Genomic DNA, 121,520 nt, shown 5'->3' with positions numbered 1-121,520 from the left:
CCGCTGTGGTGCCCCATGCACCCCAACTGGGCAGGGATCTTCACCACAGCAGATCAGACCAAATGCTCTGGCCAGCCTACAGGATCCACAACAAGCCAGGCTGAGAACTTGCAGCCATTGCCTGAAGACTGCCAAGAGTGACTCCGAGCCTGGGCATTCAGCTGGCAGCAGCCTTTTGTGCCAGAAGAATGGCTTTCCTGCCTTCCTGGATACCTGCTAACATCAGCTTAGAGGTGGTATTAAAAGGACAGATTTCATCTCTCATATCCTGCCACACAACCCTCTGCACTGATTCATTCATTCATTCTTCCAACAGCAGTTCATTGTTCCTCCAGCTCTAGACAGCAGACACACAGTTACATTGGTTTGATAATGCCTTTTATTAGAGATTTCTAAGGCCCTGATTAATCACCTCTACTCCTTTCTTTGCTTGCACAAGCTATTACACATTGTACAATCCACAATGGAATCTGTCCAGGGTACCTGGGGAAGGGATGAAACTGCAGGCATCTAACTCCTGAAGCCTCCAAAACACTACAGAGCATCTCCTTCCCTATCAGAGGGGCTGACAGAAACCTGCATCTGCTGTGCATCAAGATGTCAGCAGAATACCACAGCTTTTTCTAGCTCCCAAGGACTGTTCTGGCTCTGTGGAATCTAAAGGCTCAGGCTTTGAACAACTGCTGGATCCAAAGAATCCCCTGGCTTATGTATTTCCCTTTATTCCATAAAGGCTCCTTTGCCTTCTGCATTTTTATTGATCAGTGCTCACCTTACACATGCACACCCCCGCCCCTAAAACAGGCTCACAGAGAAAAGTAATGGGAAGCAGAACTACACTAATGTAATCTGAACTGGAGCTAACCTTGTTTGTGTGCAGGGCTGATGATGAAAGGGGTTGTCAGTAAGGGAAGAGATAGGAAAGCAGAATGTACACACAGTGATAACAACAGGCTGCAGTTCTGTGGGGCTCCCAGCTCCAGAGCTACCAAGGCAAGCCTATCAGTGATACACCATCGCTCCAGCTCAGCAGGAGCTTAGGACCAACCACACACAATAACCAGAGGGAGGGAGAGAGGAACTCAGGTAAAGCAACTTAGGAGGAACGGAACTATAAAGCCATACCTCGTTCTGCAAGTAAAACAGTATCACTGCAGAGAGGCAGAGGAACATCAAGCAGTAAGAAAAGCATGAGAGCCTTTCTCTGGGGGAAACTTTCAAGCAGCCTTTTAGGCAAATTCACAGTCAGTCAACCATGCTCTCAGTACTGTCTGAGGAAGCCTGTAGCGGGAAACAGTGTATTTAAGGGTGAATGCAAGAGCTTGAAAACTGACAACTTGCAAAGTTCCCTTCCCAACCCTGACAATTGTTTGGTGCCTGTCTTCAGACTGACTCCTCTGTGTTTCAGTTTTCTTACAGGCACAGGAGTGTCTCATGAAGGATGCTGGCACAGTGGTTTGGATCTTGCTGTTATTACTGCTAACACGGACACAGCCTGGGAGCCGGAGGAAGTGAGGATAAATAAAAGCTTGTAGCTGAAGAAATTGCTGAAATTAGTCTTTTTCAACTGCTCTCATGAGTGGGCTTGCAAAAACCCAAAAGCATCTTGCTGATGAAAACAAGCCATTGCATTTCTAGCGATCCTCCACCACTGCATTCAACTTTTTACTTTCAGGATCTCATCTGGAGCATGCACAGCCCACCAGGCTCTTGAGGGGCTTCCCGATGCCCTCCCAAAACCTACAATGCAAAAGCTAAGCCGCCAGAGAAACACGCAGCACTGTTAGCAACTACCCCGCGCAGCACAACTCAAAGGTACAGACGGGCAGATGTTGCCAAGCACCCACACATCTCTGGGCGACTTTAATCGCAGTGACAAGGTTCTAAAATCCAAACCTTCCGCATAAAAGCAAGGACAAGACTCCACCAGCGCCCCGGGGGGGTTCCTTAGCAGGTGACACGAGTGGCTACCTTCCAATTCCTGGCCAAAAAAAGGCCGACCGCTGCCATCGCCCGCTGGAAGCCGTGCGGAGCGCTGCTGCCAGCACCTCTATCGCTGCGGGGGAAGGCACGGCAAGGGCTGGCCCCAAAGCGGATCAATCTCCATCCGCCTTGCCGGCTGCCGAGCCTTACAACACCCGGGCCCATCGAGCAAAGAACAGAAGTGCCTTGCCTGGAGAAGCTGAGGGAGCCCCGGCAGTCAGTGGGATTTGCTGCAGTCAGCACGGAGACAAACGCAGGACCGAGCGAGCCTCCGCCGGAGCTGAACGCGGACCCAGCATCCGCGGGAACCGGGCCGCGACTGCCGGGGCCGCGGCGGGGGATGCGCAGCGCCCGCGGCCCCAGCGCGGCAGCAGCGTCTGCCCCGGGCCCCGCTCCCATCCCCGTTTCCGGCCGTGTTCCCCCGGCCCCAGCTCGGCGCTCACCTGCGCTGCGCGGCCCCGGCCCCGACTCCAGCTCCAGCCCGGTCCCGCTCCCGACGCGGCGCAGCCTCGGCTCCAGCCCTTCGCCGGCTCCAGCCCGGCCCCACTGCCGGCGCCGCCCCGGCCCGGCCCGTCGCGCCCAGGCACCGACTGCAAAGGGCCGGGCGCCGGCGAGCGCGCACCGCCCACCCGTGACCCGGCCAGTGCGTGGGGCCAGCGGGGACCACACGCTCCCGGTAGTCCTGCACCGCAGTACCCCGGCACTGGGCGAGCAGCCGTGCACCTGAACCCCCGCACCAGTGGTCCGGCGCCAGCCATCCCGCACCGGGCCCCCGTAAGGGTGCAGCTGCTGCAGTGGTGCGTCACAGCGCTGCAAGTCCTGCAGGGAGGTGGCATCGTGCCCCGGTAACCCAATGCAGCAGCCACCTGCTGTAACGCATGGGTCGCTCCAGCTGTGCCTCGCACACCAGTAACCTGGGCAGCACTGGTCTGTGCACAGCGAGACTACCGCGGGCAGCACCAGGAGAAAGCGGTGCTGGCAGCCAAACACTGACATGGCCAAAGCATTACATGGCTGCCATCCTCCTGAGGCAGCTGACATCATGCACACAGCAAGGACACACTGCTGGTGACACTAGAAAATAGCTCTGGTAGCATTAGAGCTGAAGACTACCACTTGCTGGTGACACTAGACAGTAACTTTGGTACTACCAGAGCTGAAGGGCAAAATGTTGAAGGTGGGCTCTAAATCTACACATACCTGTAAAAACTGCTCACACAGGAGATTGAAGATGGTTTGGGATTCACTCCTCTGGAAAGGGCTCTGCAGTCATGCTGTTCTTTCTTCATCTGGAAAACTTGTGAGCAATAAGGATGCAGATGACCCCCACAAATCCCAAAGGAGAGCATCAAGTGATCTAGGAAATAAGAACAAATGCCTCCGAGGCAGGTATGGTACCCCTGGGGCTCAGAGGAGGATCGGGAAACACGCCTGGTGCTTCACTAGTTCCTGCTAGTCAGGGCAGAGAAGAGAACCAAGCACACCTTTCTCTGCTGCACACCAAGGACACACAGCTGTACAGGCCTCTTGGCTGCAGGGGGAACCCATCCAGGCAGCGAACCATTCAAAATGAGGCTCGACAGGGCTCAGGGTAACCAGGGCTACTTGAGGATGCCCCTGCTTATTGCAGAGGGGACTGGACTAGATGACCTTCCAAGGTCCCTCCCAACCCAGACCATTCTATGATTCTATGCAGGAGCCTCAAACACTGGGCACTTCTCAGACAGCCTGTGGGGATGCCATCCCCTTTCAGCACACAGCACCCTTCTGACCCACTGCGGCAAACTGGCGGTTCCAAAGCAGCAGATGGGGATAAGAAACGTTTCCAACGTTCAAAGACAATCTCCTCTGTCTCATTAAAATTTCACCAGCAATTAGACACCCAAAGACCATTTGCTGCCTGAAAAACATCTCTCTCTCCACACAACTCTTGCTCTTGAGAAGTGCCCACTGCATTTTTGGTAACCAATAACGAGTTCACGGACCTGGATTTACGTTTTTCATTCTTCCACCCCCACACATGGAAACAACCACTCTTGGTCTAGGAGGCAGTCAGCATGAGCACGTTGTCCCAGTGGGTCCTGCAATGTTGTGATTCCCACAACCACCATTTTCACAGTATCACAGTATCACCAAGGTTGGAAGAGACCTCATAGATCAAGTCCAACCCTTTACCACAGAGCTCAAGGCTAGACCATGGCACCAAGTGCCACGTTCAGTCCTGCCTTGAACAGCTCCAGGGACGGCAACTCCACCACCTCCCCGGGGCAGCCCATTCCAGTGTCCAATGACTCTCTCAGGGAAGAACTTTCTCCTCACCTCCAGCCTAAATTTCCCCTGGTGTAGCTTGAGGCTGTGTCCTCTCATTCTGGTGCTGGCCACCTGAGAGAAGAGAGCAACCTCCCCCTGGCCACAACCACCCCTCAGGTAGTTGTAGACAGCAATAAGGTCTCCCCTGAGCCTCCTCTTCTCCAGGCTAACCAATCCCAGCTCCCTCAGCCTCTCCTCGTAGGGCTGTGCTCAAGGCCTCTCCCCAGCCTCGTCGCCCTTCTCTGGACACACTCAAGCATCTCAATGTCCCTCCTAAACTTCCCTAAAGCTTCTGCTGATGGAGGCATGTGATTAAGTTATAAACTCCCTTTTTTTTCTTTTTCTTTTCCCATGTTATAATCCAAGCAAAGCTCATTATTCTGGCAATCTGACTCATGGCTTTTGGTTTTTTTTTCCCTGAGCATTGCTAGTTGGCAACAGAGCCTATCTTACCTCAGTACAAAGTGTGACTGCTGAAACATTCATTCTTCAACTCTGTGTGAATCTACTATCATGTCTTAACGTGACCTTTTCAAGCTCAGAAAGTGTCTATTTTAAATCACCATCCCTGACATGTGTTGAAGATATTTTTAACAGTGTTTACAGGAATTCTGCTTTCTGTTCTGCTATTTTTTTCTAATTCTTTTTCCCCTTTTCAACAGCTTTTCTATCACCACCTCGAAGTTTCACATACAGGACTGCACTGAACACTTAGAGGAGATTTGCTCACATGGCCTGTGAGAAACTGGGCAACAGAAAACATAGAGAAGGGGGGAAAAAGAACCGAAAGTCAGAAAAAGAGTTACAACCTGCTGAATTAAAGATCCAAGACCCCCAGGAAGAACAGGAGGGAAAGGTTGTTTCTGCTCTGTGTTACCGAGAGTGAAACAAAGGGAAAGGGTTTGAAACAAACACTGGTAAGAGGGCTAGTGGCAGCCTCGTGGCATCACTGCAAATGCACCCAACATGAGGCATGTGCTAGGCTTGCCGGGTCAAACCACCAACTCCATGCCATGCCAATCTGCTAGAAGTGTACCCACACTTGTTCAGACAACTCTGAAAGGTTCATTTTGTGTTCCCAGCTCTAAAATTCTCATGCCACGCTGTGGACATGTCCTTCGTGCCACCTGCTCTGGTGAATTTGCCAGGAAGACGATTCCACCCTCCTGCCGGTGCTGACCTCCCTGTGGTCCCCTGCAGTGATAACAGAAAGGCTACAGCGCAGCAACTACAGCTTGGCTCCAGGCAACGAGTAACAATCGGTGTCTAAACCTGCTTTTAATTCCTTATTGGGTAACACAAACTGACTTCCACTCAGACAATGAGGATTTGCTGTGTGCAGACGAATGCACTTGAAAACGAAATGGGCTCTTCTCTCAGACTGTGTGACAAAGGACATGCACTGAGGCTACCCAGGGGTTAGACGAAACTGCAGATAGTAGAAAGACAAATGGACAGGAGGAAAGGGCTGTTTTCAGACCTTCTGCATCACAGAACTGTTGGCTCAGGGTGCAAGTGTCTGCCGGATAAGGAACGCCCAAAGCTCACAGGAGAGAGTCACTACAGGTGTGGGATGAAAATCCCGTAGTGCCTGGCCAGGGCTAAGGTCAAATCTGAAGTGTGGTTGTCTTTTCATCTTTTGGCTGTGCCCCAGTTAGAATGACTTCTGGTATCACATGAGTACCTTCTGTTTATGTCCCTCTTAAAAGAAATCCTTTCCCTGATCCCTCAGTCTTTCATACTTGCATCCCTTGGCGTTCAACCTCACATCTTGTTTTGGGCTGTTTCCTCCCTTCACTGCTCAGGTATGCCATTCTGGCACGTCTGCTTACCATCTCCACATCCCTTTCCACACTGGCCATGCTTGGAAGCACTGACTATGCAGCTCCTCATCACCTCCCTCCCAGACCCCTTCCCTACACCTCTTTGCTTCACGAGAAATTCAGCCAATGCTCACAGCCTGGATGAGACAGCTGGGCAGCTCTGGGAGGAAAGACACCAGAGAGAGAAAGAGGAGGGGGATGCCAACAAGCCAGCAACGTAACCACAGTGCCTTGGTATTCACAGGACTGCCTGGCAAGAATGATTCCAACTGCCAGGGTGAACCTGGAGACAACACCATCAGGTCTCCTCCTGGGTCCTGTGTCCTGAGCCACACAAACAATGGCAGTTACAGCCAATGGTGCCATTTGGGAAGCTGCATTCACTCAGCACTGCTGCAGACAAGGCTGGAAGTAGCCTCTCCTACTCACCACATACTGGGCAATGGGATACACAAACAAACAAACCAACTCACCAACCTGACCACATTTATTTGCACCACAAAGCAAACAGGAAGCCAGAGCAGTTTTAGGAGAGTTGAAACTATTTGCTCCATAATGTGGTTAACACTCCCCGAGCAGCGTGAACCGCTTCTGCTTCAGCTGTGTGCCTGGGCTGCCAGCACAGCTGGCAACGTGGCTTACTCAAGAGTCAAAAGAGGGGCTTTGGGCAGAAATAGGCTCATAGCTGCATGAAGTGCACAACACTGACCCACAGCAGCTATTGCAGAGGTGAGCAGCAGAGCTCACCTGGGTAAGCACAGCCAGAGGACATCCTCTGCTGAGAAACACCTCCAGCCAAAGCAGTGCTTCCAGATTTGAAGATCACCTTTTCTTTGGCACCTTGCACAAAGGGACTCGGTGCTACAGCACAGTGCTACACTGCTACAGCATTTTCATTCTTTATTGGGATTCCTTTCAATGCGTACTTGGGGCCCCGAGGCTCTCTTGCAAGCAGCGTGCACGCTGAAGGGAAGTTAGGGTATAAGAATGAACTGTACTAAGTACTTTAACAGTTCCTGACAGCCTCCAACTGCTGTACACGTTCATTTTCCTCTTTAGAGCCTTACAGTTCTCCATCTTCAAATAACCAGAGCTGCCAGACAGGCTTACCAGTTATGATGAACTTCATAAAGAGCTGACTAGTGCCGCGTTTTACAGCTGTTTACTCAAGTAGGACACAGCATCAAAGATGAGGCAAAGGCTGGACCTTCATCACTTTGAAAATCAGTGCTAGAGCTCTGAGGAAAGCCTTGACTAATCTGAACCAACTGCAGATGGAAAAGCTCCTAATCTTTGTTGGGGAAAGTCAGATATGAATTCACAATTTGAACGTCAAGTCCCATAAGGCTGCTCACTGAGCAGCCAGCAGCATAGTAGAACATCAGAGATAACAATGCACAAACTGCTCAACTAGCCAGAAATGTTATCAGAGCAAACACTCATCCCAGGGAAACCAAGCACTGGGAGCGTGAGGGCACCAGGCTCGTTTGACATGAACTCCTCTTTGATAGGAACACAGCACTGCTAATAATAAAGAGTAAACGTTGTTCAGCTCTTCCGGATGCACGCTGCCATTTGCACTGCTTAAAACACTTGAAGAGCACACACTGTGCACTCTGCATGCCTGTCCTTTTCCTCCTTTGTTCCTGATACTCAAGAAAAGCAAGGCACAGAAATTAATTTGCTCTAAGTTATGTAGGGGGATGGTGGAAAAAAACCCACATTAGATTTCTAGTGCCCTAACTAAAGCAGTTGTTTTATTAGGGTTATGTACATTTACTTGTAGAGTTTTTATATATTCAGTGAGGAGAAGAATAAAAAATAAGGAAAGTGGAGGCAATGGTGACTTCAGAAAAATCCATTTAGGTCCAGAATAATTCCAGCAGGTTGGTAGGTGAGTGGGCAAAGAGCAGCATTGGGAATCATAGGTGGAGGAAATGTGAAGAGACGGACAATGGATGCCCAGAAGAGAGCTGCAAGGATGGCGATCCCACAGCTCCCATGATAAAGCCTGGGCTCAGAAAGGGAAGGAAGGAGGATGGAGGTCGTGAGGATACAAAGGGAACTTTCCTGGGTGCAGCAGCACAGTCAGGAAACATGGATCTGTGGTGCCAGCTGTGCAAGGGCTGCGGCGCAGTTGCTAGCCCCTGACTGGGTCTCTGGAGAGAACAGAAGGAAAAGGCTGAATAAAACTGAGCAGATAAATTCACCAAAATACCTTCTTAAAACCAAGACTAAAACTACCATCTCTCTGAGGGGGTCACCATCACATATCTCAGGTTCCCCTTTCCCCCCACCTTGAGTGCCACAAAGAAGGAATGTTCCCTGTGAAGAGGAGGCAAGGGACAAACACCAGGCAAGGATATTTAGGTGAACAAAACCCAGGAGATTTACCAGCACATTTACCAGCCTGAATGTTTATGATCTCACATTCAGGGACAAGGATTTACCAGCACATTTACCAGCTTTAATGTGTGTGACCCCACAGACAGGGACGAGGGTCTCACTGAGCACCCAGCTCTTTGCTCCCTGGGCTGACCACCTCCATACACTGGGCTAACTTGTCACATCCTGAAGCACACACCCCTAAGCAGCCCTGAGACAGATGCTGTTTTTCTCCTGTTCTTCATCTACACTCCTGTGACCTTCCCAGGAGGAGGATATTTCTCTGAAGAAAAATGCAGCAGTTATTCACAGTTTGGACTTTGGGACAGCTGAGTGCACAGTGCTTCTACCACCAATTGTTTTTCTTTCGAGAAGAAGGCCACAGTTTGCTTGTTGATATTGTCACAAGAGCTATTTTGGAGAAGAAAACCATGACAAAGTCCCAGCACATTTTTCTCTTTGTCTGATGGACACGTGTTCAAACAAACAAATCATCACCAAGTGAAATCTTTCCAGGAGCTGATGATGAATTATTAGGGGATGGGATTCAAGGACCCAAGCAGTTTGTTTATTCAAGAAGCCTCTGACATGCTGTCGAGCCTGGGACCCCAAACGACAGAGAGAAGGGAGAATGATGACAAAGACACTTGAGTCACTTGCTGAAGGCCAGAATGTGTCCTTTGGTGTCCTTGCCCAGTCAAAACCTCTGTTTTATTTGTGTGACTGTGCATTTAAATGAAGGCTCTTGCAGACCAGAGAGCAGTTATCCTCCATGACTTCCCCACAAATGTTTGCAGAAGGAAAATAAGCAACAAGAACTGACCTGAGTTAGCCACAGCAAGCTGCTGAGATTCCTATCTTGATCATCAGCAACACCACAGGACTTCTGAGGAAGAAAAGCCTCTGAAGGCAGTTCACCTTAGGAGGTTATCAAAATGGACCAGGAGGCTTAATCTGATACCTCTTTAGTTGTTTCTTCACCAGAATTTCAAAGTCACAAACTCTGCCTGCACCAAAGCCTTGTGTTAAGGAAAAAGCAGGTTGTGTTCCTTGGAGGCACTGCAAGCAGCACAACATCCCAGAGAATGGTGTGTGAGGTATTAGTCAAAGCCTAGGCAGGAGGAGATGCTACTGACCCAGTTCTGGAAGCTATGTGAGGCCACAGCTGTGTCAGGGATCCAATCTGAGTTACTGACTGCAAAAACTTCAGACAAAATGGTTTTGGGGAAAAAGAAACCCCACACAAACCCAAGCAACAGCAACAAAAATCCCCTCCAAAATCACACAGGCTGCTCTGAAAACCCAAGGCTTAATGCTCCCAAGGACTTAAAGTGCCCTGGAGTGAGGTACTCACATTCTACTCCTCAAGCCATGGCACTCATGCCGTGGCTTTTAAGGACTCGTTTCACCTTCTGCCTGCAGAATAGAGACATTCTTATTTCCACGCTTCCCAGGGCTTTGCTGTTTGTCCAGGTCATCTGAGGTCTTTTAACTGGTGGTGCTACACAAGCTCAAAGCCTCGGTATCTCAGCACAAAACACTGTCTACTTCTTTATCACTCCAAAGTACAACTGCATGGGTACACACAGCATTTTTGCACACCCACAAGGAGTGCCTCTCAACAACCCCACTTCTGTTGAAAATGTGATGATGTTTTTGATACAGAACCAAGGAAAGGCAAACACAAGACGCCAGAAGCTGCAGCCCTTGTCAACTATCAGCTCCTTCAGGAGGCACAAACAACTTTCCTCTCATTCTGTATTGGGTTTTTGCAATGCTACTTCTTGGGATGACTTCTTTTTTTTTTCTTTTTTCAGAAAGTGAGTGATCTGTAAACTCACAAATTCCCACTCTGAGCTGTAAACTGCCTGTTTAACTGAACCACACCATTCAATCTTGAAATTACTGTAAGGGCATTCTGGCTGCTTTGCTACCCCCGAAGAAAAGCAGCGCCCAGCGTTCTCACACTCAAAAGTACACCTGAAGTTCACACAAGCATTGTGTTCTCCAGAAACAACCAAAACTTAGACTTCAGCGATAAAGTCAGAGCACTACAGGGGAAAAAAAGGGGAAAAAAAGCCCTTCATCCAGTTTGGGAATTTTGGGGGTCCTCATGAATCATTTCCAGTAAGGCCGGATGATCTTTGCAAACCTGGGTGTGTGGGTGGGTGGCTGCACACTGCAGGCAGGCAGAGATGCAGGTGCCTGCCCCTGCTAAATGTTTTGCACAAGCTCACGAGTTTGTTCTGTTTGGGGTGGATTTGCTTTGTTTGGGTTTATTTGATGTTTAAAGCCTGTGTGTTCCAAACTAAGCAAGGTTTCAGAAGCCAAATAAAGAATACTCTCCAAACCCCACCAAACAGAATAGATCTGTCACCTTACCAAAGCAGGCAGATGCCAGTGACAAATGCTCTAAGAATTTTTTTAGCAGCCACCTGAAAAATCACTTAGGGGTCAGAAATAAGCAGCAGAGGCCTGTGCATGAGTCATCAGTGACAGCAAGGAGAAAAGGAATGTTCAGGGATTTTTTTTTCCCTTTTATTTTCTCTCTCTCTTTCATTTTTTTTATGAGAGATGACTTTGGCTGAATGAAAATTATTTTTACTGTTACCAGAGAAGAATTTCCATTTGTGAAGAGGGGATTTTCCACCTGAGACATACTGATGAAAAATCATTTACATATCAGGAGGTAAAAATGACAATCTTTACCCTGGGAACAGTGTTGAAGGAAAAACAAACTCTTTTCGGTAGCAGGAAAGCACAGCATTTTTTTGCCCTCGAATTTTGGTCCAGAAATAGATAATGTTTGTTTTCATTAAGTCTTGAAAAATATTTACAGAGAAGGGAAGATGTATTTCACAGAAGCAAACATTCCAGCCAGTCTAAACAGAGCTAGGACTGGGAAACTCTGCTGGACAAGCACTGACTGCCTTAGAAGCACTCCACTATATGCTACAAGGGTGACTCTGCCTCTCTACATCAAAATCAGAAGCGTCACTGTTCGTTGTTTCTGTATCAGTTCAAATGGCAGCAGCCAGGATTTGAGTGGGGCTGGCTCTCTCCTCTCATCAGCAGCCTGCATTTAAGCAGCTACATTTGTGGCCTGAAAGGACTTTGGCAGGTCTCACCCTGCCCACGGTACAAAGCCACTTCCTTGGTTTCCCTTTCAGGATGTTGGGAACAGCAACGTTTGGAATGGGATCACTTCAGAGGTTTGCAGTGGGATCACTTCAGTGTTTGCAGTGGGATCACTTCAGAGGTTTGCAGTGGGATCACTTCAGTGTTTGCAGTGGGATCACTTCAGTGTTTGCAGTGGGATCACTTCAGTGTTTGCACTGGGATTTGCAAATTACAGCAACTGATACCACACCAAACTGTCTTGTGAGGTAGTCACAGATCTTCCTCTCAGTGAGGCACAAACTAATGCTATTAACCTGGCTTGGGACAGTCACAGTAACATGTTCTTTCTCTAAGTGACCCGGGCAGGTTGTTACAATGCAGCTTGGTACTCTTGTGCATTTTTTCCTCACAGCTCAGCACTGCTTCTTGACTTCCCTTGCAGAATCAGGGCCCAGAGAGGCTGACTGAGTCTCCAACACAGGGATCTGGATGAGAGCAACTAATCTGCTCCCAGACCTGTGCAAAGCTAACACACAACTCACTCTGCTGACCTTCCTTGCAACGGATATTCCAGAGCCTTAGAGCTCTTGGGCCCTAAAAGGAGTTTCAAAGTCTCCCTGCTATCCTAATTCTCAGGAGCAGCTCTTTGGGATGACCCAGAGGAAGCACTGAAGGTGGGGTGCAGCCTGCGGGCACACAGACAATGCACCAGGCACATGCAAAAGAAGAGGTGAACTGCATGCAAAACAGCCAAGCAAGGCACACAGAGGCTGCATTCACTGACAGCCTCCCCCGTAACTCCCACACCTGTATCTCGTACCACATCCTACTGGGGCAGCTGGAGTTTTCTCATCAATAGCTGCAGAGTTTGCTTCTTTTCTCTGGCCTGGAGCATAAAAGGCACATTCTTCAGTGACAGCTCTATGCCATGGTGATGGCACTTTGCAAGTACACCAGGTAATGACAGAATTGCCTGGTTGGGAAAGACCTTAAGGTCATTGAGCCCAAACGTAATCTAACATCTCCCTGGACACAACTGTTAGAACCATGGCCCTAAGCTCCTTCTCCCAAAGTCTTTCAAACACCTCCAGGGATGGCAACTCCACCACTTCCCAAACCAGCACAACTGAGTTGTGGCATTCTGAGTACTATGTCCACATCCTCATCCCAGTGGCTGCCTTCCAAAGCCAAAGCTCTGCACTGTTGGTAACTCACCTTCTCCCAGCACCCATGGCAAAGTGAAACAGAACCACAGAGTCATTTAGGCTGGGAAAGACCTTTAAGATCATCAAGTCCAACCAACAACCAAACATTACCATCATCTTCTCCTCTGGAGAAAGACCAAACACTACCAACTTCTCCTATGAAAAAAGGCTGAGAGCCCTGGGGCTGTTTAGTCTGGAGAAGAGAAGGCTGAGAGGGGATCTGATCGATGTCTGAGGTGTATTAAGAAGGTGCCAGGTGCACTGACAAGACAAGGAACAATGGGTACAAGCTGGACTTCAGGAAGTTCCACCTCAACATGAGGAGAAACTTCTTTACTGTGGGGGTGATGGAGCACTGGAGCAGGCTGCCCAGAGAGGTTGTGGAGACTTTCAAAGCTCACCTGCATGTGTTTGTGTGTGACCTGCCCTGGGTGATTCTGCTTTGGCAGGGGAGTTGGATTGAATGATCTCTGGAGGTCCCTTCCAACCCCTAACATCCTGTGATTTTATATCCACTAGCCAAACCATGCCTCTCAGCACACATCTTTAAGTCTTTTAAACACCTCCAGGGAGGATGATTCCATCACTTTTTCCTTCCATTCTTTAGAACAATCTTGCTTATTATTTCAAGAAAAAAATATTTGAATATTTGAAAATTAAGGGGGGAGGAAAAAGTCCTACTCATTTACCCATTAACTGGTGAGCCCAGCACATAAAAAAAGCCATCAGACAAAACCCCTGTCCATATTGGTAAACAACACTAAATATTAATTCAATTATTAACTCAATTGAATGATGGCAGTTTCCATGCAGACAGTCTTAATTGCTTACTAGAAGGGTATGCAGCCTGTCTCCATGTTTGTACATTTTACATTAGCCCTGAGTAATGAGGCTCCACACAAGAGATCTTTCCATTTGAACAGGGATTGTTCCATTTTAGCAGAAGGACAGGGACCCGACACAGAGGGACCTGGCCAGGCTGGATGGGTGGGCAGAGGCCAATGGGAGGAGGCTGAACCAGGTCAAGTGCAGGGTTCTGCACTTTGGCCACAACAACCCCAAGCAGCACTACAGGCTGGGGCCAGAGTGGCTGAGAGCAGCCAGAGAGGGATCTGGGGGTGCTGGTAGAAGGACAAGGGAGGTTCTTCTGCCCCTGTGCTCAGCACTGCTCAGGCCACACCTTGAGTGCTGTGTCCAGTTCTGGGCTCCTCAATTCAAGAGAGATGCTGAGGTGCTGGAAGGTGTGCAGAGAAGGGCAGCAAGGCTGGTGAGGGGCCTGGAGCACAGCCCTGTGAGGAGAGGCTGAGGGAGCTGGGGGAGTGCAGCCTGCAGAAGAGGAGGCTCAGGGCAGAGCTCATTGCTGTCTGCAGCTGCCTGCAGGGAGGCTGTAGCCAGGTGGGGTTGGGCTCTGCTGCCAGGCAGCCAGCACCAGAACAAGGGGACATAGCCTCAAGCTGTGCCAGGGCAGGTTCAGGATGGATGTTAGGAGGAAGTTGTTGTCAGAGAGAGTGATTGGCATTGGAATGGGCTGCCCAGGGAGGTGGTGGAGTCACTGTCCCTGGAGGTGTTGAAGCCAAGCCTGGCTGGGGCACTCAGTGCCATGGTCTGGTTGCTTGGCCAGGGATGGGTGCTAGGTTGGGCTGGATGAGCTTGGAGCTCTCTTCTAACCTGGCTGTTTCAATGAATCTATGTTTCAAATCACCCCAGCTCACACACACCTTTGCAAGGGATCTCACAGTCACTTGACTGGAAAATTGTAATGATTTTGGTCTGAATTTGGTGCCATTTTATTTCCACTGGGTCCTCAACAGGCAGTTTCTATATTAGTACAAGCACCAAGCAACTCAAGTCCCATCTCTTTTAAACAGGAAAACAATTTGGTCTTATGCAGACTGTCCCTTTCTAAGCTGCCTGTGCTGTAAGCCTGTTCTGCACCATCATAAAGCCCTTCAGTCCAGCTTTACCCTGACACCAAGGATAAATCCTCAAACAAAAGCATCTGTATATCACCTGCACCCTGTGATGCTGGTGGGAGGATCTCAGCAAGATGACAACTTTGCACTGAACTTCCTATTTTATTTCCATGTTACCTGCAACAGGAAAAACCTCAGCCTCTCACTTCCTCCTCCTACCCACTTTCTGTTGGGTGTTTTGAGCAATTGCTGTAAATTTGCTACTGTCAGGAGCTACATTTTCAATTTGCTCTTCCTCTAAAAGTCACTGGTAAGAGCCAAGTCCCCTGAATAAAATGAGAGGGGTAAAGAGAGGACAGTAGCAGACACACAGAGTTAGCAGAGCTCCCAGGCAGCAAGAGGCATGGCGCCTGGATGCCTGCAGCAAACAGCCAGGTGCACACCACTGTCAAAAAGGAGATGGGTTGTGCCAGAGAGTTCATGCCCAGCTCTGGCAAGGCTTTCAGAATTAGGCTTGGAAATGTAATGGGAAAATGCAGTGAAATCTTTGCAAAGCAAAACGTGACTGATGTGCCTCTTGTTGTGGTTATCTGCTTGCCAGGTGCCTGACCAGTCAGGTTAACAAGCCTCCTGCAGACATATGGCACAGCACCCCAGTGAACCTGTGATGGAAGTGTTCCCTGCCTGTTTCTCTGGTGATCACCCACCTGCTCCCTCTGTCAGGTTCCTTCAGGACACTCTGGGGAGCCAAGATGCTCACTCAACTCTCTAAAGAAATGTCTGCAGAGAAAACAGACCTTTGAAGATATTTCTTCCATACTCTCAAAAGCCCCCAACAAAAATATATGTAGCTACTACATGATTCCTTCTGTGGCCAAAGCAAAATAAACTCACAGGCCCTTTGACACTAAAAATACCTCCTTCCTCCTCCTCAGACTTTGCTTTTACAGTAGCATTTCTCTTTCTGTGCCATTGCCCAGCCTGTCACACTCATCTCTTTCACTTGCTCCCACCAGGGAGCCTTATGAATGCCCTCTCAAACCACAGAGCTCCTGATGATGCCATGTGGGTTTCAGTGTCATGCCACTACATCCTGAGCCACAGCACCCACTTACAGACCATTCAGAGCCATGCCCTGACTTCCTCCATGCACAGTGTCCACCTCGCATTCCTCTCTGCCTTCAGTGCCTTATAGACTGCTGCTGCTCTCTGCATGTGTGTCCCTGCATTGGGAGCTCAGGTGCTGCAGTGGGGGATGGAGTCCAGCACTGTTTTCTGTCCCTGCACACCAGACAGTCTTTCCCTGTGGTCAGATAAATATCTGCAGAGGGAACTTTAAGACTGGAGGAGCTCCCTCAGGCTAGCAAAGGCCAAAAAGTGAACCAGGACCCCCTCAAAACGCAGCACACCTCATCTGTTTCTGCCTCACTGCTCAATCAGAACCAGTAAAAGCCCCCAAAGATTGCAGTGTATGCTGCACCTCCTCTCCAAGAGGAGAGGTGCACAAGTGCCACATCTGACCTTGTTTACCAGAACAGCTCTCTTCTCCCCCACAGCTCCCATCTTTACTAAACATTTGTCTTCCCTTATGTCTGATTACAGACACCTCAGCATGCTGGGCCATAAAAAGTAACTTGGCATCAGAATCACACCCACAGAATTAACCAGGCTGGAAAAGACCTCCAAGATCGTCCAGGCCAACCTATCACCTTCTAATTAACTAACCCATGGCACTAAGTGCCTCATCCAGCCTCCTTTTAAACACCTCCAGGGATGGTGTCTCCATCACCCTCCTGGGCAGCCCATTCCAATGCCAATGACTCTTGCTGTGAAGAACTTCTTCCTAACATCCAGCCTGAACCTGCCCTGGTACAGCTTGAGGCTGTGTCCTCTTGTTCTGTCACTGGCTGCCTGGCAGAAGAGACCAACCCTAGTTGTTTACAACCTCCCTTCAGGCAGCTGCAGACAGCAATGAGCTCTGCCCTGAGCCTCTCTTCTGCAGGCTGCACCCCCCCAGCTCCCTCAGCCTCCCTCCAGGCCCTTCCCCAGCCTTGCTGCCCTTCTCTGGACATGTTCACCAGGAATGACTCAATTCAGAGCATGACAGCATTTCTCCCTACTCCTGCTCTTCCTGAACCTCTCTGGTGGTGTCCAGCTGACCAGAGGAGGGAAGGCAGCTGAATGCCCACTCAGTTTAAAAATGACAAAGAATAGCTTGTGAAGTCCATCTGCTGTGTTACAAACAAGTAAAGGTGATGCCACCTGGCAAGCCTGCACAGGGAAGAGAGCTCACAGAGCAAAGTCTTCCCCTCCAGGCACTTCAGACAGTAAGCTGACCAGTCATGGGACAATCAAAGCTTGATTAATTTTTTATCACCTTCTTGATGCTCAGTGCTTCCAGCTCACTGACAGATGGTTGTGCCTGTGACCTTGGCTGTGCTTTGGAGACCTTGTAGCTACAAGCTGGCATGGGTGGTTCTGCCCACATGTGAATTAGCACAGACTGAATGAGCACAGTACAGAGTGGTCCTGTCATCAGAGTCCAGGGGAAAGCAGCCTTCCTCCATGCTGGCAGCATCAGGAGAAGATGCTGAGCACAAATTATCGAGCAGTACTACACCACACTTACTCCCTTGGGATTAGTCTTGTAACAGACAATAGAAGCAGTCACTTTGCCTGCCTTACATCACAAAAAAGAGAGGAGGCCACTGGGGGCAAGAGAAGGGAAGGGGGGACACGAGAGAGGGAAGGGGGCAACACCAGAGAGGGAAGGGGGCAACACCAGAGAGGGACTCTGCAGACAGCCTCTCTCTGCTCCGTGGGGACTCAGCAGCTCTGCAGGTGTGCAAATTCCCAGCAGCTGCCCTGGCGCTGCGGGGAGCTCTGGCAAAGCCTCTCCATTTACGCCGCTGCTTGTTTGTTTACCTCAGCGAAGCCTTGGGTGAGATCTTACCACGCGTGACTGAGTCACCTTCTGCCACATCAGTGTGGGTGACTCTCCTGAAGCAAAGCAGCACATCGGCAGGCTGCGAGCTCTCGGAAGCCCTGGCTGTGCCGGGGCTTCACCGCCAGAGCCTTCCTCCCCTCCCGAGCCGGCTGCCGGGAGGCTCTGCTGGGAGGAGCGGGGGCTGCGTCCTCTGCGGTGCGGGACACTCGGAGCTCTCCTGCTCTGCCTCCCAGCGCCTGAAGGGGTCCCGCAGGAATCTGCAGAGGGACTTGTCCTGCGGGTGTCTAGAGACAGGACAAGGGGGAATGCTTTGAAGCTGAGGGAGAGTAGGGTTAGATTGGATCTTAGGAAGAAGTTCTTCAGTATGAGGATGATGAGACTTTGGAATAGGCTGCCCAGGGAGGCTGTGGATGCCTCCTCCTTAGGGGTGTTCAAGGCCAGGCTGAATGAGGCCTTGAGCAGCTGTCTAATTGAGAGATGTCCCTGCTCATGGCAGGGAGGTTGGAGCAGATGATCTCTGAGGTCCTTTCCAGCCTGAGCCATTCTATGATTTGCAACATCACACCAGGTTAAAAAAACCAAAACCCAACCAAACTCTGCCTAGGGAATAGAGACAAAAATCTCTGCAAGGGACTGCATGAAACCAGGTGAGCCACCAGCCAGCTGCAGCTCACCAGGAGCAGAGAGCATCTCCTAAATTCTAGAGAGAGGTGCCTGGAAAACTTGTCACAAGGAGACAAATCCAGAAGGATAACAACCTTAGGAATTAATCTGGAAGACATGAGTGTGCATTGCCATGAAATCTCCAATGACAAAGTTGCATTCAGCACACAGTGGAGCCTCACTGTTAAATCCTCACTGTGAAATCTTATTAACTACATCCCTGTATCACTATCAACAGTTCTGCCCACAAATCAGAGACCACAGCCTCACAGTGCAAGAATCAGCCATGTGCTTGCTGGTGGCTGTGGATGGAACTGTGAAACGAAGGAGAAAGCTGAATCCTAATGGAAGCCTGTTCCTGTTACTTGGGAACTTGGAACTAAGCAGCATTCTGGCCAGTACCATTACAGACTTGGTACCAAATCAGGCAGTCCTCTTCAGCAAACACTTGCCCAAGCTGTTCTTGCCTCTCCTTGTATCACTGGGCATGTCTGTGCCACTGGTAACATGCTGGAAAGGCACCAAAATGGCATTTAATCTGCAGGAGCCTTTGGTGGAAGCCAAGAGTGAGCAAGTTAAATGAGGAGTTCCCCTCCCTCCTTGCCCTGCTCTAATGTGCAGGCAAGACTCATCCATTAATATTTCATCTCTCTCTCCAGCCACTGATTAAAGGGGCACCATACCCAATTCACCTTCCCTACGTCTGGGTGCTTTGGCAGCTGTTTTTCTCCTCCTCCCTGCCCATTTGCCTGCTGTTGTCTTGCTAATTATTTTTACAAGGTTCAATAATTGATGCAATCTTCCCCATTTTTCATCTCCTTCCTACAGTACTGTCTGGCAAGCAAGGAACTCCATGAGCAGCTGTGCTCAGTTGGCTGCCCATTCGCCTCCTGCGGAGAGGAACCACTGCCAGAACAAGACTCTGCAACCTAATCCTCTATTTACCTTTCCCTGGACTCTACAACTATTATCCAGAGGAGCAGCTTTTGAAGTCACTTAGCAACATGTCAGCAAATCAAGGCTCTGATGTCACCAATAAAAATAGCATCTCACAAACACCCATTTGCCTCATGTCTTGGACCAAAGTTATCAGAGGAATGGAGCTTGGAGCTCAACAGCTAAGGAATTTTTTTGTGCTTCTAGAGAATTTATCTTTGATTACAGCAACACTGATTTCAGATTAAAAACAATCTCCACTCTGCAGCAATCCCACTGACCAGAGCACAGAACTCCTTGTGTCTCTCTTTAAAGCTTGTGGCTTTGAATAGAGTCATAGAATCAGTCAGGGTTGGAAGGGACCACAAGGATCATCCAGTTCCAACCCCCCTGCCATGCCCAGGGACACTTCACACTACATCGGGCTGGCCAGAGCCTCATCTAGCCTGGCCTTAAACACCTCCAGGGATGGGGCCTCAACCACCTCCCCGGGCAACCCCTTCCAGGCTCTCACCACTCTCATGATGAACTTCTTCCTTAACATCCAGTCAGAATCTACCCTTTTCCAGCTTTGCTCCATTCCCCCTAGATCTGTCGCTACCTGACAGCCTAAAAAGCCCTTCCCCAGCTTTCCTGCAGGCCTCCTTAAGACACTGAAAGGTCACAATAAGATCACCTCAGACATTCAATAAGAGCACAGATCAGACACTAAGGTGAACATGAAACTGGTCCACAAGTTATTAATCTACCAAGGATGAATTCTGGATTTAACTAGACTCAACTCATGTTAAGTCTATAGGAGACTGGAAAAATGCTCTCAAACAACACTTAACAAATGCTCTTTGGGAGAGGACTCTGCTGTAGGCTCAACTCAAGCAAGGATACCTCAAGGTGCATGTCCCTCATCCCAGTGATATACTAGAAACAGCCTTTGAATTTTGCCCTTTGCTGGTGGTCAGAGCATTTCCCTCTATCAAAGCGGGGATAAACCAGCAGCAAAGAGAGGGATTGCACTGACTGCAACTCGTTTTCTGTGAGTGCTGTCAGGCATCTGAAAAACAGAAGTCTGGGTTCTCAAGAATTCTCAGCTCTTTGCAAAGTGTTAACAATTGCTGTCTGGCTCAGCCAGGAATCCCTTCTCGGAGCAGCTGACCATTGTCCAGCCTCTGTAGAAGCTGCCAGTTGCCCAAGGTCACGGAAAGGTAGGGCAGCTCCTAACTGCTGCACTTCAAAGTAGCTGCTTGCCCCTTTCACACACCAAGCATAAATCCCAAGCTCTGCAGCAGTCAGCCCCGGTGGCTCATCTTTCAGCACTGTTCTGACACTGACTGCATCTGACTGATTAGCACAAGATGCCTGAGTACAGGCCAAATTCCAGGTTTGTCCATTCAACGGCAGCTGAGGAAGTCAAGTGCCAAAGAGGAAAACGAGCACAGTTCTGCTGCAATTGTGCAACACTGAGCAAGGCAGTTCTGAGGAGCACACCGCATCGCTGCCTCCTCAGAGAGCCACTTCTGTGGAGAGGATCACACCCGAGCAGCACACGTGTGGTGCCTTTCCAGAGCCTGCACCCAGCCCTTCTGCAAGCATCGCCAGAGGCTTCTTCCAGCCTGCTAACCTCCACCCCCTGTCTTCCTCGCTGCTTGGGCTGCTTGTTGTTTCAAAGAGCAGTGGTGTGAAAAAACAGGAAGCCATGCAGAGAAGAGAGAGAATACAGATTGAGGCATGAAACTGCAGCAGCAATAGCTCCCCCAGTACGCACCCCACCCCCTCTTCCCTTCCCCCCCTTACCACAGGCCACCTTCTCGGTGAGAAACGCCAAACTTGCTCTTGACGGGAAACTGGGTACGGAGTTGCATGGCCAGAGAACCACCGAGGGAGGGGAAATCCAGCAGTGTGAAGGGAAACACATCTCACTAGGCTCTGCTGGGCTGGGGGGCGGGGGGGGGGAAGAGGTGGGAGTGCAGCTGATATCAGGACAGCACCGACTAAACCCACAGGTACCAGAGGTTCCTGGAGTGCTTGCTATGCTGCACTGCCAGCCTGAGTCCTGCCACACACTGGCTGCTGCTGTGGCGGAGAAGGCAGGACTGAAGACAAGCAGCTCCCACTATGGCACTCTCTCCAGACCACGCAGCAGCCCTGCATCTTGCAGCCTGGTTCTGGAAATGCTGCAGGAGCAGAAGGCCTGCCCTGTTTCAGATCCACGCAGCCTCCCTGCCAAACAGTTTGCAGTCACTAACTGTGCTCTGATACAGAGAGTAGTGCCCAAGGAAGGGACTCTGGGAAAGAAAGAACAGAGCAGAGAGGGTGCAGCACACCCAGCGCATTGAGGGGACTGGGGGCTGCACGTTACACCTCTCTCTAGTTAATGCATGAAGCATAATTTCCCACACAGCCCCTCCTCAGACCTCCCTTGTTGCTCTTGCTGGGGACTGGGATTGCTCCTTGCCTCCCTGAACTGCATCCATCTATTGAAGAGGAACAGATCAGCTTGTGTACAGCTCTCAGCGTTCACAGCTCTCCCACCTCACCCTCTTCTGCTGGCAACTTCTGACTGCAAGGTCTCTGTTTTGCAGGAGTTTTCACTGCTCACACCCTTTTCAGTCTTCTACATAAGGCCAAGAGGTTGAAAGCGTGGAGATGAGGAAACAACAGGGGCAAAAACACAAGCAGGGGACGGAAAAGCCAAGCAAACCACTGACAAACAAGCAAACATGTCATGTAAAGTGTTTCCAGCTTTGTCTCTGCATGTAGCCATGTTTATGCTTATATCAACCAACCAACTGGATAAAAAGGAGAAGAAGTCATCTCACAGGAATTCTGGTGATGTAAAGAGCAAGGGAAAAAGCCAAACACAGAAGGTAGCCTGACTTGTGCTTCCAGAGACCTGTGCTCAGACTTTCAGGTGCGTGCAGGTGGGGCAAGCATGCTCAACCTGAGCCATAGTGGGTGACAGTTCACAACATGAAGTCACAAAATGACCTAGCACATCCCATGGTGAGTGACAGCCCAGGATCAGTTCCAGGCCCTAATGCGTTAAGCATCTCCTTACACTGTACTCAGCTGGATTTTGTCAATCACAAATCTTTTTCAGCACTGTGCACAGGCAAACTGTCCTTCTTTTCTACTGTTAATAACAGATAAAAAACATGATTTGAATTGCTAAAACCAGAAGGGGAAAGAGTGACTGACAGAATGCTGGGGGTTGGAAGGAGATTATCTAGTCCAACCCTCTGCCAGAGCAGGGTCACCTAGAGCAGGCTGCACAGGATGGTGTCCATGTGGCTTTGGAACGACTCCAGAGATGGAGAGCCTGCTCCAATGCTCTGATGAAGTAAAGAAGTTCCTCCTCATGTTTAGATGGGGCTTCCTATGCTCAAGTTTGTGCCCATTATCTCTTGTCCAGTCACTGGGCACCACTGAAAAAAAGCCTGGCCCCATCTTCCTGACACCCACCCTGTAAATATTTATGGACATTGATAAGGTCCTTCCCCAGCCTTCTCTAGGCTAAAAAGCCCTAAGCTCCTTAGCTTTTCTTCCTAAGAGAGATGTTGCAGCCCCCTAATCAAGAAGACAGAAGTGAGGCAAGACAATGAAAAAGAACTAAACAGTCTGATGGTGGGAAAGGCAAATGCAATTACTTCCTTAGCCATTCTCAAAGCCTCTCTGTTGCCTGCAAGGGGATCCGCTGTGTTGTGGTTTATTTATAGAACCTATAAGAATGTTGACTGAGAGCTGCAACTCGAAGGAAAATAAGCAGAGGTCAAGTTTGCTACATGCTGTCATAAAACCAAGAGGCAGAGGCCTATCAGTAAGACCCTGTGCTGCTAGAGGGATATAGGAGAGGCTCCAGTACTTCTGAGCTGCTAACAAAGCCCTGCAAACCGGGAGCAATCCCCCTGATTTCAGTGCAGCCAGCACTGCAGCTTTCTGTTGAGGCCACAGAAGCAAGGCAGAGAGCAGAGGTGTGTGGAGGTGCCTGAATGAGACTGAAGGGGACTCCCGAGCCCTCCCTTTGCTGGCAGAGCATATCCAGCCTCCTAGGCTCTTTATTTCCTTGTCTTTTTAAATAATTGATGAAGAGAGATGCTCCTACAAGCAGTGATTCAGAGAGCAGTAGCTTCATCTAAATCCTCTGAATCATTCTTTGGAGGAGATCACCTCTGCTGACAATTGAAGGGGTCTCTAGAGAAGGCAGGCAGGCAGCTGGAAGAGAAGACTAACTCCTCTCTAGCATTCACAGCGAGACATCCGTGTAACAGACCTAACTACCTGCTAGTGGAGCTGTGGCTTTAGTAGCCAAACCGGCTAAAAAAGGGCAAAAAGGGGGGGAAAGGGCAGGAAAAAAAGGGAAAAAAGGGGAGAGGGGAGGAGAAAGGCCAAAGCAGGGGCAATGAGGCGCATGAGAGGAGGAACAAGGCCCTCGCAGTGTGCCTTGCAGAGCAACCAGGTGGAGCCGAGGTAGCGCAGCCATGTGCCGCGCTGCTGCTCTCGGCCGGGACGCGCTCCGCTTTCGGCCGCACCGAGCCGGACCCCGGCTGGCAGCTGGCGCACGCACGCCCCCTAGTGGCAGGCACGCACGGCAAAGCTGCGGCACCGCCAAAGCGCCGGCAAATAAATCCCCGCACCAACGTACAACAGCAACCGAGGACTAACCCAGGGGAGAAAAGGCACAGCTCTCGGCTCCGCGCCCTCAAAGCCTGACACAGGTGTGCGCTGTCAAAGAGAGCCGAACCGGTGTACAACTCCCGCATCTATAACTACCCTGCAGAATGTGGCACCATTGCCAGTCTTTCTTTCCCGATGCACACCGCCAGCCTTTCCCGATGCACACCGCCAGCCTTTCCCGATGCACACCGCCAGCCTTTCCCGGTGCACACCGCCAGCCTTTCCCGATGCACACCGCCAGTCTTTCCCGATGCACACCGCCAGCCTTTCCCGATGCACACCGCCAGCCTTTCCCGATGCACACCGCCAGTCTTTCCCGATGCACACCGCCAGCCTTTCCCGGTGCACACCGCCAGCCTTTCCCGATGCACACCGCCAGCCTTTCCCGATGCACACCGCCAGCCTTTCCCGATGCACACCGCCAGTCTTTCCCGATGCACACCGCCAGCCTTTCCCGATGCACACCGCCAGCCTTTCCCGATGCACACCGCCAGCCTTTCCCGATGCACACCGCCAGCCTTTCTTTCCCGATGCACACCGCCAGCCTTTCCCGATGCACACCGCCAGCCTTTCCCGATGCACACCGCCAGCCTTTCCCGATGCACACCGCCAGCCTTTCCCGATGCACACCGCCAGCCTTTCTTTCCCGATGCACACCGCCAGTCTTTCCCGATGCACACCGCCAGCCTTTCCCGATGCACACCGCCAGCCTTTCCCGATGCACACCGCCAGCCTTTCCCGATGCACACCGCCAGTCTTTCCCGATGCACACCGCCAGCCTTTCCCGATGCACAGAACTCCTGTGCCCATCTGCTCACAACGTCCATCTTACAACAGACTTTCGCTGGAACTTTCTCAGGCTTTGCCTCACCTACTGTGTCCTGTCTCATTCCCTGCTGCTGCTAAGACATTCACCCCTAGTTCAGCTCTGGTTTCCTCGCAAAGGAGCCAAGAGCTAACAAAGACACATGGACACAGGCAAGCACGGGTGCCAGTGCAGGGAGAGCCTCAGCCCCACCACGGCTCAGAGCCCAGCAGGGCCTGAGAGGAAGATTCTGGGCCCCATGAGCAGAGACAAGCTGCAGCTGTGTGCTCCAGGAGCCCGGGCAGGCCCCGGAGCACTGCACCCCCAAGCCCACCCCGAGCCCTCAGGTTACCTGAGAAAAATGAGTAGCTGTCCCTTCAGACGCTGGAGCAGCTGCTGCGCCTCTTCAGAAGAGCCTTTTCCACACAAAGAATCCAGAGGAGCCTTCCCAAAACGTCCCCTTTCGGACCGCAGCTTTGCAGCCTGCGCCGTGCCTGCCGTGGAGCCCTCACTGAATCACACAGCTGGGCACAATTGGCGCAATCAGCCCGGCCCAGGCGTGCTCCAGACACCCTGCTGGGAGCCTGCAGCCCGCAGGTGGCAAAACCAGTAAAAAGCAGCATGAAGAAATGCTCGTGCAAGCAGAATCACAGAATCAGTCCGGGCTGGAAGGGACCGCAAGGATCACCCCATTCCAAGCCCCCTGCCATGTCCAGGGACACCCTACCCTGGATCAGGCTGGCCTTAAACACCTCCAGGGATGGAGCCTCAACCACCTCCCCTGGGCAACCCCTTCCAGGCTCTCACCACTCTCATGCTGAAGAATTTCCTCCTCACATCCAGTCAGAATCTAGCCATTTCCAGCTTTGCTCCATTCCCCCCAGTCCTGTCGCTCCCTGATAGCCTAAAAGTCCCTCCTCAGCTTTTCTGTAGCCCCCTTCAGATGCTGGAAGGCCACAAGAAGGTCACCTGGGAGCCTCCTCTGCTCCAGCCTGCACAGCCCCAACTCTTTCAGTCTGTGCTCACAGCAGAGCTGCTGCAGCCTCTGAGCATCCTCCCGGCCCTTCTCTTGACACACTCCAGCATCTCCACAGCCCTCCTGTCATAAGGGCTCCAGAACTGGATGCAGCACTCCAGGTGGGGTCTCAACAGAGCACAGTAGAGGGGGAGAATCACCTCCCTCGACCTTCTGAGTCACCTGGCATCTCCTCAAAGGAATTGGGGTGGACTGAGCACAACTCTGGCCCAAACCAAGGACAGTTGAGCATAGGAAGGAAAAGTGTAGGTGTTTGCCTGGGGAAGGGGGAGGAAAGGCATTTCCCAAAGTGTATATGGTTGCTTGTGTTTGGTTTTATTTCCTAGTCCCTACGTCAGTGACTTGTACTAACCAGCGTTGATTCAACTAGGAAAGCACTCTCTGAGCCAAGGCTGTCCTGCCTGCAACAAGGCCACCTGATGCTCAGGGACACAGCCCAGCACTGGGCTTCTAAGGAGACCTCCTGCACTGGCACTTTACCTCGGAACATCAGAAAATCCCATTCTGTGTGGAAACAGAGGGTGAGTGTGCCAGGGGGCGAGGGTGCCAGTCACAGTGGCACTACTGCTAAGGCCACTAGAGAAAACTCTGAACAAGTCTACACCAAGGCTTAAATTCCTTTTACTGCTAGCTCTGGAGAACCACACATGCAAGCACAGAAACACAAAAAGCAGACACTTTGATTCTTCACAAGTTACCTACAAGAGAGAGCAGAAAGAAGACACTGTGAGGGTCCAGGTCCACCTTCCCAAGGCTACACCAGGACTGCACCATTAGTTTACACACAGGTAATTCATTTATGCCTGAAGGAGTAAGGAGTCCATGCAGGAGCAGGAAGTTCACCCACAAGCACACATCCTGCTCATGCATGAGGGCAAAGTTAGTTTGTGCATGAGCAAACAGTTAGTACCTGGGCAAACAATTAGCTAATGCACGAGGGCACAAAAAATTGATTGTGTGAGTGGATGCTTTGACTCTTACACATTGCCTACAACAGAATGGGAAGAAGAGATATCGGGAGAAGAAATATGGAGTTTGTATTAAAGAAACAAAATCCTGGGTCTGTACTAAACACCACCTCTACCACAGCCTGGAGGCAATTCTATTAGACCCAAGACATCTGATTCATTTTGTTCTTCATATGCACTCCTCCACTCAATATTTTAGACTAAAAGAGTAATAGCCTGTGTGTGGTGTTTAGCTGGCAAAGCACCCTGTGAGAAGCACACACAAAGACTTTCATAATTCAGTGCACAGTGGGAGTGCAGAGGTCAAATGTAATACCCCAAATCCAGCAGCTGTAGTTTCACATACACCTACTGCTCACATATAACCACAACAGCACAGAGCCATAGGTGATTGAGAACAAGAAGCCCAGAAGAATCTGCTTCAACTACAAACTGAGCACTCAAAATGCAGCAGTCCCTAAATGCTTGCATTCCACCTGGGGCACTGAACCGGTTTCTTAAGTGAAGTTCCACAGAGCTTTTCAGAGTCTAGCAGGTGCTTTAGTGTTCAAGATTAACAGGAGCTACGTGAAGAATGGCACCAAAAAAGAACGAAAAGCAACCTACAAAAAAAATCATAACCCTGCAGTGTCTTAATATGTTTGCACCCTGTAGGAACAGTTACAAAGTTGTGCCCCATGTAAAAGGATTTCCAGCACTGTCAGAAAGGTGACATTCAGAATCCCCTCATAGGTACAAAGCCTGGATTTCAGCTGCACCTTCTTTCAAAGGCCATCAAAGTAATTCCAGTGCTTTCTTAAGGCACACCTCTTAGGAAATACCATTTATTAAATGAGATATAAAACACACAACAAATGCTGCTCTTCACAGAACGGTATTAGAACTCTTTCTTAAACCCAAACCACAGTTCTCAGCAGGAGCATATTGAGTCTCTGAGCCCTTATTCGGAGGGGAAAGCATAGAAACACCTCCCTCTGAAATCAGAAGGGGGAAAGCCCCCCGCCCAGTAATGATGGCATCCTTTGTGAGAGCCACAAGAACACATGCAAACGTGTATAACAATCAACAGCACACAACAACCCTTTCCTGGGTGAGAAATCCCGTTTGGATTCACTTTAAATTGATCCCCAGTATAACTCCAACGATCTTTGGCATTTATGTTTTGTTACTGGCTTGGTTTTTCGTCTTTGTTTTGTTTTGGTTTTTTTTCCCACCCCAAATCGAACAATACATACATTGCTCTTTGGCAAACCTTGGAAGAAAAGATGCACAATGAGTTTAAGGACACTTGGAGAAATAATTTCCCTGCACAAACCGTTTCATTTCTGCATGACAAGCATCCACGGGACTCTTCGTGGACTTTCAGATTCGAGAAGGCACAAGATGGATTTACTCAAGTTCTGCAGCCCCACCTTCAGACAACAAAACGATTACCCTCCCAGCCCCAAATCCCAAGGATAGAGCAGTGCAGAAGCACAACGAAGGCTCTCACAGCGCAGAGAAACGCAGTGGCACATCTCTGCCACCGCAAGGCAACTTTCCGGACCCATCTTCCTTCAGGGGTTTGCAGCAGCTGAGTCCCGAAGCCGCGCTCTCAGCAGCTTAGCCGAGCACAAGCACCCCGCGATCGCAACTCGACTCCACGGCACCTCCCAAGGGGTTTTTATTTGAATGAGGGGGGCAGCTTTGTCCCCAGGTCGCCGATTCCCCCGAGCTCCACGTCAACCGGGAGCAGAGCCCCGGCGGGCAGCGGCCAGGCGGGCGGCGCCAGGAAGCCGGGCGGACCCCAACCGGGCAGCTCCGGACAGCGGCATCCACGGGACAGCGGCAGCGGCAGAGCGGCGCAGGGACCGTGCGGGCAGCCGGCGGGGAGCGGCGGCAGCGGCGGCGGAGGCAGCGGCAGCGGCCAGGGCACGGCGGCGGCGGTTGAAAGCGGCTGCGGGGCGGGCGGCGGAGGCGAAGGTGGTGGCCGAGGCTTCTGGTGGCGGGGCCGGCGGCGGCGGCGGTAGTCTCCCCCCGGGAACATGTCGTGGAAGGCAGGATCCAGAGCCCATTCGCCGCCGCGGCGGGGGACGGCGGCGGGTCCGGAGCGACGGGGCAGGCGGAGGAAGCAGGGGTTGAGGCTGAGGTTATGGCGGACGCTGTTCTGCCAGCCCTTAGGGCAGCCGCGGTAGTACGGGAAGCGGCCGGCGATGTAGTCGTAGATGCCGCTGAGGGGCAGCCGCTGCTCGGGGCTGGCCTGGATGGCCATGGCGATCAGAGCCACGTAGGAGTAGGGCGGCTTCTGCAGCCCCTCCGCCGCGGACTGGCTGCCCGCTGCCGCCTCGGAGTCCTCCTCTGCCATGGCCCTGCTCCGCCGGACCCGCCGCTGCCCCTCTAAACCCTCTTCCTTCTGTCCCACGCTGCCCTTCTAAGCCCTCTCCCCATCTTATGCCCCCACGCCCCGTGCTGGTGTTTGGGGTCGCGGCCGGGTCGAGACGTCGCTTTGGCTTCGCAAACCCAAATACACCGAGGAGGAGGTCACCCGAGGGCCACCCGACCGACATAATGGGAGCAGGTGTGGGGAGGCTGTTGCCAGGGGGTGCGACCCGGCCGGGTCCTGCACCACCTGGAGCGGAGCTGAGGGCGAGGACGGAGGGGTCGCGGCCAGGGTATCCCCCAGCAAAGCTGGGTCCTGCTGGGGCACCGCAAGGGCCTCTCACAGCGGTAAAACCAGCCCCGTCTACGGATTCTCACCGCTGGGCGAAGCGGTGCTCGGCTGCACCCCCGCGACTTGCAGATGCCAGCGCATGTGGCACGGGGGGCGCGCACCCTGCCGCCCTTGTGCCAGCCGGCCCCGGGCATCGCGGGGAAGCCTGAGCCGGTCCTGCAGGTCCTGGTGGAGGAGCAGAGCTCTGTGCTGCACTCCTGGGAGCACCTCAGTTCACCAACCACTTGGAGAATCATGGAATCATAGAAGTCAGGTCCCACTGAAACAGTTCTAAGATCAAGTACAGCCATCAACCCAACACTACCCTGGCCATTAAACCATGGCCCCAGGAGCCATATCCACACCTTCTCCAGAGAGGGTGACTCCACCAGCTCCCTGGGCAGGCTGTTCCAATGCCTGATCACCGTTGGAATGAAAACATTTTTCCTAATATCCAACCTAAACCTCCCCTGGCACAATCAAAACACAGCCCTATGTACAGTTATTAGTGGGCTGATGTCAGTAACTTAATTAAAATGCATGTCCTCCTTTGAAAAGTGTTTCTTTGTTCCCCACTGATTAATTCACACGAGTGTTAATTTTAAAAAGGCATGGCTCTCTAAGTTTGGAAGGACTCAGTTCTTTCCCAAGTGATTGCACAGAGTTAAGAAGCAAGGAGAACACGGATGACTACCAGGCTACTGTTCTCCACTGACAAAAAACTACCAAAAGCACTCAACAGTGGTGGGTCAGACACTGCTGTCAGGTCTCATGCTGCACAAGCACTGCCCAGGTATTCACAGAGAACAGAAAACTTTCCCTGGGCTAGGTGGAAATATTTAAATTATTAGGAATGAAACATCCTTACTGGTTACAACAGACCTGCCAACAGCAGCAGCAGCTCTTCAATGGACCACAGGAAGACTCACCTCTATGATCAGTTCAGGTCTTTTTTTTCTGCTAGCCCTGTGTAAGGGAAAAGAAAGTAAATGAAACACAACACCACTGCTGAAAATAAAACAGACTGCAGAATCAAACTGATCTCCAACACTGACAGATGAAGGGGAGAAAGGAAGAGTGCCTGAGGTGTGCATTCCCTCCTGCACAGTGACACACAGAACTTCTCCAGGTATTTAAAGTCAAGGCAGAAGACATTGCCAGGTCTTAAAACAACTTGGTAGCAGATTTTCACCAAGTAAAACATGAGTCATGGAAGTATAAATGGAGGCAAACTGCAGCCTTTGAAGCCTGTGCTCAGAAAGCCTGAGTCTGAAAGCTTATGCCACCTGTCTCTTAATTTACATTGCAAAATCAAAAGGAGCATAAAATAACACACAGCAGCTAAACCTTGGAAAGATTCTCAGCCCTCATCTCACACAAGAAAGAAATCCCTTAAGTGGCAAATGAACACAAATCATAAGGTGTATAACTGGACCACTTTGACACACAAGCACAAATGCTGGCTTCCCCCCCCCCCAAACTGTTCAGCTTCCCAAGAAACAGAACCACACTAAGGTGAAAACTTATTAGTTTTTATTTTTTAAAGAAAAATATTCCTCTTTAAACACAAAGCATGAACTAAAAACCTCTGAGGAACAGTTTCTCCTCCCTTGGAGCGCATGTAACTAAACTGTACAGTGTCAGAGCTCCCCAAACAAGTACACACACATGACATACAGTGTTTCTTTCACAGGAAATAAGGTTTAGGACTCAAAATTGTCCCTTTCACCCTCTCTAGATAACCACTCCATCCAAAAGTACTCTGTCCCTCACTCCCACCACAGGACACAGTGATGACAGTTTTTGGATGCCACATGTATTTTCCAAAATGAAAGTATTGGCCAAACTGGCCCTGTTTAGGCTTTAACAGATGTCTGTGAGGGAGGTTAAGACCATAGTTATTTCCAGGAATGGTGTTTGGAAGAAAAAAAAAAATCTATAGCAGCATCCAGAGGCAACACAAGCCCTTGATTCCAGCTGCCCTGTCAGGAACCCAGTCAGTTCAGCAGTGTTCCTATCACCCAAGAAGAGGGAGCAGGAATAAAACATTCACAGGCCAAATTTGTTGCTTGAGCAAACAGCCTACAGTTCAGTGAATCTGGCCTTGGTGGGCCAGCAAGGAGGTTGTTTTCACATTGCCACAGTGACCAGTTCCATGTCTAAGATTTGATGTGACAAGATATGATGGCCTCCAGAAGTCAGCCACCCATTCTACCAGCTCTCTCTGTCCTATCCAATAGATATGCGCAGAGTCATATCTGCTAGGCAATCCAGGCTGCAGGACTAGAACCAGACATCAGATTCCAAATTCTTCCTACCTTGGCAGGCCAAAGTCATCCAAAGTCTCTGCAAGGTCTCAGAACGTGTCCAGCAAATCCATACCCAAAGAAAAAGTACCTGGCTGTTATGGTTTCAAGGGAGGGTAGGCAATGGAAAAGCTCTGGAAACGGAGCTCTTTTATATCCCAACCCATCGTTAATTCTTGGTATTATTAAGCAATGCTCCAATCCTTCTCAGGCCATTTTGTAAAGAACTTTTCCATTCCAAACACTCCAACAGTCTTTGCAGTAGGAAAAATTACTAGAAAAATAAAATCTCACTCCTGAACAGCACTGTATGAAGATCAAGATCATCAGCCACAGAGATTTTCACAGGGGGACCAGATAATCTTTTTGTTTCCTCCAAACCAGCTTCATATAGAAAAGAGCAGCAAGAGAGACACAGTATCCAAGAGCTTGATTAAGGCCAACAATAGAAAGACAATCGTGGGCTCAGATCTTTTGAAATGAAGAAACCCTCCAAATGTTTGTGTCCATATGCATGCACCCACACACGCTCACCCACACACACTCATGTGCACTAGTCAAGCAAAGGCTTCACAACTGTGAAAGCACCACTGGAGGGTGTTCTAGCACCAGAATGAAAAGTTGGTTGTCTTCCCTCTTCAGCAGTAAAATCCAAAGTCTTTCTGTTGCTTTGGACAAGGTCGCCAAACACTCTTCCAAGAACAGTTTGCAGTGAGCAGATTGAGAAGTGCAGTGTTTCTGTTCTGGAGTATGGGCAAGAAGAGGTGTGTTGAGAGGCTGCAGCTCCTGGTTGCTGGAAAGGAGGAGGAATTTGTATTGCAATCTGGTAGAGACAGGGACCAACACAGGGACTCCAGGTGAGCATGATGCTGAAACTGAGCGCAGACTGGGAGGTGGAAGTGGAAAGTTTGCATACATGAAGTCACAGTGCACATCTGTTGGCATAATAAAGACAAGCAAACCCCCAGTCTTCTCTGGCAGGCTTGTCTCTGCACAGAAGGCCCCTGGGTGTGCTGGAAGTCAGGACAAGGATCCACCAGTGGGATGTCACAAGCTGCACCAGGACATCATCAAACTCAAACAGCAGAGGTCTAAACAGAAGCCAGTGAGTTGGTTTGCTAGCATCTTGCCTATAGTGAGCCTGCAGAACTCTATGCAAGGGACAAAAACCTCCTAACAGCAAGGGTATGGGCCCGGTTTGGCTACAAGTAACAACTCATGCACGTTACAAATCAATCACGAACCTGCAATGGATCTTTCTGCTGCAGGTCCCTATTTCGGAGCTAGGCTTTGTACAGGAGGTGCTGGCTGTGCAGCCCTTTACCAATACTCTAAAAAGGCTGGGAAGAAGATGCAGAGTAAGGAGTGACATCCCCACAGCCCTTCAGATCAGCACACGTGGGCAGGGGTCTGTCCTCTGCCTGCAAGATGCGGAGGAGGTCTCACTGACAAGGGAGGGTGCGGAGCAGCAGCTGGAAGTGGGCTGCTGAAACAGTGCAGGAAGAAACGGAAGAGACAAAGAGGGACTTAATTTTTCAAGTGCTTGAATCACCCAACTGCAAGCCCCACTGAATCTGTCACAGAGCATGCAGACTGGAGCCTGGCTGTCACTCACATGAGGTACTAGTGAAGCTGTGGCAGGAACTCAAACATGCAAGTTAGAAAAAATGAAGTGAAAGAAAGGGTGAAATTTGGGTTCAGAGCAGGAATTATCAGGAGTGCTATGTTTAGTTTCTGTGCACATGCAAGAGCACAAGAGAGGGAACAGCAGCAGAACCAAAACCACACAGAAGTGTCACACTTACACTGAAGATGCAAGCACAGGACAATGAGGTGAGGGAGAGGAAAGAGCAAAGTGTGAGGTGAAGGAGCCCAACAGAAGAGAATAGAAAAACTCTTAACAGAGTCAGTCCTGCCTTGGCAAATGCATAGCTAATGTCAGTTGGCTCCCTTTTCACCAGGTATCCTTTTACGTTGGTAAATCTTCTCTCTGCACTTGGGATTTAAGAATTAAAAGATAAAGATCAGGATGCTATTTTTGGTGCAATGTACTCAATGATATTGAGTATTCAGCACAAGACTCTAAAATGGCCCCTGAATTCTGCTGAAGATCACCCAAAAGCAGAAGTGTCCAAGTTACAAACTGCTTTTGAAAATCTAGGACTCCTTCTGTTGGCTTAGAAAAGAAGAACCAATGCAGAAAGCTGAACTGTCCAGAAGCAGGTTTGGTATTTCTTACCAAGAGCACCTTGGCATTTAGCTAAGTAAGAAATGTCTTCAATGTTTACTTAGCAAATCCCAACATCAGGCTGAGGCTTCTGGACAAATATGCACAGACAGCTCCTCAGGTACCTTCTAAGAACAGATTTGTGTGATGTACAGCAAGAACAAGCTAAGCCACTGGCTGCCTCAGCCACACCAGCAGCCAGTTGTGAGATGAAGCCCTTTGACTATGGTGCAAATCACAGGGGGATCCTTCCTTATTACAGAATTAATTGCAACAGAATTAATACCTCCTGGGTAAAGCAAAGCAAAGGCTTCCTCTGTCTAATATAAACCACAAAAGCATCTGTCTGGGGTCTGTGTGTACTTACAGCAACAGTGCTGGCTGGAGGTATGTACAGAGAGTAGTTTCTGAGAACCAGCATGACCAGAATGGCTGCTGGTGAAGTGACCTCAGGGCAGAGTCCAGGTGGAAGCACAGGGACACAGAAAAGATGCAAGAATATGACAGAGCAGCCAAGGTCACCCATGTGCTTAGGCAAGCTTAAGGCAACTAAAGAAAATCCACTGATAATTTAGAGGAGAGAGCCAAAGGGAAAAGAGGAGTCACTGGGAATGCTGTTAGAGTAGCCAAAGCCCAGCATCAGCTACTAAGCCACCTCTCTTCTCCAACTCGTTTGTTCTAATTCTCCTCACTTTACCAGCACCATCAGCATGAAGTTAATAAATCAGAAAGAAGATCTGGGGGCAGGTTCCTAAAAAAATGTAGCTTAGACGTTTTCAGGCTTGTGTCTCAGGTCAGTTCCTTTGAAAGCAAGCAGATGGGCCACTTGACTGGCCTCTCCTTTGAACTGGAGCTTTCTGGACATTCTGCCTGCCACCTCCAGGGACAACCTCCTGATATGTTCTGTCTGGAAGTGACGGCAGCAGCTACCTGGGTTCCTTGTCACAACCATTGAGCATACAGTAGTTTGGTTTGGGTTTTGTAAAACAGCATGCACCAGTGGCATGGCTATTAGACATGGAGCCATGCCTGGATTCTTCTTGTCTCCTCAGGAGCAGACGGAACCAGAAAGAAAGGGAATGTGGGCAGGAGTCAGCGCAGGCTCCGGTAGACATAGGCTGATGTGAAGACAGCATTGAGAGTCAGGCTCACGGCCAGCAGACCTCGCAGTGCCGAGTTACCAAAATGACCTTGGTGGAAGAGGACAACACAGAGGGAAAAAAGGAATCATAGACAGATATTAAAGAACTGATGAGCTAAGTAACAGTGAATGCATGTTCTGCTCTTCCTCTCTCTTTGCCCAGCACTCTCACAGCAGACACTGCTGAAGGACTTTTCCTGTCAGGAAAGATTCCACTGCTCTCTTTGGTTCTATTTTCATCTCATTGCTCTTCTCAACACCTACACCCCCAGCCCTTTCCCTCTGTCTCAGTTTAGCACTCTGTCAGCATTCTCCACACAGGAATAGCCTTATTAAGGTCCAAGCATAGCAGACAGAAGCTCCATTTTGCTACTACTTTCATATTTGATCTCAAGATAAGATCATTACTACAGAACAAGAAAGATCTCATATACCCTCACAGCAACACTCACACACACATGAAGCAATCACATGGCCTGCACCTACCTCTCCAGCCTGCCAAATCCTCCCCTTTGGTGGTTGTGTCTACCACACAGGTAGATGAGTGTGATGAGTGATCCTCCTTTTTGATGGAATTATCACTGCAGATACTCCCTCCTTCCACAGCAGATCTCATATCTGCCAGGAGAAAAAGATAAGAAGATTGAGATGGCATCAGCAGAAGTTACCAACCTAAAGCTAGACTTGAGTAATGAGTGCTTGTGTGCTAAAATCCTGAGAGCACTGAGGGCAGGAGCTAGAAAGGAAATGCCAATTTCAGTGCTGTGCAGCAGAAGCTGCCTGCATGCTTGTCTCAAGCTCTGCCCCTATCAGGATCCCCACACTTGTGGTTAGCAGATATCCAAACAAACAAGGGTGAAGGCAGTGGCAGTAGTATCCCTGGGGCACCACCCAGTGAGCAAAGGACAGCTGTTTAGACAGAGTCTCTCTAGGCCAGTGGATTCCTAAGGGAGCTTTGGTCACCCACCAGTCATCACCATCTGGGATTTCCTGAAGGTCTGCCACCTGCTGCATGGCCCAGATGATGTGTGGTCAACTCCTTCCCACCAGAGCAATCCCAGGAGTGCAGCAGGCTGCCAGCATACCGTGCATTCCCTGCTCGCTGAGCTTCTTCTTTGGAAAGGAGGGCAGCTCAGTGGGAAAGATGGTGCTGTCTGAGTGAGTGTGCTCCTCTGAGCCAGTTGGGGTGAGCAGAGCTTCATTCTGAGATGGGAACAGCAGCAGCCTCTGTCCTTTCAGGTTGAGGCGGGCAGGGCTGATGAGCGGCCGGCGGTAGCGCAGGGAGCCCGAGCTGGAGGTCACAGAGCCAGCCACCGACGGGGCCGGGGAAGGGATGCGGGAGAGAGCACAGCTGCCTGACAGCAGGGAGAAGTGTTCTGCAAGGCAAACATCCCCACAGAGAGGCTGTAGTGTAATCCCAGGACAAGGAGCAGAGCTTTCTTTAACAATTCTACAGGAAAGGGGAAAGGGAGTTAGGTAGAGAGTAGCTGGGCAGGAGGCAGCAGTGTGCCCAGGTGGGCAGCAGAGCCAATGGCATCCTGGGCTGGCACAGGAGCAGTGTGGCCAGCAGGACAAGGGAGGTTATTTTGCCCCTGTGCTCTGCACTGCTCAGGCCACACCTTGAGTGCTGTGTCCAGTTCTGGGCTCCTCAATTCAAGAGAGATGTTGAGGTACTGGAAGGTGTTTGGAGAAGGGCAGCAAGGCTGGGGAGGGGCCTGGAGCACAGCCCTGTGAGGAGAGGCTGAGGGAGCTGGGGGTGTGCAGCCTGCAGCAGAGGAGGCTCAGGGCAGAGCTCATTGCTGTCTGCAGCTGCCTGCAGGGAGGCTGTAGCCAGCTGGGGTTGGGCTCTGCTGCCAGACACCCAGCAACAGAACAAGGGGACACAGCCTCAAGCTGTGCCAGGACAAGTTCAGGCTGGATGTTAGGAGGAAGCTGTTGGCAGAGAGAGTGATTGGCACTGGAATGGGCTGCCCAGGGAGCTGGTGGAGTGGCCGTGGCTGGAGGTGTTGAAGCCAAGCCTGGCTGGGGCACTGAGAGCCATGGTCTGGTTGATTGGCCAGGGCTGGGTGCTAGGTTGGGCTGGATGACTGTGGAGGTCTCTTTCAACCTGCTCGATTCTATTCTATTCTAATGCCCAATGTATCTTGTACTTAAATTCTGTATTCGCTCCAGTTCTGCCACTGCAAAAGCTGGAGAAATTCACCATGCACTTTGGTACACTCAGGAATGACTTAGAATAGAAATGGCTTTATCAGGAGCCAGGTGAGCTATCTCCCTGCTCACTTGTGTGCCTTCAGGAGAGCCTGCATTACACAGGCTGGTTTTGTTAAGTTAACCAAACTAACCATTCTGGCATCTCCTTTGAGGCTGGTAAAGCCTATAAGGATGGAAGGAGGTCTGCACATGGCATTAGCCTAGGCTGTCACTGCATTTCCAGCAGCAAGGACTTAAGCAGCACAAACAGACAAAGATGCATTTGGGGTCAGAAGGGCAACAGACAGATCACTGGAGGACAGGGGAGCAAAAGGGCAGGGCAGACAGGGTAGCTAAATCAGCAGTTCCCTGGGCTGGGGAAGGAAAGTGAAACAGAAGAGCTGCCCTAGGAAGAGTTTCAAGTCTCCTGTCTCAAGTCAGCTGTTAGGCAGGGAGGGGGATCCTTGCTTTGTCTGGTTTCACTGAGAGCTCTCCCAGGGAAAGGTCGCCCAACACACACAGCACCTTAAGGGAACCCCACTCGTAGTTGGAATTCTCTCTCTGCAGCATTTCTAACAGCAAAACCTGACATTTTCACTAAGATGTGAGCAGGAAGGAAAGCATGAAACTTGGATCACGTGTGCAACCCACTGACTGCAAATCCTGCAGAGTTGCTCTGCAAGGGAAGGCCTGGTTCAGTGCTTTACCTGATGTAGGAGACTCCTTGGACTGAGATGACTGCGAGGCTGGCCGACTGCCGCTGAACAAGTAGCCAGAATCTAAAAGGCAAAAATGAAAGAGTTTGAATCCCACTGGCTCAGGTACTGGAGGTCCAGCCTGCAGTAACTGCATCATCTTGTCAACATCTCAGAGGGTGGGTGGTGACTACAGGTAGGAAAAAACATCCCTCTTTTCCTGGGTAAGCTATGTGCCAGCAACAAAAATAATCCAGCAGAAAAAATCTGTCCAGCAGAGCCCAGAAACAAGCCTGTGACTGTATCACAGCCTGCCCTGCCTCTGCTTTAAAGGGAAGAAGGTGAAAGGTGGTTGTATCCTTTTCTCATGAAGACAGCCTTAAGGGTAGGTGAGATCATAGGGTGAAATGGCCTCCCAGCTAGCTGTCAGACACAGTAGCCATAATAAATGAGACAGAGAGAAAGAAGAACAAAATTCAATGACAAGTACTTAAGTCAGGGGGAAGAAAAGGAAAACCTCAGAGTTGCAGTCAATTATTTAACTTTGCCACTTGATCTACATAATGATAGGCAAACAGCTTTGGAAGTGGAAAACCTTGCTGTTTGCCCTGCATGCTCTCTCCAGACTGCCTGGCTTTGCACCCCAGCAAAAGAAAGCAGAGCCCTCACAAGGGTGGCTCAGCATGCAGAGGGAATCCCTCCATCTGGTGGGTTTGCACCTGCCTTGCCAGGGACAGTCTGGGAACGAGGAAGGTGAAGGCTGTGCCAAGAGCTGCCGTGCTGCTAGAAGGTTTGCACAGCTTCTCTTTCTCTTGGTAGATCTGCCAAACTGCTGGCAGTGTGAGACAGAGAAATGCTGAATGACCTAAAATCTCCCTGCAAGGCTGCTCTCTGCTGCAGTGTTATCCTAGAAACTGCCACGTTTTGGCCTCTGACCTTCTGGCAATCAGTCAGCGACATGGGAAAGCTTAGCTTTCCTTGGATGGAGAATAGCATTTGAATGCCACTTCCCATCTGTTAGTCTCAAGCACAGTAAAACTGAGGGCTTACTGAGAGTCTTTCCTTAGGCCTACAAATCTTCCCTAGATCACACAAAGCCCTTAAAACCAAGAGAAAACGAGGCCTCAAAAGCAGCTTCCATAGTTGTGCTAATCCATATCAATTGCAGACTGAGAAGGGCCTGCCTTCAGCTCTGCTGCCTCCAGCTGCAGCAAGAAAAGCCAACTACACAAAGCAGCTAGAAGGGAGTGCTTACTCTTGCCAGACAGTTACCCTAATGTTCCAGTGCACTTCCAAAAGCTGCCTTTCTCCATTCCCAACCCCTGTAGCTCCTGCCATACTGCCACAAACATCTGGAGAAGCCTCTGGATTTCAGTGAACTCACAGCAGGCGAGCACTCAGTGAGACCTTTTACTGCCCCAAGAAGGCAACAGTATGCTGCACCATTTCTTCATGCCAAAAGCCAATCCCCAGTGCTGGGTACTGTGCCACAGGAGCAGCAATCCCCAAAGAGGATTATAGCACGTGGGTACCTCACAGCCCTTTTCCTCCTGAAGCATTGCCATTTCCACTGGGACAGAAAGTGTCATGCACATGTACCTGCTCTGGCCAAGGAGGGGATGGTACCCAGTGAGAGTGCCCTGTTGAGACGACCAGGAAGAGAGGAAGAAGTAGTTCTGTGTGGAGGTCTGAAGAGCTGTTGGTTTGTCAGCTGAAGAATACTGGGTGGTGTTGGGACAAAGAGAGACGTAGCAGAGGAAGTGAAGCCAGTCCCAGTGCCACTGGGGAAGAGGGTAACTGAATCCCCAGCAAGGTACCTGCAAATGACACAGGGTAAACATTCAGCAACCAGTACATTCCAGTAACCCCTCTCTTGGTTGTACTCCTTGCATGAGCACCTGATTTGTAGCAGTTTGTACTCATTTCTCAGGGCAGGAGGGCAAGATGCAAAATGCTTCAGAGTTTATGGGAACGGTCCTACACCTTTGGAACTGGGGAGGAAAAGAACTACTTGACTTAAATTATCGTGCACCAACGCGTCCAATACAGGGTGCAGCAGTTCAGGAACTCAGGCGCAAGCAGACACAGCAGCTTGGCTCTCTCCCTAGGTGAGAAAATTCCCTAGAGACCACCAGAATGCTTTACATAGTCCAGATAGACACAGGACCAACAACAGAGCTCATCTGACATTTGCTGTGTGCACAGGCAAATGACAGGCTTAGAAATGTCACTGGCTGCAGGAAGCAAGCACTTCTCTACTCCTCTTTCTCTTTGCAAACCAGAATCAACATCTTACCTCTGATGCCAGCATCAAGAGAAGGCTTTTTATGGGTACCTAGATCTAGGCACAAGAGCCCTGATTTAAAACTAACATTCCAGCCTCTTGGCCTTTATGATACTTCTGTGAGGTAATGAAGACTCACTGCCCTCATTTTACAGATGGGAGAGAAGAGCAAAAAGACTTTTGAGACTTTTTTAGAGTCACATAAAAATTGTGTGATAAAAGACACACAAACCTGGCCTTTGCAACCCCCCCAGTCCTGTGTATCCAATCCTACTAATGCTGTGCACCACAGTTAGCCACGAATACGTACTAGTGCAGCCACTGAGAGGCAGCTGTGCTCCTGCAGCTCCTCTGCTTCTAGTGCACAAGACCCAACTGCCATTGCTGTGCCGGGCAGAGCTGTAAGCTGGCAACAGCAATGGCAGTGGCAATTCCAGAGCTGTGAGCTGCTTGCAAGAGGTTCTTTCCCAGCGAAAGAGGGGAGCTGCAGAACAGCACGTCCAACTTGAGAACAAGAGGAGAGAGCACAGACAAAACATAGGAAGGGGAGCTCTGCCAGTTGGCTCGGTTTTTAATCACTGCAGACACAACCTGACGCCTGTTCCACCGGTAAATTAACTGGAAAGAGACTTTGTAGCCATTCAGCTCTGACTCCCCCCTCTCATCACCTATTTTTGCTGTGGTTTACAATTTAATAATCAACCAGAGATGAACAATCTGTCCAAAATTTACTCCTATTTTTACCTTATTTCTATTGATCTTAGTCTGTGTGTAGAGTTTAGCTGACCACATTGCATCAGAAATGAGGAGTCAGCTTTGGGGCCTCACTTGGGTCCCTACACCATCAAAATGAGCATCCTAAGAAGGTGGCAATATTCAAAGCACATGAATTTTGTATTGTTAACAACTGAGTTAAAATACATGAAAGAATCTAGGACATGAACAAAAGCTCTCCAGGATCTCCTGCAAGGTATTTGTTCAGAAACAGGCAACACTCCAGTCAAAGGAGTCACCATCAAGTACTAACACCATACTAGTATGGAGTGTATGTATTTTAAGACAGAAAGTTCAGGCTTTGCAGGATCTAATCAAGCTGCAACATTTGGAGGTTTAAGCTCACTTCTGATGAAAAAAGACAGATGAGAGCAGCAACACAGCCAGCAGTGAAGCAGAGGGTGAAGGAACTCAAGTACCTCAGCCTTGCACTGAGGTAGGTGATTTTTGCTTGTGCTGTTCCCTCTGGGAGATTCAAGAGGTGCTGCAGCAACATGATGCAGTGCTAGCATGTCCAGAAGCAGCAGCCTAGAGTTAAGACTGCAATTTAAAAGAGCTCATAAAGCTACTTATCTGCTAGTGTGAGGCAGACTTCAACCATCCCAACCAGCTCAACCAGGCTGGACGACATCTGAGCCACCCAACCTCCTGGGGCTGGCAAGCAGGACCTGCCTTTGTCAGCAGCAAGGAACTCCTCAGTCGTGCAGCAGCAACTGCCCAACCCCTTCAGGCTCCAGGGGCCTGGCAATGGTGTCACACTTCACAAACATGCAGAAGCCTTCAGTTCACACCCAGAGAGACATCTGCCCCACCACACACAGAGGTGTAAGCAGCAGATGTACCTGTGCACCTCAGCTCGGTCAGAGAGAACAAAGGTGAAAGGAGATGAAGAGTGCAGCTAAGGGCTATGGCATGAGTCACACCAGAGTGGTATCTGCCACTCACTCTGCCATGCCTGTGACAGGCCAAACCAGAGCATGGGCTGTGGACAGCAGAGCTCTTTTGTGCTAACTTTGCACCTTTTCTGTCTTTGGGCTAACACATCCAGCTTTACACAGCTCCTTGCTGCAGGGGCAAACAGCTTATCTGGCCTTGGCTTTTGGTAGTTTTACACTTAATGGTCTGCAAAATGCTACAATTGACCACTCAAACACAATCTCTGCCCTGGGACTGGAGTTTTTTTTAGATCAGACTTCCATGGGCTCTGCTGCTCAATGGCCTCACTTCCCAACCTCATCAAGTTAGTGCAGTTAGATCCTCCGGGCATATGACAAACCATTTGTTTTGCACCACCCAGAAAAGAAATCTTTCTAGTTAGCAAAGAAGGGATGAAAAGTTTGAAGCCTAACATATTCATGCTTTAGGGTTGGGTGCTGACCAAAGAATGGCTTCAATATTGATCTGCTCTTAACAACATATATTCCTGCAACATGCAGAATCCTGTTCCTTTTCCATGTGCTCTGCTCTCCAGTCATGTCAAGATGCTGCTAAGCAGCAGAGCTGCTGTCATGGGCATGTGCTTTGTGCCTGAAAATGGCCAGCTGAACTAAAACTTCTTTCAGAAGCAGATGTAAAAGGCAAGGAGATCAAGAGGATCAGAAGGCACAACACAGCCCTGGCATGCAGCAGTGCAGCTGCCTTTGCTCTCAGACTGCTTGCTGCATAGCTCCCAGCCGTTTGTGCATGTTATAATAGAGGGTCTGGTAACAGTGAAGAACCAAAAAAAGGAAGAAGGGGAAAAGAAAAAGGCTCTGGAGTCAAACAGGTTGTGGAAACAGGGCGGAAGCCATTTATTTCAGAACTTGATATTGTGAACATCAAAGCCTGCAGGTCTGAATGAGTGTTTACAATGATCACAGCACTCGACAGTTGGGCACAACTCTGCTACACAGACACTTCAGAAGTTAATAAAATAAATTACTGAAGAAGAGTGTTACATAGTATGGGACTGTACAGTGTCCTGAAGAAACACAGCCTCCCAGTAGAGCCTCCCCTCCTCTCTCCCAGTATCTCCCTCTTACCCAAAGACCACACCACAGGTGGGTGCCTTTTTAGTTCACATTTTAACCAGAGATGCTTCATCACCCCTGGGACAGAGAGAGACAAGGGACAGTAGGGATCAGGTCAGACTGCAGGACTGCACATGGACCCACTCCTACCATCAGGTCATTCGCTACAGGCCACAAGAAGGCAGGATGCAGCCACAGGCTGTGTGCTGTGTGTGCCCAGGTTCACGCCCTGAGCGGCAGCCAGGGCACCATGTGTCTGTCATGGAGTGAAATACTTCCTCTAGACTTATGGCCCCAGCATAATTTAGCTGTGAGATACCCATGTGCAACAGCACCATTCTCCCCAGGCAGGATGTGTGCTGCTGCCCAGGAGTGCAGAAGCTGCTGGATGCAAGATAAGCAAGCTCCTGGGAGCCTGCAAGCAGCCACTCGCCTGGTCTGTGGCATCACATCAGTCAGTGCCATCACATCACAGAGAGGGGAGAGCAGTGCTAAGAAGGGGCACAGGTCTTAGACACATTAAGATTTTGCTATATGCCTTTCAGAGCTAAAGTTCAGCTGCCAGGACTAGAACTTCTTTTCTCCTATGTTACCCTGCTTTGAATGGAAAAGGAGGGCTGAATTAGAGCTGAAAATACTCCAGCTGCCAGGTCCTGCAGTAATACCTTCTAGAGCACAGACTGATGTTTGGAATCTTCCCTTCACCTCCCCTCCTGGCTGGTGACACAGAGAAGGGTGTGTGTAGCCACACATCCTTCATCTCCCGCAATCCAGACTCACTGATGTGACAAAACCTGGCAGAGGACTCCTTCCCCGCGTGTGTACTTCACAGTCCCAATGAGGCTTTACGAGGAGGGCTCAAGGTACACTTCAGGACCAAGTACTGCCCCTTTCACACAGGAGAGCCTCTGGGACGGCTCAAAGAGCCCCCAGGTGTACTTGCAGGCAAAAGCATGCCTGGAGTCAGCTGGCAGATTATATGTGACAGCAACACCACTTCAACAGCACCTCTTCAAAAACCAAAGCAAAGCTACAGACCACAGCTCCCTGCTTTCAGGAGTGTAGTCAGCCTGGAACAATCATCTGACTATTAATTAAATTATTTACTCTTATAAAAAGTAATGTGTTCACAATACACCAATACATACTCTCTATACTACCTAAGCATGATTATTAGCTTCACATAATTTCAGCATACTTGAAAAATAGTCACAAAGCCAAAATGAAACATCCTCACCCTTTGACACATCCAAGCTTAGTCCCCTAGGGCATGCAGAGCACAGATGTAGGAAAGGAGGAGCTAAGTAAAAAACAGGACACAAATACACCTTATTTAGAACTGTGGAGGACCACAAAGGTGTCACTTTGCATGCACTGATGTCAGCAAGGGCTTTGGGAAGTCCAGAAGTAGCAGCAGCAGAGATGGTTACTCAGTTGCTAGCTCTGGGTTCTCCTTCAAGCCCTCTATAGTCTGCAGAGCTGCCCAGAAATCTGAGTGCAGCCCAAGTACCTCTTACGCCCAGCCACACTCACTGGTGGCAAATGAAGGACAAAGGCACTGGCCTGGCAGACACACAGGCACTGCTGTCCCAAGCTGCAGCTGTCTCAGGCTCCCTGAAGAACAGTAACACAGTGTTGTCAAGAATGTGGTCCAGGAAAGGCACTTAATGAACCCACATCGGTCTCTTTATATATCCAGCTCTGCTGGGCAGGGTGCGAAATGCTTCTGAGATTAGCCACAGCCGTTGGGAGAGTAAAGACCAGAGTGAGCCACTTCAGGATGCAGCAGACTGGGTTACAAGTGACACACAAATCCACTAACAATCCCTCACCACCTCGGCTCCACTCTGTAGCACCATCCTCTGGTCCAGACAGCAGCATATGGCTGGTGTAAGAAGGTAGCACCTGAAATTAGAGGCTTTGGGCCTAAAAACCTCTAATACTGTTGAGATGTTTGCAGGCTCTGGCCTGCATGGCTGGGAGAATCTTCAGGCAATGAAACTGCATCTGGAGACCACAAGTTACCACATGTTCCTCTGTGGCCTGAAATAAGAGTCCAGCAAAGTGCAGACATGAAGCTCCAACCACTGATCAAGTGGTTCTGGAGGATGTGTGTCAGCTGCGTTAGGAAGCTACCAGCCCTTCAGCCTATGACCCCTCAGCAGAAGGAAAAGCACACCCAAGTGTCATATAAAATAGCACCTCAGCTTCATGAGGTTGGGGGCCCTGTGCTCAAGCACTGGACTTGCACCAACATACCTGAGCTGGAAGCACAGATTTCCTTCTGCTGGACTTCCTGGGGAAAGAGTTAGATGGCAGAGCTGACTGCTGAGCTGTTCCCTAACTGCACCTCAGGTGAAAAATGCAACGTTGGCAGAGCACCTTCCTTAGAAAACATGGAGCACAGTGTTTAGTCTGTTTGGGACTGAAATTGGGTATTGCAGAACAGCCTCAGTAAAAGCAGTGGTGGTTCAATTGTTTGTCTAGTTTTCATCCAGAAACACTCACCAGTACAATACTGCTACCTTAGAACCGCTCTTGTGTGAGGAGATACAACCAGTTCAGACTGAATGCCAGCAGCTTATAAATCTGAACACCTCTGGCAGAAAAATCAACCAAACCAGCTAGCATTCTGCCTTCCACCCTCTCCTCCTAAAGATCCATCCTCTACCAGCAGCAAGAGCATGAGAGACAAAGCATGTGAGAAAAGCAGAAAGAGAGGAGACTCTCAGCATCAGTTTCTAAACTGCCAAGAACTCAACTGCTGCAAGTTTGGGTTTGAGGCTCTGAGGTTTTCTGTTGTTTTTAAAAGCAGCAGCAAACATATTGAGGCACTGAGAGGAGGGAAAATTAGCTGACACCTGAGCAAAGACAAAGGCTTCTTTGGCATTAAAGCTGAACCACACTTCAATATGTGTTTTGTTCTTTGGTTTCACCTCTGAAAATGTTCCAAGGATGTGTCTAAAAAATTCTTCAATTACAAATTGTGAACAAAGCACCACAGAGACCAAGGCCTCAGCTGTACAGCCTGGCCAGAAAACAAAGCAGCTTTCTGATGTTCTGACATAAAATCAGTGCAGCTGTAAACACATTTCATTTGTATTCATCTGCATAAACTGAAGACAAAAGGATTTCCTGCTTGCATGTCAGTTGCAGTTAACACATTCCCCAGACTAAAAGATTTTAAACCTTTCAGTATGCAGAGATAAAATATTTCACAGTGCTTTTCAGGCTTCACAGTGTTAACCCCACTCCTTCCCACAGCCCTGTCACAACTGCCTGGTCCTGCACTGCACAGGAGAAAAAGGCAAGAAGATCAGAAACAGGAAGCCACTCTAACACTTAACAAACATCACAAAAGGTGTCAGACTCCTGGGGCTCAAAGCTGGGGCACGTTTAAATGGCAAAGAAAACCCCCAATGAGTGTGCTGCTAAAAAGAAGGGAGGAAAACAGCTGCTCAGAAGAAACAGGAGGCTACATGAAATAGAGCAATGTGGAACTTAATTCAGCCTTGACTTTCAGCTCTGAAAGCAAAGCATCTAAAGAAAAAGCCTGGATGAGGCACTTAGTGCCATGGTCTAGTTGATTGGATAGGGCTGGGTGATAGGTTGGACTGCATGAGCTTGGAGGTCTCCTCCAACCTGCTTGATTCTATGATTCTAAAGAGGCTGACAAACATCTTTAGAGGCTGCCACTGAGTTTCCTTGCTACTGGACAAGAATATTTGGACAGAGTAATTTTATTCCCATTAAAAGAAAGGCTATTGCCACTGGCAGTGAAGCATGACATCCCCACACATCGGAACAGCTGGTCTCTCACACCCCTCCTCCTTCTAGAAAACTCAGCATCTCCTTCTAAACATAAGATTCCTGCCATCATTTGGACATGCTTCAGAGCAGAGGAGCAGGAGAAGTGCTCACCTCTGCCATGCCAGAGGGCTGCAAGATGATGTGCTAGCAGCTAGCAGGACCTTTCAATCCAATGTGTACAGGTAAGTGCAGGAGACACTCAGAGCTCAATATAAACCATCAGTCTTCTGCATTTACCTTTATGGGGAAAACTGGAAAGAAATAAAGCAGAAAGGAGGGAGGAAATGGTGAAAAAAGTCTAGATGTTTTGTATCACTCAGTGGCCAAACTAGCTCAAGGTTTCCTTGAGTCTTCTGTGTAGCTTGTGAAGAGAATGGCAGAGCTGGCATTGGATTTGTTCCAGTGTCCATTTCATTAGTTGGCTTTTCCCCCCCACCTTTTTTTTTTGCAGCAGATGGCTGCAGAACAAGGGTGTTGGAAGGGCTCTTCAGTGGAGACTTTTCAGGGCTGAAAACATCAAAGGAAAGCTGAGCAGATGGTGACAGCACATCCACACACAACACTGGCCCAGTTTTGTTTTACCTTGCCACTTTCTCTCCTTTCATTCACTAGCTTACTTAACCCTGCTCCTTGCCCCAGCCTGACAGGTACAGGAAGAAGACTGGATTTTAAAGGCACTACAGCTCCTAATGAAGAGTAGGAGAGAGGCACCAGCACTGAGGACTCTGCACACCTCTGGCTTGTTTCCCTGCTCTGGTGAAGTCTTACAGCTTCTTGCAGTATTTACTTTGAAATAGTTCTCTGAACTTGATAAAATGTCCTGGGGGAAAACGGGACATAATGGTCATTACTTTGTGTTTTGAAGGTCTGAGACTGGAACAAGTCACAAACTGGCACAGTGAGCTGCAAGACAAATATTTTGGGACAGAACTGATAAATGACAGGAACGTGGAAGAGCAGAACCAGACTGGAAAGAGTTCCAAAGGAGAAGATGATTGGGAAGCAGGTTTGTGCGTCCCCTTCCTGTGCCAGTTCAGTTAGAGGCACATGAAGGACCCTTCAGCCAGGAGCTTGGCTTACTGTTATAAAACCCCAACAGAGCTTCTGTCAGTGCTACCTTTTCTGCTTTCACAATTAACTCCAGTTTGAAGAACTACAAAAAGCTGTAAAATATCTTTTGTTTCCTTTTAAAAAGGCTCTGTGATTTCACCAGCATCTGCAGCACCTAGTACTGGTTAAACCTTTCAGCAAGGAATGTAAATACTTGACAGTGAGAGCTCCACCCTGATTGTTTTGGTTTACACATAGGAAGACCAAGACAGCCAACTGAGTTATGTCAGACGGTTAGTGTGGCAATTCCATTGCACTATTCTGAGCAGAATTAAATAGCAGATCTGCAACAATGCTAGCTCTTCTTGAGACCCCCAAATTTGAGTGAGAAACTCTGTGGGGTGTCTTGCAAAATAGTCAGACTGCTGCTAAGAGGTCCCAGGAAGTCAATCCTAGATAAGCCCAAGCAGCTGAAAGCTTCTTCCTCCCCAGGCAGTAACATCCAGCTATCCCAGCTCTCAGCAGAGGTTTGCCAGGCACTCAACACCAAGTCACGACCTCCAGACCCTTTCTTCAGCAGCACCAGCACCAATGCCAGACCTCAATAAAGAGCCCCTCCAAGAGGAAAAATCCATTTCTGTTGCGCCACAGTCCCTCAGCTGAGCCTCCCACCCCTTCCTATAGCACATCCTCCTGTGTTCTCCACAGTAAGGGCCATGCTGGCTGACTAAGGAGCAATGGACAACGAGAGCTGATCAGGGCTTGTTAGTCCCAAATTTCCCCACTTTCTAAGGCTACAGGAGTGGAGGAATGTACACATTTGTATCCAGTTGTGCTTTTAAACGGACGCTCCTCGGGGAGCAGTGGTGTTGGGTGGGTAAAAAGCCCAAAGAGAAGTGGCACTGAAAGCAACAGCCACTGGCAGGTTTGAAAGTTTAGCTTAAAGCAGCTGAATACTTTCAGATAGTCAGCGAGACCCCTGAGCTGCAGAACCTTTCAAGGCACCTCTTAACATTCCAGTCTAAAGCAGTTAAGGACACCTTTAAAGCAGGAGTCCTAGGGCAATGGCAGAGAGAAATGCAGTTAGGTGCTGCTGCACGGCGAAGGGCAAGAAGAACCAGGTTACGGACTAGGTGTGTGTCCCCTCGCGTGCCTGTACACCAAGCAGTGTCACCACAGCACACGACATGAGGACTCAGAGTCCAGAGGCAAGTGCCCATCAGCTCCAAATTAAAATCAGCACCATTAGAAAACTGGAGGTGGCCTGGGCCCCCTGGAGGATCAAGGCAGAGGATTCCTCTGTGACAGGCTAAGGATGGACAGGCAGCGAGAAGACCCGGAAGGACAGGAGAAGCCAGAATCTCTTTGGCTGGAGGAGCAGAACAGGGAGGAGGCAGTTTGTGAAGCAGCAGCTGGAAGAACTGGCTTTGGGGAAGTTGGATATGTGCACTGCTGAAGGAGGATTCAGGAGGGAGAATGGAGGCAGCAGGAGTAGCTTCCCTGGCTAGCACCAGCAGTGGAAAGGCTCCGAGCAGCTCGCACAGTGGGATGGGGGCAAAAACAGTAATAAAAATATATAGAGAAAGGAAGAAAAAAAAATCTTCACTGCTTATCTAATTAAAAAGTTTAAAAAACCAAAGAAACAGAGGAAGAGAAAACAAGAAGAGGAAAGAGAAGCACCAGTCGCAAAGAGTTCACAAGGCCTTTTCCTCCTTCCCCCTGCGTCACTGCTCTGGCTCTGACCTTCGGGGCCGGTGTCTCCGCTGGCCTGTTGACTTCCGCGTGGCCACGGCTGCGGTGAAGCCCACCAAGCAGCACAAGGAGGTGGTGCCAAATTTGGCTGTGTCGAGCCAGCTGGGTGTTTCCATCTTCAGGTACCTCTCAGCTAAATGCAGACTCATCACTACGAACCACAGGACTGAAGCAAAAGCATCAATTCTCCGCAGCCTGCATCAAAAAGAAAGCAAACGAGACACAACGTTAAACACTGAGGACCCCTCTTGGTCCTGGGGAAGGAGGGAAGGGTACACAGACTACTACAGATACTAAAGCTGTATCACCTGCAGCCCTTCCCACTGCTATCTAAGTACCTGAATAGAGGAGTTCCATTTTCTAGCAGATTACAGAGCTGCACAGGGAGCTTTTTGTTCACAGTGCAGCAGGCTTAGATTGAAAGAACCAAAGCACAGATCTAAAGCAAGCTCTGCTGTCTCCATCCAGCTAGCTGGCAATCCAAAGCAAAACAAGAGCTGTGCCACCTGGTACTACCTGTGCCATTCTGGCAAATGTTTACCCCCTGATTTGCTGAGTCAAGGCAGAGCTAAAGCCCCCCAGCCTCATGCACTTTTTCTCTGACTGGCAGAAGAGAACAGCACACTCACCTGATGCGTCCAGCCAAGAACATGGCCAAGAGGCAGGTGAACAGCCCAAGGACAGCAACAGCCATCTGATGATTCTTGCCATAAGCCCATGCAGCACTCAGCTTCTCCACCATCTGCTCTGGCAGCAGGTGGAGCAGCTCCTGCCAGCCTGCCATTGTCACTGATGTGTCATTTTCCAAGTCTGCAGGTGAGCTTGTGCCAGTCCTGTTCTGAAGGGATGCTGGGCCAGAGGAGACAGGGCCAGGGACTGCTGTGCTCAGTGAGAAGGGGTTGCCTGACCCGTACAAGGCCATCAGAACCAGGAGTGCACAGCTGAGGAAGGCCAAGAACCGTAGTAGTATCACCTGAGCTGGTGTGGTTATGGAAGCAGCAGAGGAGGATGAACATAAATTCTGCAGAGGAAGGGAGAAACACCTTGTCAGAGGGTGAATGGACTGCAGTAAGGTATTGAAATGGTGCTTATTGAAATAAGCAAGCCAAGGTCAGGCAGGCGAGCGAGGCAGGTTGTTCTAACGTCTTTTTTGCCCCTGTACTGTGTAGTTTTCTGCACTGTACTCATAAACTGGCTTCCCTGCTTCCCCTTTTCTGCTGTCCACTATCTCTCTTCCACCCTGGTCTCATTATTCCACCTCTGGCAATTGCACTGAGTGACACCACCAAGAGCAAAACTTCAAACTGACACCACAAGCATCCGTGGCAACTATGCTCTGCTCTTCTGAACTTCTGCCACACACTTGAGCTCCCAGAGCTAGAGACTCTCAGCAGCAAACCCAGGTGCAGAGGTAGCTAAGTTCTCTGAATTGCCCCCTAAATGCCCTCAGCTCTCCCCATGCCTACCTGAGAGTAGGTCTTATCTGTCTCCCGGCGTTTGAAGTGGTGGCTGAGCAGCAGTGCCCGGAGCTGCCGGTTCTGGTGTTTGATGTAATACTCCACAGCAGCCTGGCAGGGACGGCACAGCTTGTAGGTCTGCTCCAGGTGGTGCTTGTACACCTCAATCTCCTCATCATATTTGCCCTGGTGAGATGACAGGAGAGGAAAAGCAGGTGAGAACTGCATGTCTCTCACCAGTTATGATGCCTGCTGCTGACAGGTGGACAAGGGTCTAGAGGAACCAGGCTCTGAAACCAGGTCTAAACAGTGACCAAGCTGGAGGCTAGCCACACAACCAGCGCTGCATACAGCAGACTCAGCCTTCATGCCCCAAAAGAGACAAAACAGCACTTGGAGAAGGCTGCTGTGGCCCAGTTGAAGGATGTGGTTGCATTTTGCTTTCTTTGTTGAGACCTTATGAATCCAACACAGGAGATAAAAAAACAGATTTGCTCTTCCCCTTCTCATAAGGAAACACAAAAGGCCTACTGCACCTTCCACCACTATGCTGCAAAAGGAGACAAGCTCCTTCCAAAACTCAGCCCCAGACTTAAGGCTGTTTGAAGGCCCTGGTGAGATGAGCTCATTAATAGCAGTCACAAAAGCATATAGTGGGTAGGGCCAAAGGTACATTTTACAGTGTCACTGCAGTGGGCACATGAATTATCTCAGGGCTTCTAGGGCTCTTCCATCCCCACTGCCAAGCTCACTCAAGATCCTTGTACCAAAAGCACACAACTGAAAGCCTGCAGGTTCTTTGGGAGTGGGAAGTAGCTGCCCGAGGCCTCACTGCAGCAGTTTCCCAGGCTCCGTCAGACAGAATTGAGAAGCAATCACATGGGAGAGATTAGCAGCAGGAAGCTCATCCCCTTCTGGGGAGGCCAGCGATGCTGAGAGGCCAGTGCTGTCACTGCCACACGTACCTAACCAGGCTGGATAACACAGTCCCATGTTGTCTTAGCTAGCACAGACACTACAGTTCACTGAATGCCTAAAAAGGGGGTAAAAGCTGGTGTTACTTGGAAAGATTGGTAAGTCTGGCAAGATACAGGGACTAGAAAACAAGCTGAGAATAGGGAATCAATTGAGGATGCTCTCATTAAGCACGACAAGATTTAAATCTGTTCCCTGGGAGTCAGCCTTATTAAACTCATTACAGTTACATGAAGCAGACTGGTTAGGCAAGCCAGAGGATGAACACATTCCACTGCAGTGCAGTCTTATAACCTCAAGGCCTGACCATGGATGAGAGCTGAGGAGTGCAGGACTAAACTCTCTCCATGAAACTTTGGGGAGCCCCAAGCCCCACCAGTCCATCTTCCTTGCATATTCAGCCTCGGGGAGGCCAAGAAGTTGCTCCGCAGGAAATGCTGCTGCTTAACTATAAAATCCCTTTGCCCTCCTAGACACAAATGCCTGACCAGAGAGGTGATGTGGCTGCACAAGATTCCTGTCCCACTCCACTAGGAAAAGCACAGCAGCACAGCCAAGGCCTGGGGAAACCCAAAATCTATGAAGGCTTCAGGGTGTCTAGCAGGCTGCTTTGTCTACTAGATCCTGTAAGCTCAGCTGGGTCAATGCCAAGTACTGGAACTGTAAGCTGATCTCAGCTATCTGAGTGTTTGGGTTTGGGCTCAGGCTTCAGCTTCGAACACCCATCTAGAACAGGCAAACACATTTTGGCTTTGGAGTGGGAACAGGCAAATTTACAACACTGCTCAGTAACCTTCCTTGCTCTTCCCTGTCTCTCCTGCTTGCTCAGCTGCAGCACGGAATTAAGGAGAGCAGGAAGAGCAGACACATGCATGGGAATGCCTTGGACAAACACTCTCCTGTGATGCAAGGCCCTGACAGACACTTACCTCCTCCCTTGGTGAGAATGAAGCCAGTTGTTTGATCTTTGTGGTTTGATGGTTGTTGCATTTCTTGCAAAGCAGAATTTGGCTGCTCACCCACTGCTGTGGTTTGGAGGGATCACAGAAAGTCGTAGCACCTGACACAACATGGTTAAGGTGTTCCATGTACTGAGCAGGGATGGGCTTGTTGTAGTCTCCATTCTGAGAAGAAACAAAAGGAGGCAAGGAGGGAAAGCAAACATGAGATCACAAAAATCAAAACTAGGTATCAAGATTCCCTAAGCCTTGTCAGGAGCTCTGCACTCCAAGCATTCACTCATGTAAGTGAAAAACTAGACTAGATTTGAAATGCTTCAAATCTTCTCCTCCCTCCTCTGTTCTCTACGCCTACAGCAAGCTGGTGGTGGACTCTGTCTTCAAACAGGCCTTGTTATTCAATACCCTAAATAGAACAATTCAGCTCTTCCAAAACACAAAACCAGAGAAGAATTGTTCCAGAGATTTAAAAAAAGAAAGGATTCCCAAGAGATACTGGTGAAAACGTCAAGACTCTTTTTGTCCTTTGCTGCAAGAGAAGCAGCCAGAGTGTCTTGATCATTCTGTGGCAGCACATCCCTGTGGAGTGGATTCTTCCTCGAATGTGATCAAACGATCAGCTGCTGAGGCCACAGAGCAGCCAGCTGTCAGCCCAGCAAGCTGTCAGCCCAGCAAGCACTGATCTGCACCGGGCCTGCATCACCTTGAACAAGGAGCAGGATTGGCCCACAAGCGCTGTTCCACAGGGCCACCCCTCAGGCAGTTTGTCACCACCTACCTCCTGGAAGCCATTGTACTGCTCACAGTTGGGGCAGTCCCAGCAGTTGCGGTTCCCGTAGGGCACCACCGTGTCCTGGTTGCAGAACCAGCAGTTCACCGTCACGTGCGTGGGCTTCTTCCTGTTGGGAAGTGAACTCAGCTGATGGAGAGCAGAGCACTGCCCTGGGAACAGGGAAACGCAGGAGAGGCTGGAATAACAATCAGCCTTCCCATGCAGTGCCTAATGGCGAGTCAGGGAGTCAGCTGGGCAGCGCACAGACGGACTACTAAAGGAGCAATACACTTCTGTCTGGTGCTCGTATCTCTCTGCTAGTTCCATGGACATGCCAAAACTTGCAGAACCACCTTGTGAACAGCCCACTTCACTGTCTTTCAGAGCCATACTTGGGGTGCCAGGCCTCGCCACAATCACAGTTACTATAGAGGTGCAGCAGAGTCTCTGCTTAATTCGCAGGAGCCTGGGAAGCAGAAGTTATGATCCACAAGAACTGCATGGGAAGGGGCTCAGAAACCTGGGAAATGAGCTCATGGTTACATTGCTTGATAGAAAAAGCCCTCGAGGACAAAGGTACACCAATTTATCCCGAGGTTCAGACATTGCAAATAGGTATTTCTTACCAGCTTTAGATAGATAAGAAAGTGAGGAATCAACATGTCCTCCCCAGCCTGTATGCACTGGACCTGAGCAAAGACTAACAACCTGGGCCCGTAAGCCCCTGGGCCTTTAAACCAACCCTGTTAAAGTGACAGTCAGTGTAAGAAACAGTGTGTGTGGCCCCCCTGTAACAGGTGGGGGCACGTGTTTGAGCAAAGAACTTCAGCAGCCTGGCCCTGAAGCATGCCACTAAAAGAGGCCTGCATTTGTCTGGACACCCAGTCCAATATTCGAGAGGAATTCCTGGCAGGTCAAAGCAGCACAGCCCAGATCTGGGTTTACCAGAACCCATCCCAATCACACCTCCAAGAGAGGGCAGCTGCTCAGGCAAAGCTCAGGCAGGGAATGGCTACAGCAGCTATGCGGGCAGGTGGACCCACCTGCCACAGCACTACTTGCTGCCTAACTCCAAGAAACCAGCTTTCCTCCCTCAGCACAGCTTCTAAAGCATCAGAGAAAGCATTTTTCTCTGAGCAGGAGGCTCACTGAGGGCCTGGAAAGCAAGGAACAGCAGCCAAAGTGCTCATCAGTTGACAGCAACTGCTCCTCCTGCTCTAGGGAATGTTCTCTGCTGCTCCAACATCCTGTAGCAAAACATTATCTGAATGCTGCAGAAGTTGTCTGGCACCCTGCAAGCAAACAGGCAGGTGTCCCTCCCTTTAGTTAAGCCTGGCTTCTCCCTCACCTTTATAGCTGGATGCCTACAATTAAGATCCTTCCCCACTCACATTTCCACAGACCATGTCTTGAAACTTGGTTCATGAATTATCAAGCCCTCAAGAGCTGCTTGGCCTCCTGTTTTAACTACTAATGATGAAGATAAGCTTGAGACGAAGCATCAGACAGAAGCCTGAAAAGCCAGAGTGCAGAAAGGATTCCCTGCCAGATGCTGAAAGAAAATGGCTGGAGCTACTAGGGTGACAGATTCTAATCTCAAAATAGATGCACACACCCACGGCCCTCTTAAAATCAACTCAACTTTGCTCACTGCCAAAGGGGCTCAAAACAGAAACTGATCCCAGTTAAAAATACCACCACTGACTGACAGGCAAAAAACCCAACAAACTCCAACCCAGGCACAAACCTAGGCTGCTACTCCAGGACATCCCTGAGCTACCACTCTCCAAAAGCCAAACCGACCACATGTCAAAACAGCCACATGAAGGATGGACAGCAGCACCTGTTGGTGCCACTTTCATCTCACTACCATGTGTGCAAAAGCTATGAAAATATAACTCAGGCTTCAGTATGGCAGCCACCAAAATACAAAGCCTACTGCACCTCGAAGGGGGCTGTAACAGCATGCACAACCTAAACCCCATCCTCTGATGCAGGTCCCTGGTACTGCACAAAGTGCCACAGTTTCCATCTTTACGCTGCTATGGCATCATCCCCTGGCACCCAAGGAAGTGAGGCACTCCACACCTCAGTCCCTACCTTCCATGGCATGACAGAGCAGGTGGAGGGTAACAGAGGAGTGAAATGCACAGGTCAAAAACTAGTGCACTATGCACACAACCACAGAATGCTTTGGGTTGGAAGGGACTTATAAAGGTCACCCAGTCCAACTGCCCTGCAATAAGCATGCTACAAAGCAGAAGAAGAACCAATGCCAAACCCTATTTGAGAACTTGCTAATAATATTAGAGCCCAAATCCTTACTACAGAATGCTAGGGGTTGAAACAGACCTCTGGAGATATCTAATTCAACTCCCCTGCCAGAACAGGTTCACCCAGAGCAGGCTGCACAGGATGGTGTCCAGGTGTGTTTTCAGTGTCTCCAGAGATGGAGCCTCCACCACCTCTCTGCGCAGTCTGGTCCAGTGCTCTACCACTCTCAACATAAAGGGGTTCCTCTTTTGAGGCTGAGGAAGTGCTACCAAGGGTTAAACAGCAGGCCTTCATTCTCACAATGTATGCAAAAGAAATTGCTAAATCCTGGATTATGTAGGATAAAAAGCTATAATCCTTCCTTTTGTGAACCTATAATCTGTTGTCATAGAAATAGGTGCAAAAAAAAAAACCCAGAGGTTCTCAACCTGGTGGATGCAAAAAGAAGGCAGGAGGGGAAGGTCATTTTGGGAAGAATGTGTAGGTAGGATGCTAAGTTTCTTGCATTTGAGTGGGAATCTAAAAATAACAAAAAACAAACAAACAAAAATGCTCACCAAGTACTGCATTTGGAAAGGCTCAAATATGGACTTAATGACTGTGGAACTGTATATACCTTGAATTCAAGCAGCTGAATGCAATAAGCTAGAGCACATGCTGCTTGTGATGTCAGACACGCAGTTAGGAGGAGCAGACAATGCAGAATGAAGCATTTGCCATGTGCTCAATCCCTTGCAAACCACTTGTAAGGAGGGTCTTATCCAACACTATGTTAACTGGGACTAGCTTCACTGGACAAAGAGCACCCTGCAAACAGTGAGCAATGAGCAGTGGCCGAGTTAGTGTGCAGAGTGATGCCATGAACTTGCTTGCTGTGCTCACTCAGTATGTAGCCTCCACACTCAAACTGGCTAGAAAAGACTCCAGGTTTGGACAAATTGTTTTGCAGAAAGATCTTTGCTTAAGACAACACTGGGTGGGGAGTGAACTGCTTTATGAGATCAACACCTAAGTAACCGACACTGCTCAGACAATACAACAGAATGTTCCTTTGTGAGAGGTTATCAGACTCCTTTAGGAGGCCAATAAAAGAATAAATCACCCTGCAGGGATATCCACTGATAAACGTGGCTCAACAACTAGCCTGTGTCTCAGATGAGTCGTGGACTTAATGTTCCCTCCAACTCCCCATACACACCAGTGAGCAGTCCCCATTTACACATATACTCAAGGCCATGCTTAACTCCACGCTTCTACTGGATGGTGAAGACAACCTGCCTGCTAAGGGCAGGTCAAGTGAAAATGGAGCAAAGCAGGGCTGTATATAACATCAACACCAAAGGCAAACACAGCATTATGCCTGTGTTTGGATCAGACCCTTCCAAAGTGTCCCCCTCGATGATTTAGGGGGAATTAATGCTCAGTAAGAAATGAGGGAACTGCAGCTCCCAAGAATTATCAAGGTCATTCCCTGCACACATTTACAGCTCATGGGCAGTTTTCAGGGACTTGGGAAGCAATGCTCTCTATTCCAGAGACCTCCTGATGAACTCGAGCAAAGCAAATCCAATCTCATCCCTCAAAAGGCATGTTAGCTCAACTGGGTCACAGAAGCAGCGCCTGCCTCGCCGAGGATTGCTTTAGGCCACCAGTACTTGATAGCTGCCCTAAATACGCCTCGGAAACGCCACATCTCGGATGTGGGCTAATATGCCACTGATCATTTATGTTAACGGTAAACGCTTTAGAGCAAGCCTAAGTGTTTCACCGGGGATGCAAAAATACGCTTTATTTCCAAGCATAAACTGGAAGTGAACCTTGGCACACGGAGCCCTCGGGACTGCCTTGTTTGCTCCAGCAGAAGCCCTCAATAGACGAGGAGCCTGCTCCAGGCTGCTGGGTTAGAACGCCAAATGCAGAAATACCTGGAGCAAGAGCTACTCCGACCTCAAACTATGCCAGGTTAGAGTCAGCCAAATGGAGCTTCACTGCTTCTACGAAACCTGTATCCTGACCTCCCTCCTGATGCTTTTCATGCCTTGCTTCAATCGGTCTGTTCAAATCTGTTCTAGGCACAGAGGCTCTGTGCAACCTCAGACACATGGCTAAGGAAATGCGGTCACTAATAACGGGGATGTCCCTGGAGCCCTCCCCAAGTTTTAGCACTGCACTCCCAGCGCTGTTGCGGCGCTCTCCGCTGCAACCCAATCCCGCCTGCACCTCCCGATCAACCCAGGCCAGGAGCACCTCTGCGCTGCCGCCTCTCAGCGAACAAAAGGGGCAAACCCCGAGGAGGCTCCAGCAACCTCGAGTACCCCTAGCAGCACCCCAAATGCAGGCTGCAGAAAGGGAAACGGCCTCGGCTCCCACAGCAGGCAAGCCCTTGTGTGCTAGCACACAAAGACGCGAAGCAACTCCAGAGGAAACGAGGAGACTCCTCCAGCCCTTTACCTGCACCTTCTCGCTGCCGCTGGCAGTTCAGTGCCTTTCTAGAACACGCCTCACCGGCACCACTACGAGGCCCGGGCCGACCCCCAATCCGGCCCGCCGCCGGCAGCCCCCGCCTGGCCCTGCACACCCGCCGAGGCCGTTCCCTCAGCCGAGGAGCAGGGCGCCCGGCCCCGCCGCCCGCCATTTCCCGCCGCCCCGCCCGGCCCGGCCCAGTCCGGCCCATTCCGCTCCCTACCTCCGCGCGATGCGGTAAAGCAGCAGCCCGGCAGCGGCGGCGCAGACGGTGACGCCCAGCCCGCCGGCGGGGCAGCGGGCCAGCAGCGCCCCGGCTCCCTCCATTGCCGCTCCCACACGCGGGTTGCCGCCGTCGCTGCGACCTCGGCGGCGGCGGCGCCGCTTTGTACGCGGCGCGGTGTCCCCCCTCCCGCCGCTGCCGCTCCGCCTCTCCGCCTCGGCGGGGGCGGGCGGCGTGACTCAAGGCGCGGCGAGCGCGGCGTGAAAGGCCGGAGTCGTGCGGCGGTGCCGTGAGTCAGCGCCGCAAAGGCCGAGATCGTGGCCGCGGGGGCGGCCCGCCGGGCTCCCTGCCCTTCCGGGGAGCGGGGGAAAGGGGAGGCCCGTCGTGCCTGGCCTGGCGCCACGGCAAGCTCCTTGGCGGGGGAGTGTTTTGGTTTGTTTGGCTTCGTTTTTTACCTTTCTTCTCCTGAATGTTGACTTTCTGTGTTACAAAAGCAGCTCCAGCACTTCTAGGTGCCGGCCGTGCCGCGGCCGCAGCCCGAGAAGCGCCGGTGAAGGGTCGCTACTGCAGGGCCACAGGCGCACGGCTGCGCTTCCCCCAAGGGCGACCTGCGCACATGGAACTGCCACCAAGGGAGGCTACGAGACAATTAAATGTTCTGGAGAAAAAGGGAGAGCTGTGTGGAGAATTGCCGAAACCCAACGAGCAGAGGGAGAAGGGAGAGTTTTAAGGAAATAGGTCCTCTCTCAGGGTCTCTTGCCAAGCCACCGAAGTGCCTGGGGACAAGAGAAGACCCCTCCCCTGCCATCCCCTGCCCGCTGCCTTCTTGTGGTCCCTGATTGACTTCACCACTATGTTAGGTGCTGGAAGTAACATCTCGCTTTAGCCAAGGCACGGGGAGGCAAGCGGAGCAGGAATCAAAGTTCAGGGCTTTGTGAGCTGTCAGGCAGGAGGTGAAGGCTGCTGCTCTAGGCTTGCCCTCTCTCTGGAGGCATTAATAAACGTAGCTTTGCAGAAAGCCCCCAGGTCTCTGAGAACGGCAGTTCCCGGGCCAGACTCGTTCAGAAGCTCTCTCCTAAAACGCCAAGTAACATCCATTGATGTCCTGCCCCTCTCAGCACCCAGGGGTGGGATTTACTGTTCTCACCTAACTGGAAGCCGGTGGTGGTTTGACAGTCGAGCCCTGTTTCCACTTGAAGGCAAAACCTCTCCGAAACGGGAGACTGACCCTGCCTCAAACCCCCAAAAACTCTCTCAGCACAGCAAGGCAGAACTGCTTCAAATTCAGAACCGAGTTGTCTCAGCATGATTGCTTTTAAAAGCCCCAAACAGAACGCTCTTCACAGACAAGTATTTGTACTGGAAGTAAGCTGTGGTTGGGGTCTCAACTGTTCTATTTCTGCCTCTAGAGATTTAACCATGGAAATTAATACTTTGGAACAACGATGACTATTTAATCTTCATAATTAGTTCCCTCCCCTCATTCTCAAAAGCTAACAGCAGGCTACACATTTGACTGGCACTGCAGAAGCAGGTTAGGGCACTCTTAAGTACAGAGCAATACTAGATTCAGACAACAAATCTCAGAAAATGTTGCAGTGTAGCAGCAGAAGTGTTCCAGTTCTCAAAAATAGAAGCAGCACTGTGTGACTGTTTGACTCTGTAGAGGCTACAGCTTCTGCTGCTTGTCTCCATAAAAAAAGCCATGCCAATTTTTACTCAACTGTTTCCTATTTTAGCTCAGGTAATGTGATCAGCTTCCCCTCCCAGCAATCCATCACAGAAAGCAGTCATTTTTGCAGTTTTGCCTCATAATGAGCTATACACACACACTGCACTATGCTCCTCCATCATACTGATGTCAAACATGACCTCAAGCATCAGTCATCAGCTAGGTTCTAATGAGGACAAACGTGAAGGCTTGAACCCAGTTATCAAGCCATTCTATTTCTGCAACAGAATACTAGCCTGAAAACTTGTCCTGGTGACAGACAGCCCTGCTCACCACCAGGCTGTTCCTTAATGCTTTCCATCATCCTCCTAAGTCCAAACACCACCTCTGCCGTGTATGTGTGGTCCTGGAAGTCAAAGCTGCCCATAAACACTTGTTTAAGCTCAATAACTCAACACTTGCTCAAATCATGAGGAGCTCATTGTTTGGTTCAGCAAGACTGAAGCTGGGCTCAAATGCTGGTGTCACTCAGCTGCCAAAGCAAATGACACTTATGAACAGGAGTGCATAGTATGGCCAAAGCAAAACACTAATCTGTCCATTTGAGTTCTAAACGATTTCATCCTGCAGTCAGTACTATTCATATACAATAGTCCTAAGGTACTGCTGCAATACAGGTGGCAGAGAGACCACTACAATTAAAAGCACATTCTAGTGTTTATGTAAGGCTCAGGCATGTGGCTATTTGATTCATGGCTGAAAGGGAAGAACAGTGTTGTGGCTGCTGAAGAATGGCCCTTTGGTATTGTGTCATTGACAGGGAAGGCAGAGATCTTACCTCTATGAAACGTGACAACTGTTCAACAGGCTGCACTACGCTGGCAGATTCTCATGTCCTTCAATAAGGAATCAAGTCATGACATAAACTGTTTACACAGGCTGTGGATTTTTGGGGGCATTTATTCCAGTGGTGTGTTCATGAGATAGAAGCACTGCCCTGCAAGGACATCAAATCAAGAGGGACATGTTCCTCAGTATAACATATTATGCCATAAAACAGAATCCAGAACTGTATTTGTAGTTTATAATATTTGGGACTTATCTTACCCTCTCTTCCACTCTCCAGACCTCTGGCATTGAAGTAGAGGGAAAATGTAACACAAAAAACCCCACAGGAAAAAAGGATGAGAAGCCCTATGGGAAGATAGATCCTCAGGTCAGGACACACAAAGGAGTTACTGCATCTCATGGAATTTCTGCGGGGCAGCCAGGCCCAACCAGTGGCTGTCCTTCACAAAAGCAAACTCATGACAGAACAGGTTACAGACCCTAGCCTGAGCATCTACCCATAATGCCTACTGTACTGTAGTTAAATTTCTGCTCAAAGCCTCCCTCCATCATATTCCAGCAATCCATTGCCAGTTAAGTGACTTTCCCCAAGAGATTCTGGGGTGCATGTTTCATAACATCGAAACAGAGAAACGTACTCTAAGACTGTCCTGCTTGGAGCACTCCAGGATGTTCACACAGCCATGAATGATGGGCCTTGAACAAACCAGAACTCCCGAAGTTCTTTGGGCAGCAGGGTATTACAGTGCTAAAAAAAAATGACATGACTTCAGTAATGAAAAGACAAGTTTCACATTTCCAAACCAGTTCTTCTCCTGCTTTAATAGTTTTAATGAACATCAGTCCAAGAGATCACTTGCTAGTATGAGGTACATTCCTTGACCACATATGCCTGTGCTTAAGGAAAAGGACAAACATATACTTAAATTAAATAGTGTCATTTAATTTAGTAGCAGTTTAATTATCATTACGTTAAAAAAAAAGTTATCATTATTAACATAAATGACTTGAGACCTTTCAAAAAGCATGAATCCCAAAGGAAATATCCAGCAGGTGGTCACAGACTTGTCATTCTTCCATCATCACTGCCACCTGTAGCAGTCTCTTAAAGGACTATTTGTTCAAAGGAGGAATTGGTCTGCAGTCTGTAACAGGAGTCTTGGCTCTGCTACTTTGTGTGGTCTTCTAACAGATAGACAATTAACTCATAGGTGGACAACACAATGGCTGTGTTGGGTATCTGCCGGATGAGCTGGGCAAAGAGTCCTCTGTAGAAGGCAAGGTAGCCCTCTTCACGTGCCACCAGCCGTGCTGTCTGGATGAAAGCCTTGTACTTGGTGCCCTCTTCTCGCAGCCGTGTCCGTATCACCTCTGCAGAGAAGGAAAACAGAGCCCAAAGTTACCAAGGCTAAACCTTCCCGTGGACAAAGCAGCCCTTACAAGGTTACAAGGGGACAGGGACCTACTCGAGAGACTCTAATGGAGGGCCAGGAAGGTGCTGAAGGGGATGGAGCACTGCCCTATAAGTAGAGGCTGAGGAACCTGGGGCTTTTTGGTCTGGTGAGGAGAAGACTCAGAGGGGATCTAATTGATGTTTATAAATATAAGAGGGCTGGGGGGTTGAGAGGGAGGGGACAATCTCTGTTCATTTGCACCCTGGGATAGGACAAGGGGTAAGGATTATAAACTGCAGCACAGGAAGTTCCACCTCAACAAGAGCAAGAACTTGTTTACTGTAAGGGTCATGGAGCACTGGAACAGGCTGCCCAGAGAGGCTGTGGAGTCTCGTTCCCTGGAGACTTTCAAGACCTGTGTGACCTGAGCTAGATTTTATGGTCCTGCTCTGGCAGGGAGGTTGGATTTGATGATCTCTGCAAGTCCCTTCCAACCCCTAACACCCTGTGATCCTGTAAAGAGTATGCACAGCCCAGGGACAGCAAAACCTTCCTGCACCAACTGCCTGCCAGGACTTTCAGCCACAGAATGCTGTACACATTGCCCTTCAGGCATGAAGCAGAGTTAAAGATTCTCTTTCATGTGGAATAAATGGATCATTTGCTTGTTCAAGCTGCTACAGAACTAAATGCTTCATTGATGCTCACATAATCAATATTGCTCTTTCTATATGACCAGGATAACATTCACATCTACCCAAAAGAGTAACACTGCTCAGCTCACAAATGCTTCCCACCACTTAATCACAGCATCCCAAAGGCTGTGGCTACTCAGCTAGGTGATGCTACTGATGAGAACAGAAGCATGAGACATTCAGTTTCTTTCTGGCATTTGTTGAGTAGTTCTTCAGCTAGGAAGCTCCAAGCACCACCCACATGGCTCACCAGGAATGGTGGGACCAGTACTGAGAATGCCAAAGCATATGCACGTGCCACAGTAACAAGCATTTGGCCCCTCACACAGCTACACATTTTACAGCCCTAGACCCCACGGTTAGTCTTGGATTACAGACAACAACTGTTGTGCTGCAGGGAGAAATGGGAGAGTTCACATACCATGTGGATAGGCAATACAAGAGGCGCAGCCCTTGGACACAGCAGCAGCAAACATCAGTCCAAAGAAGTTGGTCGAGTTCCTTTCGGCCGTGTTAGAAGCAGAAGGGGGCAGCTGGACTTCTTTTAAATGCTTTTTTAAGCTTTCATAAATAGCAAAGCAGATAATGGTCTCAGAAATGCCAGCATAGGAGGCAGTCAGGCCCCTGTAGAAGCCGCGGATGCCTTCTGTCTGGTAAACGTGTCTAGCACACTGCAAAGCGTTCATGGGCTTTGAACCCCGGACTCTAAAAACCAAACAGAACAGAGCATAGCATGAGCTTGGACACTCTGCTGGCTTTCAATAGTTCTTATGCCCACAGAAACGGTTCTGTGCTAAGTGTTACTCCAAAACTCTCCTGGGAAAGCTGCACAGAGCAGGACTACCATGCCAGGAGTGCACCTGTGGCTTTGCTAATTCACCAGGACATATTCAGAATGATTTTTTCATCTCGGGTTCTACCTGTCACAGTTCACACCAATGCTTTAGAAGACAGCAGTACTGAAGAGACACTGCTTTGTGTGCATTTAAAGCTAGTAATTAATTTTAAACCATCTTCAGCAGGCCAGGAGACTGAGGTCTGCTACAGGAGAAATGATCCTTCATATTAAGAAGCAGCACTCGGTTCAAAAGGTGCCACCCTGTGAAGTGCTGGAATTAAATCTTATCAATTATGTATAAGTTGTGGTGCCTCATAGGATCCTTCTTATCTGACCTAACATGTCCTTGCAGGAAGGAATTTCCATTCCAAGCAGTCTCATTATTAACTGAGTCCCTGATTGCTTTGATACCATCACAGACTGTGAATCACTCAGCTGAAAGATCTTACTGCCAAACTCCCTCTCTGTCTTCAGGTTGTATGGTTAACAGGACTACAATGCTGAAAGAGGCAGAAGAACATTAAACCTCTGCAACAGATTGTAATTGCCTCCAGGACGTTTTATAGAGCTAATGTGGCTCCATTACCATCTGAAAACATCACCCTTTCTATTTAGAGCTGCCTGGCTGTGCACCAGTAACCTTAGTTTGCTGCAGTGCACATCTGTAGCACCGAGAATCAGCACACTGAAACCTCATGGCCAGCCTCCCACAGGAGCTCTTCTGAGCTTTTCCACAGCCTTTCTTATTGCTGTATCAAAGCATTTCAGTCCTTGATATCATCAACTAAAGGGTTCTGTAAGCCAGAATCATAAAAATAACACTTAAGATTTACAGTGAAACCAGAAACTGAACCTAACTCAGCACTCAAGGCAAATCCCACACCCTTCTCAATAGTAGTTGTGCATCAAACTCAAGTAGGACACAGAGGACCTGAACCTTTAGTCTGACCATGCAGAGGCATGCTGGCTTGAAAGGTGGGATTGAGACTCAGGAAAACAACTGGGCAAGATCTGTTAAAGTGCAAAGAGCCATGAGTGAAAACATGAAAGCTGAATTTCCTGAGGCTCCCTTAACCAGTCAGTGCCATCCAAGCTCCCTCAAGCAGTCACTTACTTCCGTTCCAGCTGCATTCTGGTTTTCACCATCCATATAGGATTCATCAGGGAATTTGTGATAAAGGCTGAAAAAGAGAAAAGTAGCTCTAAGGTACAGCTGAATCCAGGCCAGTGTACAGGCATGGCAAACATGGACTTCATATGCTGTGCAGTGAGACAGTTCTGAGAGACATGCAGCCTTGGAGCTCACCACCTCCCTCCTGCCAGAGAACCATCCTGCCGAAAACTTCAGCAGGCATTGACAATGGCCTTGAAATTTCTTAAAGGATTCCTCTTTTCCACAGCTATTTTCACACATCTTTCATGTTCCTAAGGACTGCTGAGGACAGGGCACTTGACTTCTTGACTGGGGTTTAACAGAAGAGATGCTAGGCAGGCCGCGGGGAGAAGGTGCATGGCTTAGTCTCCTCTTTTCCCCAAGGCTCTAGGTGGTGCCATTGAGCCACCTCATTAACAGAATCCAATTAAGGGGTCAGTTTGGGAAAGATTAGTTTTAATGATCTCCCTGGTGACCGGTGCCTGAGCTAGTGGAGCTCTCCTGCAGTATTTTTCCTACAAGAACAAACTATTTTCCTGATGCCGGTAGGAAAAATACAACATCCTAAACCAATCTGTTTGCTGCTGTGTTCTTCCCCTGCATTCTGAGACACTCACAGCACTGCATTTGGAGAGCAATTCATCCCTAATTAGCTATCAACGACCTGGAAACGGTTCAAAGTGGTGAACGGGAGAGTTCCTCTGTAGACAAGGTAAGTCGGGAGCTAGCAACCTCCAGTTTACTGGTGGTTACCACCTCAAGCTAAGAGCACACCTTCGGAATGCTACATTACCAGAACTTTTCATAGCAACAACAGCTTGGAAGAAATACTTTAAATAATTAAGGTGCACCCCAGAGCCACACAGATGCACCACTGCAGGTACTGCCAGCTCTCAGGGAGGGGCTGGACATGGGGGATTGCTGCAGACCAAATGAAAGCTGAACTACAAAAACCTACCTGCAGAACCTGCAGAACAGACGTGCACAATGTTGCTGTTGGGCACAAAAATGCCATTGAACTGCTCTTTGGCTTTAGAGTAGCATGCAAAGTAGACAGCTCTGTGGGAGAGGAGGAAAAAAAGGGATGTAGTACACACAATGTCGAGTTAGACACATTAGTATTCTTCCCCTTGCCCTCTGAAAAACAAGGCTTTCAACTCCACAGTGGCCTCCTCATGACTACTTCCAGCTCCAAGGACACCGAGTTTTGGTTTTTTTTTCTCCCTTTACACTACAGTGCCACAATCTGACTTGACATGCAGTTAGAAATGTTGTGTCAAGTCTGAGCTGGAAGCTCTCATGGTCTTGCAGACAAGGCAAGTTAGACTGGGTACCTGCAGCAGCTCTGGCATGAAGCATACTGCCACCTTCTCACCTGCAGCCTAGGAGTTCCATACCATTGGTCAGCACTGCAACTGCACCAGCAGCTCCTTGTGCTTTAAACACTAAACCCTAGACTGAAATGAGGAAGTTACAAACACCTCAAATTCCTACACAATGCATAGGAACACAGACTCATAGAATCAACCAGGTTGGAAGAGACCTCCAAGCTCAGCCAGCCCAACCTAGCACCCAGCCCTATCCAATCAACCAGACTATAGCACTAAGTGCCCCAGCCAGGCTTGGCTTCAACACCTCCAGCCACGGCGACTCCACCACCTCCCTGGGCAGCCCATTCCAATGCCAATCACTCTCTCTGCCAACAACTTCCTCCTAACATCCAGCCTGAACCTGCCCTGGCACAGCTTGAGGCTGTGTCCCCTTGTTCTGTTGCTGGTTGCCTGGCAGCAGAGCCCAACCTCACCTGGCTACAGCCTCCCTTCAGGTAGTTGTAGACAGCAATGAGCTCTGCCCTGAGCCTCCTCTTCTGCAGGCTGCACACCCCCAGCTCCCTCAGCCTCTCCTCATAGGAAGCTCAGCTGATGTGCAACAGTCAGCGTGGTAAGTAAGAGGTTATCTGAACCAAGTGTGTTCAGATCACAGCTCCATGATGTGAACTGCTGGAAAAATGGCTACACTTTGTGATTTTCCACTCTTACAGGAGAAGATGCAGGAACATGAAAAACAGCATGAGTGAGTTGCAGGCAGCCCTGGATTCAGATCCCTGCTGCAGAGATTGCCTGCACAAAGAGAGGATTCCCTGCTTCTGGAGGGGAACATCCTACCTATAGGCAAGAGACCAGAGCTGGTCCAGTTTCAGGCAGAGAGCACCTGCCAACTTCCCAACTGCTAACAGGTTTTAACTTTTACTAGGCACAAAGACTTTCAGCCCTGCCAAGAATGGGCCAGTCACAGGTACAAGCAGACACCATTCAGGTGCCTGGACTGCCAAGGACAGACAACATTTGTGGCTACTTTAGTTGCTGCTGTTTAAAAACAAACAAACAAGGGGGGACACATATACACCTTCAGAGTTATATGGCAGCAGATCAGTTCCTTCCTCCTCAGCTGCAGTTTTTCCTGTGTGCAGAATTCAGGCAATCGAGGACCAGCAAGGTACTCCTCTGCACCTAGCTCCTACTCAGTGCTTTGCAGGCACTGAAGTATTCACAGGGAAGTATCAGAAAATGCAAATATTAATGCCACAGACTGTTCTGCACTGCTTTCTCTTGTTTTTTTTCAAGCATGTGGCTCTTGAAATGACTTGGAATTTAAGTACCTTATTTAATCTGCACCTTCTTAGTGTCATACAAGTGTAAAGCAGACTTTTAGAAGCATTTCTTGGTATGCAAACTCTGCAGTACACATGCACAAGGCTCAGCTTACAGAAGGGATTAACTTCATGACCTACTCTTTTGAATCATGAATGCACTGATATTTGGATTGGTAGCTTAAATGTGTACTTTAGCAGTAGTTTAACTATTTACCTTGATGGTGCAACTCCAACCAAGTTTGGACCCAGCCCCCTGAAGAGTGACCTTGGTCCTTCTTTTTCCAGGATTGACCTTAAAATAAAAACAAAGAGGAAAAAAGAAAATAGTATCTGGGTTAAAAGCTGCACTTCTCTCTGTCAGACACCCAGAAGAGCTGTACAAAACCAATGAGCATTAACTGTGAAGTTGCTGCACTTCTAAGCTACACAACACAGTTGAAAGCCAGCAGAATTACACACGACTGAATAAAGCTCCAGGGCACTACAGTCTGTCAGGTGGCACAAGGCTCCAGTTCCCATTCTCTGAAAGCTGTCAGGAATTGAAGGTTCATGAACAACTCAGCAACAGCTGACTCTGATGAACAGAGAAGTTTTTTGGCATCCCCTGCATCTAAGCAATTAAGAAGTTTGTTTCCTGTATGGAGACATGTAAAGAAATCTTTTTCCTGTCCACAGTAACCTAGTGATGTGGCTTCCCCAGAGTGAACGCTGAACGTGGCAACGGTGCTGCAAGCTGTGTCTCCCCGGGAGGTTCAGGGACATCTGGTCTTGAAGGCATTCAGAAGAGTTCTCATCTCCTTTCCCAGGTGAACTCCAGCTACAGGGTACTGCTGCGAGTCCCTCTCAGGACTGGACTTTGTGTTCAGGCCTAAAGCAAGAGGATCACCAAATGCTCTCCTGCAGTTCTGCAGTCACTCCAGGCCCGTTTCCAACCCTCTTCCTCACACTTTGAAGGCATGCTGGGCTAGGACTTCTCTGAAGATAAGCTGCTTGGACAGCTCCTCCAGCAGCTGTCAAGTTCTGTGCAACACCTCGCTGAAGTGCCTCATTAAAAAAGACTTCTCTTAGGAATGCCTTGCACTAACAGCAGCTGTATTTACAACAATCAGAACAACTGCCAGACACTAGCCCAGGGTTTACCAGTGAAAGCCACCTCCAGCCCAGTAATCACTAACATTTCATTGCACAACCTGCTGGAGAGCAGTCCTCTGAACCCAGCTCAGCGTGTGTAAATGCTGCAGATCACCCTGGGCCCCCAGGGCAGCTCGCTCACACCTCCTACAACTGCCAGTTGCCAGAATTTGTTCTCTAGGCCATCAGCACTGTCGAGAGGGTTCCTCACAGATTTCAGACCCAAGCTTATTAGAGAGAAAATTATCTAGGAGGTTCTGAAACACTTTTTCTGCAGCTGAGCTGAACTTCCAATGTAAGACTCCACGGCTGAGTTGTCTCCAAGGAGACAGATTCACCAGCTACTTCTTCTTTGTCACTTAACAGTCACGACTGCAGATTCCAGCTGGGGTGACTCATCAGAATCTCAAATGGATTAGACAAAACCAGCCTGTCCTTCTGGAATGCTTCCTATTCAGCAGCAGGCTTAACCTGCCCTCCTGAGTACCTGGCTTCCTTCTATTGACAGCAGCTAAGGGACTTTGGTACTCAACGCCTTTAACTCTTGCAGAGCAGTTTTACATGCGTGGCTCTAATGGCTCCTGCTTCTTTAACCACCCCAAAGCAGACCAGCCAAGTCATATCCACGTGCATCAGCAGGACTGAGAAAGGGATGGCAGAGAAAAAGCAGGACACCTGACTTCAATTCTTTCTTCATACATTTGTATTTTATCAAAGGTCATAACCAACAACATCCCCAGCTGCTGCTCGCAAGGCAATGCCAGCATGAATATTTTGCTCCCACTTCTCGAGCCTCTGAAATAAGCAGGTAGAAAACTTGGTGATCTGTGCAGCTGAGCAGTTCCCAAAGGGAAATGAAATTAAGATCATATCCAGCAATTTAACAAGCTTAAGAACTATATTAAATGGTGAAGCCATTTTTAAACCACTCCCTCTCTCCCTAAAAAACAAAAGGTAGCCCCAGCAAAAGATGGGCCACGAGGATGCCTTCTGCACTCAAGTTTTCACTTCCTTTAGCTTCAGCTGCCTGAAGCCCAGTGCTGTCAGGTGAACAGCCAGCCAGGCAAAGAAGATTAAAATCACAGGCAACTGGCACTACCTCCCATTCTCAGTCACGAATCGCTCTAGACTCACCTCTGAGCAGACAAAGAAATGCCTGGCAGGGGAAGCAGCACTGTTTACAACAGAAAAACCCAGGTCTCAGAATGACTCTAAGCAGATAGTTCTGCAGAGAATTTGAATCAGCACTGTACTGTTATATAACTGTGCAGCTTTTCCCCAGGCAAGCTGCCAAGCCTGTTGGCCTTATATAAAACCATTCAACTTGCTCTGCTAGTTGTTGTTTTCTTTGGCATTTCTGCTACCTGATCTAAACAGGACCTTTCTGCATCCCCCTGGGGTGCCCAATGATCCAAATCAACGAGATCCATTTGCATGAGGTCTGAACCATGAGAGAGGAAATACAGGAGAGACCTGGACTTCAGAGTTGCTGGTAAGATTATTTAGCAGCTGTAACCCAGATGATTTCACATTTTCTCTTCCTTATGGGAACACATTTGAAAAGGGAAGCTGAAGCATTAACTGCTGCTCCAGTTTAACTGAGAACTAATACAGGTGTAGATATGATTGATGCACAAGGGCAACATCTAACAGCAAAGAGAGGAGAGCTCATTAAGTCAGCTGTAGCAGAGGAGAAGGCAAAACCCTCCAAGACCCCATTAGATATTTCAGCTTTTGCAAATTTAACTTAAATATATAGAAGCAGATAATTCTAAAGGTCATCTGGTCCAGACTCATGCTTGAAGCAGGGCCAGCCTCAAAGACAGATGAGGGACAAGTGCAAAGCATCAGAAAGCTTGTTAAAGTGCTGGTTGAGGTGAAGTCTGCAGGTCTTATGTCGCTTACACAGGGTGCTCCAAAGAGAGAACGCTTCAAGAAAGGCATTAAAACTGCCCTCCCTCAGACAGTGCAAGAGCACAGGCAGCAACAGGCATCTCTGCTAGCTTCTCACACTAACTGGGAATGGCTCCAGGAGGAAGAGAGAGAGTCTACATGGCCTTCTCAGTCCTTCCATCATTTGCCAAGACTCAGCCCCAGCTAGTAAGGATTCCCTTACTCAGAGGAGACAGTAAACATGATTATTCCCAAAAGGAGACAAAGGTGACACTTCTCAGTGTTGACAGGGCCCCTGTGACAGCTCCCACAGGCTAAGGTGTATCAGGAGTTTACAGTACCCTGCAAATGCAACCCTGTGCGTTTATCCCTAGGAAGTCAGAACCAGCAAAAAGCCTAAATGTGAGGAGACAATTAAAAAATAACCCCCCCAGGCACTCAGTCAAATCAATTCCCCTTGGAAAATCTCCAAGAGACCGAAATGAATTTCTGTGGAAGTGCAAGTCCTGAATATCCTTGTGCTTTCAGAAGCTTCCACAGCCTGTAATCTAATTCTCTTCACCAAAACATTCTAGCTAGCTTCCAACTAGCACAGAGAGTTTGTTTTTCTGCTGGGGAAGGCAGCAGCCATGCTAACATGGATCCTCCAAGTGCAAGGCTAGAGGAAAAATTGCATGGAAGACCTGAAATCACTGATGTCAGGCAACATGGAATGCCAAGAGCAGTACTCACCTGAGAACACTAAAGAGCCCAGGTGACACAGATGTTGGCCTGACCATTCCTTCACCACTGATGGTCCCCAGCTGGACCTGTGGGTAGTAGACAGTGCGGAAGGTCAGCTTTGAAGACTGGAGTCTCGTCTTTATTACCTCCAAGGGACACGTGAAGATGGCCCCAACCGTCCCTCCGCACCTGTGAAGTACAGTTGGAACAGAAGGCAGGGTCAGGAAAGTGAAGCTGCACAGAGGGAAAACACAATCAGAAGTTCAGTCTCCAGTTGCCCCACATGGTGGACAAGCTCTCAGGAAGCAGGGCAGTGGGGGCGCTAAGCAAGGCAGGCTGTTCCCAAGCCCTGGGAGAGAAGGTCAGAGTGGCCATGTGCAGGGACGCGCTTGGTAAACACCAGGATGACAGCCAGTGCTAACAAAAATCCCTGACTGATCCCTGCTGCTCCCACTTTCTGCCAGCACTTGGGAGGCTGCCTATAAAAGCTTCAGAGGCATCCATGTTTCGGAGGTTGTTGTCCTCAAACAGACATACCCTTGGATGGAGTTTTTCCTCATGGGAGCTGGCAGATGAGAACAAGTCCCTGGGGATTAGGACACCACAGACTGAAAACAATGTAATTCTTCCCCATTCTAGTACTTACAGCTGCCTACACAGGTAGCAAACAGCAGATCTACACTAAGCCAGGTCCTCTGAAAAACAATGGCTATTACCTTTGGGGAGGGAATGGAGAGAAGGAAGCTGCAAGGATGAGAGGGAGGGTGGGAAAACAGTAACAGGACAGTCAGGCAGAAGAGAATTCCCATACTCTGGCAGCAAGGACAAGGACGTGTGTGTGTGAGAGAGAGAGAATACACAGATAGAAAGCAGAAATAAGTGACCCTAAAATAGACATATACCAATCTTAGTACAGACAGACTGTGCCTGAGAAAAAGCACACTGGGACAAGAACAAAAGGTGTACAAGTCCTAACGTTCATTTGAATCAGTGACCAGCAAAGTGACTGCTCAAACTCACTCTGCTGCAGTTGCCCTGTGGCAATTCAATGGTCCTCCTGCCAACCTTCACAATTAAGCACACTGCTGAGGCTGGCTCAAAGGTGTCACAGCTGTATTTTATTACTCAGACACGTCAGAAATTAGGCTTAAAGATTTCAGGCTTATTTCTAAGGGTGTTTACTACAACTGAACCCACTGATTAGGAAATCTACTCTTTGTTTACACAAGTGTCCAAGCTCAAAGCATGTGATTCCTTCAAGGCCTCTGAGTGATCTTCCTTAGAAAACACCACAAGGAAACAACTCTCTCTGCTGTAAACATGAAATGATAATTGAAGTAGTTTTCCACGAGTGGGAAATTAATGTAAAAAAATATCCTATCCTTTGTCTTGCACATAAAAAAGGGCTTTGCTCACTGGAGTCCTAAGATGCTTGCATGCATTCATCTGGGAGCAGAGGTCCATGACAGGACATCAATAAAGGACTCAGGCATATTTCCTAAAGCCTCCTCTATCCTTGGACTATTTCACCAGGAGATTCTTTTTCGAAACACAAGGAAAAGAGCAACTAAAGACCAGCAGGAAGGTCCATGCTGTAGATACACACTGCTTTATAAATGCTTTATGCAGTGCAGCTTCTTCTGCGTGCTGAAACATTCTTCTATCAAACACCAACCTTTCCTCACCAAAACACTGAAGCCCTTCTGCTTGCATCAGCAGCCTGCCCACCCAGGCTCCATCATCAGTAAGTTTGCAGATCACACCAAGCTAGGAACAGCTGTGGATCTGTTGGAGGGTAGGAGAGTCCTGCAGAGGCACTTGGACAGGCTGGATGGGTGGGCAGAGGCTGATGAGATATAACAAGGCTAAGTGCAGGGTTCTACACTTTGGCCACAACAACCCCAAGCAGCACTACAGGCTGGGGACAGAGTGGCTGAAAGCAGCCAGGCAGAGAGGGCCCTGGGGGTGCTGGTAGATAGTGGCTGAACAGAAGCCAGCAGTGTGCCCAGGTGGGCAGCAGAGCCAATGGCATCCTGGCCTGGCTCAGGAGCAGTGTGGGCAGCAGGACAAGGGAGGTTCTTCTGCCCCTGTACTCAGCACTGCTCAGGCCACCCCTGGAGTGCTGTGTCCAGTTCTGGGCTCCTCAAAATTCAAGAGAGATGTTGAGGTACTGGAAGGTGTCCAGAGAAGGGCAGCAAGGCTGGGGAGGGGCCTGGAGCACAGCCCTGTGAGGAGAGGCTGAGGGAGCTGGGGGTGTGCAGCCTGCAGCAGAGGAGGCTCAGGACAGAGCTCATTGCTGTCTACAACTACCTGAAGGGAGGCTGTAGCCAGGTGGGGTTGGGCTCTGCTGCCAGGCAGCCAGCAACAGAACAAGGGGACAGAGCCTCAAGCTGTGCCAGGGCAGGTTCAGGCTGGATGTTAGGAGGAAGTTGTTGGCAGAGAGAGTGATTGGCATTGGAATGGGCTGCCCAGGGAGGTGGTGGAGTCGCCGTGGCTGGAGGTGTTGAAGCCAAGCCTGGCTGGGGCACTTAGTGCTATGGTCTGGTTGACTGGACAGGGCTGGTTGCTAGGTTGGACTGGATGAGCTTGGAGGTCTCTTCTAGCCTAGATGGTTCTATGATTAAGGTTCTTTGTAAGGTTCAGGACAGCCCAGAGCACACGGCTGGGGAATACAACTTCCTCGGTGCAGTCTGCGCTTCCGTGAGGCCCAAGTGCAGGATGCCGAGCAGCAGCTGTGCAGACACACATCCAACAGGAGCAGCTGTGTTTTCACTCAGACTAGCAATATGATTTAACAGCATGCTCCAGTATCTCCTCCAGGTTCTTGCTTCCCCCTCTTGCCTGCTGAAAGGGGCAAAAACTAAACTCGAGGCAAGCTGGACACCCAGAGTGACAGTACAGGACATTTACCTTCATCCCTTTTGAACTCCCTATGCTTTGACTGTTCAACAAAGCCACGAAGCTGTTCATGGGACTAGATAGATGGCAGCTGAAACTGTGTCACTTGGCTAAAAATGAGTGTTCACAGAGACCTTATCAGGCTTCTGATTCTGTTGTGTACTGGATGCAAGCCTTCTCTTGTGTCAATACTACTCTGGAGGACACTGCTTCAGTGTACCCTTCTCTATTTTGTCAGCTGCATCTCACATAGCTCACATTTCTCTGAAATGAGATCTTGGGGGGAAAAAAAGATGACAGAATTGGTTTCTCCAGCAAAACCCTTCCTTTTCCCACAGCTCACACTTGTAATTCTGAGCAGGAGCTCCTCAGGATCTCACAGACCCCCCCTGCCACCTCTGCTATTGTGCGTATCCAATACAGACACAAGCATGCACAATTAACACTTGACTAATCAACCTACTCAAGAGAAAGTCTGTGGGAACTCGATGAAGAGAACTTGACTGCCTTAATTCCCAATTCATTTATCTACCCACGGTCCAGGGCTCTCTACTCTGTCTTCAGTCATTTATTTCACATTTATGAACATTGAAACAATATTTCCACAGCAACAACTCAAACTCGGAACAGTGAAACTCCATTTGCAGCTTCTGATCTGCCAGCTGCTCAGTGCGGAGTCTCATCCTGACATTCAGTTTTTTAGCCCCTCTGGCTGATTTCCCTCCTGCATCAGTTGTCTCCTTGCCCTCCTAGCCTGCTCCCTGCCTTTCAGCCTTCTAAGTCGGACCATCCAGCTAATGTACTGAAGTACTCTTGCTAATGCATACAGAAACCTGCTGTGCAACACAGAGCTAAGATCTGCATCAGCAGTTTCAACAGCTCAGAGTTTTTAAGGAAGGACTTAGATGTGTTGGGCAGCTTTTTCAGAGGAGCTGATTTCCCTCCACGTGGGAATTCTATGCATCCTGGCATTCCATTCCCTGGAAAGACAGATGAAAAATAACATGCTGTGCATAAAAGCAACACTTGGTATTCCTCGAGTGTTCCAAATGCCTGCTTGTGGGAAGAAAGGAGACAGCACCAGCTCTGCTCAGCTACGTCCACAGCCAGCAGCCCTGAGAGAGTCAGACCACAGATACGTAGGCAGATAAATTTCCCTTGGGAAAATCTTAAGCTGCAATCAAGGCAAAACCTCCAAGCCTTCACACTGCTCTGAGTCAAGCTTTTGGGGTTTAGTTGTTTTGTTGTGCAGAATTACAGTTCTAGAGATGCTAAACTGTGTTTACTGTAAAACCAGCAAAGCAATGTCCAAAGCTGTTCTTAGTCAAAAGATAGAAGCACAACACTCTGGCAAGGTCTCTTCACCGGGTTGCATGGTGAGCAGATAGCGAGAGGGTCCCAACTCTGCGGGTACCATGGATGCAAAAATCTCTTCAGTGGGAGGCACCCAACGATCCTTCAGCTCTGGCCTGTCACCTGCTGCCAGAAAAAGTGTTTGTACTTGAGGCTTACATGATGGGCCAGGCAGGTGTTGCTGTTACAGCAGCCAAACACAGATCTCTGTGGCATCTTGGTCTGCGAGCATGAAGCAGACTGTGTGCTTATGGAGATCTGCAACACACCATACAGTGCCAGCTGCAGAAGAAGTGCTCACTTCCATGGAAAGAAAACAGTTTACAAAGCATGCCAGAGATGCAAATCTCAACATCCAGTTCCAAGTTTCCTCTTGCCGCCAGTTTCTGTCGTTACCAAGCCCACCCCCAACACACCAAGGCCTCACATCTGAAATAAACTCTCAGCTCCCACCACCACACTTGAGAGAGATGTCAAGAATCTTAACTAAGAGTAGGGCTTACTTCACCTGTCCTAAGCACTGAGCAATATGCTCAATAATTTGTCCTTCCCCAGATGAAGGGCACTGCAACCTCTGAATACCACTTCATAGGAGATCTCTGTTATAAACAGTGTTACTCCAGTTGGAAAACAGCATGGAGCAACTTCTGCTGCAGCCTAGTCCACAGTTTTTCCCAAACAAAACAAGCAACAACTGCCCTGAGCAGCAGGGAAGCAGGAACCAGGACTTGTAAACATGCTCATATCTGTTGTACAACTCAGACCTCATTCTCTTTGCTTCTTCTGAATTCTTCCTGGCCCTCAGAGTCATTTTCCCATCAAGATGTCAAGACCCTTTGTGGTTTGCTCTTATTACTGAAACCTTAAAAGAAACTAACAGGAGGAAAAAAAATGGAAGCCAAAGAGGCTGTAATAAATGACCTAACAGGAAGCCATCTCAACAACTGCAAAACACTTCCTAATACTTGAGTGCAGTTGATCACTCCTAGCCTCTGAAGCATTAATTGCTTCTGTTCTGGTCTGCCACCTCTATGCACATTGTATTACACCTTCTTAAGCTGACACCACAGCTCATTCTCACCTTGACAGGAAGCCTTCATACACCAACCATGTCCCTGCCAAAACCAGTTCAAGTGAACGGGCTGCTCCTTGCTCCCTCTGCAGAAAACACTTCAACTGAACAAAGGTTGCATCTCATACAACTTAAAGAGTATCCTGAACTTCCAACTTGACTTTGTTCTGTTTGATCCAAGGTCCTGGTTCTGCAAACAGCTGTGTCACACTCCAACCCATTCATTACAATAGAGTTCTCTGAAAGTGCAAAGGTGAAGGTATCTGGAGGCTGAAGAAGGACCTCAGCAGAGATTATTATTCCAGATCTAACACACTAGCATCTATTTCTGCATGATTTCCTTCAATAATGTAATAGATGTAGTAAAATACTATCACAGTTGAACTCCATCAGAGTTCATGGAGCAGGCATCACTTACCACTGCTACTGCTAAAAATCAAAATGCATAAGGCAGACACAGCACAGAGCCTCCTATCTGGTATGATTTAGACTTCCAGTGTGCCAACAAACGATGGTGCACTTTTCTGTGCTTCTATAAATAACAAGATATGCAGCACAGCAACCAGGCCAGGCCATGAACATTTACAGGCATCTCTTCCCTCTGTGCTCTGTTTTCATCACTGGTTTAAAAACAGATTAATCTTATTACACCAGAGTGATCAGGACTCCTCCTTTCCAGGTGGGACATGGTGACATCCTGGTCTGCAGCAGAAAATGTTTACTAAGATACTCAGGGAGGGCAGAGGGTCACTGAGCAAGGAAGACAGGCACTGATCATCCAGTACTAGGTCCAAACGCTGATGACTGTTTATAGTCTGCTGAGTTACACGAGGACAGCCACAGTTCCTGGGGAGACACTCCAACTACCCAGGCATGCTGCATGTGTACATTCAGGTCCAGCTTCAGTCACAAGCTCCAGGTATTGCTCTAATGTAAGCAGGGGAGGCAGCAGAAAGAGAGCACTTAAACCAACCAGCCAGCAGGAGGGGGGTAGTGTCTTGAATAACTTTGCTTTGTTGGGTTTAATATTATACAAAATGAATCTACTGCTCCAGGGACTTGTCAGAGGAGACTTAAGTCTCCTGTTTAGCAACAGAAGAAAAAATAGTCTGCTATTAAACACATTTAAACAACAGATGGCTTCCTAACTGCTGCCAGCTCACAAGCACTACAGAGTGTTCTGCTACTCAGATAGTTTAAGCCAATAAAGAAGATTAAATAGAAAAAAGGTTTCTGATAAGAGCAGGAATGCTTACAGCAGCACTGACTACCTGCACAAGGGACGATTAAAGAGAACAAACATTTTTATTTGGCACCATAAAATGATCTTACTGGACTGCTACTTAAAATGGCTGTAGTAAGTTAATTAAGAAGGCGTTTAGGGAGGGTTTGTGGGCTGGAGTGGGTGACATTGTTACTGAAGCTTTTAACACAAGAAAGAATTGCAAGAGCGTAAAGGAAAGGGTCTGGCATGGCAGGTCACTCAGAAGCAGCAGGACCTTCTCTTACCTCCCAGTCCTTTTCCCCTTTTGCAGTACTCGCTCTTCAGTGTAATTAGGTGGATCAGGCAGTTACACAACCTCTGCTATTTAGAGCCGTTGTCACCTACTCAGAGCTTACCCAACTGTTGTGCAAAAACGTCCTTTTACAAAAACCAATCGAAACCCATCAAAACCCACAGGCCTGCCGTCTGGACAGTGCTTTTTGGATGGCATCCCTCTGTTACAGCCTGCTCAGCAGGAGCCACATGGGAGGGCTGGAGTCGGTGTTTCATTGAACAGGGATGGATACCACAGCTCTGTACGATGTGACTACTACACACAGCTAGATGTCACAGCAGCCCGGGCAGCTGATCCTTTCGGACCCTTGCTGCTCGGCCTGCTGGGGATGCAGCTGCTAATGCCGGCAGCACCGCTCGCCCCGGCCCCGCGGCACAGCCAGCCAGGGGCTGCAGCCTGGCACCGGAGCGGCTGGCCAGAGGGCACGCAGGCTTGCGAGGGAAGCGGCGGAACGACGCGGCCTGCGCCGGCCGCCCACCGCCCGTTCCCCGCTGCCAACCGGCCACAGCGTGCGGGGGAAGGCCGCTGCCAGCCCACCCCTCGCCCGAGGCAGCAGCCGGGCACCCCGGCGGGCACCGCCGCCTTCCTCTCCGCTGGGCCTCCTGGTGGCCGTCACCGCGCACCCGGCCCGGCCCGTGGCCGCACTCACCCCCCGGCGAAGAGGTGCAGCAGCGTGTTCTCCTGCGGGCCGCCCGCCATGGCGCTGCCGCTGCCGCCGCTGCCGGCTCGGGCTGGGGCTGGGCTGGAGCTCGGCTGCGCCTCGCCAGCGGCAGCGGCGGGCGGGGGCTGGGCCGCGGCGCGCACGTGACGCCAGCGGGAGGCGCCTGACGTCACCGCTGCAACGGCGCCCCCGCCTGGCCGGAACCGGGAGCGGCTGCGAGGCGCTTCTGTGCCCGTCCGTGCCTGCGCCCGGGGCCGAGCGTGGGGCAGCTGCGAGGCGCTTGCGTGCGGGTCCGTGGCTGCGGCCGGGCCGGAGCAGGGGGTGCGGGACGGGGCCGAACGCGGGGGCAGCTGCGAGGCACTTGCGTGCGGGTCCGTGCCTGCGGCCAGCGGCAGAACTACAGCCTGGCCTGTTCAGCTGTAGCGCGGCCAGCAGGCGTGGGGAGGTGATCCTGCCCCTGTACCGGTGCGGCTGCACTTCGGGTGCTGCGTTCAGTTTGGGCTCCTCACTCCAAGAAGGACATTGAGGGGCTGGCGTGTGTACAGAGGTCTTGTGAGGAGCAGCTAGGGGAACTGGAGCTGTTCATCCTAGAGGAAAAGAAGGCTGAGGGGTGACCTCCTCACTCTGTACTTCTCCCTAAAAGAAGGTTGGAGAGGGGCTGGTGTTGGTCTCTTCTCCCAAGTAACCGCCACTGGGGTTGGAAATGGGTGACGTTTTCTCTGCAGCTCATGCAAACCAAGCTAAGAGGACATGGAGCCTACAGCCCCAAGCAGCACTGCTTCTCCAAGTCTCAGAACTCTGCTGTAGAGACTCTCCTCCAAACGGGGCACCAAGCCCAGCTCCATCCCCCCCGTGTGCACTGTGCCCTGTTACTGCTGCAGCCCACGAGTTTCAGCATGTTCTGAACACCATTTCCCTGGTGCTGGACTTAGCACCACTGACCACCACTTCACACTCTGTTGTGTAGCCAGTTCCTAATCCATCTCCTTCTGCTCTTCTATCCCACACGTCCTGAGCCTGCTTCCAAGGATCTTATGGGAGACAGTGCCAAAAGCCTTGCTAGGGTCAAGGGGAGCTACAGCCACTGCTCTCTCTGCAAATTGCCATTCAGTTACAGCATCATAGAATACTATCATATTAGTCAAGCCTGGTTTCCCCTTTGTAAATCCATGCTGACTACTGCTGATAACCTCTTCCCAGTGCCTAGAGATGCCCTCCAGAAGGAGCCACTCCGTCGTTCTTGCAGGGGGGGAGGGAGGTGAGGCTGACTGGTCTGTAGTTACCTGGAGCCTCTTCCTTTCCTTTTTTGAAGACTAGAGTGCCATTGGCTTTCCTCCAGTCCTCAGGCACCTCTCCTGTTTGCCACGACTTAGCAGAAATGATGGAGAGTGGCAGAGCTACAACACATCAGGCAGTTCCCTCAGCACTCCTGGGTGCATCTCGTCAGGTCCCAAGGACTTGTGACTATTGCATTTTTGTAACTGATTCCTAGCCCAGTCTTCATTGACTCGTGGGGAATCATCCCTCCTCCAGGCTTCCTCTCCTTCATCCTGGGTCTGCAGCTCATAGAGGAGTTCAATCTTGGGAGTAAAGACTGATGCAAAGAAGATATTTAGCAACTCTGCCTTTTCTGCATCCTCTGTTCTCAGGCTGCCTTCCCTCAGCAGTGGGCTCACACTTTCTCTCTTCTTCCTTTTACTGCTGATAGATCTGAAGAAGATTTCACTTTTACTTCCTTTGTCATTTTTAGTTCCAAGAGGGATTTGGCCTTGCTTGTTGCCCTGACTGAATGAGCAAGGCATTGGTTGTAAAAAGAGTAATAATGATAAAGTCTGTGTCATTCAGTGGGTTTCTAAGAGGAATGAAACAGCAAAGTATAAACATTTCTCACTCTCTGTTCCCTTCATTTTCTGCCTTCCACCTCCCCCAGTGCTCTGTGCATGACTGAATACTAACCTTGACTGACCAGATAACAGGTGAGATCTTGTTTGTTTCTATCCAGGGGGAGAGAATAAAGTGGCTTGGCCCCTTCTGGGCTTTCTATGTCCAGGGCAGGAGGCTTTGATTTCTGTGTTATTTCTAAGCTGTATAGGATTGTGAATACATGGCAGTATGTAAATGTCTTTTGTATATACGCCTGTAAATTTGGCTTTGCTGTAAGTAGAGCTTTGTCTTACTTCCAAGCCATCTGAGCTGGTCTGGTGAATTTTATTTTGGGAGACAGTTTCCAAACCCACCACGAGGAGATGACTCAGATGAGAGTTGGTAGCCATTGCAGGTTGATCAGACTGCAGATGGCTCTGTTAATGTAGGTCTTTTGTTTGCTGGAGGTGATTCAGTCACTGTGTGAGTTTTTTGGAGGCCCACCAGCCAAAAAAATAAACCAAACAAACCCCAGACCAACCTTTTGACGATAATAAAAACTTCCAGGTAAGTATAAGCATCGAAAAAACACATCTGTGGCACCTGGTAACACCACCAGCAGCATTAGTGGCTGTAGGGACTCCTGTGCCAAGACTTCCAGCTGAATACAACAGTGGTACATGTGTACGCTTCTGACAGGCCAGCATTCATCAGCACACACATGCACACAGTGAGAGCTGGGCCAAATACTCTCATTTACACACAGGGCCAAATGAAAAGACCTCCCCACACACACTGAACCCTGTCTTGAGCCCCAGTCTTATGCTCCCAGTTCCATGGAGGCAAAGGAGAACTCCTCCCAGTGTGCGAATGTGCACCAACACAACAGCTTGTAGGGGGAGATGTAGTGGCAGAGGTTGTTTCTAGCTCACTGAAAAACAGCTCCTAGATCAAGTGGGTTTTGTAGCTTCTGGAGGTGTGAGACAGTTCCTTACAGAGTGAGAAAACAGAAGTTTGACCTAAGTGACAGAAGAAAATCTGCTTCCAGCAGAGAGCAGAGGAAAAGAGGGAGAATTTTGCCTTCCTGGGCAGAATTGTTCCTGGGCAACAGTGGTTGGCATGGCTCTGACATGGGAGGGAGCAGAAGGTTCAAGTAGGAAAGGCATGCATAAAGGCATGGGGGAAGCTGATGGTGACAGAATCTGTCAGGCCAGAGGTGTGCATGATGTGTGAAAGAGGATGGGAAGTTGCTGGGGGATTGAGGACAAAAGAAGCTGTGCCTCCTGGGCACAGAGAAGAGGGAGAAATCACTTTAAGTGACTGGAGCATACCGTGTGCTTCAGAACGTGCATATGAGTGTTCTTTCCCGTGGTTTGACACTGTTGCTCTTCCTTTGCTCTTTCCCTGCCGTTGTGTTGTGCCCATTGAAGAGTCTCTGGCAGTTGTCTTGGTGGCTGGGCTGTGGGCTTGTCTGTAAGGCAAAGGGCTGGGCATGGAAGCAAGAGCAGCTGCCGGACAGGAGGAGAGCTCCTGGGCCCTTGTCTTGGGTGGCAGCCCATGGCAGGGGTGTGTGGGAGGCGTAGGCTCGGGACAGCTACTCATTAAACAGCTTCCCAGAAAAACCTCTGGCCAAGGATTTCTGGAAGGGCTGCCTGTGATCTGAGACCTGGGGAAGGATGTGTCCAGAGCTATGTTGTTTCTAAACACAGCACTTGGAGTCGGTTCAGTGCCTGGCATGGCAGGGTTGTGTATGCAGGAGGGAGCTCATGTTACAGTTCTCAGCGTTAAAGCTGAAGGAGCTGATTTCGTGTGGGCTAGGCTGAAGCAGGACATGTAAAGATTAGCAGTCTTTATACTGCTTGTAGCTTCAGTCTCACGTATGCACTGCATCCTGGGGCCCCACAGAAAAGCAAAGATGGGCAGCAGCAAGTAGCCCTAAGGGCAATGTATAGCCAGCACCTCCCAGTCTGCTTCTCTACGAGATTTACTAAGCCTGGCATGACTTCCTTTATCACTTCACTCTTACAGAAGCAGCTTTACTCACTTTATACCCCTAAGTACTGCCAGAGAGACATGCAGAGTGAAGCTTGGTGCCTGAGCTATTGCAATTCGTGTGGAAGCAATTTAGATGTCTGACTGTGAGTAGCAGTACTGATAGAGCTGACTCCTCAGCCACCACACCTACACTGCAGATTTCAGTTCAGTTGAATACATTGCAGCAGCTAACGCAGGTTTCTTCGGCAATCACCAAGACTGTCTACCTAGGCACACGTTTCTGTTCAGTTCCGTATTTGCTCTAGGGTATATCCCTGTTTATCCTCACTAAGAATGTTTAGGAACAAGTTGGAAAGTACTGGGGATTTATACGATGTCAGTGAAGTAGCTACAGGCTATTAGTGGGCAGCAGTGCCTCTAGAGAACACTAATTAAAGGACCGAGCTCCACATCACATAACATAACATAACATAACATAACATAACATAACATAACATAACATAACATAACATAACATAACATAACATAACACAACATAACACAACACAACATAACACAACACAACATAACACAACACAACATAACAACATAACACAACATAACACAACACAACACAACATAACACCATAACACAACAGAACAGAACAGAACAGAACAGAACAGAACAGAACAGAACAGAACAGAACAGAACAGAACAGAACAGAACAGAACAGAACATTCCCAACCAGCACTTTGTTTTAAGCTGTACCGTTTGGCTTGCTCTGCGCTGGAGGCGCTTCTGCCGGGGATGGTGTGTCCGCAGCGCCCTCTGGTGGAGACACTTGCCGGAGACGATGTGTCCGCAGCGCCCTCTGGTGGAGACACTTGCCGGGGACTGTGTGTCCGCAGCGCCCTCTGGTGGAGACACCATGCAGGAGCACAGAGAGCTGCCTTTGTTTTCTTAGCAGGCTTCTTTTTTTCTCAGCGCCTTCAGAAAACTGCAGAAGCTGCAAAGGTGACAGAAGTGTCCTTTCACCACTGAACCTGAGGTTAACAGGGCCTTTCCTAGCCAACCTAGCTGGGTCATCAACTGCTAACGGTTTTCCATTTAACTAAGTGGTCGATTATCAATGGTTTGGGTTGGAAAGGAGGTGAAAGATCAGCCAGTTCCAACCTCCTGCCAAAGGCAGAGACACCTTCCACTAGACCAGGTTGCTCAAGGCCCTATCCACCCTGGCCTTGAACATCTCCAGGGAGGGGGCATCCACAAATTTCCAGTGAAAATTCAGTGAAATTGTCCCAGTGAAATTTGCTGCTTACCCTATTCACCATGGGCAGCAGCATGGTGGAAGCAGTGAAAGACACTAATTGCTTTTCCAAGCTCAGTAAGGACTCTGATTGCAACTGTGTGCCTTTAAATGGGCAGCCTGCATGTGCTCCAAGCTGCATCAGAAGCCTGTTTGCCTGTCACATCAGCAGCACAACAAAAAGTTACTGGCTCCAGATGTCTATGCCTCTTGCACCTGCATCGTCTAGAAACTTCTGTCTAAAACTCTCTGAAAGGAGGATAGAGTGAGGTGGGAGTCAGTCTATTCTCCCTAGTATCAGGAGACAGGACAGGAGGAAAGAGCCTGAGACTGTCCAGGGCAGGTTTAAGTTGGATATTAGGAACAATTATTTTCCTGCAAGAGTGGTCAGGCATTGAAACAGGCTGCCCAGGGAGGTGGCGGAGTCGCCATCCTTGGAGGGGTTCAAGAAATGTGTGGCCATGGCACTTTGGAACGTGGGTTAGTGGCCATGGTGGTGTTAAGTTTGATGGTTGGCCTTGATCTTAGAGAGCTTCTCCAACCGAAGCAGTTCTGTGATTCTGCGATGCTCCGTGGAGCGCAGGCGCTGCCTGGTTTGTGCGTGTGGGCTACAGGATGTTGCATGCGTTCACTGGAGCAATGCGTGAACTAACTTTTAGCTCTTTGCTCCCTAGCCTGCGACGGTTGTCCACCTTCTAGGCTAAAGGATACGCGCAGTCTGCTTGCCTCTGCCTCTCAGTGCCAGCAGAGAGCACTACAAGAGCAGTGTTAGAGGCAGAGCCACCTCAGAGTCGTGAGTGAGGTTTGAGCTCTAACAGATCCCGCGCATGTTCTCTGCCTGCACCTCCAGTTTTGCCCATAAACGCTTCTTGTCCCCCTGGACGCTCTGAGGGTCCCCTGTCTTGTGGCTCCTGTTCCCCCTCATGAAACACATCTCAAAGGAGAGATCGGTTCTAAAAAACCAGACATGCAGGACTTCTTCTGAAGCACAGGAAAACAAAACCATTGGCAGTGGCTGCGCCAGACAGCAGAATTACTACCTGCTTCCTGTCTGTCATCACCTTGACTTTCATTTTCCCTAGGCAGGTGGAACCAGGAGGTGTGTTTGCTTGTATCTGCTTGCCTCAGCAGGTGCACAGATGGTCTGTGCAGTGGGCTGCCTCTCCTTCACAATCAGCACTTCCAGTACTGTTCTGAAATTTGGAAAACATTTGACAGCTCAGACTCCCACCCTGCTCCATGTGCCCGCTGGGATGTGGCTAAAAAGTCATTCTCTTCCTTGTTTCAGCCATCCAGGGACTTGGAGCTCTTAGGGTAGCTCACACAAACTCGTGTCTGCTCTTCCATCACGCAGAGCACTTTGCCTGTGGCTGAAATAAAGAGCACTGTGGAGCGTAGCTCTTTAGTCCAGGGGATGCTGCAGGCAGGGAAGTTAAAGAGGAAGAGAGTTTTGTGGTTGTGTTATGAGCCTATCAAAGCAGCAAGAGAGTGGGCCAGCTCTAGAAAAGCACTGTGTTCCAGACACTGGCTTTGCAGCATGTTGAGTATTTCTAGGGAATTGCATGAGGATAAATGTGCACAGAAGTGTTGTGACCTCCACAGATCAGACACCGCACATCAGGAGAAGTTCCTAAATTACTCCCTTGCCAGTACAGCATGAACCCAACCAGGAAAGCATTGAGCTGGTTATTCTTGGTACTTGTTTTGTCTGGTGGCTTCCTACAAACCAGAGCAAGGGACTCACCAACTTGTTCCACATCATTAGCAGCTGGCAGCTTCCCAACCATTACCAGCGTAGCTTGGATTGCACCCAGCAGCTTTGAGATGAAAGACATTGCAGCACCACTGCACTCACTGTTTTAGGTCCTGATCCAGCTCCCGCTGAAGTCAGTGACTCTTTTTCCACTGAGTGCAGCTGGAGCTGGGTCTGCCATTTCTGTAACAGTTCTGTCTCAGTACCTCAGCTAGCTGAAATATTGGTAAAATAGTCCAACATAACAGATAGGTGCCTGTGGCTCAGCTGTTTTCTGGCATTGAAATTCAAAGCAGCAGCACCATGGAGAAAGAGCCTGAGGAATGATCTTTTTTTCCCCTGAAAACACTGAAGGTCTGAACTTAGAGCAGCCAACACACCTGGCAAAAGGAGCCTGAGAGGCTGCATGAAGCGTGTGTCTGTCAGGAGGCTCATACATATGTGAAGCTCTGTTCTGTTTTCCAAAGTGCACCCCTGCCAGAAGCACCATCAAAGACATCTCTTTGGTGGTGATGAAGATACTGACAGCATTCAGCTGCTGGGGTCAGTGCTATGACTTTGGGGGGAGCCTCGGGAGAAAGGCTGTAGCAGCGTGCAGGGCACACAGATACTGTTTCCTAGTGAGGAGACACCTCACCTGGCTGTTCAGTCAGCAACAGCTTGTTAAGAGGGGGTGATCTAATGAGCATCCTTAAGGCTGTCACATACCTTGAATTCCTTCTACCTGTCTCACTCTGCAGTGAGTAGTTATCGGCTCCTCCTGTTTTACATGTGGAAAGCTGAAGCACAATGACAGTAGGCACAAAAGGAGCAAGTAGAGATGAGGCCAGGGCAGAACCTGCCTTGCCCAAAGGCCAGCAGTTGTCTGTCATTGCTTGTACTGCCTCCCAGTCAGCTGTGCTCAGGCGCTACAGATGGAGAGCCTCATTTGCTACAAGACCTGGTCACTGTTACTAAACTTCTTGTCACTGCTGAAGTGAGCCTAGTTCCACTTTCAGGGCCAAGACACCAAGAGGGAGCTATCCTTTCAAAGACTGTGTCATGCAACCACTGTGGGGCTGACCCAACACTGGGACCAGCAGGCTGCCAGCCTGGGGACAAGAAGGACATTCAAGGGAGGGAGAAGCTGGGTAAAATTAAAACAGAGATGCCACCTGGCTCCGTGTTTTGCTTCCCATAAGCCAGGATGAATGGCATGGCCACAGAAGGGGTGGGCTTGCCCTTGACCACAGGCATTCTGTAGGTAGATTGATGCTACAACTGCTCTAGGGGGAGGTCTCCCTGCCTGTGGCAGGGGGTTGGAACTAGATGATCCTTGAGGTCCCTTCCAACCTAAACTATTCTATGACTGCAGAGGGCCTGGGTCTTGCTTGCTCTGCCTTTCTCCTGCATATGGTTAAGCAAAGAGCAAGAGAAGGGGAGAGGAAATTAATGCAACAGAGAACTTGAAATAAAAGTGTTTTATATCATCTCCTATAAAAGAACCCATAAATCCCTGCCCTCCTGCTCCACCCCTCACATGTTTTCCATTTTGCTGGCTGGCTGAAAAACAGAGAAGGGTAGGGTACAGAGCACATATTCTTGGTGGGAGAGGCTCCCCCCTTCCCTATACGCTTCCTACTTGCACCTTGTCCCTGTGCCTACAGCACAGCATTCTCTTCTGGTGAGTAATCAGAAGATGGAGGCATTCAGCATCTGTCTACCATTTGCACAGCTCCAATTCCTCCTACTTCAGGCATCTCTGCCCCTCTACCAGCATCCTCAGCTGGCTTTGCCCAGTGCAGAACTGCTGGGACTTCTCACAGGTAACTGGAACACTGGTCCACCAGCAAGGTGCCCAGGCATACAGATCCAGCACTGCAGTAATAGCACAAAAGGTCACTACAGCAGCTGAAAGGAATGGAGAAGCTGAAGCTCAAGAAGTTGCCAGGTTCGTGTTCTCTATGCAGTCAGAGGCCCAGTGTCTGTGAAGCTCTCAGGAGCTAGGATGCTGGCTCCCATTGCTGGCACAGACGCTGGCATGGAGCTTTCTGTGCTAACAAACCACAAACAGCATCTGACTTCCAAGATCAACTAGGTTTCATTGCTCTCCTCCCATCTCCATCCCCAGGCACTCTTCACCAGAAAGGGTGACCTGGTGCAGTTGCAGGAGCTGACTCAGAGGCAGTGAGAACATCTGCCTGACCTGCACAGAGTCAGTCACCTTGGGCTTCTGTAAGCAAGACCTGCTAGGGCAAGCTCCAGGCGGATGCCAAGAACATCTTGTTCAGAGGCAAGATTTGGAGCAGGTTTCTTTCCAGTGCCCTCTTCCTCACTGGGTGGGGACTTATCCCAGCTGATACCCCTTTCCTCCAGCTAGCTGGTGAGACACACTGGCAGTCCTGAACTGATCAGGCTTTGGGTCCAGCCCTTCTGGGAGGAGCGTTGGGGGTTGTTACCACAGCAGTTTGCCGATAACTTGCTAGTGACACTGTCTGTGTACCAGAGCTGCTCAGACAAATACAGCTCAGACCAAGGCTGCATGTGGGTGGAGGAAACCTGCTGGAACAGCTCACTATACAATAGCTTCAGCATTTTCCACTTCTCCCAGTGCTTCTGGGCCTCATTCTGGCTTTGGCACTGGTATCCAGACCAAACCATCTACCCACTACACTGTGTAAACTGCCATGCTTATGCCCAGCTTTTGCTGGCCAGGCAGCTAACAACCTGCTGGTGCTTCCCCTCCAAACCACTTACATGTTTGCTAACTTCAGACCTTGCCATAAGCAGATTCAGCACATGGATCTGCTGGAAAACTGAGGAGTTCTCTTGGCTCTTCTTGGCTTTCCTGCCAGTCACCTCCAGAAGTGGTCCCTTCAGCCCATGCTCTCTTAACTAACACAGTAGCCAAGCCAACCCATAGGGAAATGTTGGGTGGAGCCCAAATGCCACTGCAGCTGTGATACCTTTTCATCTGATCCTCAGGGTTCTGCTGCAGTTTGAATCCCACTGTCAAGACCTACATAGTTCACAGTCTAAGAGAAGAAGGCAGATAGAAGGATAGCTATTCCTATTTTATGGATGTGTAGAGGTGCCTGCAGAAGCCAGCAAGTGGCTGGCAGCAGGGTAAGACAATGTGTGACCTCAAGGCACATTGCCTGCTGTGAGGAACATGCCCACACTTGGCACTCCCTGGCAAATCTCATCATCTGATGTAGTTCACAATTCTTTGTCATCTCTGACTGAAACAATGAGGAAAGGCAAAGGATAAGAAGGAGTTAAGAGGGAAGGAAAATCAGTACAAGCAAATTTTAAAGAGCAAGTCACTGCACTCAAGGCAAAGAGCAGCCTGTTGATACATCCCACCCGAGGGGGACTGAGAAAGTGACCTCATGCTGCTTCTCAAACACAATCCCATCCCTCCCGTGACTACCTAATGCTGCATCTGTCTGGAGGCGAGTCCCCACTGCACCAGCCAGCTTTACCACGGAGACAGAGCACTGCTAGTAACTTCTAATGACTGTGTTATACAACCTGCCCTGCTCCAGGCACTTCCCAGGAAATCGAGAAGCAGCAGATACCAAGCCCTGCACTGCCACACACAGGCAATGCAGAACGGCTGGGTGCTTAGCTACAAGTTTATGTCCTGCCACACACTCTGCAAAAGAACTCAGCATGTCTTAATTTTGCTGCTGTGCCTAAAGACCTGGCCATGGATCTGCATTCTCCTGCCGTGTACCCAAAGAGGAGGACCTCTGCTTGTTTCTGTTGCTCAGCTTGCGCACAATGCCCTCAGGCAGCACAGTCCACTCAGGCAGGGCAGATTGCAGCAGCCGTGCCAGCAGTAGCTGATGCATCCAGTGCATCTGATGAGCTACACAGGAACTGACCACACATCACCAACTGAGCAGGGAGGGCAGAGCTGCAGAATGTCTTGGTCCCTCTTACCCAGAGGCACAGGTGCAGAAGATAGGGAAGAAAGGTGCCTGCTTTCTCCACAGGCTGCTGCTCATTCATCCCTCCCCTTCCATTTCTGAGACACCTAAAAGTCCAGGGGCAGCTTTCTGCTACCCTGGGAGCAAAGTGCAGTTCAAGACAGAACTTTGTTACAGCAAAGCAAGATGCAAGTCATGGCTGAGCCCAAACTATTTCCATGCAGAAGAAACTCATTCTTTGTCCCCTGTTGAGTGCAAAGGATCCAAAGACAGTAAGGAGTGTGCCAAGAGGCTGTGCTGCTTTGAGGATCCTCGGGAAACACTCTGTGTGTAAATTGTCCTCCTTGGATGTGTTTCATGGAGCCATCCAGAGCCCTGTTAAAGCCACAGACAACACAGATAGGTGGCAGGCAGCAGTAAGAAATGTGTATGACGATGCAGGAGGCCACCTGAAAAGTCCAGGACACCACAGTCCCTCTGCCTGGGTATAGTTTGTCCAGAGCTCTGAGCACAGCTTGAGCCTCAGCCAATTTGGCCTGCACAAGTAGCTTTTCACAGAGGATTTTATGGGGCTCCCTGGGACTGCAGGCAGTGGCAGCTCCCTTCTCTCCCCACCTCATGGCCCTGACGTTAAGTTATTTTACAATTATTATCTGAAGTCAGTGTTTAGCTGTTGCCCAGGTAACAGCTCAAACAAAACATGCCTCACCTCGTGGCCTCGCTGCAGCTTCACATAGCTGCTGGAGAGCTGGGAAGCAGACTTAGTGCCAGGCTCTGAGGAAATGAGCTCTGCAACCTCCCCAGGACATCCCAGAATATTGGAGAGCTTGGAGGAGAAACATCCCCAGCCAGATTCCTGGGCAGACACCTCATTCAGCACAGTGCCTGACACAAGATCCACTGCATCCCCCCTCACACCCCGGCGTTTCTCCAGACACATGCACAGCCATGGGGCAAACACAGCCCAGATCCCACTGCTCCCATGGGTACCTCTCCTCTACCTGCAGAGGCAGGCCCTGTGACCTGCTCTCCCTCGAGTGTGGCCTCTGACACACACAGAGTCCTTACAGCCAAAGACAGAGCCCTGCAGCACACGTTCTGTCCTGCTGAGCCACAGCGCCTAACCTGAGCCACAGGAACCCAGCACACGCAGCCCTTCAGTCCTCACAGGGTGTAAGATGCCGCAGTGGAGGCTGCGGGAGGCACTCGGCAGTCCTCTGCTGCTAATGCAGGCAGCTCACTGAGTCGCAGGGAATACACAGAAGGCAGACAGCATCGAGCGTGGTGCCCCTCCAATGTGCTCATCTCCCAAGTCAAAAGACAGTGCTAAGAGTGTTGAGGCTCTGCACGTTGCTTGGTGAATCATGTTAAAGTGAGGGTGCATCACTCCCAGCCCTGGTGCCTTGTAGGCATCTCTGGCCGAAGGCACAGGGAAACAAACAGCAAGTGAGGTTAGAGCACTTCTGCGGGAGATCAGGTGTGAGCTGGGATGGATCTCACAGCTCACCAAGAGCATCTGCTCCACGGGAATCCGAGGTGACACCTTTTGTACCAAGTGGGTGGAAATCTTTCCCCAGCAGAGACAATCCCTGCTTGGAGGCTTGCTCCCAGTCAGGCTCTGGCACAGCAGACCCTGGGAATTCTTCGATAGTTTTAAATACCGTGAGACGATGGTGAGGTTCCAGCATCTATCTCTTTGAACTGTTAGTCAATTCCTTTTACTATTCTCCTGCTGGGAGCTGTGACATGAGGGAATGTTTAACTCCATGAATGAGAGCAGCTTTCAGACTCCAGAAGAGCTGAATAATTTTTGCCAGGACAGCTGCAATCAACTTTGCTTCACTGTTTTCTTTGCTTTTTAAAACTAACCTCAGAGTGATCCCACCAGTTGTGTGGGCACTAGCACAGTGTGGGGAGCAAAGTGCCAGTGTCCCCTGCAAGAGATGTCTCACGTGTGCCTTTGTGCTCCAAGTGACTTCATCAGTGCTGACATGAGATGTGCTCTTTTGTTCTGTCATTTATCCATCATGTAAGAGCCCTACGACATGCCAAGGCTGCTCCTGGCCTCCAAACAAAACCCAGAAGTGGGAAGGGGCTCTTGTAGCCTCCCTCACAGAGGGGCCTTAAGTGGTTCACTGTCCTTAGTCAAGATACACATTCACTTGCATGCTGCATGGGGAAATACATCAGCTTTGCTTTCACCAGCAGAGGTTCCTGCTGCAGTTGTATCAGCATGACCTCAACAGGCAGCTAATGTTTGTTCTTCCTTTCCAGCTCAGTCTTGCAACAGTTTATCCCCCTCCCCACGCTGGTATCTCAGCCTGCCTTGCTGACCCACATCCAGCCTCACTTGGCTCTGCCCAGGCCAGTGAAGGTGAGTCTGTGATGTTTTGGGCCTCTTGCACTCAATGGTGCATTGAAGCACATCAGGAAAGGCTAAGGTCAAGCATTTCCTTTGGGCTGGGTGCCCAGGAGCTCTGCAGCAGGGCAAGAAGAGATTTTCCAAAGCCCCTTCAGAAAGCAGGGCCAGTGCTTCTTGGGCATGGCAGGAGAAACCTTGCCAAGTCCCCTCTGGACCCCTGATCAAATGCATTGGAGCACCCTTTGTGCCAGTAGCTGAAGCTGCTCCTCTCATGAAGCTGGGTACCCAATGCCAAGTTTGGATACAGTCTAGACGCAGCAGTGTATTTATAGCCCTGGCACATGGCGTGGCAGGCAGTGGGGTGTAAACAACATTCAAAACCAGTGAGGTGCAAAGCTATTTATACTTCAGAGTGCTGAATGGAGGTACCACAGCCCAGGGCAGCAGGGAGAGAGGAAGAAGCTGCCCCATCAGCACGTGTCGGAGCTTTGAGAATGGGACACCACAGGAGCTAAGATCACTCTCTAATCCCATACCTGAGCACCAGCAAGACACTGAACTGACCACATCTCACTGGTCATTTTGAACTGCAGGAGGTTTTTCAGGAGTAAATTTGGCTTTACCTGTTTCTACAAGCAATGAAAGGAGTGAGGAACAGCTGAGTGGCTCAGCTGTTGCCTGAGATGTAGGCAAATCTCCATTCAATCACAACAAAATGTCCATACTCAGCAGGCAATAGTCACAATGAAACTCTACTGATGCTTTGACACCATCCAGTGGATTGAGTGGCTGTAAGTCTAAGAACTGACTCATTCATGACAGCAGCAGAAGTCAGCATCTGTACCACATCTTGAATACAAGAGAACACGAGAGCAGTGAGCCTGCTCAGGCTGTGAGAGAGGAAGGCATTGCTGGATACACCACCTCTGCAGTTTTAAGTGACACAGATGCAGTCTGCTGTCAAGCAAGGTTTGGGTGACATTGTCCTGAGCTGACACTGTCAGCTACAGATCAAACTGAGTAAATAGAAGAGTTATGGAGTGATTTGTTCCAGAACCTTAACCTCTTTATGGATAAAAGGGACCTAGAGGAGGGAACTCTTGGGCTGAAATGGGATAGAAACACAACATGTTATGATTTGCCTGGAGGTTAGCTTTCATCCAGCTCTCTGGATTCCTTGTGGAGGCTGCACCCTTCGAGTAGGCTCATAGGATGATTTTGATTCCATCTTGACCTTGATACAAGAATCAGATGTGTTTTTTAATGGCTCATACATCTTGCCCTACAACAGCTCTCTGCTATGATATTGCAGCGTGGCTAAGTCATGTCTGGCGGCTATGAGTGTCCCAAGCCTCTTCAAACATGGATGACACCTTGTGAGACATCCAGGCCAAGTGAGGCCATCAGTCAGTGATAACAGGGTGCAGGAAGGCTCCATGTCAAATCTTTCTTCAGCCCTTCAGGGAAAGGAATGTCACATCAGGAGCTGGACATGGCTGCTCTTCCCTCTCCTCTCTCCGTCCTGCCACAAAGGGGTTTAGGTTACTGTCGCTAGCTGGGGAGAACCGGTTCTGCAGGTGGTGCTGAGGGAGTAGAAGGGGAAGAGGACTCGTGTGGCAATAAGTAGCCATCTGTGTCCTTTGTGTGACTTGCATCTCATGAAACAGCTCAACCTTCCACCCGGAAAGACACTTTTAGAGACATAATTGGCTTTAATAACAGCTTGCACAAACACAGAACCTTCTCTGGAGAATCCCACGCGCCGGGCAAACGTCTGCCCTGCAAAGCTCTGCCCTGAGATGTCACTGTCACTCACAGCTAGGGATGTATTATCCAAGAAGAAAGTATACTGCCCAACTGTTAGCTCATCCTAGAGGTCAGAGAAAGGTCAAAGAGTCAATCCTTCAGCGTGTTCCCTTCTCCCTAGCAGGATTTTAAGGAGGCTGTCTTCTTGGGCCAGGAGATTAGTTCACTCTGCTTCTCTCTCACCATGAGCATGGGCTCACGGTCCTGTGCTGCACAACTTGGAGATAAACTGGGGGGCAAACTCCTCCCATTTACAGCTGTAGTTTTGTTTGTCTCCTTAGTCAAGGGTTCAGAGCAAGAGACTGCCTTTGATTAAGTGCAGAGTTTCAGCAAAACAAGATTCTCCCACAGTGCAAGCACAAGAAGGAGCCATCTCCTCAAGCTGAGCCCCGTTTCGCACTGCTGTGGATGAAGAGCTCTCTGCTTTCTCTGTCAGCACACACTGGTTTCTGCAGCATCTGGTCTTTGGAGGGAAAGGAACAGGCAAACACAGTGCAGACACCTGCAGATCTTAGACGCTTTGTGGTTGGGGGCCTCACTCACAGTAATCAGTGCTATGATGTGTCAGAATGGCCTTTCCCCACCTCATGCCCATCTAGCCTGTGAGGAATTATGTCAGCCCAGGAACTTGAACTGGGTTTAGACAGAGAGAGATGTGGGCAGAGCAGTGAGCCACTGCCCATCTCAGTGGGCCACAGCCCTCATCTGACAACCATAAATGCAGCTGAGAGGGGGGAGTGTCAGTGTGGAGGTACTGAATCATCTCATCCCAGAACAAGTCTGGGAGAGGTCACCTAGCTCATTCTCCTGCACGAAGTGGGGAACAGCTACATCAGCATCCTTCCTGGCAGCTTGTTCACTGCATCCTCCCAGCTTCAAAGACCTGAAGACTCTCCTTTCTGTTGAAAAAATCCTTGCATCCTTCTTGGGTACTGAACACGTGATCCAAATGTCTTCTGAAACCCCCCCCCCCCCCCCCCCCCAATGCTGCACCACAAGCTACAACCCATCTGCTCCTTTACATGTGAAAGTAATAAAATGTTGTCTTTATCCGAGCCAACCAGCTCAGACCACTTCTGGTTTGCCTTCCAGCATGACATGAAACAAAGTGTTGAGACTTCACAGGTATGAAAAACAGGAGAGAAATGTGTGCCAGACAGAGAGAGGCAGGGAGAAACGATAAAGAAGATCAATCTGTCTCATGCCTCCTCCTCTTCCTCCCTTCTCTATCCTTCTCATGCAGCTGTAGGGCTTTATTTGGTTTGTGCTGGACTGAGAGGGTGCTGCCAGGTCAGCAGGATATATTGTCCATTACGACACAAGGAGTATTATTTAGTCTAGAGGCTCTCAAAGGAGATATCCATTTGCACGTGAAAAATCTCTGGAATTCCATTTGCTCCCTCCAGTGTCCTGTGTCTCTGCAACCTCCAAAATGCAGCTGCTGCTCTCTCCACTCTCTGCTGGCGCTGGGCTTCAGCTGCTCTTTGTTCAGCTGAGCTCACAGTGGGTTTTTCCCCTGCACCAGGCATGTTAAGTAGCAAGTTGAAAGTTTTTCCTGTTTCCCCAACAGATTTGCTCACAGATGAGTTGCCAGTGACTGGTTGAAAGGGAAAGTTTTCAAGCTGCTTTGGAAAGGAGATTTTGTGCTGCTCACCCAGGCCAGTGTCTGCCCTCAGTGGAAGGTGCTGGCACAGCATGGTGCCAGGAGACTGTAAAAACAGCCAGTGAATAGATGGGGGTGGGAGAGGAGGTGAATGTTGATCTGCTCCCAGTCTGAGTTATGGAAACAGACTTTTCCTGTTGGCTTGTTTGGTTTTGTTTGTTTGTTTTTCATTCACTTCTAGGCCCTTTACCTGTACTCTACTGCTGCTCTATGTTAATTTCCTACATTGCAAAACTAGCTTCAAGTTACTTAAGAAAGAGGAGTGGTCTGCAATACCATAGCAGTTGAATGTCCAAGCCTCATAAGTGCTCTGTATTCATGGTGCCTCTGTGAGATGGGCCAGTGCGTCATTCCCAGGGCTGTGCAGAGAGCAAAGGTCATGCAGAACATCACTGAAGGAGAAAGAGCTTGAATCCAGGTCCCTCAAGTTGCAGATAGGGAGAAAGACTTCAATAGCCAAGACACATTTGCTCACTGAAACATCTCTAAATGCCAGGTAGCTAAACCAGCAGACCCAGCATTTGGCTTGCTTTGTAGGGGGACCAGGAAGAGCCCAGACACTTTGTTCAGAATAGCTGGTTTGCAAACTCTCACCTTCAACATTTCAGTGTTAGAATCTCCCCTACACTCATCACACCCAAAGCAACCCCCTGGGTGACTGAGCATAACTCCCTAATGTGCCAAGGACATGAACTTGCCAGCTTGCAGTGATCAATATCCACTCAATTTTTCACTGACGGGTAGGAGCTCAGTGACACCTACAAGTAGAAGGTGGTGCAGCTGCATGGAATAGAACCAAGGAAAATTCATGCTAAGGTTTTCTCTTCTTACAGCCCTGAGGACAGCTGGAAAGCTTTGTGAATGTTGTAGTTTGCTTCCAGAAGGTCTGTGTCTGAGGGAACCAGGCAGTCTTGCTGGAAAGGTGGTTTCCCTGTGGACCAGCCTGTGCTGTGCCTCCTCCCAGCCCACCGAGGGCACTCTGGAAGCCAGGAGGCAAGGTGCTGAACAGTGGCACAAAGGAATCAATGGCAAAGATGCAGCAGCCTCCTTCCAGGGGTCCATTACACAAACTTTCCAGCCAGGCAGTTGGCCCTGGCCTCTCTCTTTCTCCATGACTTGGGCATCCATTGTCCCAAGCTTTCCCTGGAAACCCCAAGTAATGGACATCTATTTCTATGCTGCTTCTGCTTTGTCATCAATACCAGATGGAAAGGGCTCCTGAGAAGTTTGACCCTGTCAGATGCATTTTCTCTAACTAGCAAATGGGGCAAGTTGATAAACAGGTGAAGCTGAGAGCAATTCTGCTCCTTAATGAGTGAAGGCCATGGGTACAGGAACATGATTCACAGCCCCTTGGGCATGGATGAGGCATAATAAATGAAGTCAAGGGGAGAAAGGGACTCCAAGAGGCTTCTGGACACAGAAGCAGATTTCAGAGAATTCTTCCCCTTCTGAGCAGGAAAGGAAGTGGGACTGGCATCTTAGAAGAGCTAGGGATGTAGCAGCAGTTGGGTAGAGAAAGGATGGGCACAAGGGAAACTCCCACTTTGATGGGCAGCTGTGGTGCAGTATTAGTGCTCCCACACTGGCTAAGGCAGGCTGCCCCTGCAGACAGCTGCAGCACATCTGGGCCATCTCTCTCCATAGATCTGTTTCTGAGGAGAGGGCTGGATGGGGTGCCCTCATCCACTAATATCTCCCTTCCTCCTCCACAGCCCTTTCCCATGCAAGCATGAGAGACCTGCAAAACCCAAGCATGAGTCTGTGGGAATGAGAAGTGGCAGGCACCCAGACAAGCTAGGGAAGCTGCTGCCTGCAGTGGTCAGGGCTTTGTTTGCTGCTCCCAGTCCCCTGCACCCCCTCCTGATGAGCAGATGAAGCGGTGATCAAAACACGAATCTGCAAGGACTAAGTAGGTTTATCCTCACTCTTCCTTCTGCTCCCTTACAGGACAGCAACTGGCTTCAAAGCTCTCAACAAGGCTGACAAAAGCATCCAGCCCCTTTGCATGGGGAAGTGGCTGGGGGACAGTCCTAGCAGCTGCAGCCAGACCACAATGCCAAGTTCAGCTGGATTTCACAGAGCTCTGCTAAGCTGTGCAGCCTCCATTCAGCTGTCTCTGCAGCTGTGCTCAGGTTTCCCATATTCCTATCCAGGAATATCAGTGACACAAGCACCTCTTTCTGGGCTGTACTGAATCCCTTCACCATGCACCGTAATGGTCCACACCTATCTGGAGGACAATAAGCAGTGCACCCCCCGGGCCAGCCCTTGCTGGCACCAATCCTCAGGTGCCTGAAGCCTCTAGGAGTGGCCCAGGCTTGCCTAAGATCATCGGAGCCAGAACCCGGCTGTGTCCATGCATGCTTTCCCTTCATCTCTTCCCAGAGCCTTCACACTTCCTCAGGCTCCCTGCTGGAGATCTCTATCACTGTGTTCCCTGTCTTGTCATTAAGATTTATCTGCTAATGAGCTTACCAAGATTACTGGAGTGACGCACTTGCCCAGTGATGTCATCACCCTTGCCACAGCTTCCAAGGCATTTTTGAGTCATTCTCTTGCTACACAAGCAGAGCTATTTGGCTGTATACTAAAACCACCTTCCCTTGCCAGTGCAGCAAACACTGAAGGGAATGAAGAGGCTCACAGGCACAGGCCTGATTCTGGGAGTGAGAAAGCCAGGTGGATTTGTAGCCACCTCTTACCTGCTCTGGGCTGGCAAAGCTTGACTGGTTTCTTTCCTTCCATCCCCTGAGGCAGTTCTAACCTGTCATACCTCATCTTTCCCCTTATGATTAGGTCAAGTGCTCTTTCTATTTGAACAGTTATGAAGACTAGAAACACTTCTCTCTACTCCTTCACTACCTAAGTGTGGCTGAAGTGAGCAGTACTCTCCAGTCCCTTTAGTACTGGAGCCTAACTGATGCAATCTCATTAGCACTGGATCACAGTCTGCATCCTTCTCATTCCCTTTTATGCTGCCAGCTTTGGTCAAACACAGAAGTTATTTGTTGGAGGAACATTAGTTTCTTAACATGTCCCTTTAACTAGTAGTAGAGCACAGAAATAAAAGTGACAAAATCAAGTGGGAAAGAAAAAGGAAATTATCTCAACAGAGGAATGTTCATGACTCAAAATGTATCAGAGTCAGAGCTGTGCTGGGTGTTGATTCTCACTGCATTTCACGCCAGGCCTGCCAGGTAACAGATTCCTCCCCTCTGCCTGCTACAGCTAGCAGCTGGGTGAGGGGAGACTCTGCATGAGCTGTCACCATCAGCAGATTTGTCACACACACAGAACATTGGCTCCAGAGTGCTGAGTTAAGAAGCTGCTCATCTTTCTCAGGGAGTCATCAGGAACATTAGTATGTTAAATTACACACCTTGCCCTGGCCTTGCTTGAGGAGATTGCCATTAGTCACCACCTCCAAAGCCAGATGTATCATCTCCAATGGATTCCAGCAACTCCAATATTTTTCTGTGGCCTTTTATACACCTTCACTAGCTCAAAGGGATCCTGATGCCTGTAGGTGTGAGCAGCTCACAGGGAAGCAGTACCTACATGGCTATGCAGCAGTTTTCAGCTCTGTCAGTACTTTCACTTGTTTCATGGCCAAGGACTTCCAAGATTTGTACTGACTCCATGGTTGGAGGAGTAACTCAGGAATGAGGAGGCACATCATGTTTACAGTATGCAAGGCTGATAGGTAATGCAGCACAGCTTCAGCAGCATGAGGAGATTGCTAGGTTTATTTTTAGGATTGGGAAGGAAGGAAATGCTACAAACAAACTAGATCCAGCACTTCCTATTGTTAAAGATTCCCAAGGAGTGCTTGCACTAGCACACCAAAGAGCTAACTCTGCTGTACACAAAGACTTTGCCTCAGGGTTTTTTTTTTCTAGGAATTTTACCTCTAAGCTCTGTGCATTTCTCATTTCCAGTGCTAAAGGTTATCTGATGCCATAGATAAACAGACAGTAAATTACACTGTAAAGCAATAACACCTTCCTACACTGTGGGAAATCAATCTATTTAGCTAGCACTTGAGAACTTCAAACCACAAATGGTGATGACACACAACAGCCCAGCAGTGTCTCAGTGAGATGTTTGCTGGCTACCTTTTCACCTCATGCTCTGCTCCCAGCCAAAAGGAGCAGTGTGACCAACCTTTATGCTTTGCTGAAGAGCCATGACAGCCTGGATTGAATTCCTTTGACCCTCACAGCATGTGGGTAGCACAAGGATCCTTCCTCTGATTCTGTGCCCATGGGTTCTGCTGAACAAAGGCCTCACAGAGGAGAGGAATCTTGGCAACTCACTTATTCCTGTTGCAAAAACACCACTTCTGACTTTATGCCTCCCCCAGCGTGGTGCACAGACACTGACCATGGCCTTGTGATAAGGAATCATTGTTGAGGAGTTATAAATAGCTGTCAGTCAGGGGTCACCAAGTCTGTGTTACTCACAGCAAATGTGTCAGCCAAAGTTCTTCAATCAGGAAACTGCATTTCCCACCCTTGGTCTGTCTCACTCTCTCCTCCCTTCCTAGAGGTGTCTGCACCACAGGGTATTAACTCCTATCTCTCCAAGTCCTTTTCCTCTTCAGTTCTCATTCCCTTCCCTTTCTTTGCTGTGGCAGGGACAGAAGTACACAGACACATACAGGCACTTTGGTGATGACACTGTTCATTGGGATCCTCTCCTGTTCTGACACGTGGCTTGGAAAGTGCATTACGAAACAGGGAGGTGGCTAACCAGTGCTGCCCTTGTGACAATAATTAGTGTAATTCAAGCACTGTGCTCAGTAAGAAGCTACAGTCAGGTCATCCGAATGAGTCAGAGTAGAGACACGTGGATAAAGGAGAGAAAGTCACAACACTGAGTTGCTCAGGACAAACTCCCCGAGTTTGGGGAAAGAACATAGGGAGGCATAGGTGAGTGCACGGAGGAAAAAGCAGTGCTGCTTGTTTCTTGAGCAGTCTCTTTGTCACAGCTATGGGAACTTCAGTTGGGAAGCCAAAGTTGAGCTGAGGTCCCTTTTAGAAGGCAGAGAGTGAAGGGTGACAGGGTTGGTCCCAAAGACACAGTTGAGATGACGGAAATTAACTTGACACAGAGTCTTTTATAGTCACCCAGGGGCAGGTGAAAGGGAACGTGGTGTTCCCTGAAGCATCTACATCAGCTGTTCTCAGAAGCTGCTGGGCAGAAGACTGGATTACACAAGGCCCTAGCACAGCAGGTTAGATGATCATGCACTTGGGTTTTTTCATTATTATTATTACTTTGACTCACTCATTTGTACAATTCTGATGGTAAAGGTCTTTACCCTGTGGAAACTGTTCCTACCCAAACTTGAACTGACTCAAGGGAACATTTATTTTTGGGAGGCTGTCCTTTAAAAAGAAAACAAAACAAAAGAAAACCCAAATCAAACTCACAGCACTATTCACATCTTGAGTAAACTGCTTCCTGTGCAGACAGGCTAACATAAGAACTAGGCAACACCCAAACCCAGAAGCACATGTCCCTGTAAAGAGACCTCTGGGCCAGAATTCCAGAGACTGTGGCTCGATTTCTAACCCTACACTGGCCTTTTCCCTGCCATTCAACAAGGCAATTCATTGATCTGTGCCTCAGTTTCTCTACTTGTATTACAGGTAATGATACAGACACCCTTGGGGGCCTGCTGCTGAACAGCGATGAGTAGATGTTGAACACTGCTGCTAATGGGCCAGCCCAAGTGAGCCTCAGCATGATCCCTCTGTTTACTAGACTCCATTCTTCCTAAAAGATCACATACCTCAAATGCTGCTTCTTAGAATAAAGGGCTAAACCCCTATACTAATAAGCAAACAATCCACAGCTCCATCAACCAGGAAGGAAAAAAATACAACCAAACAAAGACTTCTCTGGCTGGGTGACATCCTGCCCGTGCAAACTGCTGCATCTCGTGAGAGGAGCTGGCTTTGTGTCCCCGAGTGAAGAGGTGTTCAGTCTGGGGAGCAGAAGATGAAAACAGCACAGAAATGAGCTCCTTTTAGCTCCTTTTTTTCAAGGATGACCGCATGAAGGCACAGCAGAGGTTGGGCTGACTCTGGTGCCTGTCTCTGGCACATTGAGATGTGTGGTTTCAAATCCTGTCTGTCTCCTCTTTGCTGAGCAGCAGTGAAAGCCAACAGTGGGGGAGGAAGAGAACAACTTAACCCCAAATCTCTTCAAAGGCAGTTGAAGGCCAGATGTTCCTTGCTTCCTGTCCACTGTTGCCACAGTTGCCATAGCCTATGGTTGTGGTTTGTCTAGAGCTCATACGTGAGAGACTGAAACTGTTTGCTGGAAACTCCCCCCCACCCTCCACAGCTGTGTGGCAGCACCACCCGAGATGAGATGGCCCTGTGAAAACCAAGCTTTATCTCAAACGGGGAAGTTTTGTTTCTGCTGGGCTCACGTTGTTAATGTTCAGACAAGGTGTTCCTCCCTCCAAACGTGTAAGCATGGCAGCACTGACAGAGGAGTGTGCTTTGGGCTAGTTTTCAAAGAGATGTGGTGAAAATGGTCAGCATCTTTATGCACGAAGAAAGTAAAGAAGTTGCTGCATTGCTTCCAAGGCTTTGGAACTACAACTATGATAGGGTCACCCTTTGCTTCCCACAGGAGTGGAGACTGGCCCTGCAAGCAAAATGAACCACTGCCATCAGGAAATATTTGCCTTAATTACACTTAACCCAACCAACCACCTTCTGCTTGGGAAGTTACAGAAACTCTTCCTTGACATCAGTGGGCATTTGGACTGGAAATCATCTTTTAGGTGGCTACTATTCAAGTATAGTAAGAATCATCAATTCCAGCCTGTTTCCAACAAGTGAAGGGGAAAGAATACATGGAGATGTTGGGGGGAAAAAAGTATTTTAAAATCACCTTTTCCTGATCTACAGCTCCTAAGGAAGCATTGGCTAAGTTAGACCAGCAAAGTACATCCAGGTACAGGATCTGCATGACCCTTTTGTTGGCTGTATAAAGCTAGGCACAAAATGTGTGTTTAGTAAACACCACTATAACTGGATCATGTTTCTCCAGATTGCTGCTCTGTAACTGGCTGCATATCAACCAAACATTAAAAATAAACACAATTGTCTCTGCCACAGAAAAGAAATTGTAAGCAGGCAGAGCAGAGGGAGCAGAGCAGAGCAGCTGCATGGCATATTTGAGCCAGTACTGAATAGATGGAGTGTGTAAGATGGGCCAGCAATTAGGAGCATGGCAAACAACTGCTCACAGGCCTCCTAAGATCAGAGCACACAGCAAGTAATCCAGAACAGCTTGGAGAGGTTGGGCAAGCCTGCAGTGAAGTGGAACTAGAGGCAGGGCACAAACAATTTATTTAAAACCTTGTCAAGGTGCTGATAAAGCACTTCAGCTCTTACCCTGCATGTAGGACACTCTATCAGAATATTCTCCTGCTTGAGCTATCCAGAAGGCAGCAGTAACAGCCTCAGTGGAAATCTCTGCAGTGCCTGGGGATGAGAAGCACTGCAGATTATTATGGCAGTACTTCTCTGTGCAGATCAGGGCCATAGGGACCTCGTGGCTGTCCTTGCCCCTCCTTACACAGGGCACTCACTCCCTGTCTTTTATTTAATTGCTGCGGTGTAATCCTGATTAGTTACAGCCCATTCCTTGCTTCTCCACAAAGCCATGTGGGCAGCACCACTCCACAGAGCTGTCTGCCTCAGCTCTCTGAAGCTGAGCCAGAGCAGGAGGAATGAACCACTGCACTGTCTGGCCCCTCGCTGTCAGGAAGCTGCTCTCTTCACAGCACAGAGGCCTCCGAGGTGGCTGCAGGAGGATGTCATCCTCTCCACATGTGACGGAAAACGGAGGGGGGGCAGAGGAGGAATGCAGAGTGGGAGATATGCTCAGGGAGGAAGAGTATACAGAGGGAATGAGAGGCAAGAATAAAACCAGAGGGGCAGAGCAACGAGAAAAATGAATCCAGCCGTTAGTATAAATCACTTCAGAAAGGCTGAGACAAACCAGTCTGAGGGGCTGGATCAATTCCATCTGCAGTATCAATCCACTGATGTCTGCAGACATAGTATGCAGTTAGGTTTGATCACTCCAAGGGGACACACTTTGTTCCCTTCAGAAATCCTTTCATCTGGTAAAGCAGAGGCTCCTCACAGCCCTCTGGCTCAGACGCTCTTGCGCCATTCTGTCTGGTGCACACCTTACCATGTACAACTGTGTGCTCCAGCCCAAAGCAGAGCTTGCTCATGCCCTCTCTCATACCTGGGGATGGGGGAGCATAAGAGATAGCTGAAGTCAGTGTCAGCCATCACACTGATTTCCGCACTGGCACTTTAAATCAGGGCAGGGGATAAGACTTAAGTAGCCTCTTCTGCACTCTCCTTCTCCTAGTGACCAATAGCCCCACAGAAGGAATGGAAACAGAGACCCTGGCTCATGAAAAAGTGCATTTCTCCTAGACAAAAAACGTGAAGGTGCTGCTCACAGTTGCAGTTACTCATAATACTTGTGACACTTCAACCAGAAGGGAAATGAACCCACTCAGACCACAGCTGCCTGTCCCTCTCTTTTTCTGGAACTATGTTTTACTGCAGATCAACAAAGGGCAGAGTTTGAATCACACCTAAAGGGGCAGAGGAACCCTAGAGCCCAGTCCTCCACTTGAATTCCAGCACAGGAAGCCTTAAGAAAGCCTGCTCTAGAAGAAGAAATTCCTAGTTCCTAGAATAATTTGTAGTGCAAACCCTGGACTATCTCCAGCAAAACACTGTCCCCAGAGAGGAAGAGGTAGGAAAAAGGTGGTGGATGCCTGTTCACTACGAATGCAGTCAGATGGACTTCTGCAGGAACCTAGAGTGAGATGATGTCCTTTAAATAGAACACATGTGCCCCTCTGACATTTCCAGTGTCATCTCTGCTCTGAGAAGTGTCCCTGCTACACAAGTGTAGAATGCCACCAGCTACAGGCTTCCCAAGAAAGCTCCACTGAGGTTTCTGCACATTCAGCTTGCTTCCAGCAACCCTGACATGTACCTCTTGGTCTGGGTGTGTGCTGTACCTCTTAACTGGTTGCTTGTATGACCTTAAAGTGATTTGCAATTAACGATGACACTTTCAGTCTGTGAAGTCTCCTTATCCAGCACAAGCTATCCTGCTTTCAAGTGGATTTGGCTGCAATTCATAATAATTAGGGGGATTTTCCATGCTTGTCCTTCTCTTTTTAAGCAAAGCTGATTTTCCTGCCTCTGATGCTTAGCTTGGGTGGCATTTGGCCACCAGCTGTGTGCAGGAATCATGTACATCCAGTGATCTGAACCTGGCAGAAAGGAGCAAGGAGCAATTGCAGGGCTTTGAACTCTGCTGATTCTCCCCATTGCTCAGCTCCCTGGTGCTTTATTCTTACCACAAAGGAGCCAGATATACTTCTATAGTCACCACCAAGGAACCAACAGCCTTACACCAGTGTGAATGAGAGCAGCCTTGCACTCAAAACCTCCCTAGATAATTCCTTGGGTTGTACTCCTCTATAAAGTTGAATCATGTATCCTTATTCTTGCAAAGAAGGCAAAGTCTTTGAGATCTGTGTCTTTTGCAGACTTTCTACTCTGGCTGATTTGAGGGCATGATTTGTCTCACACACAGCAAACTGACTGTCAGGGGGAAAAACAATCACAGACATTTCCTTTGACAGCAGGAAATAAATCCTGGCCAGTTTTGTGCCACCAGGAAGCTCTATTGGAGAGCTCATCAGAGGGACCTGGACAGGCTGAATAGGTGGGCAGAGGCCAATGGGATGAGATTGAACAAGGCCAAGTGCAGGGTTCTATACTTTGGCCACAACAATCCCAAGCAGTGCTACAGATTGGGGCCAGAGTGGCTGAGAGCAGCCAGGCAGAGAGGGAGATGGGGGTGCTAGGAGAGAGAAGCTGAAGAGGAGGCAGCAGAGCCAATGGCATCCTGGGCTGGCACAGGAGCAGTGTGGGCAGCAGGACAAGGGAGGTTCTTCTGCCCCTGTGCTCAGCACCGCTCACGCCCACACCTTGAGTGCTGTGTCCAGTTCTGGGCTCCTCCATTCAAGAGAGATGCTGAGGTGCTGGAAGGTGTCCAGAGAAGGGCAGCAAGGCTGGGGAGGGGCCTGGAGCACAGCCCTGTGAGGAGAGGCTGAGGGGGCTGGGGGTGTGCAGCCTGCAGAAGAGGAGGCTCAGGGCAGAGCTCACTGCTCTCTGCAGCTGCCTGCAGGGAGTCTGTAGCCAGGTGGGGTTGGGCTCTGCTGCCAGGCAGCCAGCAACAGAACAAGGGGACACAGCCTCAAGCTGTGCCAGGGCAGGTTCAGGCTGGATGTTAGGAGGAAGTTGTTGACAGATAGAATGATTGGCACTGGAATGGGCTGCCCAGGGAGCTGGTGGAGTCATGATCCTTGGAGGTGTTGAAGCCAAGCCTGGCTGGGGCACTGAGTGCCATGGTCTGGTTGCTTGGCTAGGGCTGGGTGCTAGGTTGGAGGTCTCTTCCAGCCTGGTTAATTGTATGATTCTAAGGGTATTCCAAGGAACCACTGGATGCATGTGGCAGGGAAAAGTGACCATACTATCTGTACATTGAGGGCATGTACAGATTAAAGTGCTTTTCAGGTCCTCAGATCACCTAAGGAGCTAAGACAAAAGCTCAGACTGCAGACATGCCTCCTCACCTTTGTATCCTTTGTATTCAGGACTGAAATGAGCATTTCTGGATCACACATATTTAGACAGAGATTGCTGTGTTGCAGCATAGTCTTGAGTTTACTGATGCTGAGACACAGCTGTCATTACAATCAGCCAAGTCCTGCCCACCCCTGCCTGGACGTGCACATTGGCAATAACATCCCCACTATGAAGAAAAGCTTGGTACTGGCCTTGGCAGAACAGAAACAAGCACTCAGAAGATTCAGATAACAACTGGTCCAAATCCCAGCCTGGGCTGGGTAAAACTGAGCTGAGTCAGATGTTTTCATCTCAGAACAGACTTTCTTTCCATAAGCAGCCTGTTTCCACTTACAGCAAGAGAGGGACAATGCACAGTTTCCCCCTCTAAAGGGCAGGAAGGAGCAAAGTTGATTTGTGTTTTCTTCCTGCTGAAGGACTCATGAAGAATGCCACACTGAGTCAGACCATTTTTCTAGCATGCATCTGTCTTTGACAGAGGTCTGTAACAGATGTTTCAAGAACTAAGATAATACTAGAAGCATGCTGTGATCCTTCCTCTGCCTTACTCCCTTGTTCCCCATGAATGGATGGGTTAGATAGTGTCAGGTTTCAGGCCTGTGACCAAGCACTTACCACCTTTTCACTGTTCTGAATCTCCACTCACCTTTGCTCGGGAGGCCCAGCGTGCCAGATGGAAAAAAAGGGAGTCAGATTTCCATGGATTTGTTTTCCAGCTTTACTGCTGGCTCACTGTGGGACCTTTGGTGTCTCAGTTTCCCCAGCTATATATATGTAGGTGGTATTTCTTCCTCTGCCCTTTACTTTGTGCAAGAGATGTTTGGATGGGAGGTTGGACAGATGCATTCCTAGCTTGGGCTTCAGTGCTGCTGAGTGACTCTATGCCCCTGCAGCTTTGTGGGCTGTGATGTGCTCAGCACCTCTGAAAAAAAATCAAATCAGAAGTGTTTACAACTGCTGACTGCATCTGACAGGAGACACCCAGCAGCCTTAGCAGCCAAGTGACATGAGCTAGCCTGAAAATCAGATCAATTTGGTATCTATAAGAAGCAGCAAGCAGGTCCTTGTATTTACAAAGGCCAGGTGTGTATTGCAGGCAGGGATATCTGTACTAGCAGAGAAGCTGGCATAAGCCTGATTTCTCTGTGTGTGTTGTGTTTGGATCCTCTCATGCCTATAAGGTGTAATTCCTCTTACATTGGAGGGAAAATCCAAGTTCTTGGGAGATGAACTCACAAGGCAACCTCTTCCAGCAGAGACTACCACAAAGAGGATTTCTGCCCCTGAGCAGCTGCCATTTCAATAAACCTTGCAGGAACTTAATGACTTGGGAGCCTCTTTGTCCCTCTTAGACCCATCTACAACAGGCCAACAGGCCACGTTCATACAGAGAGGCAGCTCAAAGGCCTAAATCCAGGCTAGAACAAAGTGGTAAAAACTGTGAAAATGACCCTCTCTGTAACCAACACAATTCATCACTGCACCTCTGGGTCACCCATGGGCTTCTGAGGGGCATCCACATTTTGTGTCTGCTACTATGAGGTCTTCATTCATGGCTCGTGTTCTGTGCCTGCCTCTCTAACTGTCTGGAGCCAATGCCATATCTCAGCATCACATCTTCAATCACAAATCCACTCCCTGGTCCATGCCTCAGGCATTTTGCTCCTTTGTGCCATGACTCATGATTTCACACACAGAATGGTGGGTGTCAGCCAGAGCAACCCAAAAGCATTCCATGGAGAGGAAGTTGCACTGCAATTGCATTTCCTCTGCTGGGCTTTTTCTCCTTAATGTTTTGCAGAACAGTGAGTGGCCTGGGAATTCTTGGTGCTGTGCACTGAGGGGAAGGTTCTTACTCAGAAGTCTTCAAAATCTGATGCTATATGGTTTGGATTATGACCCAAAGATCTCTAAAGATTGAATTTGAGGCAAGATTGAGCAGGTAATATTTCCAAAGGCAGGGGGAGCAGTTCAATGCTGCCCTTATACTGAAAGGCTCTGCCAGAGCTCCTGCTAAATGCAAGGATCTCTGTCAAAATTGATTTCTTCTGCATGGGCCTAACAAGCAGACAGTGAGAGAGAAAAAGCAGAATAGGGGAAGCACTTGAAACATGAAAGCAACAGGACTGGTGTGATGCTCAGATGCAGATCTGAAGGCCTCTCCTCCTGTGTGAGCAGCACTTACAACTCTTCTCTAACAGAAAGAAATAGTCCCACAGTTCAGTGAATAAACCTTCCCAAGACTGACTGGGAGAGGGATATCACAGAGAAGAGGGGATGTTATTTCTGTAATCAGAACTTGCAAAGCCACCAGGCAGGAAGGACTGCAGTCAGAGTGGAAAGGCAAGAACAGAATCAACCTGAGCAGAGTAAAGCACCAAGGGACATCAGCCCAGGGCAGGGTAAAACTGAGACACTGAAGTGTGCCCAGGAAAATCTTTTAGCCTCTCCACACCTCAGTTTCCCCAGCTGTGAAAGAGAGATGACTCCACTCCTCTCCTCTCTCCTCCACAGGAGCACTGCGAGAGGAGGCTCATTAATGTTTGCCAAGCTGCTTAGAAATCTTCTGACGGAAGTTGCTGCACAGCATGAGCACAAAGTTGTTGTTTTTAGGGTTTGGGGTTTTTGTTGTTGGGTTTTTTTTCAGCACTAAAGAGATGAGCAATTGAAAGAGTAACCAATGTAGTTCACTGCCTCTTTAGAAATGCCTGGTGAAATCCTAGCCAGCAAGGGAAAAGGGTTTGCAAGGCTGTTGAGAAGCATGCTGATGCCAAGTGCAGTGAGAGAGTTCTGGCACAAGGAGGGTGAAAGCATCCAGCGCTTCTCACACTTGCCTGGTAGGGAAAAAAATCAAACAAAAGAAAGAGGAAAAGTGAGAAGAAAAAAAAATTCAAATAAAGGAAAAGTTAGAAAAAGAAGAGAGTGAAAGAAAGAGGGAGGCAACAGCAACCCAGTGTAGCTGGAATAACTCTGCTCACTGTAGCCTGTCCAATAACAGCCCTGGCGGATCATAAAACAGCCTCTCACATCTATGTGGTTTTTGCTGCTAGGAGACAGGGTACAAAACACACAACTTCACTCTGGGCTCTATAAAACCTTATATTCCCCCTCAGACCCAGAGTTCAGCTGAAGAATTTGCATCACCTAATTAGACCCGAGCCAAGTTTAAAACATAAACCAAGTACAACAGAAAAAGTGAGAAGTCTCTTTACCTTCTTTGTCCCTTCTCTGTGCGATTTCTGTGACCTCCTCCCAGGAGAGCTTCCATGCAAAAGCTTTGCTGGCAGGTCCTGGCTGCTAAGGGCATGTGAAGGCTCAAGTCCCTTCCTTCTGCTGGTGCCCAGAGGCAGGTGTACCTTGTTCTCCTACTCCGTGGCCACAATTGCTAACAGATAGATCCTGAGAAGCGCAAGGAGCCCTCAGCTGCCGCTGGCACTTCCAGGGCTGTTTTTCTGCACAGAACAGCCAATCTTCTACGTTAAAGACAGTGTGAGGATTTTCTCCTCTTTTAATTTTCCTTCTTTTTATAACTTTATGCTCTTTTTTTTCAGTCCTATATCAGGACAAACCGTGCTGGGGTACAGGTGCTGAGGCTGGCGTTGTCTGTAGCTGTAACAGAGACCCTCACGACTTGTGTGAGGAGCTTCACTGCAGCGAACGTCCTTTGGTTAATGCCCGAGCCCTGATACTCCACATTGACCACACAACTTTATCTGCACAGCCCCTTGCAAACTCAGCCCAGGGCCGCCCACCACTGCAGGCCGTTGTGCATCCAAAGCGCCGTGGCAATACCTGCGGCAAGGGTGCGGCCTGGCTGCCCTCTGCTCTCTCGTCCCCACTGCCCTGGGGAAGGGAGGCCCTGGGGAAGGGAGGCCGTGGGCAGCTGCTCCGAGCAGTGGCCTGGCAGCTGTGCAGTGTGAGAGCAGGGAGGAGCACCCGGGAGGAGGCTGATGATTCACCTGAACTGCATCCAGGCATTACAGCCCGCAGAGGCCATGGGCATGTCTCCCCTGCCCTCACACAGTGCAGCCTGCAGGGCTCTGCGGCAGAGCCAGAGCATTGCTCTCCGACGACCTCACACTTACTGTTCCCCTCGGAGGGGCCGCGGCCTGGCGGCTGAAGGCACATCCCTTCCCTCAGCTGTTTCCTCTCCCTTGCCGTGCACAGGGAGGGGAGGGCAGGGCTTTGCTCACCCTCCGTGCACTGCCTCAGCCTGGCTGGCCAGCGGCTGCGGGCCAGCTCCCGGCCCCTGCGCAGGCCACGGCAGCCAGCATCCATCCAAGCCACGGAGAGCACACGGCACGGGAGAGGAGCAGCAGTGGCAGGGGCCTGGGCACAGTCCCTCTGGCCCCTCCAAAGGCTGGAACAATGCCATGCTGATGTGACAGTGGCATCTGGTCAAGGAAGGCTTAGCAGAGGTACAATGCAGCCTGTACACCACCCACACCCCCCTGCATGCCCTGATGAATCACAGAATCACAGAATTAACCAGGTTGGAAGAGAGCTCCAAGCTCAGCCAGCCCAACCTAGCACCCAGCCCTGCCTAACCAACCAGACCATGGCACTAAGTGCCCCAGCCAGGCTTGGCTGCAACACCTCCAGGCACAGAGACTCCACCACCTCCCTGGGCAGCCCATTCCAATGCCAATCACTCTCTCTGACAACAACTTCCTCCTAACACCCAGCCTGAACCTGCCCTGGCACAGCTTGAGGCTGTGTCCCCTTCTTCTGTTGCTGGCTGCCTGGCAGCAGAGCCCAACCCCACCTGGCTACAGCCTCCCTGCAGGGAGCTGCAGACAGCAATGAGGTCTGCCCTGAGCCTCCTCTGCTGCAGGCTGCACACCCCCAGCTCCCTCAGCCTCTCCTCACAGGGCTGTGCTCCAGGCCCCTCCCCAGCCTTGCTGCCCTGCTCTGGACACCTTCCAGCACCTCAGCATCTCTCTGCAATGGAGGAGCCCAGAACTGGACACAGCACTCAGTGTCATCTGCAGACCTACTGATGCTGCACTCAGTCTCCTGGTCCAGATCATCAGTACAAATATTGAACAGGACTGGGCCTGGTGCTGATCCCTGGGGGACACCACCAGTGACAGCTGCCAACTGTGAAGTCTCAAAGCAGGGACAGGACATCTGCTCCTTGCTCTGCGGGGCTCTGCAGGGCACATCAGCACCATGTGGCTAGAGGCAGACTCGTGGGTGTCAGAAGGAGGAACACAGCATAAGGACCCTCCTCAGAACCTGCCAGGCCAGCATGAAGGCCTGAGGCCTGTCCTTGGCCTGCTTCTCCCTTCGACCCACACTTCCCATTTTCATCCTTTCAGCAGAGGGGCTCTGAGCAGGGGACAGGCTGTAGGGATGGGTTCAGATGCTGTTTTGATGACAGAGGCTGCAAGCAGCGTTGGCTCCTGGTGGGTGGATCATGGCTATGGCTTCCGGAGCAAGCAGCCAGTAGAGCAGCAACAGATCCCCGGCAGGGAGGGCTGCATCCGCCACGGCCTGCGCTCCAGAGGATGCAGCTGTATCCTCCCCCAGCTCACACTTGCCTTCTCCTTCAGCAGAGCTCAAGCAAGTGCTGCACCCCCTCTCCTTGCAGCCCCAACAACCGACCTGCTAAGTGTGCCTGCCCCGCAGAGTGCTCAGGGGGGTCAGAGGCAATGAACCGCATCCGCCCTCGCGTGGGCCTTGGGCTGCTGCAGGAGCAGGCAGCAGGCTCAGGAGAAGGGTTGCTGTAGCCTGGCCTCTGCAACTGGAGCAGTCCTCCCTCACAGGCTTCCAGCACCACAGGCACACCGGCAGGGACCCAGCCTAGAGGCACTGGTGCCAAGGAGAGCTGATGGACACCGCATGCGTCACTGTGCTGCGCGAAAGGAGGAAGTCATCCCAGGGAGGGAGAGCAGAAAGAAAACAAAGACCCTCAGGATCACATGCTCAGAGGATGAGAGGGAAAGAGGTCAGTTCCTGACAAGCAGCCCAAAACAAACCCATTGTTCTGAGTGAGACTCTGTCACCCCTCTTTCACCAGGTGCTACCTGGAAAATCCATCTGCCCACTCCCCCTCCCTCCGCCGTTCCTCTGCCCTGGCTGCCAGCTCAAGGGGGAAATTCGGGAGACAGCTGTAATGGCACCAGCTTCCTGGCCAGCCTCGCCTCACCTTCCTAAAGGAAAGGCAGCAGATCTGATCCGGTGCCTGAAGGAGGAAGCATGCCCTGGACTGAACTGGAGAACTCTGCACCAGGCAGCCCTGAGACAGACTCTCTTTGTGGCAGAAGTGCCACATCCCATGGTAGGACACTGTATTTCATTACTGCTGTGTTTTTTCCTGACCTATAAATATGTGCTCTGTGGCTTCACCTGCCAGGCACTGCCCTGTAGGAATACACTCCAGGCTTAGAAACCAGACCATCTCAGAGAAATGCTGCTGTCTTTCTGACCTCCATATGTTTTCCACTACTTGCTGTCACCTTCTAGGAAGGCTAAAAACCACAGACAGCTTCCTCGAAGAGGTGAAAAAAAACACGCAGGCCTTCTAGACCTTTCTCTGCATGTGAGAGTCCAAAGCTCTTCCCTGCCACAGCTCCAGTGAAAGATGCCCCTTCTGGGTCCTGTCACAGTCTGTAAGGCGTTTCAGCATAAAGCTCCAGTCCTGATTTTGCATCCTGATAAAGATGTGTTCCAGAGAATTGATGCTAACCCACAGCTGTCTGTCCTGCCCATTCCTGCCCTTGCATCACAGCAGGCTCCATGGGCACACATGGAGTGTACAAGCCTTCAGCACAGAATGGCTGTCCTAAAAAATGACCACAATGCCAAAGGAAGGACCCTGCAGAGGCCAGTGGTGCATAGGAAAAGAAAATATTATGCTCCCCAAAATGCTGTCATGGGAAAGAAGCACAGAGAAGACAAGTCCTTGTCGTGGTTGATTTGTGGTTGCTTTGGCTCCCAGCCAGCTTTGGAATCCCCCAAGCTTTTGGAGGACCTGTGGAAATGAAATGCTGAGGAAGCCGTCTGTCCAAGTCGACTACAGACAAAGTGCAGGTTTGATAAACAAGCTATGTGTACACTATCAAAAGTCACTTTCTGCTGGGTTTTGGCCTTGTGTCTGCTGCTGCTGCCCAGAATGGTTGGTTGGGAGCAGGAATTTGGGGATTTCTTAAAAATTGGAGTATTGGAAAAACACTGAAATGTTGACATTTCCCACAAAATGAGAGCTCTGAGTTTCTTCTTGGTCAGGAACCATTAAACTGCAGCACAGCGTCTCTTCTGAACTGGTTTCCATGGTCAATACAATTGGATGTGTGACTCTTCCAGTGTCACACACAGGCAATATGGAAATGTTAACCCCTTGTGGCCCTGCAGTACCTAACTGCCCCTTCTTTTGTTAAGACAAAAGCAACACAGCAAAAGAGTTTTGGATTCTGTGGTTTTCCTTCTGTTTTTTAACCTTTTTTTTTCTTCTTTTTTTTTTTTTTTTCCTTTAGAGCTGCCTTCCCAAAGCAGAAGAGATCCTACAGGAAGGATGGAAAGGGACTTTTCCTAAGGGTGTCTAACAACAGGACAAGGGGGAATGGTTTTAGATGGAGGGAAAGGTTTAGATTGGATCTTAGGAAGAAGTTCTTCAATATGAGAGTGGTGATACTCTGGAATAGGTTGATCAGGGAGGCTGTGGATACCTCCTCCCTGGGGGTGTTCACAGCCAGGCTGGATGAAGCCTTGGGCAAACAAATCGAGTTGAGAGGTTTTCCTGCCCATAGTGGGGAAGCTGCAGTAGATGATCTCTAAGGCCCCTTTCAAGCTAAGACATTCTGTGACTCATAATCTCCCTTCAGGGACTCTAGCTCTGAACTGCTGGTAACCACAGACAAATCTAACTCAGGTGTTCCTTACAGAGGTCACCTATGTGAGTGTTTAAATAGGAGTAGGTGCTAAACCCCAAACTTTACATGTTCCTGAGCTGAGGCCAAAGGCAGGCGAACACTGAGATCACTGAATCAAGCCTTGCTCCTGGCAGCAACAGGATTTAGCAGGAGCCCATACCTCATTGCAGATGTCATTACACTTGTAAGGCAAGACCTTGGTTTTCTAATCTCTAGGCACTGCTGTGTGCCCTTCAGCCCTGGTCGATATGAGTGTGCTGGGCCTTGACTGTAGCCTTGCTCATCTGCCTTTTATAAGCTACAACTGGTATTTCAGATTGGGAAGGAATGTGTTGAGCACACAAGTATCTTGTCTGCTCCAGAGCACAGCAGTTTCCAAGCGGATGCCACTCTGGCTCCTAGCCCTGTCTTCCAGAGTCAAGCAATAAATTCCATTCCTTCCACACAGCTTAGCAAAGGCCACATGAGTCATCACTGGGTGTAAGGACAGCGATAGATGCTCCTTCAGAAGGGTTTCTCCTTGACTATTCCTTCTTCAAGAGGCCTTTTAGGAAGAGATAATCAGGTCCCTGGAAAGAAGTGCTGCTTGGAGCCTTAACAGCCTGCAAGATGCTTTCTGCTGTGAAAAGCTGAGAAGACCCTGAGTTGATTGGGAATAATCTGATGAGGCAGGCATTATAAAAATGTGGTTCTTTTTATTTTCCCCAAAAGCCCTGCCCCAAACTATCTGCAGAACTAGTCCAGTTGTATTTGCAGGTTCTAGCTCTATTTTGTTTGTTTTCTTTCTGTATTTAGTTGTATTTGCAGGTTCTAATTCGGTCAGGAATTTTCACAAGGATGCTTATGGGCAACTTTGGTATTAGAAAAGTCAGACACCAGAAAAGGCTAAGCCATGAAATAGCTTTACTCTACTTAGAAACCAGAGGCAGAGCAGAGCCCTAGGCAGAAGCCAGGAGAGCATGGGATTTACTCATGAGGGCAGAGTAGGAGTTTGGAGAAGATCTCTGGATCTCCTTTGTGCAGCCTCTGGAAACAGCAAGTTATAATCCAGTTGTGGAACCATGTGGCATAAATCCAATGGGAATGGAACCCACCAAAGCCAAAGTGTCTGCAGACACAGCTCTCAGGAGGCAGAGCTCATGGAGCGGCACTGCCTTGGCAGCACAGACACAGCTGCACTGCTGCCGTGTTCCTGCATGCAGCGGCAGCTTAGAGCACAGGCAGGGTGGGTCTGGCCTGGGACTAGGGAGCAGGAAGCCAGGCTGTGCTGGGCCGAGGAGAAGCCAGCTCCGGGTGCTGCAGAGAAGTCTCTCCAGTGGATCAAAATGCCCCCAGTGCACCTGCGTCCACTTTCTGGTGGCTCTATTGAAAGTCTTTCCTAGCCAGCATGTTCAGTGCCCATATACAGCAGGCATGAAGCACCCAGCCCATCACCATCCCAGATCCCAGCGTGGGCTTTCCCACCAGCGAGTACCTGTGTGGGAGCAGCAGGAAAAGGCCTTTTGTCTTTCCTCCTCCAAGCCTGCACTGGGAGGGGAAAGCAGTTTCATGCCTCTGTCTTCCCCCACTCAAACCTCCCCTGACAGAGGAGGGGAAGGGAGTTTGGAATGCTCCACAACTGACCCTTCCCCAGAAATTGCCCTGCTGCTCTGGGATAGTTGCAGTCAGGGTGCTCTTTTCACAGGCTGAGTATGGCTTGGAGGGGAGGGTAGCTGCATGGCTGCACTTGGCTGGCTGCTTCTGCCCTGGTCAGTAAATCTTGGGTGCAAACAGCAAGGCAATTCTCAGGGGACATAGCCTTCACTCTCTCAAAAAGGTTTATTCTGTTTATTCTTTCACTTAGTGCTAAAAGATTCAGTGAAACTTGTAAGAGGAGATGCTGGTGACAGGCAGGAAGGGATTTATTTGTGCTAGAATAGAAAATTCAGAGGCTTTGGGGCTGCAACTGAGCAATTATTTTTATCACCTGTGTAACAACTGCCTGACCATTGCAAGTATCTGGAATGTAAGGGATTGTTTTAAACACCTCTGGCTCATGAATCTCTTGATAATGATGAGAAAGGTGTGGAGCTATTAAAAATTCCCAGCTAACCATGGCTTTTATGGCAATTTCATTTTCCTTCCTTTCCACTGATACCCACACGGAGTAAAGGTAGTTGCTTAGCACACAGAGCCTGCACCAGGAGGTGCCACAGACAGTACCGAAACGAAACAGAAACAGGCGCAGTTTTCATTCCCATGCTCTTACAAATGGAGGCAAAGCTTTCCTGTTTGGACAGATGGAAAGGGAATCAGTACCCTGTGCCTCTCACCACAGCCTCAGATCGTGGCAGGGGATTAATGCATCTCTGCAGCTAAGCCAGTAGGTATGCACTGCAGCTGCTGTAACGAGACCCTCCTGATGCAGCAGCAGTGATCAAGATTGATGAGACAGATGAAAAATATAAGCAGTGGGCAGGATCCCTTCAGCCATAAGACAGTGGTTGAGAGCAACTTAAGAGCTGAGATTTCCTTCTCTGTGGAACCTTGGGTGGTCACTACTAAGCTATAATTTGTAGAAAGCAGAGCCAAAAAGAGTCCAAGTGCCTTGGATGAAGGGACTTAGACACCACTTCTCACCCACAGTCTCATGTGTATCTCCCCCACTTGAAACAAAGAACATAAATCAGCTGTTGCCAAGCAGCCAGAGAATATAGTTTTAAACGTTGAACAGCTGAGAATGAACACGTCCACGTGTTTGGGAAAGACATGTCACACTCCCATAGGTCTGCTTGCCAGGAATCTGGGCTTGCTATATGGAACTTAAAGGATTGCACCTTGAGTTTCCCATGATCAGGACTGTTTCTTTTCCTTTGTTCTTTTTAAGTACTGTGCAGGCAGCACTTCAGTGGGAGCTGTCACTGCCTGACTCTTCTAAGATATTTATGGGGCACGTTCTGTGGTCTTAGCTTAGGTCAGCTCTACATCTTTGCTCCAGGCAGCCTCTTTGTTGAGTGCTAGCACTAAACTCTCACATTAGATGTCCTAAGAACATGGGGGTTTTGGGAAGCTAGCTATGATCCATTCCCACTAGTGCAAGAGCCATTGTTGCACCAAAGCCCTTCCTGTAGGAATAAAACACAGTTTAAGACCTGTATAGTGCAAGTCAGAAGAGGCACAAAACCATTTCCAGTGTTCCTCTGTCAACCCAGGAGATGTACCCTGGAATTGTGAGCTACATCCCCTGGTTTCTTCTTTGGAAACTGTTCACATTTCCGAGACACTGAGCACACCCTGGCATGGCCTCTGCCAGCTTCAGTCCCTTCCAAGAGATGGCAAAGGAGATGAGAACTGTGCTGTGCCTGTCTTCACACAGCCAGCCTCTCCTGCAGGTCTCTGTCTGCAGGACAAGAGAAGGAAGGAAGAAAAAACCAAACCCAAAGCCTCAGAACTATTTTTATTTACGATCAAGTCCATGGGCCATTCTTTGTCTAGACAGCTGGTATTAGTATCTGAAGCTGTCCTGGAATCTGAAATACCATTTATTTACAGGGGAAATAAAAGGCCTGGATTAAACAGTTCATAAAAATAATCTGGGAATTGACACAGAGCCCAAGGAGACCAAAGGTAACAAGAGCTCGAGCAGGCATCTTTGTTTGTCTTGGCTGTAGAAATGTTTTCTTAGAAAACAAAACAAAAACTTCCCCCTTCTAGCCACCCTCCAAAAACAATTTGGCTTCACAAGAGTGTTTCCTTTTGCTTCCTCTCCTCCCACCTTTGTTTGGCTGCTTTAAACATCTCCCTATCCACATCCCCAGCAAGGAATTTTCCAAACAAGCTGGTTAGTCAGTTGAAAAGTGGGACTGAAGAGGGGCAACTCTCACCCTTCCAAGAAAATCCTTGGAACTGGAGTTGCTGTATTTTCATCAGGGACTCCAAATGTCACAGACACAGCAAAATGGCCTGTTGACACTGACATCTAACAACAGCTTTGGTTTTGCAGCAGAGACAAAAAAGGGAAAAAACCCAAAAGGCAGGGCAGGGAGGTGGATAGCAGGAGTCCTTCATCTGCCCTTTTGCTGCCAGGGAGGCTCTGCCAGGCAGTGAGCGGTGCCTGCTGCACTTGGAATGGCTGTGGTGCAGACCACCTGTTTGGCCTGCACACCACACTCATTTTTCACTGCCAGTTGACAGATTTTAGGAGCTTTCCAGACAGAGCTAAGCAGGAAGAGAGCAAAACAAACTTCTGGGCTCCATCTGCTCCCTTCCTTTGGATGAGCAGTGCACCATGCATATAAAAAGAGTTTGATGGAATCACCCTCTAATTTTACACAGCAGCTGCCAAATTTTAAAGACAGGCTATGCCAAGGTATGAGACCTCCCTCTTTTAGAAGCCACTGGCTCCTTGCTGAGGCAGAAAGTTCAGATTAAAGCAAAGCATCAGACTCAATGCATGACCACTTGGCTAATGCAGTGCTGCAGCGCTCAAACACAGGCGGACTTCAGTCAATATAGCAGCAGCTGCAGAAGAACATCAGGCTGGACACAGACTGCCTTTGTGCAGCATCAGCAGGGACAAGAGCTGGGCTGAGGGTGATGGACACCGCTGAGCAGTTTGAAAGTATCTGGATTCAGAGGGTCTGTGAGGGGAGAAGCAACCCTGGGTTCTGTGCTCCTCAAGTTAGGAGTGCTAACACCTTCTGTTTTACTTTGCTGGTGACCAAAGTGTCCTTCCCCCATGCAGCCCTTGAACACGAATGAAGAGCATGAGCCACACCAATTACAGATGGGAGCATAGAACCCAAAGAAGGGTAGGTCAGGAATGCCCCCTCCCTGGAGGAGGTCAAGGCCAGGTTGAGTGAGGCCTTGAGCAGCCTGCTCTAGTGGAAAGTGTCCCTACCTATAGCATGGGGGTGGGACTGGATGTCCTTTAAGATCCCTTCCAACCTAAACCATCCTGTGAATCTATGAAGAAATCTGCCATTTTAACCCAATGCAGGCAGCAGAGAGGGAAACAAAAGGTCAATGCTGGATTAGCACAGGAGCTTAAATCAAGACACAGCAAAACTACCACTCTGCTCAGGTGCTAGGTTCTTGAAAACACACAATGAATCAGCCTTTCCTGCTCCTTGGGACGGCCTGGAAAGAGAGGGACATGTGGGGAGGGCACCCAGAGCATGCATTTAATTTCCAGCTGTGGTAAGAGCTCATGTGCACTCTTGTGCAAATTGCTTCTGCTGCCTGTGTTCTAAAATTCAACCTGGGCTGCAGCAAGAGCAGTGTGGCCAGCAGGCCAAGGGAGGGGATTCTGCCCCTTTGATCTGTTCTCATGAGACCCTACCTGGAGTACTGTGTGCAGCTCTGGAGTCCCCAGCACAAGAAGGACATGGAACTGTTGGAGCCAGTCCAGAGGAAGCCACAAAGATGTTCAGACAGCTGCAAAAGCTCTGCTATGAGGACAGGCTGAGGGAGTTGGGGCTCTGCAGCCTGGAGAGGAGAAGGCTTTGAGGAGTCAGTATCTGAAGGGGGCTACAGGAAGGCTGGAAAGGGACTATTGACAAGGTCTGGTAATAACAGGATGAGAAATGTGTTTAAACTGGCAGAGGGGAGATTGAAATTGAATGTTAGGAAGAAGTTCTTTCCAGTTGGGGTGGTGAGACATTGGCACAAGTTGCCCAGGGAGGTTGTGGCTGCTCCCTCCCTGGAGGTGTTCAAGGCCAGGCTGGATGAGGCCCTCAGCAACCTGGTCTAGTGGGAGTTGTTCCTGCCTATGGTGGAGGTTAGAAGTGGGTGAGCTCTGAGGTCCCTTCCAGCCTAAGCCATTCTGTGATTTTGCTGCTATGTGGGGTAGGAAGCTGTTCCTTCTTTGCTTTGCTCCGAGGCAGATACCACCGCTCATAGCACAAAGAACAACTATCCCTGCACTGCATCTTACAGAACAAAGGTCTGCTCCCTTTCTTCTTGCCTGGGCTTTGGGGTGTCTGCCACAACACCACGAGGGCAACTTTTGGTGGAAAACAGCCAAGTTTTGGCTACTGTTGCATGGTCCTGACCCAAGATAGGCAGAGTTGTCCTAGCGTGGAGTCAGTGCTAATGAGCTCAGAGTCTGAGCAGACAAACGCCGCAGCAGAGAGGAGGATGTTTTCTTTCCGCTGGCCAGAGCACAACTCTGCTGGCAGGCGCAGGCAGGACAGTCTGTCCACTTTGGCAAGCCCCTGCACGCCTGGACGTACACAAGTGTGTTTTTACATGCAACCAGGCTTGATTACACAATCTGCCTCCAAGAGAATTTGGCACAAAAGATACCTGGGAGGCTTCAGAAACAGAGCAGGCTGCAGCATGCTGCTTCTCTCACTGTTTCTAGCAGCTGACCACTGGGAAAAGCACCAAAGACGACCACCCTGATTTGCTCAAGTACCCGGCCTGCCATTTTGGAGATGCAGCAAGGTTGCAGCTTCAGCCTCAGCTGCATCTTGTGCCTTCTGACCCTTATCAAACAGCTAAGCTGCTGGGTCCACCATTCGGACACTGAACCAGCCCCTAGGCTAAATCTTTTCCTCCTCTTTGTTTTCCAGAGAACGTTTCTGAGTATTTGCCAAGTGTATCTGCTGAGAGATTAACACGTCAAAGGCTTTTCCTGACCAACAGCCTTCATGCACCTTGGCTTCTTCCAAAGCTTGATCTTCTCTTTGAGTCTTCATCCTTTCCTGAAAACGCTGTTTAACACCCATCTGGGGAGATGACATTTGATGCTGCTGCCTGTTTCTCCTACGGTCCACGTTAAGCTTCCTGGAAAATGCCTCATAGCTTGTCTTGGGATTCTGACGCTTGTTTAGGTTGCAAGTTCCCTACATTGCATACATGACTATGCCAGTACCATACTGTTCTTTTACTTGCATTTGCTGCTTGCAGGCACGTGTGCATGCCTTGTGCTTGCTG

The 121,520-nt window shown here is 49.6% G+C and overlaps 3 protein-coding genes and 1 long non-coding RNA gene across 5 annotated transcripts; all 4 read right to left on the bottom strand.

Annotated features, from left to right (window-relative positions):
- Positions 1-28,428: 28,428 nt before the first annotated feature.
- LOC135190412 (forkhead box protein E3-like) lies at positions 28,429-29,109 on the bottom strand. The gene has a single exon (XM_064171766.1). It carries the CDS (start codon positions 29,107-29,109, stop codon positions 28,429-28,431), a length of 681 nt encoding a protein of 226 aa, XP_064027836.1.
- A 1,861-nt stretch (positions 29,110-30,970) lies between these two features.
- Positions 30,971-59,281, bottom strand: TMEM201 (transmembrane protein 201). Of its 2 annotated transcripts, XM_064171699.1 has the most exons (11): positions 58,819-59,281; positions 53,865-53,985; positions 53,057-53,251; positions 51,162-51,338; positions 50,325-50,716; positions 49,687-49,890; positions 39,616-39,833; positions 38,029-38,100; positions 36,214-36,504; positions 35,615-35,746; positions 30,971-35,177 (listed from the first exon to the last, which is right to left on the bottom strand). In XM_064171699.1, the coding sequence occupies exons 1-11, from the start codon at positions 58,920-58,922 to the stop codon at positions 35,080-35,082; spliced, it is 2,004 nt and encodes a 667-aa protein (XP_064027769.1). In that variant the 5' UTR covers positions 58,923-59,281; the 3' UTR covers positions 30,971-35,079. The 2 variants fall into 2 exon arrangements, 1 of the variants encoding a protein (XP_064027769.1); XR_010308496.1 differs by lacking the exon at positions 30,971-35,177 and having other exon boundaries at positions 35,718-35,746; positions 36,096-36,504.
- Positions 59,282-62,127: 2,846 nt separating this feature from the next.
- On the bottom strand, positions 62,128-79,498 carry SLC25A33 (solute carrier family 25 member 33). The gene is made up of 7 exons (XM_064171789.1): positions 79,351-79,498; positions 71,829-72,008; positions 68,287-68,364; positions 66,378-66,478; positions 65,381-65,447; positions 63,850-64,133; positions 62,128-62,710 (listed from the first exon to the last, which is right to left on the bottom strand). Exons 1-7 carry the CDS (start codon positions 79,398-79,400, stop codon positions 62,508-62,510), a joined length of 963 nt encoding a protein of 320 aa, XP_064027859.1. The 5' UTR covers positions 79,401-79,498; the 3' UTR covers positions 62,128-62,507.
- Positions 79,499-79,642: 144 nt separating this feature from the next.
- LOC135190428 (uncharacterized) lies at positions 79,643-110,065 on the bottom strand. The gene is made up of 4 exons (XR_010308509.1): positions 109,941-110,065; positions 85,547-85,699; positions 83,969-84,206; positions 79,643-81,214 (listed from the first exon to the last, which is right to left on the bottom strand). It is a non-coding gene; the product is annotated as an uncharacterized LOC135190428 (long non-coding RNA).
- Positions 110,066-121,520: the final 11,455 nt, after the last annotated feature.

The sequence above is a fragment of the Pogoniulus pusillus genome, chromosome 36 (assembly GCF_015220805.1).
Source record: "Pogoniulus pusillus isolate bPogPus1 chromosome 36, bPogPus1.pri, whole genome shotgun sequence".
Taxonomy (NCBI): Eukaryota; Metazoa; Chordata; class Aves; order Piciformes; family Lybiidae; genus Pogoniulus; species Pogoniulus pusillus.
The sequence above is the reverse complement of the archived record's forward strand: the minus strand, read 5'-3'. Positions and strand labels throughout refer to the sequence as shown.

Coding starts and splice junctions, on each gene's coding strand:
- LOC135190412 (XM_064171766.1), bottom strand. CDS start 29,109: ATGGCAGAGGAGGACTCCGAGGCGGCAGCGGGCAGCCAGTCCGCGGCG.
- TMEM201 (XM_064171699.1), bottom strand. CDS start 58,922: ATGGAGGGAGCCGGGGCGCTGCTGGCCCGCTGCCCCGCCGGCGGGCTG. Junction 36,505..38,028: donor CAAGGAGTCTCCTACATCAG/GTAAAGCACTGA, acceptor TTTGCCTTGCAG/AACACTTCTCCCTGCTGTCA. Junction 35,747..36,213: donor CAGCGAGCAGGGAATGCACG/GTATGCTGGCAG, acceptor TTCTCCTGGCAG/ATATGAGATCTGCTGTGGAA.
- SLC25A33 (XM_064171789.1), bottom strand. CDS start 79,400: ATGGCGGGCGGCCCGCAGGAGAACACGCTGCTGCACCTCTTCGCCGGG. Junction 64,134..65,380: donor AGAATGCAGCTGGAACGGAA/GTAAGTGACTGC, acceptor TTTGGTTTTTAG/AGTCCGGGGTTCAAAGCCCA. Junction 62,711..63,849: donor TTGTATTGCCTATCCACATG/GTATGTGAACTC, acceptor CCTTCTCTGCAG/AGGTGATACGGACACGGCTG.